Source organism: Hibiscus syriacus, unplaced genomic scaffold (genome assembly GCF_006381635.1).
Source record: "Hibiscus syriacus cultivar Baekdansim isolate YM2019G1 unplaced genomic scaffold, ASM638163v2 tig00110716_pilon, whole genome shotgun sequence".
In the NCBI taxonomy this organism is placed as follows: Eukaryota; Viridiplantae; Streptophyta; class Magnoliopsida; order Malvales; family Malvaceae; genus Hibiscus; species Hibiscus syriacus.
The window spans coordinates 341,519-457,958 of NW_024062835.1; the positions used below are offsets into that span (position 1 = coordinate 341,519).

The 116,440-nt window shown below is 34.4% G+C and overlaps 4 protein-coding genes and 1 pseudogene across 5 annotated transcripts; 2 read left to right on the forward strand and 3 right to left on the reverse strand.

Moving 5' to 3' along the window:
* Positions 1–11,338: 11,338 nt before the first annotated feature.
* Positions 11,339–12,085, reverse strand: LOC120138907. The gene is made up of 2 exons (XM_039154294.1): positions 12,002–12,085; positions 11,339–11,704 (listed from the first exon to the last, which is right to left on the reverse strand). Exons 1-2 carry the CDS (start codon positions 12,083–12,085, stop codon positions 11,339–11,341), a joined length of 450 nt encoding a protein of 149 aa, XP_039010225.1.
* A 50,973-nt stretch (positions 12,086–63,058) lies between these two features.
* On the forward strand, positions 63,059–75,855 carry LOC120138946 (annotated as a pseudogene).
* Positions 75,856–78,305: 2,450 nt separating this feature from the next.
* Positions 78,306–79,240, forward strand: LOC120138908. The gene is made up of 2 exons (XM_039154295.1): positions 78,306–78,595; positions 78,874–79,240. Exons 1-2 carry the CDS (start codon positions 78,306–78,308, stop codon positions 79,238–79,240), a joined length of 657 nt encoding a protein of 218 aa, XP_039010226.1.
* An 11,952-nt stretch (positions 79,241–91,192) lies between these two features.
* Positions 91,193–91,558, reverse strand: LOC120138909. The gene has a single exon (XM_039154296.1). The coding sequence runs from the start codon at positions 91,556–91,558 to the stop codon at positions 91,193–91,195; it is 366 nt and encodes a 121-aa protein (XP_039010227.1).
* A 3,966-nt stretch (positions 91,559–95,524) lies between these two features.
* Positions 95,525–99,448, reverse strand: LOC120138937 (geranylgeranyl transferase type-2 subunit alpha 1-like). 2 transcript variants are annotated; one of them, XM_039154317.1, is made up of 9 exons: positions 99,272–99,448; positions 99,005–99,167; positions 98,593–98,753; positions 98,396–98,500; positions 97,245–98,033; positions 96,964–97,144; positions 96,420–96,606; positions 95,739–96,123; positions 95,525–95,571 (listed from the first exon to the last, which is right to left on the reverse strand). In XM_039154317.1, coding segments are annotated over exons 1-9 (2,088 nt in total). In that variant the 5' UTR covers positions 99,388–99,448; the 3' UTR covers positions 95,525–95,570. The 2 variants fall into 2 exon arrangements, with proteins under 2 accessions (XP_039010248.1, XP_039010247.1); XM_039154316.1 differs by lacking the exon at positions 95,525–95,571 and having other exon boundaries at positions 95,597–96,123.
* Positions 99,449–116,440: the final 16,992 nt, after the last annotated feature.

Here is a 116,440-nt window from a genome sequence, read left to right on the forward strand (position 1 = left end):
AACCTAGATCATTACCAAAATGTGTAGATCTAAGGTTCTTTACCTTCGACCTTTCGGTTTCAAAGATGTAGGGAGGCTCTGATGACGGCAGTTCCCTTGGTAAGTCTCTTTCCTCTTCTCCTTCTTTATTTAGCTGCTGTTGGGTGTTGATTTGCTCTCGTGTCTGTAGTTCTTGCTCTGGTTGTTCGTATCTCTTTCTCTGTCTCTTTTTTTTTTTTTCTGTTGTTTGTCTTTTCTTGCTCTCCGTGGCTCCTCTTTTTCTTGCAGGGGACGGTGGCTTTTATAGCCACCACCGGTGATGGCTTCAGACCGGTCCAAAGGATGAAAGGCCCGGTGAGTCACCAGTGAGTCACCATAGCTATGGTGGTGACTCACCATAGGGCTCAACGTGGGTGGCTTCATGACGTTCTGGAGTGTCGGCGAGGCTGGTGTCGTGGCAACAACAGTGTCGACGTGGGGCGGCTGGAAGCTGAAGCAGCGCCGCGTGGTCTTCTGGAAGCTACGGCGGCGGCTGGGACGTGTCCCTAGGGTATCATCACCCTAGGGTTTCCTGCTGGAACCATCTGGACCGTTGGATCTAAGTTAGATCCAACGGCTAAGAAGCAAGGCGGCTGCTGGAATGAGGCACAAACCCTAATCTGGTTTAGGGTTCTAATATTGGGCCAGAACTGGGCCTCCATGTTTGGGCTTGAACTAGGTTCCGGTTTTGGGCCTCCTGGTGTAAATGGGCTCAGAGATTTGTATCTGGACCTTTTGGGTCTAATTGTAATTTGTAATATTTATTTTATTTAATAATAATAATAACAATAATAATATTTATAATAATAATAATTAATAATAATAAAAGTAAACTGAAAAATTAGTGTCTACACCCCTCCAATGAAAACCAAAAGGAGACATCTCCAAAAAAACCCACCAACATCTCAATGGCTACCAGAATCATCATTGGAACCGTCCTTCTATCACCTTACAATTGTTGATCACTTCATCAGTTAACAATATCCCAAAAAAAACTTGATGAGGTTCTCTTAACTATGAGTATAGGCCACCAATAATGGTATTGAATATGAAGGGAAATAATTAACTTGTCTCATTTTGTCTGTTAAAGCGCTATAACACTAAAAATTTGACCTATATATTATGACTAAATCAGGAATGTCATGTAACAAATTATTAATTTAAAAATATTATTTAGTCCAAATAGTTAAAATAAAATATAAAATTCATACAAAACAACCTCACAGCAAAAAATCAGAAAATAAATAGTTATAAAGATAATACTTGGAAATCAAAGATAAAATGTAAATCGAGACTCTCTAATGTTAGATCTAATCTTAGAGTACGAGTCAATTTGAAATAGAAAAAAAAAAGTTGGAGAATGTGTTTAAAGCCTAGTGTAGTCTTCATGGGTAGAAAAATAATCGTAGTGCATGATTATAACAGAATTCAATCAAAGATCATGCTAAGTGTAGAAATTATCCAAAGAATAGGCAAAGCATGACATATACATGACTAGAATGACATGTCAGTGTGCAGACGAGGGCCAATAAGCCTCTAACTATCCATCCATCTACTAATCTTCAGAGGATGAGTTCCACATAACTCAAAATCACATTATTTCTCTAATAGGCTGCAATATGTAGTTGTATTCTAAAACAAATAGAATTGAATGAGCATACTTCATAAACATGTAGTAGTACATGAATGCAACAAAAAAAAAAATAGCTATGAATTTCCAGAACAGATGTAGTGCGATAAATTGCAAGTTTAGAAACAATGCTTCCACCTTAACAACCAAAACCCAATGTATAGTGCAGAATGACATACAATAATTTTAGTAATAAGACGAAACTGATTGGCCTTTTAAGAAATGTTGAATGATATACATGTGATTTTAAAATAAAACAATAAAGAAATACCTACCGGACTGTAGATTAATCATGAATATAGATCATTTATACATACATAACAATTATATAATCATACAATGTGCACCCCAAAAGTAAAACATAAATTCAAGGTCCATAACAGTCAAAAAGCAGATAAATAAGAAATCACGCTTTCATAAAACAATTCATACATACATAGCTCATAAAATCACTGTCAAATACATACAATCTTCTGTGTGACATACCTAAATAACCGCTAGTTTAAAAATAATGCTTCTACCTTAACAACCAAAACCTCATACATAGTGCAAAATGAAGTAGAATTAATTTTAATAATATGATGGATTTGAAAAAACTTTGAAAAATGGTAGAGTGACATACATATGATCTTCTAAAAAAATGATATCAGACATTACAAAATGTAGATTAATAAGGTATATATTGTAACCCCCAAACCCAGTCTAGACGTTATGACAAAATCTAGGATGTTACATATCGTATTCAGAAGTTCTTTTCATATTTAAAATAGCGTTGAAATCCATATATCAGTATAATATGAAATAACCATCAATGAGATTCATACGATAAACATATATATTTATATATCGGAAAAATCATATAAAACATATATAGAAAAAAATACCGGTAATACAAATATATCAAAATAGTAGCAAAAACACGTGACACCAAAGTATAATAAAAAGGGCATAGAGGGATATACAGTGGTACACAAAAATGAGGAGTAGTCGGACCTCCTGATACCAAGTCTGTTAGTCTATTGTCTGCTACTATCTGAAAATGTTAAAATTTACAAAATGAGCTAAAAGCCCAGTGTGCTCCTCGCGGTGTATAAAAGCATACAAATAAAATAATTCAGTAAAAATCAGTTCATTAAACATGTTTTAAAAATATGAACACTACCCCTATCTCATCACTAGAATGTGCAGGTTCCCCAGAAGCATACACCCACCTGTACACCCGGTAAGGGCCTTATACATATAGCGTAAGGACATTCAGTAAGGACTTATCCTGTGCACAAAGTAGTGGAGCCTGCGGTAAGGTCTTACAAGTCATAGACTAGGCCCAGATACTTCCTCCAATAATAACCCAAATGGTAGTAATAAACATGTAAGTATTCGAGTGAAAACAATAGTTTAATCCACTAAAACATGAAAATATTCCATGTTCAGAAATCAGATACAAAAATACGAATCAAAAAATCTATATCAGAATCCTAATATGAATGATAATAACATCTATTTAAATAATTTACAAAAAAGTAACTCTCGAAGAACACAGATTGTACAGATCTGACGGACTGGAAGCATTGGATCTAATCAACCCTCGATAAGGGGAAACACAAGTACTTTCATAAAAATATATATTCGTATAAATTTCATGTTTAAATCTCCAATAAATAACCAAAATGCTAAAAATATTAAGCATTTTTGGATTAACGGGATTGATTCGAGACTTTCGGGTCATAATTTGGCAAAATGGACCGCTAAATAGGACTCAGAACGTTTAAAAATTTCAAGATAGAGGTTTTTGGAAAAAGTCAACGATGGTCAATGGTCAACAATCAACGATTGACTAGTTCGGTTTGGGCTGGACCGGTTCGGTTTAGCGGATCGGGCAACTGGGTCGGTCGAATCAGAAAGCAGGTCTGGTCGACTTGTTTCAAGAAGCCCACCATGCGATGGACCTTCCCCAAACACAGTGGCAGCGCGTGCAGGCTTTCAAGGGTCGAAAAAATTCTGAAAACAAATTCTTATATGCATTTTAATGGGTTTTGAGACACTTACCAAGCTCGGTTTACAGCGGTGAACGATGAAGAGCTCGATTTCACAATGTCGAAAAAGTGTTCTTCCTTAGCCCTTCATATGCTAGCGGCAATGGAGACAAGGCGGACACCGTGGACTCGGAACGACACAAGGAACACGATGGTGTGGGAGGTGTCGAAAACGGAGTAACGGTCGGTGACAAAACGTCGATTGAAGTTTGCTACTAAAAGAGGAAAACATGAAGTGAGAGAAAAGAAGGTTTTCAAGTAAGAAAATTTTCTAGATTTGGGTTATATAACTTAAAAAAGAAAATGGTATAATTTTATAAGAGGTCTTTCAGTTTTAGTTACTTTTAGAATTTATATCCAAATTTAATAAAAATTTCACTTTGGTCCCTGAATTTAGTTAAAATTTCCAATTTAGTCCGTAAAAAAATTAAAAAAATTAAACCCTAAATTAGGGTGTGACAACTTTCCCCCTTAAAAGGAATTTCATCTTGAAATTTACCTAGTGTAAACAGATGCAAAAACCGAGCCTTCATCGACTCCAATGTCTCCCAAGTAGCTTCTATAGGGCCACGATTACTCAACTAAACTTTAACCATCGAAATACGTCTGTTCCGAAGAACTCTCTCATTCCGATCTAGAATCTGAATAGGCTCCTCTTTATAAGACAAATCAAGTCTCAACTCTACCTCCTCGATATGAATAATGTGACTTGGATCTGGACGACATCGCCTCAACATGGATACATGGAAAACATCATGAATGCAACTGAGCTGGGGAGGCAACTCAAGCTGATAAGAAACAGGTTTGAATCTCTTCAAAATATGGTACGACCCAATAAATCTCGGACTCAACTTACCTTTACGTCCAAATCCCAACACCTTTTTCTACGGAGATACCTTCAGAAAAACCTAATCCCCAACCTCAAACTCGATATCCTTTCGTCTCTGATCTGCATAAGATTTCTGCCTATCAAAAGCCTCTCTCAGGCAATCACAAATCAGTCTGAAAATATCCTCAGTCTCTCGAACTAACTGTGGACCAAAAGTCTTCCTATCATGCAACTTTGTCCAACAGATAGGAGTACGACATCGATGTCTATATAGAGCCTCATACGGTGCCATACAAATACTTTTCTGGTAACTGTTATTGTAAATAAACTCGGCTAAACGTAATAATTCTTCCCAACTATCATGCGAGTGGAAAGTTTTACTGAAATTCAAGCGAGCACCCATAGCTTCATATACAACCTTTCAAAACCTAGAATTAAACCTCAGTTCTCGGTCAGAGATGAAAGACAACGAAACACCATGAAGTCTAACTATCTCATAGATATACAATCTAGCCAGTTTGTTTAGAGAATAATTAACCTAAACAAGGATAAAGTGAGTTGACTTGGTGAGTTGATCCACAATCACCTAAACATAATCCTTTTTGGAAGGAGTCATAGGAAGACCAATAACAAAGTCCATTGTAATACGCTCCCACTTCCACTCAGGAATTTTAATAGATTGCAACAGTTCAGACAGATGCTGGTGCTCTGCCTTAACTTGCTGACAAGTCAGACACATAGCCATAAAATATGAAATATCCTTCATGCCAACCCAATAGTAAAGCTCCTTAGATTCTTGTACAATTTGTCCCTGCCAGGATACATAGCATAAGGACTACTATGAGCCTCCTGAAGAATAACACTTCTCAACTCATCATCTTTAAGGATGCAGTAACAACCATGAAAGCACGTAATACCATCCTGATCAAAACTATACTCTGAACTAAATCCCTACTTAACCTGCTCAATAGTAGAAAGAAAAGAGTTATCAATGAGTTGTTTGGCCTTAATCTCATCGACCAAAGTTGGTTTAACCTGTAACTCTGCCAATAGACTACTGTCATAAAAAACTTATGTTGGAAAACAAGGTTCTCATATCAAATATCGTATTACGGCTCAAGGCGTCGTCCACCACATTACCTTACCCAGATGATACTCTATCTCACAATCATTGTCCTTCATAAGCTCTAACCAACAACATTGTCTCAATTCAACTCTTTTTGAGTAAGCATATACTTCAGAATCTTATGATTGATATATATATAACACTTTTCTCCACAGAGATAGTGTTTCTAGATCTTCAGAGAAAAAACAACAGTAGCTAAGTGGGATAGTTACGTTCATGCGACTTTAACAGACGTAACGTACAACCTTTCCATCATGCATCAAAACACATCCTAATCCAGAGTGCAAAACATCACTGTAGAAAGAAAAAATCCTTCCAGACTCATGTTGAATCAACACTGGGCTTGAGTCAAAACAGTCTTCAGTTTTTCAAAGCTAGCTTGTTGATCCTCAACATTTTTGTCAGAGGAGATGCAATAATGGAGAACCCCTCAACGAAACAATAGTAATAACCAGCTAAGCCCAAGAAACTATGGATCTCTGAGAGGTTCTTGGGTTGCTTCCAGTTTAGAATAGCCTTCACTTTACTCGGATCCACCTGAATACCCTCAGCAAAAACGATATGCCCCAAAAACTCATTTCACTGAACTAGAACTCAAACTTGCTTAACTTGGTGTACAATTTGTGTTCCCTCAGAGTCTGCAGAATAATCTGCAAGTGCTCATCATGCTCTTATTCAATTTGAGAATACACAAATATGTCGTTAATGAACACAACCATGAATTGGTAGTTAAGGTTAAAATACCCGATTCATCAGATCTATAAAAGCAATAGGGGTATTAATTAACCCAAATGGCATACTAAAAACTCGTAATGCTCGTATAAAGTACGAAAAACATTCTTTGGGATACCAAAATCTTTCACCTTGAGTTCGTAATAACCAGACCTTAAGTCTATCTTCGAGAAGATGGAAGACCCATGAAACTGGTCAAACAGATCAGCGATCCTAGGCAAAGGATATTTGTTTTTAATTGTGAGCTTATTCAATTTTTTGTAATCAATACAAATTCTCAATATTATTGACAAAAATAACTGGAGCTCCCCACGACGAAACACTTGGTCGAATAAATCCTCTATCCAACAACTCCTAGAGTTTGACTTTTAGTTTCTTAAGCTCTTTTGGGGCCATATGATTAGGATCCATCGAAATCAAGGTGGAACCGTGGTCATGTTTTGTGAGTACTAAATATGGACGTGAAATATGTGCAAGTATACACAATCAAACAAATAATAAAGTGATGAGTGAGTATCGTCTCCACAGGGATTTCTAAAAATTACAAAGTTTAACCAAAGCAAAGCACTACTCTATCTAAGTATAGTTAGTAATGGTATGCATTAATAATGGATGTCAAGGAAATAAATATTGGTGTGGATTGAATGATGGTATGTTGTGGCAATAAATGGTAATTTTGAGGAAAAATGGATGTAAATGTAACGGCAACAGAGCAAATTGTAAGGTAAAAAATAATAATAGTACCAAGGCAGCACAAAATGGTAAAATCAACAAATAAATGAAATCACTTGACAATCCTCACAAGGGAAACTACTTCAAAAATGAGTGATGGGGAATGATTTAAGGGTGCTAAAACTTATCTCTTTAGAAGATTTAATCTATCTAAGCTTCACTTGCTCGACGAAGTTTGCTGAAAGTGCTCCTGCTATTTTTAGTCAAATGAACCTAATAGAATAGAATGCCACAACATGTCCACTTAGTATCAACTAAAGCAGCCTACGCTATTGATAAAAACTGCCCCTCTTAGTCGTATCTTAGTCTCTCCCAAGCACTAAGGGATTAGGATATAGAACTACTATACCGGGTTTAAGCTTAAGTAAACTACTACACCCTATTGCTTATGTGGATCTTACTTGTGTTTTTCTTGAATACTCCAAGCATTAATGACTAATTTTCTCTTGAACACCTAACCTTCTTCTAAGTAATAAAAACTCTCATACCTCCTACAAACATAGAAGATGAATTCTTCATAAGTAAACCAAGTAAATTCAAAATATAAACTTCAATATACCATTAAAACAAAATCAAGCATCCATAAAATCACCCCCACCAAATAAGGTTATTCATGGTGGGGCTCGAATATTCCATGAAATAAAACATGAAAATCATTCATTCCAAACAACCCAACTAAAATAAATCAAAGAAAACATCAAAGGGATGGAGGAAAAGCCTTCGACGCGTGCTTCTGGAGCTCCCCTCGGATAACACGAACCGTCTTAGATCACTAGCTCCTCTCGGACGCCTAGCTCGCCACTCCCCTCGAGCTTCACCAATGGAGGAACACCACTAAGAATATGGAGGGAAGAAAACAGTGGAGAAGATAAAGGAATTCAAGCTACCGAGTGTGAGTGTGTAACCTCTTTTCCTCTCTTATGTGAAGTTTATTAAATAATAAAAATATCTATGGGTATTCATGGAATTTAACACTCCAAAATACCCATCACACCTCTAGAGTCACTCCTTGGGCGTGATGTCTATCCTCACAGGTGGTAGTGGTCCCCAGGAAGAGGTTATAACCATTAGACCCGTGCCTAGCCAATTGTCAATTTTAACAATATCTTTTTGTCATTTTATGCACGAGAAATGCCAAGGCATTTCTATATGATTCACAACGTGTGATGCCACGACATTCCTTCCCAGCTCAGCCCTTTTCGTGTTGTTTTCTTGCACATCACTAAAAACCACACATTCCTCCTCATACAACACCTTAACAACATAAAATAACACAACCACCAAAAATACAATGATATGCATCTAGATGCGTCTAAAATGACCTAAATGAGCCCTTAAACAAACAATAACTTAAGTGAAAAGGCCTTGAAACTAGCCATTTTAGGGAGTTATCACACCCCCAAACTTATGTTATTGCTTGTCCTCAAGAAATAGATAGCAATTAACAAAAACATAATGTCATGGAAATTTTCAATAGCAAGATAGTCAAGAAAAAATCGAATTTCAACCCTAAAAAAATTAGGCTCCAACATACCAGAAATATCAAGAATTCAAGTACTTTTCCCTAGGCCAAGATTCCTTGTGGTAGTGTGTGTGTGCGTTATGGTATCCAATCTATACTTAACAAATTTAAGCAATTTCTAATTGAGTCCCCTAATTTTGCTCCGTCATCACTTATTCATTCATCACATTTATACTTCCTTTTTACTTAATATTTTTTTTAATGTTGCTACAAGGAGAATTAGCCCATCACACCTACCAGCCCACAATCTAGGTGAAAGGGAACATACCTTCCACCCCCAATCTAGTCAAGTAGAGTCATCATGTGACTGCTTTCATTCACTCATATATACATGGCTTTCTTTTACCAAAGAAAGTTCCAGGCACTGCCACGACAAAGAAGAGTATCCCTTTACAACTATACCGAAGCATTTATTTACAATTTCATAAATAAGGGAGTTCTCATTGATTTATCATTTCACCATAATACCAAATTTCAATGCCAAGGCTAACCAAAGTTCTTTCATAAAAATTTCCTAAATTTCTTAATTATATAGAGCATACGAATCTTGTATAAATAATTCACAAAGAATCAAGCCCTAAAGTTATTTCTTTCATTCTCAATAGTCATTTACATTTAATTTCTAGCCTTAAAGTTCATCATCATCAGGTATCACAAAAAAATTTCATCTAACTATCCTACCATTTACCGATGCCATGGTATATTGTTATGCTAATACTATTATGCATATGTTCTACCAAGAACACTACCTCCCTCAAACTTAAGGGAAGAATTGTCCTCATTGCTTAAAGAGAACTAATTAAGAAATGAAACTAAATGCATGCTATGAAATGAAAAAGGAATGCAAATGGAGGTACCTTATTTTTTCGATGGTGGTGTTGTAGTGGAGGTGGTAGTAGCTCCTCATCTTATCCTCTTGCGGAGTGGTGCAAGGATGGAATCAGAGGAAGTTGAATAATAATGGGTGGTATTAACACTTCTGACCATGGTCTTTGATGCTTAGTGAGAAGGAGAAAATTCAGGTGTAGGAACGAGAATTGGGTTTTTTCATCTGGTACCACCTGAGAGTCAGGATTCGAAAACTGTGGGGATTATGGAATTGTCTCATCAATAGCAGGGTTAATATCATCGGGCTCAGGAGATGCCTCAAAATTAACTGTTGGTAGAATTTCATCGGGGAACCCTAGGAAATTTTGTTCAATGCGAGGAAGCAATTCTTGAAATATGGCTTCTACCACATCATCCCTATGATTAACATAATCAAAGAAATTTTTTATATCACCATTTAAAGCATGGAAATTAGTATGTGTCTGCTGGATAACTTCTTCGAGAGCAAGCATTCTTGCCTCGGCATTGGATGGTGTATCATCCACATACTCTTCATTAATAGTTGCCTTAGACTTTGGGTTTTCCAAACCCAACAATAATGGTAATCTAGCCCTAGTTATACTCGAAACACCAGACAAAACTTCATCAAAAGAACTCTCACAAACTTTTTTCTTTCGACACAAAGCAGTAATAAGATTTGGAAAAACAAAAGCACTAGCTTTCTTACCTAAGTATTCGTACACTTGCTCAACAATAATTTTACCCACATCAGTAGAACGTGTGTCCATAATAAAATGTAAAAGAATTAACTTGAGGAGAGATACCATTGTGTTATGGGCAGTTGGCATGAGCTTATACTTCATGAAATGGTTCCAAAACTTTGCACGTGGTTGGAGACATTCCCGATTTACAAAGTAACGGTTGGTTTGTCGGCCGTTCCAAGTTGTGTTCAAAAAGCATAAATCCTCCAAGACTCCATCGTATGTGGCACTGTCGGTGTCTTTCTCAAATTTTACATGTTGATATTCAACACCCTGCAAATGAAAATACTTATTAATGGTAGACAATGTGAATCAAATGTATTTTCCTCGAACGTAAACTGCATGTTGGTCTGGTTTGGAAACATTCGCGTAGAACTCTTTCACTAACGATGCATTCATGAAACTGGGGTGCCTCGCAAACTTGTGCCACTTATGGGGTTCAATTATATCCATTATATCTGGTCTAAAACCACCATCTTGTTCATCAATGAAAATAAACCCTAACTCAAAGAAAAGCTTACAGTTTTTGAAGTTTTGAAATCTTTGTTTTACCGCGTTATCAACGAACTATTGTAAAATATGGGTTTCATCCTCCGTAGGTCTCGTTCGTATCATTTTTGTGTCGATTTGAGAGTAAAATGAAGAAAAGTTTAAAGATTTGTTTGGCTTCAATGGCGTTGGATATAGAGGAAAATGAGAGAAGAAAGAGATAAAGAAAAAGAAGAAGTTAAAGCAATAATAAGAGAGATGAAGTGAGTGGACGGTTAAGAGAAAATCAATGGATATGGGTAAATGGGTAGGTGGGGAAAAGAAAAAGTAAACTGTAAAATTAATGTGATGTGAAAGGTCAATAGACAGAGAAGTAAAAAAATAAGGAAATAAAATAAAAGAAATGAACAAAGTAAAAAGAATATTTCCCCCTTATTTTTTTTTTTATTTTCCTCCCTTGATAACCGCTTCTTCATACAACATCAGTACTAGTGGGTCCCTGTAATACAAAACAAATTTTAATTATTCAGGAAAAATAAATAAAAATAAAAATGACAATGAAAAATAAATTCATTATTTATGCACAATCAACGGAATTTAATGTCGTGCATTGAAATTTGGGGTTTGAGCAGGCACACTCAAGCGTTTTGCAAGTAAAGAGCTGACTTATCGCACACAGGTGAAGCTCCATTGCAAATTTTTAGATGTTGGCCGTTGACTTTAAAGATTGTCCCATCATCTATGTTGTTAATGTCAACTGCTCCACGGGGATAAACATAATGCACCTCAAATGGTCCTGACCATTGAGATTTGAGTTTCCCAGGAAAAAAGTTTAAGACTGGAATTGTAAGAAACACTTGTTTACCAATATGAAAATATCGTGGCATCAGTTTTTGGTCATGCCACTTCTTTGTCTTTTCCTTGTATATCCTCGCATTCTCATATGAATGTGTCGTAAACTCTTCTAACTCATTAAGTTCTAGTAATCTCTGTTCCCCAGCTAACTGAGCATCAAAATTCAATCTTTTAATAGCCCAATACGCCTTATGTTCAAGCTCAAGAAGGAGGTGGTAGGCTTTACCAAACACCAACTTGAATGGTAACATGCCTAGAGGAGTCTTAAACGATGTTCTATACACCCAAATTGCTTCATCTAAATTTGGTAACCAATCATTCCGCCTTGGATTCACCACTTTTTCTAAAATCTGTTTTATTCCACAATTGTATATTTTAGCTTGACCATTTGTCTATGGATGATATGTCATGGAAATATTGTGACAGACTCCATACCTCCTTAATACCTTGGCAGTCAACTTGTTATCAAAGTGGGTTCCCTCATCACTAATGATGGCTCTAGGGACTCCAAACCAAGTGAAGATGTTCATGTGTAAAAACTTGAGCATGATGTCATAATTTCCTCCACCCACTTGGATACATAATCCAAAGCAAGTAAGATGTATATATCACCTCCAGAAGATGAGAATGGTCAAGCGGAATCAATGCCCCAAACGTCAAACAACTCAATTTCCAAAATGCCTTGCAGTAGCATTTGATGTCGCTGGGATATGTTTCTAGTGCGTTGGCATTGATCGCATGAGTTGTAAAATGCCTGAGCATCTTTGAACAAAGTTGGCCAATTAAAACTTGGCTGTAAAAACTTGGCAGCAGGCATTGCTCCTCCAAAATGGCCTCCACTAGGTGTTGTGTTACAATGGTATAAAATGTCTTGTTGCTCCTCTTCAAGTACACATCGTCTAATGAGCTGATCAACACAGTGCTTGAATAAATATGGCTCGTCCAAAAAATAGAACCTTATATAATGCTTGAATTTTTTCTTGCCCTGGCTTTTTAAATTAACAAGGTCAGTGTACCACGGGATTATCGTGGCATATAACATTTTCTCATCAAGAAATTCTTCTTGAATATCTACAGTGTCATGTAATTCAAAATAGTTCTCTAGCTTAGATAAATGATCAACAACTTGGTTATCAATACTTTTTCTATCTACAACCTTTAAGTTAAATTCCTGCAAAAGTAAGATCCACCTAATAAGTCTAGGCTTGACATTATTTTTGTTCACTAAATATTTTATAGCTGAATGATCAGTGTGAACAATAACTTTAGTTCCTATTAGGTGTGGTCTAAATTTATCAAAAGAAAATAGCAAGACAAGTAATTCTTTCTCAGTGGTTGTGTAGTTTAATTGTTCTTATAACATGAAAAAGTTTACGTCGACGTTGCCCCAAAACAGCTCCTACGACATAGTCGTTCACATCACACATCAGCTCAAATGGTGATGTCCAATTCGGGAGGAACTACAATGGGTGATGAGATCAATCATTGCTTTAGCTCAGTTAATGCATCGAGGCATAACTCGTCAAACACAAAGGGTTGGTTTTGTTGAAACAAAGTACATAAGGGCTTAGAGATTTTGAAGAATTTCCTGATAAATCTTCTATAAAAACTAGCATGTCCAAGAAAACTCCTTATGCCCTTGACAGAGGTTGGCGGTGACAATTTTTCAGTAACTTCAATTTTTGCTTTATCCACCTCAATGCCCTTGTGAGATATCTTGTGCCCTAATACAATGCATTATATCACCATAAAGTGATATTTCTTCCAATTTAAGACCAAATCAGTCTCCTCACATCTTTTGAGAACTTTTTCCAGGTTGCCAAGGCATAGCTCAAAATCATCTCTAGAAACAGAGAAATCATCCATGAATATCTCAAGGAAGTCCTCAACCATATCATAAAAATTACTTTTATGCAACTCTAAAATGTTGTCGGGGCATTACAAAGTCCAAAAGGCATCCTCCTAAAAGAAAAAGTGCTATAGAGACAAGTGAATGTTGTCTTCTCCTAGTCCTCTAGTGTGATGGCAATTTGATTGTACCCATAATACCCATCTAAAAAGTAGTAGAAAGCTTTACCTGCCAATCGATCTAACATTTGGTTGATGAAGTGTATAGGAAAATGGTCATTCGTTGTAGCTTTGTTAAGCTTACAATAATCCATACATATCCTCTATTCAGTGACAGTGCGAGTGGGCAGTAGCTCATTATCTTCATTGGTAACCATAGTCGTGTCACCTTTCTTTGGTACACATTGGACAGGGCTCGCCCATAAGTTATTTGATATAGGGTAAATCACTCTAATATCAAGCCATTTCAGAATTTCTTTCATTACCACTTTCTTCATAACAGGGTTGAGTATTCGTTGTAGTTCTATCGAGTTGCTATGACATTTTTCTAGTAGGATCTTGTGCATGCAATTCGTGGGAATAATTCCCTTAAAATTAGCCATAGTCCAACCAAGTGTTTTCTTATACCACATCAACACACTTAACAAACTTTGCTCTTGGTTAGTAGTAAGGTTACAGGAAATAATCATAGGTAAATTATTATTGTTACCAAATAAACATATTTAAGATGCCCTGGAAATGGTTTAAGCTCTAGGGTAGGTGCATGCAATAACGATGGCTTAGGAGGAATAAATTCATCAAAATTCAATGATCCAAAGTTCATACCTGATCTAGCTAGTAGTAAACTAGATTTTTCTACCCCGATTGTAAATTTTTCATAGTCCTCTAAGCTTTCATCATCAATGAAACATTCCTTGTCTGTTAGCTGAATGAAATTGTTCTAGAAAAGGTGTTTGATTTCTTCTTCAATTAATAAGTTCAATTCAGATATTTCTTGGCATTCTTTAGGGTCATCAGAATACTTGAGAGTACAAAACACATTGACATTCACACACTGATCGACCACTCTCATGGTGAGTTAACCCTTTTCGCAATCTATCAAAATACGATCAGTAGCTAGAAAAGGTACCCAAAATGATGGGTGCCTTGGCATCAACATCACAATCAAGAATAAGGAAATCAACTGGAAACACAAATTTATCCACCTTTACTATGACATCCTTGACTCTCCCTTCAGGTCTAACATGGGATTGGTCGGCAAGTTGTAAAATCACAGAGGTGGGTCTCACATTTCCTATGTCAAGCTTCAAGAATATGAACTTCGACATTAAGTTCACACTTGAACTAAGATCACATAATGCCTATCTAAAAAAATTAGCTCCTATAGAACAGGGAATAATGAAGTTACCCGGATCATTTTACTTTGGTGGCAACTTACTTAATGAAGAGAAAAATTTTGTTGTCATGGAAATTGTCTCATACTTCTCCACTTTCCTTTTCTTGGTGCAAATTTCCTTAAGAAATTTGGCATACGTCGACATATGTTCAATAGCTTTCAAGAAAGGTCCATTGATATGGAGCTGATCAAGAATGCCTACAAACTTCTTGAACTAAACTTCATCATTATGCTTCTTCAGTCTTTGTGGGAATGGTGGAGGGGGTTTAGCTTCCTTACATACGGGAGTCAAAATTACTTTTGCCTTGGTATCATAATTTTAATCTTCTGCAGGCTCACTAGTAGAACAATCCTCCTTGTTCTTCTTGGTAATGATATCATCGTGTAATTCAACTTCAACTTGTTTGAAAATAGGGGTATAAATACCATGTTGCGTCCCCCTAACCTTGACTTGTTGGTTAATTTTCGTTCCACTCCTAAGAGTAAGCACATTGCATTGTTTATTTCCATGCATTTTAGTGACTTCAGTGTCACTTAGTAAATGTCCTTGCTGATGCTCTTGTAATGTCGCAACAATCTAACCAACTTGACCTTCCAAAGCTCTCAAAGATGAGCTATGGCTTTGAAGTAAGGCTTCTTGACTATGAAGCAAAGATCCTTGATTTTTAATAGAAGTAGAATGATATTACAGGATTGTCTTTGTGGTAGATATAAAATCTTGAATTATAGCTTCCAAAGAACTCATGCTCACTAGAGATGAAGATCCTTTGTTAGCATTATGCCATGGCATAGTGTTTTGATAGCCTTGAGATCCAGTGTGATTCTACTGACGAGTAGGTTGACTAGCATTATGAGCTCCTTGATTACCCCATAAGAAATTGGGATGCTGACGCCATCCTGCATTATAAGTGTTAGAATAGTTATTGTTATTATTTATATTAAAATTACCTACAAAGTTGATAGACTCATGATTGAATGGCCATTTGCTCTTGTGGTGATTGCCTTGGCATAACAGACATGCCAAGCTAGTTTCTTTCACTTCCTTTACCTCAGTGGAACGTTGTAAATTTTTTAGCATATTATTAATAGTCGAGAGTTGAGCGGACATCGAGTCGTTGGTATCTAACTCGAATGTTCCAGGTTCTTTCCTCTCACTCCCAAGCCTTGAGGAAGGAAATTGATAGTCATTGTTGGCAATTCTATCCAAAATAGCAAACACCACAATAGGTGATTTATCCAGCAATGTCTCATTTGCCGAGGTATCAAGCATCATCTTCGTGGTTGCATTGACTCCATTATAAAACATAACTACTTGAGTCCAATCATGAAAACCATGATTTGAGCATTTTCGAAGCAAACTCTTATAACTATCCTAACAATCATACATAGATTTGTCTTCGCCCTGGCGAAAGGATGTTATATCATTCCTTAGCTGAGTATTCATGGTTTGGTGGGTTATATCGCAATAAGAAACTCTTGTAAAGATCGACCCATGATTCCATCGAACCGGATGGAACACCACTCAACCAATCCCTTGCTCGGTCACGCAAAGAATATGGAAACACTTTTAATTTCAACACATCGTCGTGCACTTCTTCTTAGCAAAAAGAATCACAAACCTCCAAAAAGTTATGAATATGTTGCATGGCATCTTTAGTTGGCATGCCCCAAAATGTCCTATGGAATTCAACATATTAAACATGACTGGTATAAGCTCAAAATGTGCATCTTGAATTTTGGGTGCCACAATTCTAGGATTCAAATCATCTAGCATCGGATTTTAATGATCATGAATAACACAAAGCATATCACTAGGTCCAACATTTTGTAATACCTTGTCATTATGATTTCTGTCATCTTGACCAATACCCTGGTTCCCAATTTGATATATATTTTCTTGAGCACGATGAGCTAGTATTCTTTGCCTAAAAGGTCTCTCAATCTCAGGTTCAATCAATTACAATGGCTCATTAGAATGTCTTCTAGGCATACACCAAATAAGCCTGAAAAAGAATAAAATAAATATAAACTATACAAAAATAAAGAAGCAAAAATAAAATGCTCTGGCAAAACTAAATAACTTCACGTTGCCAATCCCAGGAAACAACGCCAAAAACTTATTCACGTTTTGTGAGTACTAAATATGGACGTGCAATATGTAAAAGTATACACAATTGAACAGGTAATAAATTGATGGAGGAAAAAGCCTTCGACGTGCGCTGCTGGAGCTCCCCTCGGATAACACGAACCATCTTAGATCGCTCGCTCCTCTAAGACGCCTAGCTTGCCACTCTCTCGAGCTTCACAAATGGAGGAACACCATTAAGAAGATAGAGGGAAGAAAATGGTGGTGAAGATGAAGAAATCCAAGCTGCCTAGTGTTAGTGTGTAACCTTTTTTCCTCTCTCATGACAGGTGTATTAAATAATAAAAATATCTAAGGGTTTTCATGGGATTTAACACTCCAAAATACCCATCATACCCTTAGAGTCACTCCTTGGGCATGATGTCTATCCTCGTATGTGGCAATGGTCCCCAGCAAACGGTTATAACCATAAGACGTGTCTAGCTAGCTGTCAATTTATAACAATTTCTTTTTGTCCTTTTATATGCCAGAAATGCCAAGGCATTTGTTCTGCTTCAACAATGTGTGATGCCATGACATTCCTTCCCATCTTGCCCCTTTTTCTTTTTGTTTTCATGCACATCACTAAAAACTACACCTTCCTTCCCATACATCACCTTAACAACATAAAATAACACAACCACCACAATTGCAATGATATGAATCTACATATATCTAAAATGGCCTAAATGATCCCTTAAAAATAACTTAAGTGAAAAATGTCTTAAAAGTATCCTTTTTAGGGAGTTATCAAACCAGAATAGACTTTAATCTCATACTCAACTTCTCTATCCGATGACAATCCATGCAACTTTTCAGGGTCTACATCAGAAAATTCCTTGATGGTCTGAATTCCTTCTATGTTAGATCGAGAACTACTATAATCTAGAATATAACCAAGAAACGCCTCGGAACCCTTCCTGATCATCCTCTCAATTACCAAAGCATTTACAATATTTGTTAGGAACCTACAACGTTCCCCAATCATCACAATCTTTCGATTATCATGAGTTTCTGAGTAGCTCTCTTAATCTCAAAATCAAGATTAACTCGATGCTTGTTCAACCAATCTATGCCAAAAATCAAGTCAAACTACTCCAAAGGTAACTCCATCAAGTCGACCATAAAGATCTCCCTATAAATCTCTATAGGACACCTTTTATAAATACGATCTAACTATATAAATTGAACTACGAGACTCTGAATTGTTACCTAACTCTCTGTATTCTTAACTAGAATATTAAAACCCCTAAAAATAGAATGTGACACATAGGAATGGGTAGAACCATTATCAAACAATGCAAAGTAGGGAATTAAATGAATAGTAAAAGTACCTCAAATCACATTAGGCTCATCACGATCATATCTACGTCTGGCAGTATAAACCAACCCAAGTTGTATGGCCTCAAATCTAGCTGGACCCCTACTCTGAGAAGGTCAGCCTCTACTAGCCGATCATGATGCTCCCTCCTGACTACGACCCTCTACTAGAGTCTGAACTGTACTATGAGTATGAGTGGTAGTACGAGCTAGTGTCTGAACTGTAGGAGTTGGCTCTAGATAATCCCTCAAGAGATGGTCATTAGAACCACATCTAAAACATATACCAACTTCTTCCTCCATTCACCAAAATGACATCTCCTATAGTGCTCACATGATAGAAAATGTTGCAACCCAGAAGAACCACCCTAACTAGAAGGTAGAACAGCTGACGAACTTGATGCCACAGTCCTGGCACTCTCACCGTATCTCTGAAAAGACTCACTTCTGGCTCTCTTGCTAGGGCGTGCAAGAATCAACAGAACTAGAAGGCCTCTTAAATCAACCTTGGTCTCTATTTCTCTTACGCTCCATACCCACTCGCTCTAACTTTTCATTAGTCTTGGCTATCCCAACCAAGGCATCAAAGTTCCTTTCCCAATGGGTAGCAACTCAACTCCTGATCAGAAGTTCATCAGATTATGAGATACATGTATCAATCTGAGTAGTCTGATAAGGAAGCCTACTACTGGGTCTGTCGATCACAATCAAGGAAGTGCTAGATCCTACGAATTGGAAAATCTATATCAGAATCCTAAAATGAATGATAATAACCTATATTTAAACAATTTACATAAACCTATGAGTAACTCTCAAAGAATACAAATTATGCGGATTTGATGGACGGGAAGCACCAGATCTAATTGACCCTCGATTAAGGGAAACACGATTACCTTCATAAAAATATATATGCGTATCAATTTCATATTCAAATCTCTAATAAATAAGTAAAAATGCTAAAAGTACTAAGCATTTTCATATTAATGGGCTCGATTTGGGACTTTTGGGTCAGCAATTGGCAAAACGGACTACAAAATTAAACTCAGGACGTCGAAAAACATCAAGATGATTGTTTTTTTGATAATTCAATGGTGGTCAACGGTTAATGATTGACCGGTTTGGTTTGGGGTAGATCGATTCGGTTTAACAGGTCGGGTAATATCGGATTGGGTAGGTGGGTCGGGTCTGATCGGGTAAGCGAGTCAGGTTGGATCGAGTAAACGAGTCGGTTCAACCCATTTCTAGAAGCCCACCAGGCGGTGGATCTTCCCCATATGCAGCGACGGAGCGAATAGGGCCTTAGAGGGTCGAAAAAATTCTGGAAAAATTTTTATATGCATTTTAAGGGGTTTTGAGACACCTACCAAGCTTAATTTATAGTAGTGAACATCGAAGAGCTCGATTTCAAAACATCAAAAACTTGTTCTTTCTCACCCCTTTACACGCCGATGGCAAAGGAGACAAGGTGGACACCTGTAGACTCGAGCAGACCCTAGTCCATTCTAGAATCTCAAGCACCGATCCAACTCAGTGTCAACAAGTCCAATAGCATAGCAACTCAATCTGATGAACTCAATCCCATAACGCATAACAGACATATTACTTTGCTCTAAATTCTAAAACTTATGTGTCGCTCCTGTAGGTATCTCTCTTCGATGTAACGACTCCTAAAAAATGCCTTGAAAGGATCCCAAGTCATATGCTTCCCAGGAATATTACTGATAACTCCGTAAAAAAGGCCATATTTAGGGTCTTTTAACTTAAGTTATTGACTGTCTAAAAGCTCATATAGGATCATATAGATGCATTTAAGAGCATATAGTTGCATGTGGTGGAGATATGTTTATTGTGGCATTTTATTTTGTAAATTGTGTTGCATTGTGGGGAAGGTGTTTTGTTTGATTATGTGCAGGATTTGGGAGCAATGATAAGCAAAAGGGAATTGCCATGACATGATGAGACTACTCAGCAAAATGCGATTGTCGCGATAACTCGGATGACATTTCTGGGCAGAAAAGATAAAAGAAGATATTTTTAGTAAGAGCCAGTTGTCATTGTCTACACGTGATTTTTGCTACCAGCCACATAGGAAGGGCCCACTACCACCTCTGCACCATCTCTCACATAAAATGAATAAACTTTAGGGTACTATGGTAGTTTTAACATAAAATCCTGGGTTTATTCTCCCCTATAAATAAGAGATGAAGCCACCTTGCAAAAAAACTTTTTGGCACGCCGTTTTGAGCTTAAATTCAGAGAGAAAAAGGTCTCTCCTTTTTTTGTCAATTGTTTTTCCGTGGCATTCCTCAGTTGACAAGCTAGAGGGAGTGGCGATCTAGGCGTCCGAGAGGAGCTAGCTCGTTGGGAAAGTTCATGGTGATCGAGGGGAGTCACGACAGTGCACGTCGAAGGCTTTTACTCATTCCCTTTGCTCTTTGCTTTTATTTATATCATTTGGGGGTGTATGGATTGAATTAATGTTTTGCTTTATTTCTTGGAACATTCAAACCCCACCATGAACTAGTCTTATTTGGTGGGAGTTCCTTATGGATATTTAATTTTGCTTTAATGGATGGTTGTTTTTGTATGTTGTCATCTGTTTTGTTTATGAAGATTAACGCCCTAAGGTTGTAGGAGCTACGATAGTAGCCATTCCTTAGGTGATTACTTAGTGGTCGAGAGAATGTATAAGTAGCACATCCATAGTGTTTGAGAGAAACTATGGAGAAACCACATAAGCAAGGGGTTCTAGGTAGTAACTAGGCCTAATCCACCTTAGAGATAAGGCTAGGATTTCAGTTGACTAAAAGGAGTAGACTAAAAGGAGTAGTGCGTGATCGAGAGGTTATATGTTAATTATGCCGCAAAAAGGTATTGCCATGACATATCCTGTTATCAAGACCAATAAGATCCCTGCAATAGCTAATGCCAATCGGTTTGCCAAGGCATCTTCAACTTGTTAAGTCCCTTGACTAGAGATAGCATAGGGAACCCTTAGTAAACTCTTTCGGGCAGATAAAACATAGAAGTAAGACCATCCTGAGAAGTAGAGTTAAATTTCCTAAGTGACTACTATTATTCATTCCCATAGTAGCTTGTCGTGTGAGAAGTCTAAAGTCCTTATAATCAAATCCATTATTTACAGTTTATTTTGCCTTTACAATTTCATTTATTTGCAATCAACACAATATAATTTGCCAAGACATCTCCATCTGATACCATATTACCATCATTCCATTTCCACAACAGCTATTTCATCTTGCCATAATATTCTCATTTGTACATACTATCACTAACTTTACTTAGGTGACATAGTAAAGTGCTTTGATTGAACTTATCAATTTCCTCCAATCACTGTGGATACGATACTCACTCATCACTGTATTAATTGTTCGATTGTGTATACTTTCACATATTTCTGCAACCATATATAGTAGTCACAATTCTTGGACAATTACCAGAAATCGATCGCTACCATCTAAAACTCTATTTTCATCATCATAACTAGGGCCCCCTTTAACTTCTGCTCAGGTCTCATATCCATTTCATCCATTATTCTCTTTGTATCCTCCAACCAATACTCAGTGTTATTCGGAGGTCAACCAGTAATGACCTCGAACGGAACTACTCTAGCAGCTACCAAAGACTTCGAAATCTCGACTGCAGACATATTACCAGAGACTCTAGAAGCTCCCCGTAATATACAAAAGATAGCTTTATTAATGGCATTGTAACATCCCAAACACCAGGTTAGTGACCAAATTATAAAATTTTATAATTTAGTGACTAAAGTAGAAAATTTAAAAGTTTAAGAGCTTACATAGAAAATATTGTGTAGGATTGAATACAAAGAAGGATGATTGGAAGGGCAAAATGGTTATTTGACCAATAAATGAATTAAAATTTGGATTATGGCAAGGATATATACACGTAGAGAATGGAAGAAAAAGGGGAAAAGAAAGATTTCTCCAGAATATCTTCACTCTTCTTCTTCTTTGGCCTTGAGCTACCATAAGCAAAGGTGAGTTTTCTTGTTAGATGATTTTTAATTGAATTTAAGTTTAGTTTATGTTCCTTAGATGATAATTAAGCTTAAGGAAAACTTAAGTTATCTTAAAATCAAAAGATGAAAGAGTTAGGAAGGATTAAAGATAAGAGGTTTATAAGTGAATTCTTGGGAGAGAGTTAGTAAGTAAAGTTTGAAACTAAATTTGATTTGTCATCAACTAAATTAATAAGTTTGATGTGCTAGAATTGAAATTAGAACATGTTGGAAAATTTATATGATTCTTGATTTCAAGACATATGATGATATATGGAAGATAAAGATGTGTTATATGAACATAAATTGATTTAAGTATGTGTACTTGAGTTTAAGAGTATGAAAGGGACTAAGAGATGAAAGGTTTAAGCTGATAATAGTAAATTTTGGGTTTAAAAGTGATTTCTGGGTTATAAGTATCGGTATTGATTCATTAAGTACCAATACTTCAAAGGAAAAAGAGTGACATTTGGAGTAGGGGTATCGATACTGGTTGAATAGTATCGATACTGTAGATGCTCATTTTATCCGGGATGTTTTTGAGTATTTATTAAGTTTATAGATTGTTATTAGTTTGGGCTATTATTAAGTATGTTTGATTTCATAGAAGCTATACATTATATGTTAACAGTATATACAAATATATATATATATAAATACCATAATCCTTATATATAAGTATAAATAAATAAACACTAATTAATTATTTATTCTATTACAGGGCTTAATTACAATGTGAAGTTCAGAATTCAGCAGGCCACCCGTGAAGACTCAAGACCCGTTAGGGATTTTTCACCAGGCCCGTTCTTTGGCCTAATTGAAGAAACCCTAAACTCGTTAGGGTTTGATTCCACAATTCCAGCACCGCTAGAAGCCATCACCATTGGATCTGACGAGATCCAACGGTTCACATTTCACCATAATACCGAGCCATCGTGCAGATCAACCAGGAGGAACCTTGAGACAGTGCGCATTAATCCATGCTTGTCGGCCATCCACTGTAACCGATGCTACCGCCCAAGCTCACCGCTGCTCGAGCCCATACCCGGCGGGGATTTGTTTTTGTTTCTCAAGAAGCAAGGGTATGGGAAAAAAACAAAAAAGCAATCACAAGAAACAAGAAATGTATCATTTATCAGCCAGAACGAAAACAGAAGAAAAAGGGGGGACATATATCAACGAGGGGGATAATAACCGGGGACTACCAGTGATCAAGGGGAGAAAAAACAGAATCACAAAAAATACTCATCAGCGAGAATCAAAACAAAATATCAAAACAAATAGAGAGCATGAACCCATCAACCACCGGCAACCATCCACAACCAAAAACCAAAAGTAATAAACATCGAGTCACCAAAAACCCTAGAGCATCCAAGAGAGAAAATGGGAGGATGTTTTACCCTCGATAGCTTCAAAACCTTTTCCATCGGAGCAAATTCGCCTCCTTTCACGAAGATAAATAACCTACCATCGTAAATCTTGGTTTGAGATAGCCTAAAGCCATGAAAAGCAAGGTTTTTGATTATTTTTACCTTTAGGCTTTGGGTTTCTGTCATGAGATATTCTAAATTTGGGGTTCAAGGTTGTTCAAGGGTAGGTTTGCGCATCTGAGGGGGCTCCTCATCGGAGCTCTAGGTAGTGGTGGCCATGGTGGCCAAGGCGGTTGTTTAGGTCTCGTTGAGGATTGAAGGTTTAGGCTGAGATTGAGAGAGGGATTTGAGAAAGAAATGGCTGAGGGTTGGGGTGTGGAAACTAAAATGAATTAAGGTTAGCTAATCATATATCTTGAACCTATTTAGCTGGTCACTAAAATGGCATCGTTTAGAATAGGGCCGAGACGGCATCGTTTGAAGCCTGGGGGAGATAAATCGCATTTTAGGGTAAATGGATTAGTTGCGTTAATGGGCTTTGTGTTTTAAATTGTTTTATTTTTATCACTAAACCGAAGTTTCTTGTTTTTTTTAAAAAAAAATTGGTCTTCCTGTTGTAAGTGCTTTTCATTTCAGTCCTGAGTTGTTGTTATATTTTATTTTCGAATGTGACTTGTAATTTTGATTATTTGGCAGTTTAATCCTCTAGCATGCTTGTTTAAATTAATGGGAAATTTCTACTTGGCATGCCTATTTTCAACTTTCTAGTGTTTTGGTCCTTCATAACAACTTTTAATATGAGTTTAAGTTATAAATATTAGGTTTAATTTTAATTAGTTTCATTTTAATATGCATGTTATAGTATGTATCGATGAATATTGTAAGCACACTTTAATTTAGGTAATATTTTAATGAAGTAAACATTATTCTAGTAATTAATTAATAAAAGCCCTTGTAACATATTAATGTGAATATGATAGGTTTAAAACATTAAGAATAAAAAATTCCTTTGTAAAGTAAATAATCATAAATGCATGTGAATATATTATTATAGACTTAGAAGTTTATTTGAATGCGTGGCATTATCTAATTAGTTTTTTTTTTGCATGATATCCTCATTTGCATAACTCGACATTATTACATAATTGGATTAAGGGTAATACCCTTTTAATTTAATATTGTTTTAAGTGGGTTGTCTTAACTTATTCAAGGTCCACTTTTAACGATTTTAAAATAAAAGTGTATCCCATCAGTGACACCTAAGAAATTGATTCATCACTTTAAAATTTGAGAATGGAAGAAAAAGAAATATTCGGCTATTTAAATTTATCAAGGAAAGGTTGTTATAACTGATTTAAGATATGGTCTCGATATTTTTAAATAATCGAATATTCTTTATCTTTCTATATGTTGGATAATTTTAACTTAATCAATTTTGGTGCTTTTGAATATGGTGAAATTCGTATGTTGTGGTTTTGTTAGGGATCGTAAATCAAATTAAAATCGAATTTGTAAATTTCATTGCAAAGACGTTAATTAACTGAGTAGGTATCGATTTAGGGTGTTGTGGGGGTGTTATTGCTTCCCCACGCGTAATCAACTCTCAAACTCATTTTCTGGTAACACAGACCTCAATTTGTTGTTTTATTTAAAATTAATTTTTATTTAAAATGACAAAACGTTTTTGGGTGCCCAATCACACCCTAATCAAGGATTGGTGGCGACTCTTCAAACCGTTTTTTACTCGTAAATAAAATCCCAAATTTTCGAAACGAGAGGTTTTCTAAAATCATATTATTTTTTTAATAAAAATCAATCATAAATAAGATAATTAAAAATTGGTGTGTTTTTCAAAATCTCGCTCCCGCTTAAAAGAATCGTTTCGACAGCTTGGCGACTCCACTGGGGAGTTTGTTTAGAGAGTCAGACATATAGTTGATTAATTAATTGTCTTTGCAATTGGAAGTTATAAATTCGATCTAATTTGGTTTTTGATCCCCTACTTGGTATATGGCTTTAATATTATTTGTTCAGAATTTGATTAACAAATAAATAGTTGTACTGATCTATTTGCTATTGGTTTCAGATTAATTATGTGTTTAAAGAGGATTGATTTTTTTCAGTGTTATGTGATTATGTGTGGTTTTATTTTCACTTTTCCTCACACACTGCATAGTTGCATTTGCATAACATGAGCTAAAACCCAGCTCCATCCTATTTAAGTAAGAGTGAGAGACTACTCCCTCGTGTGGTTTTCACCTCCGCATGGATAATGGATCAATCCTGGAGCTCACGCCATATGGTCCTCGTGATGGTATTCACCTCCGCATGGACATAGGGAAGTGTGTCCCCTCGAATTGAACTCGATCCCCTAAAGCCTGTGATAGGCCAAGATTGAGGGTTCGATAGCCCAATGGGGCACCAGTAAGGATAATTCGAGAACCTATTACTTTAGAACCGAACCCAACATATAGTGAACATAGAGCATGAACTTAAATCGAACCTAAGGAGTCTCGTGAGGAGGGTACACAAGGAAAAGTTTTTTGGGTCATTTATTTTTGCTTTTTAAAATAAATTCATGCGAACTAGAGATCACGTGGTTAGGTTTATATTTCAAATAAGTATGTGAATTAGATATCATGCGGTTAGGGTTTTAATGTTAAAATAAAGCATGGGGGTAGATATCATGTTTGGGTAGGATCTGATAAAGCATGATTGGGTAGCCAGCACGTGAGGGTATGTTTCTTTAACGAATTATTAGCTATGATTAATTGATTTATGTTTACTAACTGATTTGTTTCCTGTCTTTGTTTTATTTCTTTCATTTTGCATTGACCAATTCATTTCATGGTGTTGATTTGGGATTGATGTCCATATAGAATGCCAGAATATGGAATGAAAGGTTCACAAAGAGGCCGAAAACAATGCAGATGTTCTAAGATGGTCGAAACAATCCCAGTTGACCAACGGAGACAGTTTGATGCCTGGGTACGTATCAGAATTGTTTGGCTACACGTACATCAATGTACGTTAGAATGATTTGAATGAGCTCAAAGAGATAAGGGGGAGATGGGAAACAGTCGATAAAGAGATGCTCTATCAGTTATATGGCGATATACCTTATCTTTTGGATGTTCTAATCGATCAAAATTTGTTTAGGGCCCTGGCGCAGTTCTGGAATCCCGTTTATAGTTGTTTTACTTTTAGCATAGTGGATCTGACACCAACAATGGAGGAGTATCGAGCCTTGATTCGTCATCCAAGGTCTCAAATGGATAAAATCTATACCAAGGTACCAGTCACTCCGTCGTTCAAGAAGAAATTGATATTGATGACGAAATGATCGAGGATTGAGTTGTTAGAAGCATTAAGAAGAAAGGACACAGTGAGTGCATCTCTTGGAATGCTAAAAAATAAGTAATTAATCGTCACCCTGACAAAAGGAATAAGCTTGACTTGTTTGTTCTAGGGATTTATGAGCTCGTTATTTTCCCGAAGGTGTTAGGATACGTAGATATATCAGTCGTCGACCTATTCAAAAAATTAGACAAGCATTGTTCCTGCCATCCTAGTCGAGACGTTTCATTCTTTGAGTTCTTGTAGGCGAGAAGGAGAAAGACGCTTTATAGAGTGTGCACCCCTACTGCTAGTGTGGATCCTTAGTCATTTCAAGCACGTTGAAAGGGCACCGGGTCGAGTGTTTCTAGACGGGTTTTCACCTTTGAAGGATTTTCTTTCTAAGGAGTGGCATGGGGGTTTCACCGAAGAAAAATGGATGGTAATCTTCTAAGATTTCAGGGATGGTGATATTTTTGGCGAACTTCGTGGAATGTCACTTCAGACATACTTTACAAGTGTGGAGAGCGAGATTGGGTCCCTTTGCCAGGTATTTGGGGCTCTGTCGGGTATACACCTCTGTTAGTTTCCAGATAGTACGGGTCAAGGCAGTTCATTCCAGCCACATGGGAATTGTCAAGATCATATTTTGCATTCAAAAGAGATCATTATTAGAATAAAGTCAAGGCGGTTGTTGAGGCCTGTAAGCAAACATGTCATGTAAATCTGTTCACCTATGATCTCGAATTATCACGAGAGTACGAGCAGTGGAGAAGAAATCGAGTGAATGACAACATCCTAATAGTGAATTTGGAAAACATTCAACCTATGGAATAATATTTGAGGATAGTGTCATCTCCATTGGAGCTAGTTAAGCGTGATTTTGAGGTAGAGAGGAAACAATGGAGAACGACTTTGCAAAAGATAGAAGATGAAGTATATTAGAGAGGGTTGGAGATTGATATTCAAAAGGGTAGAGCATATCGAATTGAAAAAATAGAGAAGCAACTTCGACTAGACTTTGACATTCTTCAATCAACTTACCAGCGAATGGTGAAACATCAGACAACTTCCAGTTCAAGCAAATCATTTGTTGAGTGGAGACAGGAAGTGGCAAGCTTTAAGAGAGAAGCCGGGGAGAGTCAGGAAGAGCTCAAGCAAAACAGACATCAAGTTAAGATTTTGTCAAAAGAGAAGAGTTGTTTTGAACAACAATTACAAGAAGGTCAGTTCCAGAACGAGAATCTGAATGTAACATCCTTAATACCGAGTTAGTGACCAAAGTATGAAATTTTAAAATTCAATGATCATATTAAATAAATTGAAAAGTGAAGGATTTAATTGAAAGATGTTGATGTAGGATTAATTAGCAAATAAAGGAGAATTAAAAGGGTAAATGGGTCTTTAAACCAGGAAAATAATTAAAAATTGGATAGTGAGTATTATAATACCCATGTGATTCATAAGTGAAGAGATAAGTTTCCAAAACTTATCTTCTTCATTTTCTTCTCCCAAACGTGAATCATCCAAGCTTAAGGTAAGTTTGATTTCTTTTGGTTAATCCTTCAAATTAAAGCATGGGTTTGATTCATGAAGCTTTAGAAAAGATGATGGAGATGAAAAAGATCATAGAAAGTCAAAGATTTATAAGTTATGGAGGATTAAATATAGGAAGTGGATTAGTGAAATTTTGAATAAGGATGTATGAATGGATTTAGAAGTTGAATTTGACTTGTCATGGGTGTGAATAATAAGTTATAAGTGTTAGAAACAAGTTTGGATTACATGGAAATTTTAGCATGATCCTTGGTTTTAAGAATTTGAATGATATATGGGAAATTCTAAAGGGTTGAAATGATAAGAGTTAGTTAAAATGGTTGTAGTTGAGTTTAGTAGTATGAAAGGAGTTTTATATGGGGAAATTTAATGAAAAGTTACAGAATTTTAGGGTAAAACCAGTTTATTATTGACATGTGCATCGATGCACTAAGAACGAGCACCGATGCACTAAGACCAAATTTGAGTATGCATCGATGCATGGTACTTTCGAACCTAATTTGTGCACCGATGCATCCATAGTGCATCGGTACACCCCTAAAGAAAAATTAAATTTTGGGTTCATTAAATTAGTTCAAGTTCTTAGTATTGAATTGTAAGGTTTAGGCTTCTTATAATGGTCTTGAAAATTATAATTCTGTAGATATCGAGCCTAAACAAGTTCCGGAACAAGTGGCAAGTAAGATCGATCGAGGAAAAGGCAAAGAGATATAGGTGAGTGCATATGCATAGCATGAATATAGTAGTATATTCAGTTCTAGATTTGTGATAAGTCTAGATTCAATATTTTGACACATGATCACATTCCATATTATGATACATGACATGAATTCATATTATATGCATTATGTGATATGAATATGCAGGAAAAGTTATATGAGCTATGTGATAAAGGTGTGGAAATGATGTGTCTATGTGATAAAAGTATGGAAATAATATGTCTACGCGATATGAACTATGTGAACTATGAAATCCCATGTTATGTAGATGAGAACTATAGGTATAGTTGGCATGCCAAGAGTAGAGGGTCTACGCGGTCCTTCGGGACAAAATTCTACGTGGTTCTTCGGGACATATATGTATTCTTTGGAACATGTATGAGGACTTTTGAGACACCTATTTGATCCTTGGTATATATATATAATTCTTAAGGAATTTCTATGTGGTCCTTAGGGACATATTATATGGCACTACGGTGCAATTCTACATGGCACTTCGGTGCAATTCTACATGGCACTTCGGTGCATTTTTACGCTGTCCTTCGTGACAAATTCTACATGGCACTTCGGTGCAAATTTATACGAGCTGTGGTGACAGTATAGTGCACAACCTCACAGTACTCACATACCTCGGGTTCTCAGTATTGTATCATGGGCTATTGAACCTATTGAATCTATTGAACTTATTATATGAATTCATGATGGTTAATTTTATCAGATAATGGGTAAGATACATGATTATGCAAATTGAATGGATTGAATATATGATTTCATGATATTGCATTTCATTATGACATTTTCATTATATTTTATTGTCATTATTATTATGCATCACTAAGTCTATGACTTAGCGTGTAAGTGTTTTACACGTAGGTACCGAAAAGCAGAGAGATCCATTATAAGCTCAGCAGAACAACATAACTCCACTGGAAGGTCAGATCAGAAGTAGATTACATATTATGTTCTATTATGTGAAAATAGGTTGGCATGTAAACAAAGTCGGTAAATTAAGTAGTTATGCACTGATCGAGTCTTGTAATGTTTTAAACGTATTTATGTAAAAATAAATGGAAAGTAATGAACGGTTAAATTTTACGAGTTTTATGTAAGTTTTAAGAAATCACTGTAGCAGTATTATAGCAGTACTGTACAGTGCATCGATGCATAATTTGTATTCGAAATTTTTATGCATCAGTGCACTGTAGCATGCATCGATGCACTGTAGCACTGTAGCACAGCATTGTAGCAGGTTACTGTTCATACAGTATTTTACTGTTTTCAAAATGTATATTTTCTTAAATTGGTTTTAAAAAGTTAATGTAACATCTCGAATTCGTATCCGAATCGGGTATAGGTTGGGGTGTTATATTTAATGGTATCAGAGCTACGGTTTAGTCGATTCTCGGCAAAAACCGAAGTCTAGAGTGTCTTATAATGTATACATGCCAGCAAAATAGTGAAAACTTCTGATCTGGGGTAGTTTGGAGTATGTCGTTTTACTAATAGAACGATATGTTTATTCTTAATAGATGTCCGGACATGATAGTTCTCGAAGTCAAACAGGAGATGATTGACCCGTTGAGAGTAGTAATTCACCTGCCCTGGCCAGGCTAGGTGAAGAACAGACACCTTCTGGAGTGCCTGTAACTGATCAAGATGTGTTCTTTAGAACGTTAGATGCAGTATTAATGCATTTCCAACCTCATGCTCCATCAACTCCCAGAGTAAATGTAGCAAAGGAGTTGAGAGGATTAGGAGCTCTAGAATTTAAGGGAGAAATCGAGGAAGGTCCAGTTGAGGCGGATCTTTGGTTAATTGATTTGAAAATCTTGTTGGATGGTCTCCACTGTTCTGATGTGGAGAAGTTGGATGGAATTGTGTCTTTACTTAGAGGACAAGCTAGAATATGGTGGACGAATATCACCATGAGAATGTCAAGTGATCAAGTAACTTGGTCTCTATTCTTGGAAGAGTTTAAGCACAAGTATATTGGAGATCAATTCGTCAGACAAATGGAGTAGAAGTTTATGAACTTGAAACAGATGAATCGCTCAGTATACGAATACGAATGTGAGTTTAATAAACTTAGTTGATTTGCAGCTGAGCTTGTTACTAAAGAGAAAGATGCTTGTGAATGGTTTGTGGAGGGCTTGCACCCTAGATTGAAAGAGATGTTAATAGTACTGAACTTGTCCTCGTTCCAGGAGGTGATTAATCGTGCTAAAGCTCTTGAGAGAACTTAGAATGAGAGATTTGGGGACTCAAGAGTTCAGACATCTAAGAGGACTGGTGCTTCTTCAAGCACAACACCACCAAAAAGAGGAAGATATTTAGGATTCTGACCTCAAGCTAGATCAGAATCAATTGCATCCTCAGCAAGAGGAGCAAGTCAGATGAGAGCTCGACAGACGTAATCAGTGGGATCCGATAATCGGAGAGCCACTCAAGGTCAAGCGAGACAATGTCAGAATTGTGGGAAGAATCATTTTGGAACTTGTCGAATGGCTTCTGGAGTTTGTTTCCGATGCGGAGATGTCGGACATTTTATTCGAGATTGTCCATTAATGGTGGGTGAGTCTGTACCATCTGAAAGAAATATTCCTGCCTCACAACGAGGACGAGGAAGAGGTAGAGAAAGAAATCAATCTGAATCCTCTGCACAACCTGAAATTCTCTCTACCGCACATGTGTACAATTTAAAGACAAGTGGCAATCGTGATGATTCTGATATTATAGCAGGTACTTTCCAGCTATATGATAAATTAGTATTGGTGTTGATTGATCCGAGTTCCAATTATTCTTATATTACCAGTAAATTAATAAAAGAATTGAGAATTCCGTTAGAAGCTACGAGTAATGAAGTGATAGTAATTAATCCTTTAGGGAACAATGCTCGGGTGAATAACGTCTGTAAAGGATGTCCCATAAGGATTCGAGGAATTGAATTTCTTGCTAATCTAATGGAACTACTTTTTGGTGAATTTGAAGTAATTCTAGGAATGGATTGGTTGTTTCGTTATTATGGAAATGTTGATTGTAGATTGACAATGGTAACTTTGAGAAGCCCATAAGGAATAGGAGTGAACGTGATGGGTGAAAGAACTAATTCTTTAGCAAATGTGATATCGACAATGGCAGCAAAGAAATTGATGCTACAAGAATGTCAAGGTTTCCTTGCAAACGTGGTAGATACAAGAGTTAAAGAGAAAGGGTTAGATGAGATTCCGTTAGTCAGAGAATTTCATGATATGTTCCCTACTGAGTTACCAGGATTACCTCCAGAAAGAGAGGTAGAATTTCAAATTGAAGTAATGTCGGGAACAGCTCCTATTGCAATGGCACCTTACTGTATGGCTCCGAAAGAGTTACAGGAATTAAAGAAACAATTGCAAGAGTTGTTAGTGAAGGGATTTATTCGACCAAGTGTGTCTCCTTGGGGAGCTCCAGTGTTATTTGTTAAGAAGAATAATGGTTCAATGCGTCTCTGTATTGACTATCGACAGCTTAATAAAGTGACCATCAAGAATAAGTATCCCCTCCCTCGAATTGACGATCTGTTTGATCAGTTAAAAGGAGCTTCAGTATTTTCGAAGATTGACTTACGTTCTGGTTATCATCAATTGAAGATTCAAGATAAAGATATTTCCAAGACGACATTTAGAACGAGATATGGTCACTATGAGTTTATCGGGATGCCATTTGGAGTTACAAATGCACCTGCTGCTTTCATGGACCTCATGAATAGGATTTTTTATCCTTATTTGGATCAGTTTGTGGTTGTCTTTATTGATGACATACTGGTGTACTCGAAATCACATGAAGAGCATAGCGCACATCTGATGATCGTTTTTGCAAATTCTAAGAGATAAGGAACTATATGCCAATTTGTCCAAATGTGAATTTTGGCTAAATGAAGTAATTTTCTTGGGGCACATGATTTCTACAGATGGAATTAGGGTGGACCCTCAAAAGATTAAAGCTATAATGGATTAGGAAGTTCCAAAGAATGTATCTAAAGTTCGGAGTTTTCTTGGACTTAAAGGTTATTATCGGAGATTTGTTAAGAATTTTTCAATGATAGGGTTACCTTCAACAAAGCTGATGAGAAAGAATGTACCATTTACATGGAATTCAGAGTGTCAAGAAAGTTTTGAAACTTTAAAGAGAATTTTAACAGAATCTCCTGTATTGGTTCAACCTGAATCTGGCAAGAATTTTGTGGTATATAGTAATGCGTCCCATAATGGGTTGGGATGTGTATTAATACAAGAAGGCAAGGTGGTGGCCTATGCTTCGAGGCAATTAAAGCCGCATGAGAAGAATTATCCAACTCATGATTTGGAAATGGCTGCTGTAGTGTTTGCTCTCAAGATTTGGCTTTATTACTTATACGGAGAACGTTGTTACTTGTACACAGATCATAACAGTTTGAAGTATTTGATGACTCAAAAAGAGCTTAATTTGAGGCAAAGGAGATTGGTTGAGTTTTTAAAAGATTATGATGTGATAATTGACTATCATCCCGGAAAGGCTAACGTGGTAGCAGATGCTTTGAGCAGAAAAACGGTTGCAGCTTTACGAGCAATGGATACAAGATTATCCTTAACTGGAGATGGTGGTCTATGTGCAGAGTTAAAGCTTAAACCAACGTGGTTGGATCTAATTGGAGAATTATAAAGTAAAGATGAAATGTGTTTGAAAAGAATAGAGCAAGTAAAGAATAAAGAGATTAAGGATTTTGAGGTTAAGTCGGATAGGAAAATGTATTATAAAGGAAGAATAGTGATACCAGACGATGAGGAGTTGAAGAAAGATTTATTGATAGAGGCTCATTGCAGTCCATTGATGATGCATCCGGGTGGAACCAAGATGTATATGGATTTGAAGGATCGGTATTGGTGGCCAGGGATGAAACCAAGCATCACCGAATTTGTGTCTAAGTGTTTAATATGTCAACAAGTTAAAGCTGAACATCAAGTTCTATCAGGATTATTGCAACCCCTTTCTATTCCACGATGAAAGTGGGAAAATATGACGATGGATTTTATTTCGGGGTTACACTTGACTCCGAACAAAAGAGATTCAATATGGGTGATTGTTGATCAATTGACTAAGTCAGCGCATTTCGTTCCGGTTAGAACAGATTTCTCTATAGAAAAGTACGTAGAGCTGTACATTAGAGAAATTGTACGATTGCACGATGTACCTATTTCTATAGTTTCTGACCGAGACTCTCGCTTTACCTCGAGATTTTGGAAAACCTTGAATGGAGCATTAGGCACACGACTGAACTTCATAATAGCATTTCATCCTCAGACTGATGGACAATTCGAACGAACGATCCAAATCCTAGAAGATATGTTGAGAGCTTGTGAATTGAATTCAAGGGATCGTGGGAAAGATATTTGCCACTTGCCGAATTTGCCTATAACAATAGTTACCAGTCCAGTATCAAGATGGCACCTTATGAGGCTTTATATGGAAGAAAATGCCGTACCCTATTAAACTGGTATGAGCTTAAAGACCGAAGTGTTATTGGTCCGGATTTGATTCAAGATATAGAAGAAAAAGTTCGAGAAATTCAGAATAATCTCAAAGTGGCATTTGATCGACAAAAGTCCTATTCTGACCTTAAAGAAAAGAAATTGAATTTGAAGTTGGAGAAAAAGTTTTATTGAAAGTATCTCCCTGGAAGAAAGTATTGCGGTTTGGACGTAAAGGAAAGTTGAGTCCTAGGTTTATTGGACCTTATGAGATTGTAAAGAGAGTAGGTCATGTGGCATATCAACTAGCTTTGCCACCTGAGATGGAAAATATACATGATGTCTTTCATGTTTTAATGCTTCGAAGATATATATATGATCCCTCTCATAGAGTGACACTAGAAGAGATCGAGGTTCGATCTGACTTAACTTATGAGGAAGAACCTGTTCAAATATTGGCTCACGAAGTGAAACAACTAAGGAATAAGACTATTCCTTTGGTCAAAGTTCTGTGGAGAAATCACAAGGTAAAGGAAGCAACGTGGGAACGTGAAAAGGATATGCGGCATCAGTACCCCCATCTGTTCGTGCAATGAAAATTTGAGGACAAATTTTCTTAAGGGGGGAGATTTGTAACATCCTCAATACCGGGTTAGTGACGAAAGTGTGAAATTTTAAAATTCAATGATCAGATTAAATAAATTGAAAAGTGAAGGATTTAATTGAAAGATGTTGATGTAGGATTAATTAGCAAATAAAGGAGAATTAAAAGGGTAAATGGGTCTTTAAACCAGTAAAATAATTAAAAATTGGATAGTGGGTATTATAATACCCATGTGATTCATAAGTGACGAGATAAGTTTCCAGAGACTTATCTTCTTCATTTTCTTCTCCCAAACGTGAAGCATCCAAGCTTAAGGTAAGTTTGATTTCTTTTGGTTAATCCTTCAAATTTAAGCATGAGTTTGATTCATGAAGCTTTCGGAAAGATGATGGAGATGAAAAAGATCATAGAAACTAAAAAATTTGTAAGTTATGGAGGATTAAATATAGGAAGTGTATTAGTGAAATTTTGAATAAGGATGTATGAATGGATTTAGAAGTTGAATTTGACTTGTCATGGGTGTGAATAATAAGTTATAAGTGTTAGAAACAAGTTTGAATTACATGGAAATTTTAGTATGATCCTTAGTTTTAAGAATTTGAATGATATATGGGAAATTCTAAAGGGTTGAAATTATAAGAGTTAGTTAAAATGGTTATAGTTGAGTTTAGTAGTATGAAAGGAGTTTTATATGAGGAAATTTAATGAAAAGCTACGGAATTTTAGGGTAAAACCAGTTTATTATTGACAGGTGCATCGATGCACTAAGAACGAGCACCGATGTACTAAGACCAAATTTGAGTATGCATCGATTCATTAAGGGATGCATCGATGCATGGGACTTTCGAACCTAATTTGTGCACCGATGCATCCATAGTGCATCGGTACACCCCTAAAGAAAAATTGAATTTTGGGTTCATTAAATTAGTTCAAGTTATTAGTATTGAATTGTAAGGTTTAGGCTTCTTATAATGGTCTTGAAAATTATAATTATGTAGATATCGAGCCTAAACAAGTTCCGGAATAAGTGACAAGTAAGATCGATCGAGGAAAAGGCAAAGAGATATAGGTGAGTGCATATGCATATCATGAATATAGTAGTATATTCAGTTCTAGACTTGTGATAAGTTTAGATTCAATATTTTGACACATGATCACATTCCATATTATGATACATGACATGAATTCATATTATATGCATTATGTGATATGAATATGCATGAAAAGTTATATGAGCTATGTGATAAAGGTATGGAAATGATATGTCTATGTGATAAAAGTATGGAAATAATATGTTTACGCAATATGAACTATGTAAACTGTGAAAGCCCATGTTATGTAGATGAGAACTATAGGTATTGTTGGCATGCCAAGAGTATAGGTCTACGCGGTCCTTCGGGAGAAAATTCTACGTGGTCCTTTGGGACATATATGTATTCTTTGGAACATGTATGAGGTCTTTTGAGACACCTATTTGATCATTGGCATATATATATGATTCTTAAGGAATTTCTATGTGGTCCTTAGGGACATATTATATGGCACTACGGTTTAATTCTACGTGGCACTTCGGTGCATTTCTACGCTGTCCTTCGGGACAAATTCTAAGTGGCACTTCGGTGCAAATTTATACGAGCTGTGGTGACAGCATAGTGCACAACCTCACAGTACTCACATACCTCAGGTTCTCAGTATTGTATCATGGGCTATTGAATCTATTGAACTTATTATATGAATTCATGATGGTTAATTTGATCAGATAATGGGTAAGATACATGATTATGCAAATTGCATGGATTGAATATATGATTTCATGATATTGCATTTCATTATTACATTTTCATTATATTTTATTGTCATTATTATTATGCCTCACTAAGTCTATGACTTAGCGTGTAAGTGTTTTACACGTATGTATCGAAAAGCAGAGAGATCCATTATAAGCTCAGTAGAACAACATAACTCTATTGGAAGGTCAGATCAGAAGTAGATTAAATATTATGTCCTATTATGTGAAAATAGGTTGGCATGTGAACAAAGTCGGTAAATTAAGTAGTTATGCTCTGATCGAGTCTTGTAATGTTTTAAACGTATTTATGTAAAAATAAATTCAAAGTAATGAACGGGTTAAATTTTACGAGTTTTATGTAAGTTTTAAGAAATCACTGTAGCAGTATTGTAGCAATACTATAGCAGTATTGTACAGTGCATCGTATAGTATTTTATTGTTCATAAAACGTATATTTTCTTAAATTGGTTATAACGAACACAATTCAACAATATATGATCGTATTTTCTTAATATGAGTTCAAACGTTTTTGATATTTTGTAAAAATATGGTTTTAAAAAGTTAATGTTTCATCTCGGATTCGTATTCGGGTCGGGTACGGGTTGGGGTGTTATACTGAAGGGGAAGATTTTGAGTTTAGAGTCTGCATTATGACGATACCAGAGCCAAGAAGGTAGTTCAAGTCGTGGAGAAGTTGAAAATCTGATAAGGCAAATAAGTGAGCTTGAAGCCATGGTTCAGGGTTTTTAGAGACAAGTAAGTGAGTTATCGATAGTTCCTTATCAGGGGGATGCTCAGTGGTGTTTTCGATGGGAGCAAGCTCAGGCAAGAGTCAAGCAAAGAGATGACCTTATTGCTTGTTACTTAGGACATGCTCGGGGAATCGCACAATATTTGGTCGACCTATCTCAGGAAGTTGCTAATATAAGTGAAGAACTGGATCCTGAGGCTGAAGAAAACTAGAGGATTGTGGAATTGCTAGCACATGTACAACAAATAGGAGGGACAGTGCAGATTTATCTATGATATGTTTCAACCTTGTAATTGAACGTCATTTCTAATATAAAGAGTTGTTCTAAGGAATCGCCTCAGGATTAACACCCTGCATTTTGTATATGCATCATTTTATTATTTTTCGCAATGCATCTTTATTTTTCTTACACTGCACTTTATTCATTCATAATCATATTTATTAATAAAATATAAACATTATAAAAAAGAACTGTGTGGCAGAGAAATACTGGGAAATTCCAAGCATCCCTATAATACAAGGAATAAAGCTATGGATGATAAGATTGCCCAAGTTGAAAAAACTCAGATGGAGTTGCAAGAGAACATGAAGAAATTGCAAGAAGAGTTGATCAACGCTCAAAAGGATATGTTTTCTAAGTTGGAAAGTATGTTGGAAGGGAGAAATCCGGAACATGGAAAAGGCCCTGAGCTAATAACTGAAGAACCACTTTATCCTCCGGGGTTCACCCCAGCACAATCTTAGAACGTCCAAGGAACGTCTTTCCCTACCAATGTACACATCAATCCTGTCAGTGCTGCAGTGAATTTGCAACCTGGATCTTGTTCACATCTCGAAGAAAATCCATATCACCAGGTCCCGAACCTTGATGAAAAAGCTAAAAAGAACGAAAACTAGCTATTACATAAACAATATAAACAATTAGCAAGTGATGTTTAGGCTATGAAATAAGACACCAACTTGTATGGACTTGACGCTAAGGAATTAAGTTTAGTTCCTGATTTAGTCCTGCCTACAAAATTCAAGACTCCCAACTTCGAGAAATTCGACGATACCAGATGCCCCTCCGCTCATATTATGATGTTCTGTAGGAAAATGACTGGTTACATAGGAGATGATCAGCTATTGATCCACTGTTTCCAAGAAAGTTTAACAGGATTAGCACTGCGATGGTATAATCAACTAAGAAGAGCTGATATAAGGTCATGGAGAGACTTGGCCAAATCCTTTCTCGACCAATATAAACATGTAAAAGATGTCAGGCCTAACAGGATGGTGTTGCAAGGCATGGATAAAAAGTCTAACGAGAATTTTAGACAATATGCTCAGAGGTGGAGGGAGGTAGCAGTGCAAGTCCATCCGCCATTAGAAGAGGAGGAAACGAACCTGTTTTTTGTTAATACCTTAAAGGTTCCTTTTTTCTCGTACCTTATTGGTAATCCTTCTTGAAGTTTTGCTAATATAGTTATGGCGAGAGAAATGATTGAAATGGCGATTAAAAGTGGAAAGCTCGAGAGAGGAGAGCCCAGCAAGAAACCGCTGATAAGGAAAAAAGAAAACGAAGTCAGCAACGTGAGACAGTATGATTCCCATAACATCATAGTGTCCCGACCTCAGGGAATGATAACACCACCCAAAAATGACAATAGACAAGGGGCAAGGGACCCAATAAGAGAGAAGCCTCAATTCGATCCAATTCCTATGACCTATAAAGAGTTATTTCATGAATTATATGAATGACATGTAGTCTCGCCTAATCATATGCCACCTATACAACCCCTATATCCCAAATGGTATGATGTTAGTGTTAAGTGCGAATATCATACGGGGAATCCCAGACATTCTATCGAAAATTGCACTGTGTTCAAAAGGGTCGTCCAAGCTTTGAGAAGAAGGAATGTCATCAATTTTTGTGACAGCGAACAACCAAATATAGCCCAAAATTCATTGCCCAACCATGAAGGAGCAGGGATTAACATAGTTACTGAAGAGAAGAGAAGGAGGACAATAAGGAAGGTTAGTGAGGTGATATCACCCATATCTTGGGTATGGTGCCAAATGATCAAAATAGGACTATTGAAACCCAATATGTCATGTGAGCAGTTTAACAGTGAAGAGGTGTACCACTACCATAATTACTCAGGATATAATATACAACAGTGTCCTAATATCTTAGAGTTGGTACAAGAGATGATAATAAAGAAATTGAAGTTTTTAAAGAAGTGGTGGAAAAAGAATAAGCAAAAATTTGCGCTTTTGAAGGATCATCCAAGGGGCTCTACAGTGCTAGTTGTCTTCTCATCATTACTCCTAAGAATCGATTAACTGAGAAGGTAACTCCAAAAGTGATTATTACACCTCCATCTCTGTTCCCATACAAAGATAATAAACAAGTTCCATGGAGATATACTTGTCAAATGGGAGAGGTGGCAAAGCATCAAGAAGAAGTAGACGAAGTATAACACATGACCAGGAGTGGTAGGTGTTATTACAAAGAGCCTGAGAAGAAGATTGATGTTGATAAAGGAAAGAGTATTGATGTGTAGATAAAAGAAGACGAACTCGTTATCAATGAGCCGGTAACGGAGAATGAAGCGGTGGAATTTTTAAAATTCTTGAAACATAGCGAATACAACATTGTTGAACAACTGCACAAGTTGCCTACCCGTATTTCTGTCTTATCACTTCTTCTGAGTTCAAAGGCTCATCGCAACGCCCTATTAAAAGTTTTGAACCAGACCTTTGTCCCGAAGGAGTTACCCACATAAAAGCTGGACCGACTAGTTGCCAACATACAAGTTGATAACTTTTTATCTTTTTCTGAGGATGAGATCCCTTCGGGGATGATTGGAAATCATAACGCTCTACACATACAGTTAGGTGCAGAGGGCATGTTTTATCTAGAGTACATATAGACAATTGTTCAGCGTTAAATGTAATGCCCTTGGTGACTCTAAAAAAGCTTCTAGTGGATAGTACCCTGATAAGAAACTGTCAAAGTGTGGTTTGAGCTTTCGATGAAACGAAAAGAGAAGTGTTAGGCAAGATTGATATTCCTCTGACTATTGGTCCAATAATATATGAAGTGGAGTTTCTTGTGATGGACATTATGCTTACATACAACTATGCATTGGGAAAGCCTTGGATTCATCAGGCCAGTGTGGTTCCGTCGACTTTGCACCAGAGGCTAAAATTTCCAATTGATGGTAGGCTTATATCCATTCACGCTGAAGAAGACATTATCGCTTTGGTTTCGACTATGGCTCTATACGTTGAAATAAAAAAAAAGCTATTGAATGTTCTTTCAGATCGTTAGATTTTGTCAATGCAATGTTTGTGGTCGAATGAAAGAAGATCCCAAAGCCTAGATTGTCAAATTGCACTAAAATGGGACTCAAACTGACCCTTGGATGAGGAGCGAAAATTGGCAAAGGACTAGGATGTCGATTACAAGGATCGGTGGGTTCGATTTACCCTATAACTAAAAGAGACAGGTTTGGTTTAAGGTATCAGCCAACCTTGAAAGAAAAACTGAAGAGCATCAAGAAGAGTCAAGAATTGAGAAAGGCAAGATTAACTAGTGAGGACCCAAGCTGGGAACCCATGACCTTCCCGCCATTAAGCAGTACTTTTGTGTCAGGAGGACATATGTTTCAAGGGAGTTTGAGGAATAGTAAAGTGATAGTTGAGAATGCCTTGGAGGATTTAGGCATTAATGTTATAACCAATGAGGAGTTTGAAGAAATGAGAGTTGCGAGCATTTACCCTGCACCGTCGGGCTTCGTGTTGAGCAATTAGACTGCGGAGGAACTGCCTGTAGTTTACAAATCTTTTACAGAGTAATACTCTAGAACTTTTTCCTATTGTTCATACCCTGGGACAATAGGTGATTTGATGTAAAGGGTTAAGTTGTGTGTTTTTACTTGCTTTCAATAAAAGATGTTTTCTGTTAATTCCAAAATGGCGAATTCTCCCATTCATTTCATTCTTGGTTGTATATATATATATATTATTTCTTTCTATTCTTATATGGGAAAAGATTATCCCATATTGTATATGTATATTTACCCTCTTCTCCATTATTCTTTCAGGAACTCATATAAAAATGATACAAATATGGATTACTCTTACCCGAAGATTGACTTCGAGATGCCCATATGTCAAGGGGAAATCAAAGGTTGTGATGATGATGAGGGATGTGAACTATCAGCTGAATTGCTAAAGATGGTGGAACAAGAGGATAAACAGATTCTGCCATACGAAGAGCTTACATAGATCTTGAATTTTGGTACGGATGAGGATAGAAAAGAGGTAAAGATTGGTATCACTCTATCTGCTAAAGGAAGGCATAACTTGATAGAATTACTTCAAGAATTTAAAGATGTATTTGCTTAGTCGTACGAAGATATGCCAGGTCTAGATACAGAATTGTTTGTCCATAAACTACCGATAAAGCCTGATTGTAAGCTCGTACAAAAGAAACTGAGAAGAATGAGACCTGATATGCTGCTAAAAATTAAAGAAGAAATGGAGAAATAATTTGGTGCTGGATTTCTTATAGTGGCCAAATATCCTGAGTGGGTGGCAAATAATGTCCCAGTACCAAAGAATGATGGGAAAGTTCGAATGTGTGTCGACTATAGAGATCTTAATAGAACTAGTCCAAAGGATAATTTTCCTTTGCCGCATATAGACACATTGGTGGACAATACTGCCAGAAATTCCTTATTCTCATTTATGGATGGATTCTCTGGCTACAATCAAATTAAAATAAACCCTGAAGATATGGAGAAAACAACGTTTGTCACTATGTGGGGAACATTCTATTATAAAGTCATGCCATTTGGATTGAAGAATGCAGGAGCAACATATCAGAGGGCCATGGTGACATTATTTCATGACATGATGCATAAAGAAATAGAAGACTATGTCGATGATATGATTATCAAGGCCAAGACGGAGGAGGAACATATTGAGAATTTAGGGAAGCTCTTTCAAAGATTAAGGAAGTGCCAACTAAAACTTAACCTAAATAAATGTACTTTTGGGGTAACATCGGGAAAGCTTTTGGGATTCGTAGTAAGTCAAAAGGGAATTTAAATAGATCTAGACAAAGTAAATACCATTCAAGATTTTTTTACCCCTAACAACATAAAAAGGTTCGAGGATTTTTGGGGAGATTAAATTATATAGATCGATTTATCTCAAAGTTGACTGAGAAGTGTGATCCCATATTCTGCCTTCTTCGGAAGAGTAACTCAGGAGAATGGAGTGAGGATTGTCAAGATGCTTTTGAGGTAGTGAAGAAATATTTGTCGAATACTCCAATCCTAGCGTCACCCATCTCAGGCAAGTCTTTAATTCTTTATCTGCCAGTTTATGAAAATTCAATGGTGTATGTATTGGGATAACATGATCAGACTGAAAAGAAGGAGAGGGCTATCTATTACCTCAGTAAGAAGTTCACTGAATGCGAGACCAAATACTCACCAATTGAAAAAATGTGTTGCGCTTTAGTATGGGCTACCAGAAGGCTTAGGCAGTATATGTTGTATCATACTACTTGGCTCATATCCAAGCTAGACCCTTTGAAGTATCTAATGGGTGTACCTGCATTGTCTGGAAGATTAGCCCGTGGCAAATCCTGTTGTCCAAATTTGATATCCAGTATGTAAGCCAGAAGGCGGTTAAAGGGAGCGTCATAACAAAATTCATTACAAGTAGGGCTTTTAAGAATATGAACCGTTGAACTTTGATTTTTCAGATGATGATCTAATGGCTATCTCGGTGGAAGAAACAATTACATCCACCAGTAAATACTGGAAGATGAACTTTGGTGGTGCCTCAAACGCCTTGGGGCATGGGATTGGGGCAATCTTGGTCTCACAAGAGGAATAGCATTATCCTTTTACCAGTCGGCTTAATTTTGATTGTAAAAAACAATATGGCTGAGTATGAGGCTTGTGTTATGGGTCTTAGACTAGTTATTGAACTCAAAGTAAAAATGCTCAAGGTATATGGGGGACTCAGCTTTGGTAATTTACCAACTGAGAGGAGAATGGGAAATAAAAAGATCCCAAACTTGTGGAATACCGTAAATTAGTTCTGGAACTTATTGAAGAATTTAAAGAAGTAACTTTTAATTATCTCCCCATAGAAGAAAATCAAATGGTAGATGCCTTGGCTACTCTAGCAGCAGCCTTTAAGATGAACGAGTATGTAAATATGATGCCTATTGAGATGAAGGCTTATGAGTACCCATCCCACTGCTTTAACATTGAAGAAGAAGAAGATGGAAGACCTTGGTACCATGATATATTGCAATATATAAGGTATCAAAGTTACCCCGAACGGGCGACTGAGAATGACAAAAAGACCATTAGAAGAATGGCAGCGGGGTATGTGCTCAATGATTAGACCCTATATAAGAAAAACATAGATAAGTTCTTATTAAGGTATGTGGACACTAAAGAAGCCAAAATGATTCTTGAAGAAGTACATGAAGGAATATGTGGTACCCATGCTAGTGGGCATGCAATGTCCAGACAGATTATGAGATTTGGGTATTATTAGTCAACTATGGAAACTAATTGCATCAATTATGCCCGAAAATATCACAAGTGTCAGATTTATAGAGATAGAATGCACAACCCTCCTCATCTGTTGCATGTGATGACAGTTCCGTGGCTATTTTCTATGTGGGGCATGAATATTATTGGACAAATTTCACTGAAATCGTTAAATGGCCATCGTTTCATTCTGGTAGCAATAGATTACTTCACCAAATAGGTAGAAGCAGCTTCCTATGCAAATGCTACCTAATCAACTGTATGTAAGTTCTTGAAGAAGGAAATCATCTGTAGATATGGCTTACCGGAGAGGATTATCTTTGACAACGCATTGAACTTAAACAACAAGATGATGGACTCTGTCTGTGAGCAATTTAAGATAAAGCATCATAATTCCATTGTTTATCGCCCAAAGATGAATGGAGCAGTGGAGGCGGAAAATAAGAACATTAAGAGGCTTATAGAGAAAATGACAGAGACTTATAAAGATTGGCATGAGAAGCTACCATTTGCTCTGTTTGCCTATCGAACTTTAGTACGGACGTCAACTGGGGAAACTCTGTTTTCTTTAGTTTATGGCATGAAAGTTATCCTCCCTATTAAAGTGGAAATTCCCTTACTTCGGATTTTGTCAGAGGTAAAGCTAAATGAGGCAGAATAGGTACAGACCAGATACGACCGATTAAATTTGATTAAAGAAAAGAGATTGAAAGTTATTTTTCATGGTCAGATGTACCAGAAATAGATGATACGGACACACGATAAGAAAGTTTTCCTTCGAGAATTCCACGAAGGAGATCTGGTGCTTAGGAGGATATTACATATTCAAACAGATTTCCAACGGAAATCGATGCCCAACTGGGAGGGACCCTATGTTGTAAAAAAAACATTTTCTGGGGGAGCTCTAGTATTAACTGAGTAGATGGTTCAGAATTACCCTATCTAGTGAATTCCGACGAAGTTAAAGAGATATTTTACTTGAAGAATAAAAGAAAAAAAAAAGAGAAAAAAGGAAAGAGAAAAGAAAAAAAGAAAGAGGAAAAAGAGAAAAGAGAAAAGAAAAAAATAAAAATGAGGTCTCAAGTTGCAAACCCGCAAATGGCAGCTTGAGTTTTGTTTAAATTCAGAATTCGTGCATGGTGGAGGTTCTGAATTGATTTTGGAAGTGAAAACAACCTACCACCATAAATCTGGGTTTGAGGGAGCCTAAAGCCATGAAAAACAAGGTCTTTGATTACTTTTACCTTTAGGCTTTGGGTTTTTGTCGTGAGATATTCTAAATTTGAGGTTCAAGGTTGTTCACGGGGTGGGTTTGCGCATGTGTGGGCTCCTCATCGGAGCTTTAGGCAATGGTGGCCACGGCCACGGTGGCCAAGGTGGTTGTTTAGGTCTCGTTGAGGGTTAAAGGTTTAGGCTGAGGTTGAGAGAGGGATTTGAGAGAAAACGGTTGAGGGTTGGGGTGGGGAAACTAAAATGAATTAGGGTTAGCTAATCACCTATTTTGAACCTATTTAGTTGGTCACTAAAACAGCGTCGTTTAGAATAGGGCTAAAACGGCATCGTTTCAAGCCTGGGGGAGATAAATCGTGTTTTAGGGTAAATGGGTTAGTTGCGTTAATGGGCTTTGTGTTTTAAATTATTTTATTTTGATCACTAAACCGAAGTTTCTTGGTTTTTTTTTAAATGTGGTCTTCCTGTTGTAAGCACTTTTCATTTCAGTCCTGAGTTGTTGTTATATTTTACTTTCGAATGTGACTTGTAATTTTGATTATTTGGCAATTTAATCCTCTAGCATGCTTGTTTAAATTAATGGCAAATTTCTACTTTGCATGCCTATTTTCAGCTTTCTAGTGTTTTGGTCCTTCATGACAACTTTTAATATGAGTTTGAGTTATAAATATTAGGTTTAATTTTATATAGTTTCATTTTAATATGCATGTTATAGTATGTATCCATGTATCTTGTACGCACACTTTAGTTTAGGTAATATTTTAATGAAGTAAACATTATTCTAGTAATTAATTAATAGAAGCCCTTGTAACATATTAATGTGAATATGATAGGTTTAAAACATTAAGAATAAAAAATTCCTTTCTAAAGTAAATAATCATAAATGCATGTGAATATATTATTATAGACTTAGAAGTTTATTTGAATGCATGGCATTATCTAATTAGTATTATTTTTTTTTGCATGATATCCTCATTTGCATAACTTGACATTATTACATAATTGGATTAAGGGTAATACCCTTTTAATTTAAAATCGTTTTAAGTGGATTGTCTTAACTTATTGGAGGTCCGCTTTTAATGATTTTAAAATAAAAGTGTATCCCATCAGTGACACCTAAGAAATTGATTCATCAATTTAAAATTTGGGAATGGAAGAAAAAGAAATGTTCGGCTATTTAAATTTATCGGGGAAAGGTTGTTATAACTGATTTAAGATCTGGTCTCGATATTTTTAAATAATCGAATATTCTTTATCTTTCTAAATGTTGGGTAATTTTAACTTAATCAATTTTGGTACTTTTGAATATGGTAAAATTCGTATGTTGTGGTTTTGTTGGGGATCATAAATCAAATTAAAATCGAATTTGTAAATTTCATTGCAAAGACGTTAATTAACCGACTAGGTACCGATTTAGGGCACTGTGGGGGTGCTAATCCTTCCCCACGCGTAATCGACTTCGAACTCATTTTCTGGTAACACAGACCTCAATTTGTTGTTTTAATTAAAATTAATTTTTATTTAAAATGACAAAACATTTTTTTGGTGCCCAATCACACCCTAATCAAGGATTGATGGCGACTCTTCAAACCTTTTTTTACTCGTAAATAAAATCTCAAATTTTCGAAACGAGAGGTTTTCTAAAATCATATTACTTTTTAATAAAAACTAATCATAAATAAGATAATTGAAAATTGGTGTGTTTTTCAAAATCTAGCACTCACTTAAAAGAATCATTTTGACAGATACCATAAGCCAAATTTTGACAAGTTATTCATGGGGTATCGATACCTAAAGGGTAGTATAGATACCAAGGGTACAGATACCGTAAGTCAAGTACCGGTACCATTTTAAAATAAGGATTCCAAATCGAAAAAGGGTATCAATACCCAAGCTTGGTTTTGATATCATAGCTAGGGAAGTATTGGTACCATACATAAGGTACCGATACTATTCAAAATGGATAATTGTATTAAGCTTTTCTTTTAGCATTGAGTTATTAAAGATCGACTTATCATACTTAGAATCTGATATGTATATCAAATGTATGATTGTGTAGATACCGAGCATAAGTAAGTTCCAGAACGATTGAAGAGTTAGGATTGATTAAGAAGGATAAAGTCATAGAAGTTGATTGAGATTAAGTGAGTCTAAGGTGACTGCATGCTATAGTATAGATGTAGTTTTATGGAAATAAGACTTGTGATAAGTCTATTTCCTATGTTTAACTTTCATGGTCCAATAGTTATGAACATGCATATATTATGATCATTATAAACACATGCATAAGTATTATATATTTATATGTTTTGATACATACTATATGATTCATATGAGCATAATCAAATAACATAAGCTATATGACATTATATAGATGATTATATGTCCATGTGATACATGATATGTGATAAGAAATATGTGATAAGAAATATGTGATTATAAGAGAAATGACATGAGTACATGAATTAGTGATTATATGGGTATATGAGACATATAAATATTCAAGCCATGTCATGTGATATGAGAGCTATAGGTATAGTTAGCATGCCAAGAGTCGAGGGATTATATGAGGTATTTCAGGACATATTCGAGGTCCTTCGGGACATACATGAGGTCATTCGGGATAAATCTTACATGCCACTCAGTGGACCCTTATGCGAGCTGTGGTGACAGTATATGTGCACAACCTCAATATACTCGCATACATGTTGAACAGTATCGATACCATAAGCCAAAATTTGACAAGTTATTCATGGGGTATCAATACCTAAAGGGTAGTATCGATACCAAGGGTACCAATACCGTAAGTCAAGTATCGGTACCATTTTGAAATAAGGATTCCATAATCGAAAAAGGGTATCGATACCCAGGCTTGGTATTGATAGCACAGCTAGGGAAGTATCGGTACCATACATAGGGTACTGATACTATTTAAATGGGAAAATTGTATTAAGCTTTTCTTTTAGCATTGAGTTATTAAGGATCAAATTATCATACTTGGAATTCTAATATGCATATCAAATGTATGATTGTGTAGATATCGAGCATAAGCAAGTTCTAGAACGATCGAAGAGTTAGGATCAATTAAGAAGGATAAAGTCATAGAAGTTTATTGGGATTAAGTGAGGCTAAGGTGAGTGAATGTTATAGTATAGATGTAGTTTATAGAAATAAGACATGTGATAAGTCTATTTCCTATGTTTAACTTTCATGGTCCAATAGTTATGAACATGCATATATTATGATAATTATAAACACATGCATAAGTATTATATGTTTATATGTTTTGATACATGATATATGATTCATATGAGCATAATCAAATAACATAAGCTATATGACATGATATAGATGATCATATGTCCATGTGATACATGATACGTGATAAGAAATATGTGATTATAAGAGAAATGACATGAGTACATGAATTAGTAAGTATATGGGTATATGGGACATATAAATATTCAAGTCCATGTCATGTGATATGAGAGCTATAGGTATAGTTTACATGCCAAGAGTCGAGGGATTATATTAGGTCCTTCGAGACATATATGAGGTCCTACGGGACATACAAGAGGTCATTCGTGATAAATCTTACATGTCACTCAGTGGACCCTTAAACGAGCTATGGTGAATACCTTAAGTACTTAGTAATGTACATGGGACTATAAAAGATATAAAAAGAATTTATGTTATTATATGCTATCATGTTATTATTGTTTATGATGGATCATAGGTGACATGATTGAATATTGATATGATAATTGTGATTATATTTGAAATAATTAGATTGCATGTTCATATTTTAAAAAATACATTATTATTTTTTTATGCCTCACTAAGTCTGTGACTTAGCGTGTAAGTATTTTACACGTAGGTACTGAGAAGCAGGAGGATCAGACCTAGGATATGCGAAACAGCATACCTTCACTCAAATATCAGATCATAAGTAAATTACACAGTATGTATTTTGTTGTATCAAATGTGTTGGCATGTAGACAAATTGTGATTTACAAATTCTCTGATCGGTTTTTGTAATATTTTGATTGTACCTATGTAAATCGTTAACTTTATGTTAATGAAAATTTAAATTTTCCATGATTTTATAAATATCAAAGTTTTGTATAGTGAATGTGACACCTCAGATTCGTATCCGGGTCGGGTGCGAGTTGGGGGTGATACAGTCATCCTCATTCAAATCAATGTCCTCGTCCTTAATGACGGGAGGGTCTCTTTTAAAAATAATCAGATCATCATGACACGGATCAACATGCGGAACAAGAGAATCTCGAGGTGATATCGGATCATCTATTCTAACAAAGGGTCGAGTTGCTCGCCCTCGGCCATGACCACTACCTGGCCTACGACCTCTAGCAATACTCATCAGATAAATCTATAAGGCTCTACAGAAAGAATTTGAACCTAAGTTAGACTACCATCGAGAATCGCGAATATATTTAAAACTGATAAAATAAAGTGACACGTGTTTTTTTGAAAATGTCAAAAATATTTTGAAAATATAGATTTAGGACTCATCCACAATCTGAGTGTTTAAAACCGAAAGCTCTAATACCACCAAGTGTAACCCCTTAGACACAACCTTGACGTTATGACCAAATATAAGCAGTCACATATCGTATTCAGATATTATTTTCATATTTAGAATAGTGTTGAAATCTATATAACAGTATAATATGAAACTACCATCAGCGATATTCAGATGATAAACATATATATATATATATATCATATACATAACAAAATACCGGTAATACAAATATATCAAAACAGTAGCAAAAACATATGTCACTAAATTATACAAAAAGGGCATAGAGGAATATACAATGGTACACAAAAATGAGGAGTAGTCGGTCCTCCTGATGCCAAGTCTACTTGTCTACTGTCTGTTACTATCTGAAAAGGTTAAAATTTACAAAATTAGCTAAAAAGCCTAGTGTGCTCCTTGTGGTGTATAAAAACATACAAATAAAATATTTCAGTAAAAATCAGTTGATCAAATATGTTTTAAAAATATGAACACTACCCCATCTGATCACCATAATGTGTATGTTCCCTAGAACTATACACCCGCATGTACACCTGGAAAGGGCCTTATTCATATAGCATAAGGACCTATAGTAAGGACTTACCCTGTGCACAAAGCAGAAAAGCATGTGATAAGGTCTTACAAGTCATAGACTAGGTCTGAGGTACTTCCTCCAATAATACCCCCAATGACAGTAATAAGCATGTATGTATTCGAGTGAAAACGGTAGTTTAATCCATTAAAACATGAAAATATTTCACATTTAGAAATCATATACATAAATACAGTAACCATAGATTATATAAAAAATATACAGTAAATCAGATATCAGATAAACAATATTCGTAAAAATAGGTATCATGTTGTAAAAATATCCAGTATCATCATAAATCTAAAACAATTCAGATATGTTTTTTAAAACAGTAACGCAACACCATCAGGAAACACACATGTACTGATCTGAGTAGTTTGATAAGGAAGCCTCCTGCTGGGTCTATTGATCACGATCAATAGTAGCGCTATATCCTACGAATTGGAAATCTATATCAGAATCCTAATATGAATAATAATAACCTATATTTAAACAATTTATGGAAACCTATGAGTAACTATCGAAGAACGCAGATCGTGCGGATCTGACGGACGGGAAGCACCGGATCTAATCGACCTTCGACCGGGGGAAACACGATTACCTTCATAAAAATATATATTAGTATCAATTCCATATTAAAATCTCAAATAAATAAGCAAAAATGCTAAAAATACTAAGCATTTTTAGAATAACGGGCTCGATTATGGAATTTCGGGTCAGAATTTAGAAAAACGGACTGCAAAATCGGATTTAGGACGTTGATAAACATCAAGATGAAGGTTTTTGGAAGAAATCAATTATGGTCAATGGTCAACAATTGACCAGTTCAGTTCGGGCTGGACCGATTCGGTTCAACAGGTTGGGTCAGATCGGATCGGGCAGGTGGGTTGGGTATGATTGGGCAAACGGTCGGGTCGGATCAAGTAAGCAGATTGGGTCAACTTGTTTCTAGAAGCCCACCAGCCGGTGGACCTTCCCCACGCATAGCGGTGGCGTGTACGGGGCCTTCGAGGGTTGGAAAAATTTCTATATGCATTTTAAGGGGTTTTGAGACATTTACCAAGCTCGGTTTATAGCAGTGAAAGTTGGAGAGCTCAATTTCGCAACGTCAGAAACTTTTTCTTCCTCGCCTCTTCACACGTCGGCAGCAACGAAGACAAGGCAGACACCGGTGGACTCGGGACGACACAAGGAACACGATGGTGAGAGAGATGTGGAAAACGGAGCAACGATCGATGACAAAACATCGATTGAAGTTTGCTTACTAAAAGAGAAAAGCTTGGAGAGAGAGAGAGAAAAGGTTTCTAAATGAGGAAACTTTCCAGATTTAGGGTTATATTCTCTTAAAAAGGAAAATGGTATAATTGCATTAGAGGTCTTTCAGTTTTAGTTACTTTCAGAATTTGGATCCAAATTTAATCAAAATTTCACTTTGGTCTCCAAATTTAGTTAAAATTTCAATTTAGTCCCCAAAATAAATTTTAAGAAAAATTCAAGCCCTAAATTGAAGTGTGACATATATGGAATTTATATATAATAGTTATATAATCATGCATGCACAAATTAAAACAGAAATTCAAAGTTCATAACAGTCATAGAGTGGATAAATAAGAAATCAAACTTTCACGGATCGATCCATACATACATTGCTTATAGAATCGTGTAATGGAATACACACGAACATTAGAATAAATTTCCTCAATAATCGCATGTCCTGAACATATAATACATGCATAACAGTAGTCACATAATACAAAAAAAAATATCATATAAAAGGATTCAGCACCTAGGGTGAGACACACCTATTTCAGTACTATGTATTCATGGATAAAGAAATGTAGGCCTTTTTTCTATATATAGTTAAATTAGATCTAACACGATTTACTTAAAGTTGGATTGAAATACTGAAGAACCTACACGATTTATTATTAAAATTATCATTTAAATTTATCCAATATTCATTTAATTTCATTTTTCTCAAAATCTTTTACTAGGTTAGCCAAATAAATAATTTGGATTGAACAATACACTTTTTAAAATCGTCCAAGCAACTTCAATAAATTGGGATAATTATACAACTCATTAATGGAAGAATATGGATTAGAATAAAAAAAATTAAACCAAATATTCAAGGTTAACAAATCAAAGTCAATGTTTACAATCAAGATTAATGATTAAGGTCAAAGTCAATTATTAGAGTCAATGATCAACGGTCCAAATCAACAATCAATGGATCAGGTCAATTGATACGATATGGATATGTATGTTAGATACAAATATAGATCATGTTATATTAATAGGTATGTAATACCCAATATACATTCATCATACAACATACAATTAGGGATGGCATGAATATTGAACTCGATCTGAATATGAAGATCCATATTTATTTTATAGGATTTGGATCCTAAAATTTTAGACTTGACGGATTCGGACAAGATTTGGATCCTCTGATTAAAGTACGGATCCGAGCTTGGATCTGACACAAAGATATTGGGTCTGGACCCATTTACCCGTTTATAGAAAAGTTCGCCCTTGGTTTTAAAATATATAAAAATGACATAATAGGTTTTAAAATATATATAAATATTTTATAAAGGGGGACGCCTAAGTTCTCATAGTGTTGATTTTTATACCCACATTCTTTCTTAATTGCAATTTCTTTGAGAGATTTTTATATACACATCGGATAATCGAAAGATTTATTTAATTTTAAGTTATTCAGGTTTGATTCTCGGCACTGAATAAAATTATTTTTTGGATTTATCTATTTTTTGCCATTGTTATAAGTTTTTGTTATATACCCATCTTCTTTCCACTGTTATAAATTTTTGTTGTTGTAAAATTTTTTGACATCGCATCCACCATCATTGGTTTGTTGAATTTTCAGAGGTTATGGATGAACAATCATATGTTAATGGGGTTACTCTCAAAGATAGTGATGTTGCTTCTAATCATCCTATTAAAAAACCATTTGAAATGTCTGATTCAAATGGAAAAGAAGGGAATTCTGAAAGCTTTGTTGAGATTGGAAATGATTATGAGAAATAAAAGGTGACAAGTTGTGATGTTAAAACAAGTAAGAAACTAATTTCTTAAGCATTGCAATATTTTGAGTTGGTTATGGAGAATGGTATACAAAGGGCAAAATATAAGAGTTGTAAAAAAACACTCTATTACAATAGAAGCATTGGAACTTCACACCTGCTCAAACATGTCAAAAACACATACTCAAAAAGGCATTTGAATCTTGCGACTGGTTAATCAAAATTGAAAGTTAAAACTCAAGATGATGGGTCTGCAACTCTAACAATTAAGGAAAAGCAAAATAAATTGATTTTTGATCAAGAAGTTTTAAGGAGAGAGTTGGTTAGAATGGTAGTAATACATGAGCATCCTTTGTCAATTGTGAATCACATTAGTTTTAGGAGCTTCGTCAAGAGTTTGAATGACAACTTCAAGATGATTTCAACGAACACATTGAGGAGCATGTGCTGAAATTTTACAACACTGAATGGAGTTCTCTTAAGGTTTTTTGGAGCATAATGAGGGTAGAGTGATAATAACAATCGATATGTGGACCGCCTCCAACAAAAAAAAGGTATATGATCGTGACATCACATTTTATTAATCAACAATGGATTTTGCATAACAAAACGTTGAGGTAATTATTTGTTTAGTTAATTTAATTATAATATTTAATAAATGATATAATGGTTATATTATGGACAATATATAATAGCCTAGTGGCTTCTAAGCTTATCTAAAATGGGTGTGTTGATTATATTGTGGACATAGTAAACTTGCAGTGTGTTTGTTTTAATATAATGGTTAATGGTTCTTATAATTTTTGTGTGATGATTCTATTTTGAACTTACTTTTATGTTTGTGTGTTGATTTTGTGTAGGTTTTGTTTTGTGTCATGTCCTCAAACAAAAAAGGTTATTGCCAAGATTCTAATAGATTGTTTGTCTCAATATCCGTTGGAAAATAAGATTTCTTCTGTGGTTGTTGATAATTGTACCACAAATGATGTAATAAACAATGTCTTGATGGATATATTGGAAACTAGTTGTTTGGTGTTAGGCGGAGATTTTTTACATATGAGGTGTAGTGCTCACATTTTAAACTTGATCGTGAAAGATGGTTTCGAAGTTATTGATCCTACAATTGTCAAAGTTCAAGAGTGTATTGTATTTTGTATGGATACCCTTAAAAGAATTGAAAATTTTGAGGAGGGTTATCGTCTTTTGAATGCGACTAAAGCTAAAAGGCTGGGTCTTGATTGCAAAACTAGGTGAAACCCTACTTACTTGATGCTTGAATCTAGTTTACCTTTTAAAGATGTTTTTAATAAGTTGAAATGTCTAAATAAAATGTTGAAATTTATTGTTTGTAGTGATTGGAGTATTGCTACTCTTGTTTTTCCAAATATGGGAATTTTCTACAGTCACTAAAGTTTTTTCTGTTATAAATAATCCAACTGCAAATTTTTTTCCTAAACTGTGTGTGAGATTAGACTTTCTTTGAGTAGTTGGGTTCAAAGTGGTAATATTGAGTTTATTAGAACGATGGTTAAGAGCATAGTAGAAAAGTTTGACAAATATTGGTCACATATTAATGATATTTTGGCTATTGCTGCGATTTTAGATCCATGAAACAAAATGGATTGTGTCGCTCATTATTTTAGGAAATTATATGGAGATAGTGGTAATGGTGAATTGACAAGGGTGATGAAGACTCTTGATAACCTTGTCCTTGAGTATAAAAGTAAAGGCAATCAAGTAAATGAAAAGTTATCATTAAAGAGAGGGTCTGATGAGTATAATGACGAGGATGATTTTGCTAGATCAAAGAGATAAAAAAACTAGAACGGTCTCAGTGAGGGGTGAGGTTGATCAATACTTGGAGAGTCCTACTTTACCTGAGGATAATGAATTTAATATTCTTAGTTGGTGGAAAAGAGACCAAAATTACCCTACTTTGCAAAAACATTATCAAGGATATTCTTGCAATTTCAGTCTCTTCAGTTGCTTCGAAAAGTGCATTTAGCATGGTGGAAGAGTGGTTAGTGCTCACCGTTCTAGGCTTCATTCTTAAATCATGGAGGCTGTAACGTGCTAGCAAAATTGGATGATTGAAGATATATAAGGTAATTTTTTTTACTTATTAGTAGTTATATCATTTCCCTTCTTTTGTTTTAATTTTATATTTCACGTTATTCTCTAATGTACTTTTTATTTATTTATGGCAAATACACTTTTGAAGGAACACGTGCTTGTTCCACTACTAATAAAGATTGTGATGATGATGTGGAAGTGGTGGATATCATTAACATGGTATATAAGAAAGTTATTATATTACATAACCTTAATATTAATATTTAAATTTCACAAATATTATTTTCATTAAACAAAATTCTCTTTGATTGGTTGTTTGTTTTAGGATGTGGATGATTTAAGTAGTGATGAAGACTAGCACTCTAAGGAGGTAGAAGTGTGGTACTAGGCATACGACAATAGAATGTTTCATGATCTACATTTTATAATTTTTGTGTTATTCAAAAGACATTTGTGTAATTGTGTTGGATTTTTTTTAGATTTAGTTTATCGCTTTTTTACTTTGTTACTAGTTGTATTGGAATTAATCTTTTCTCCATTAGAGATGTGATGTGAAATTAGTCGGTGACAGTTTTATTATGTTAAAAAATAGGTTGAATGGTTGTTATTTAATAGACCTGTTTTGGACCCGTTTTGGACTTGTTTTGGACCCGGATTTGTTGGATATGAATATAGGTCCCAATTTTCTAGACCCGCGAATCCAGGGTTGGCTTGGATCCAAGATGTGAAAATGAGTTTGGGTCTGGGTCTAGCTAGATCTGGTCCAGATTCAACCCATTGTCGTCCCTACATACACTAGGATATCATACTAAGCATATCATATAGATTGCATAATGTACATACAAATGCCATACTATCGAATTACATGTATAAGAGCAAAATCATCATTTCACAAAGACATCAAAAAAATGATCAAAACATAATTTAAATCTACCAATATGTAATTATTGTCATATTAGAATATCATGTAAAATTTCAAGTCAATCAGACATCATTTATGCCTTCAATTAAGCAAATAAACATTCTAAGAGACTAAATTGAATTCTGATGATAACTTTTGGTACTAACATGAAAATCTTAATTTTCTAGTTTAGACATGCAATTAAACATTGAATATACTAACAGGAGAAAATTTAACTCAAATTATTATAAATTGACGCTCAATTTTAATAAGTTCAGTGACTAACATGCATACAAATCATTTTACACTCGAGTAAGGGCATCCACTCATCCAAAAACATATTCTAATATAAATATAAATAGGGTAAATTACAAGTTTAGTATCCAACTATCACTTCTGTTCTGTTTTGATTATCCAAGTATTTTTTTAAAAATCTTACCTAATATTAAATTTTAGTTTCACTTTGATCACAAACCATTAAAAGATTAATAGAACTATTGACATGATATTTTTTATCTTTTATTTCAATGATGACATGGCATTACATTATGGTGACATATCATTATAATCGTTAATGTTTTAACATCAGGTGATCAAATATGATTCTAAAAAAATAATTAGGTGACAAAAATGAAACAAAAGTGATAATTAGGATATTAAATTTGTAGTTTACTCATGTAAATAATAAAATAGACTGACATACTAGATTGATTACTTTTGTTGAAAACTAGATCAAAATTGAGAAAGTATGAGGTGAGCCCTTTTTTATCATATAGGGAGAGGTAATAGAATGCTTATTTAAAATACTTAGTTATATTAGCAGTCCACTAAAGTTGTTTAATTCATTAGTTTATCACTAAAAAACAGTTTTCAAAAATAATAATCATTTCGTACTTTCAATTTACCTTATTTGATGAAAATATTAATAGCACATAACATCTTTATTTATTCTTAAAGAAATCATTAATTCTTATTTTTATTGCTGAAATTTCTTATACTGATAATATGGATAAGAATGTTTCATGTTAATTATAATTTAATAAATAATATCAAATGAAGTAATAAAAGATTAGTGTATAAATATATTAATCTCGTATTTATTTTTTAAATAATATATTTCAATTATTTTATTTAAAAGTTATATAAAAATATTTAAAAAACCCTTTTATAATTATATTAATTACTCTTTTAAAAATGATTTTAACTTTTTTATATAACTATAAATGTCTTCTTCCGTTTTACTATTTGAGACTAATTTTATTTAGGGTAAAATACAAAAATGGTCCCCGGATTATAGGACGTTGATTTGTTAAGTGTATCGACTATTAAAAATTATAAAATATCATCCAATTATAGGACTTTCCTTTGTTGAGCCCCTCGATTATTAAGAGTTATAAAATAGTCACCCAACTATTCATTATGTTCCAAACTCGTCCTTTTTTCGTTAAAAACTAGCAGTCGTCTAAGTTTGACGTTAACATGCTGACTGAGATATGAAAGTTGTTTGAGATTATGAGATCAAATCTTATCATATCTCAATCAACATGTTAACATCCAGCTCAGATTGTCGTTAATTTTTTAACATAAAAGGAAGAGTTTGGAACATAATGAACAGTCATGTGACCATTTTATAACTTTTAATAGTCAAGGAACTCAACAAATTAACATCATATTGTCAGGAGACCATTTTATAACTTTTAATAGTATGGGAACTAAACAAAGAAGTATCCTATTGTTGGAGGACCATCTGTGCACTTTACCCTTTTATTTAAACCAAAGTCAATTATAATTTTAAAAAATCTATTTTTTTTTACTTGTTAGAAATTCAAACTTAAATCAAATGTATGGGAAGAAGTCTATGACACTTATTATAATAATTTGTTGGTAATTGATGTAATATTTTAATTTTTAAAAAAATATTTATCAGGAAAATAAATAATAAATTTTGATTTCAAGAATAAATTTGTAAAAATAAAAAAGCTTAAATGGTATTTAATACTTAAAGTTGTATTTTATTATTAGTTTGATATTTGGAGAATTTTTCGATTTAGTTTTACTTCTAAACTTTTTAATTATGATACTATTAGTTTAACTCATTTCTTCATTATAAAAAAATTACACAACCTGTAATATAACAGATAATATATATTAAATTTAAAATATTATAAAAACTTTAAGATATAAAAAGTAGTCAATTTGCTAAATAAAAAATGAATTTAACATATATTATGTACCATATAAATTGTTGGTATTTCTTTTTATAAAATATGAATTTTAAAAAAATAAACTTAATATTTATTATTATGTACCACATATATTTTCTTTTGGTAAAAGGGTATTGTGTCCTTGTACTTTTCAAAACAAATCAATATGACCATTGAATTATTTTTGTATTTGATATGACTCTCAAACTTAAAAAAAGAACTCAATATAGTCCTATGACCAACAGTTTGTATTGTTAACCGTTACAATGATGTAGCACTTCATAGTGCTGATGTGGTGGTCTATGGTGTCTAGTGAGGTGGTGATCCATGGTGTCTAGTGACGTGATTGATGACGTGATAAATGAGCTAAATTAATTTTTTATTAAGTTCAAAGGCCATATTGATTTTTTAAAGTTTAATTTAAAAATATATATATTAAATTTTAAACTAAAATATACAAATATACAAAAAATAAAATATTAAAAAAATAAAAATTAAATTACTAAAAAGTTAAAAATATATATTCATTAACCAGAGTGATTGAAAATGTTATTGTTAAATGATTCACTGAATTTAAATATATATATATATATATATATATATATAATTTTTTAAACTGAAAATATACAAATATACAAAAAAAATAAAAAAATATGGGATGACCAAAAAGCCTCAAACACATGCCGTTCATATCCACCTTAACTTTATAGAGTTATATCTAACATAATTGATTAGTAGGTCGATTTTTTTAATTTTTTTGAGAGAAAGATACATGAGACACTTGTTATATTCACTAAAAATACTCTTTTTTAATTGTATAATTATTTTTTATATTTTAAAATTATATAGTTTTACGATAATTCATAAGTAAATTTTAATTTCATAACTTTTAAATTTCATTTTTATAAGACTTATAATATTTATTTAATTCAATTTTATAAAAATTCAGTGAAGTGAGATTAGAAAGACATTTAAAGTTTAAGATAACTAGAGGTAAGTATATAAAATAAAATTTATACAAGATGAACGAGTTTAAATTTATACAAATAAAAAGTAGGTTAAATTTGAGATAAAAATAATAATATATATTTTAATTATTAGAAATTTAATTTTTTTGGCATTTTATTATTATATTTTATTTTTATAATTTTTTATATTTTAAATTTAAATATGTTTAATTTTTAAAAAAATAAATAAGTCCATTAACTTTAAAAAACAAATTGGCCCTGAATTTAATAAGAAACTCAATTTAACACATCTATCACATTATCAGTCACATCATCAGACACTATTGATTGTCACGTCAAAATCATAAATTATCATATTAGCATTTCTCGCTCACGTCAGGATATAATGGCCAATGATAAAATGTTGGTTAAATGACACATTAAATTTTTTTTTAAATTTGAGAGTCGCATTGAATGTAAAAATCATTTGAGGGTCATATTAGTTTTCTTAAAAAGTACAAGGGCCTCATGTACCCTTTTTACATTTTTTTTAAAAAATTACAAGAATATACTGAAGATCGAGAAATTAAATTAAATTATCTTTAAGAAGAATAATAAAATATAATTTAAAGATTCAAAACACCAATGAAAAATTTGTAATATCCAAGAAATGGGACAACAAATTAAGTGGATAGAATTTGCATAAACTATTCTGTTTTAGTCAAACACTCAACAACACCAAAACTGATAAATTTATGGCAAATCAGCAATCTTTTTTTTAATCAAAATTGATTAATTAGGAAACCCAAAACGTATAAACATCATATTTTATACAAAACGGGAAAAAATTAAATTAAGGGTTCTTTAGCTATTTGCAGCAAAGATAAGAGCTGTCTAATATATATATATATATATATATAAAAGAATTAGGATACACTTAATATAAAACTATTTATTTTTATATTGATTTAAGACCGTTGATCAATAAAAATAAATGTATGAGATTATCTTTTTATTTTTTATTTTCATTTCCTGTTATTAGTCTCGGCCATCTATTTTCATTCATCCAACAATTTTAAATTGTATAAAACTAAAAGTGTTTTACATTATATATATATATATAATATACGAATTAGGATTTACATATACAATGTAAAATTCTTTAGTTTTATATAAATTTAAGACTATTGAATTAGTGAAAATAGATGTCTGAAATTGACTTATTCTTTTTTTTCAGTTAATATCTTCTTATTTTTTAACGTTAATCTCAATCATTTATTTCATTCATTTAATTATCTTAAATCTTTCATATTATATATTATATATTATATATAGAAGCGTCACATTCCGCAATCAAGGCTTACCGAAATCCTGTCCAATCCGTCCTTCGAAAACAAAATCAGTCAAATTTGAATTGCGGTCTTTCAATATAGTCTAATTTAATTATATTATTTTTATTATATCATTAATAAGTCTAAATAACTATTAAGTGTTCATTATTTTCAATTTTTTTATTAAAAACAGTAAGAGATAGTTTGGTTTTTAGAATATAAGTTATGCTTAGAAATAAGATTATTAGAATATAAAATTATTTGATATATAATTGAGAATATTATATTACATTGTTTAATTTGTTTGACAAGAATATAAGATTATATGTTAATTGGAGAAATCTAAGATATAAATAATGTATATTCTTACTAAATTGTTATTGAAATATTTTTTTTAGAAAATTGAATTCTCAAAATTAAAGTAAAAGTATTTACATAAAAGTTCATAAAAATATAATTTTTATATTATTTTTAATTTATATTTTTTGTAAATGTTTTACAAAAATAATTTAATATTTTTTATTTCTATTTTTTTTAAAACAATAGAAAATAATTATAATTGAGTATGTTTTATTTCTAAGTATTAGTATATTGAGACATGTGCATACTTACATCAGTGTAAGTATGTGTTTATTTACATTTTTTTAATTTATTCGTGCTACATGCATAAATTGTACAATAAAATATCATATCAATTTTTTTTGAAAAAATTAATAAGAACATAAAATATAAAATATAAAAAAGCTTTTTATAAAAATTAATCTTAAAAATAAACGTAATAAAACACATACTAATAATAAAACTTGAATCAAACACATACTAATAAATAATCAAAATAAATTAGTAATTTGATTTTTTACAACGAGTATTAGAAAAATAGAACTATAATAAAAATAAAATAAATAAAATAAATTTATACTCGTGTAATTGTAGATAAAAGATCATTTTAAAATTATTTTATTATTTCATAGATATTTAAAGAGAAAAATTGTCTTAACACCTACGAAATAAGATGTTATACTAAAAAACACTACTCTAAAAATTACTTCATTATCTCACGAAAAGAATACTTTTAAACCAAACATGAATATGTAATTTTGAAAAAGATTCTAAAATAAAAATAACAACTCATTTGAACACAGCTTTTTAAAATATTTAATAAGATGTTTATATTATTTAAATTTTATCTCAATTATAAAGTAAAAGATTTTAACCGTTAAATATATTTAATTTTATATTTTTTCACGAACCAAGTGACTTTAGTGGTAAATGAATTTTATCTCAATTATAAAGTAAAAAATTATATTTTTTTATTTTATATTAATGATAATCTCGATAGAACTAAATTCAATCTAAAAAGCATTATATTTGTAGTTTAATATTTTCTTATCAATAACTATATACATTTTCTATTAGCTTATACTAAATTAAAATATAAAAATTAAATTAATCATAATTAGAGGGACCAAACCCATAATTTAATCAACAAAAATCTAAGGAACCGATTTATTGACGATATAATCCTTTCAAATTGGCTAGCATTCCCCGCCAGGCTGTATATAAAGCACCAGGTTTTTCTTTTTTAAAATTTTAATATAAAAGTACAAAAACCCGCGTCACTCTGCACGTTTCGCCTCCAGTTTGCTTCTTATTTTACGTCTGCACTTATTTAGCCCCTTCTTCTTCTTCTTCGTTATATTTTACTATTTTTCATTTTTCCCACCGTTTCTCTCTCTCTCTCTCTGCTCGGAATCACCCAAAGAAAAAGAAAGGAAAAAAAAAACAAAAACCTTTCTTCTTCAAGTTCCCAAGCCGTTTGCACTCTTTGGACTTTAGCTTTGCTTTCAGTTTTATACCAACTTTACGTATCTCTTTCGATATATTCGCCTTTTGTTGTTCCATTCTTTCAATTCCATCAGTTTTGCTGATTTTCTCAGAGCTTGAATCTGGGTTTTTTCTGCAAGAGTTGTACGGCATGAGGAGGTAGTTTTTGATGGGGATTGAAGGAAGGGGAGAAAAGAGAAGGGGAAATTAGTGATCCCGTGAGGCCCGTGACAAAATGCCTCATCGAACAACTTACTTCTTCCCTAGGCAATTTCCCGATCGTGGGTTTGATTCGAAAAGACTATTGGATCACGAGAAAAAACTCGATAAAGAAACATTAACCACTGCGACCGCAGAAAATGACCCGAGTAAGTCGATCCCAAGGGATTCTCCCAAAGACTTTGCAGCTGCAGCAGCCGATAAGATTGATTGCTCGCCGCTATCGGATCTTTTCACGGACGAGAAACTTAAAGCCAAAAAGCAACAGCTTGCTGCTTTCCGCGATCTCTTCATCAATAAAAAAGCTTCTGCTGACAGATCACGTCGTGTGAAACCATCCTTTACTGATCATCATGGTGAAGATCGCGAGTTGTTATTACCTCCGGAGCCAGCTCCGGTGTCTCCTCATCCGGAAACCACCTCCGTTTTTAATGACCGTAGTGTTGACCGGAACTTTGACCGCCAGGTATCACTGCCGAGGTTCTCGAGTGGTAGTAGTTATGAAGGGAGCTTGTTTTCTGGGACGACATTGGATGGCAATTTCTCGAGCGAGGTTAAAGATACATGGACTAATGACTCACCTCCCACGGCTGTGCCGGAGACAGGGGATGTTCAGGAACCGAAACCGAAGGAGAGTAAAGATAGCTTAGTTCTCAAGTCAAAGGAGAGTTATTATTTACAGCTTATGCTGGCGAGAAGGCTTTCTTCTCAAGCAAGTCTCCTCAGTCAACCTTTGCTTTTACAAGATTATTGCGGACCTGTTGTCGCCGATGCAGAAACTGTTTCTTATCGTCTATGGGTATCAAATTTTCTCATCATTCTGTCTTCAGTTTATTTATTTCTCATATCTCGAACTTGATCCTAAATTTCTAATTATATATATTTCAGTTTTTGTATTGAATGTGATTGTTGTATGTTTAATTTGCAGGTTAGTGGGTGTTTATCGTATAGTGATAAGATATCAGATGGTTTTTATAATATTCTTGGGATGAATCCGTATCTGTGGGTGATGTGTAATGAATTTGAAGAAGGAAGACGCTTACCATCTTTAATGTCTATTAAAGAAATTGAACCCAGCGAGACACCTATGGAAGTTGTTATTGTTGATAAAGATGGCGATACACGTCTCAAAGAGCTTGAAGATAAAGCGCATGAGTTAGATTGTGCTTCAGAAAATACCTTAGTGTTGGTCGAGAAGCTTGGGAAACTTGTTGCTACATACATGGGGTAGGTTTTTCCTTATTCTTTAATGGTTCATACAGGTATTTAAATTGTGTTTGTGGTCACGTTTTCGGTTGTGTTGCATTTATTTATCGCGATTGCGGCAATAGCAGGTGCTATTGCTGGTATCTCGGTTATGCAATAATAGTTTTGGACGGCACCTTTACCGCTATATAACGGCCGCTATTCCGATAGCAGAATGCTATTTAAATCCCTGGGTTCATGTACTTGTCACTGTTCTTTTGAATCTATTTTTCATTATGTTTGAATTATTATATATTCAGGGGAACTTTTCCAGTGAGCAAGGGGATCTTCACAAAAGCTGGAAATTGGTTAGTAGGAGATTGAGGGATTTTCAGAAGTGTATTGTGCTCCCCATTGGCAGCCTATCCATGGGACTTTGCAGGCATCGTGCAATCCTCTTTAAGGTGCCAAAAGAATAGTTTTTTTTGTTTTTTTTGGGTTCTTGCATATCTTCATGCACAAATTCACCACCTATGATCAACCCACACGAACACAAAGAAACGCTAGACAAAGGTTTTGCTGGAAGAAGAATTAATGTCTCTTTTTATCTAAATTCAGACCATTGTTTTGTATGGATAATAGTGAACATTGGATGTATTATACTGTTTAAGTGGATGGTTTTCTAAATCTTAGGTTAAACTGCAATTTTTTGTCCCCTGCAGTATCGATGAAAAGATAATTCTTTGTTTTGTTGTGTGCAACTACTACGTTGTAGATCTACTATATAAAAGTTTTGAAAAGGTAGTTCAATTTAGGTAGAAGTAACTGCTGCTGAGTGCTGGGATCTACAACAGGAAGGCAGATTGTAGCCTAGTTGACCTTTGGGGAAGTTTGGGAAGAGACTAGAGAATTGGCGTTAGTTGTCTTCAAGTAATCCTATAACCAGATTAGTGAGAATGCAAAATAAAAGCAGAAAAATAATACCCGAAATTGATAACGAAGTTCAGCCAATTTGCCTACATCTCCGGAATGCTACAAATCTTTTACTATAGAGAGAAAATTTACAATTGTTTACAAAACACTCACAACTCACAAGAGAACTCTCTAAACTCTTTAGTATTGAGAGTAAGAAATGATTTTGGGATGATTTTGAAGCTAAATGAGCTAGGGTATTTATAGTTGAAGCTTAAGGATTTGATCTTGTAAATACCTAAAGTCCAGTGATTAATTGTGAGATTTTACCCTTTCATTTTCCATAATCTCTGCACCGAAATTGACCATCCACGGAAATCACCGAATTGCTGAATTTTGCAGCTGCCAATTTGGACTTCAACAAGCTCTAATTTGGACTTTAACAAGCTACCAATTTAGACTTTTTTTTAACAATCTCCCACTTGAAAATTCAGTTTAATCTGTCTTCACACCTTGATCAATGCAACAACATTTTTCAAAAGGTATATTTAAATGGAAATACTATATTTTATTAGTTTATAGTACCAACGACTAAGTTTTCCTAAAGTACAAGAATTTTGTAAACCATATATGAATGTCTTTAACAGGGAGCATTGGTATTACAACTGAATTAGGAGCATCAGTGACCCCCATAACTATAGCCAGTCCATTATGGATACTCCTTTTTCCATGATTATTCAGTGAGGTATCTCTAGCCTACCTGTTGGGAAATAAACCGAGTAACGAGTAATTTTCCTATAATCAGATTAGTGAGAATGCGAAATAAAAGCGAAAAAATAATACCCGAAATTGATAACAGAGTTCAGTCAATTTGCCTACGTCTCCGGCCTGCTGCAGATATTTTACTATAGAGAAAATTTACATGTGTTTACAAAACACTCACAACTCACAAGAGAACTCTCTAAACTCTTTAGTATTTAGAGGAAGAAATGATTTTGGGATGATTTTGAAGCTAAATAAGTTAGGGTATTTATAGTTGAAGCTTAAGGACTTGATCTTATAAATATCATAAAGTCAGTGATTAATTGTGAGATTTTACCCTTTCATTTTTCATAATCTCTGCACCGAAATTGATCATCGCCGAATTCACCGAATTGCTCAATTTTGCAGTTGCCAATTTGGACTTCAACAAGCTCCAATTTGGACTTTAACAAGCTCCAATCTGGACTTTAACAAGCTGCCAATTTAGACTTTTTTTAACAATCTCCCACTTGAAAATTCATTTTAATCTGTCTTCACACTTTGATCAATGCAGCAATATTTCTGGTCTTGTTAATCTAACATGCCAACTGAAGCTGAACACAATTTCAGTTTGTCCGTAGTCACCATCTTTGTTAACATGTCTGCCGGATTTTGAGCTCCGCTAATCTTTTCAAGTTTCAAAATTCCATCTTCCAGAAGAGACCGATAAAATGATATCGCAATTGTATGTGTTTCGTTCTAGAATGAAAAGACGGATTCTTTGCTAGATGAATAACACTTTGACTGTCAATACAAGACATTGTTTTCTTGTTTCTTGCCTAACTCCTCCAAGAAACTTTGGAGCCAAACCATCTCTTTACTAGCTTCCGTAACGACATATTCTGATTCAGTTGTGGAGAGAGCAACTATCTTCTGTAGTTGAGAAACCTAACTCACTGCAGTTCCTCCTAGAGTATAGACATACCCTATAGTACTTCTTCTGATGTCAACATTTCCGGCTAAGTCATCATCTACATAGCCTATCAGTATCATATCTCCACCTTTGAAACAAAGTGCTTTGTTTGTGGTATCCCGCAGATATTTAAGGATCCATATGATTGCTTTCCAGTGTATCTTACCCGAATTATTCATGTACCTGCTAACTGCTCCCACTGCAGGAGCAATATCTTGTCTACAAACCATGCATACATTAGACTTCCAATTGCTGAGGCATATGACACCTTCACCATGTGTGCACGTTCTTTCTCCGTCTTAGATGACTGTTCTTTGGAGTCTAAAATGAACACCTAAAGGTATACTTACTGGTTTAACATCTTGCATGTTGAACCTGAAGAGTACCTTGTTGATGTACTCAGCCTGTGATAACATCAAAGTCCCCGACTTTGTGTCTCTCTTAATCCTCATCCCAAGAATGCTTCGCAACGCCCAGATCTTAATAGCAAACTGTTTCGATAATTTTTGCTTCAAGTTTATAATCTCTTGTATGTCTGAGCCTGCAACGAGCATGTCATCAACGTACAATAATAAAATAATGAAACTGTTGTTGAACCTCTTGATGTAGCAACAATAATCTGCTTGGCAGCTGGTAAAACCACTGCTACTCATTAAACTATCGAACTTCTTGTACCATTGTCTAGGAGTTTATTTTAAATCATACAAGCTCTTCTTTAACCTGTATACCAGGTTTTTCTTGTCTGCCTCTATGAAGCCTTCTGACTGCCTCACATAGATTTCTCCCTCCAAATCACCATGAAGGAAAGTTGTTTTTACATCTAACTGCTTAAGATATAGATTTTCTGCAGCTACAATTTTTAGCATCAGTCTGATTGTAGAAGTTTCACGATTGGAGAAAAAATTTCATTGTAGTCAATACCTTCTTTTTGCTGAAAACCTTTGACAACCAATCTTGCTTTGTAGCGTTTGCTCCCATCGTACTCTTCTTTGATCCTATAAATCCACTTGTTGTGGAGCGCTTTCTTGCCTGGTGGTAATTCAACTAATTCTCACGTCTGATTTAGCATTAGCGAGTCCATCTCATCTTTCATAGAAGACTCCCACTTGACTGAATCCTCCACCTGCATTGCTTCATCATAGCACTCTGGTTCACCATTGTCAGTCAGCAATAAGTAGTGCAAGGAAGGCGAATAACGCTGGGTTGGTTTAGGAATTCTGGAGGAGCGTCTCAGCTCTGGTGTACGTGGTTCTTCTTGAACTGCTTCAGGACTGATCTGAACATCATTTCCAGAAATCCTCAAACACAGCAAATTCCTTTGTTTCAACTTCGGTATTGGAGCTACTTGATTTTACAGTTGACTTGTCTTTGTACATCACATTCTCATTGAAAATGACATCTCTGTTTTTGATGATCTTTCGCTTTTCGTAATCCCAAAACCGGTAACCGAACTCATTACCACCATAACCAACAAAGACGCATTTGTTGGACTTGACATCAAATTTGTTTCTTTCAGCAGAATTTTTGTGTACATAAGAAATACAACCAAACATTCTTAAGTGTGAAAGGTTTATTTCTTTCTTGCTCCAAAATTCTTCTGGTATTCCACCATCCAAGGGAACTGAGGGCCCAGGGTTGATCAGGTAAGCTGCAGTGTTGATAGCTTCAGCCCATAGAAATTTGGGCAAGCCGGCATGTATCCTCATACTTGTGACACGTTCATTCAGAGTTCTGTTCATGCGCTCTGCTATACCATTCTGCTGCGGTGTCATGGGAACTGTTGCTCCATCTTTATCCCATTGTTTGTGCAAAATTCTCTGAATCTTCTATTTTTGTACTCTCCTTTATTGTCAGACCTCAAACGCTTTAATTTCAAACCAGTCTCATTTTTCACCATGGCCTTTCATTTTCTGAAGGTATCAAAGACTTCTGATTTATTCTTCAGAAAATAAACCCACACATTCCTTGTAGAATCATCGATGAAAGTGACATAATATAGTGAGCCTGAAGGGATGGAACTGGAGATGGTCCCCATATATCAGTATGAACCAACTCTAACTTTTCTGCCTTGGGTGTCTTGTCAATCTTTGCAAAGCTGACTTTCTTTTGTTTGTCAAAGATGCAATCTTCGCATAGTCCAACATCTACATTTTTAGATCCGGTAGATTCCCTTTTGACAAAAGTGTCTTCATCCATTTTTCGCTCATATGGCCAAGCCTTTGGTGCCATAGGTTTGATTTTCCATCAGCATCTGCTACTGCAATGATATTCTCTAAATTTGAGGTTACATAGAGAGTATCAGTATTCTTACCACGAGTAATGATGAGTGCTCATTTGGTAATCTTCCATTCATAGCCTGAAAATGTTGTACTATAACCTTCTCCATCAAGCTGTCTCATAGAAATCAAATTTCTTTTGAGGTCAGGAATATGTCTCACTCCTTTCAGCATCCAAGTGGTCTGGTTTGGCATCTTTAATCGAATGTCTCCTTTTCCGACAATCTTTAAGGTTTCATCATCAGCTAGATGAACCTTCCTAAAATCACCACTGACATATTCTCCATGATTTCTTGGCATGGGGTGGAGTGGAAAGATGCCCTTGAATCCATGATTCAATCAGATGTCTCCACTGTCACGTTGACGATTAGAATCATGGCATCACATGTCTCCTCTGTCACGTTGGTAGATTCCTGAGCATCGATATTTTTCTTCGGTGCTCAAATCTTTTTAAGTGACCCTTCTTGCCGCAGTTATAACAGGTAAAATATTTCTTTCATGTTCTTGATTTTCCCTTCTGGATTTGGATCTGTCACGATTTGAATTTCTTTTTTGAAGTTCTCCCTCTGGACTCCGTGTGCAAGGCTGAGGAGGTTGATGCTTCACCCGATTCTCTCCGTCAAATTTCTTCGCTCAGTACCAGATCCCGAATATCGTCGAATTTCAATTTACTATTTCCCGATGAGCTGCTAACTGCTGTAACAGTAGCATTCTAACTGTCTGGTAGATGATAAGAGAATTAAAGCTCGAACTTCATCATCGAATTCAATTTCCACGGAACCCAACTGGGTTGTAATTGTGTTGAGTTCATTTAGGTGTTAAGCCACTGATGCCCCTTCCGCCATCCGTAAATTGAATAATCACCTCATCAAATGAACTTTTTTTGAGGCTGATGGCTTCTCATACATACTGGAGAGAGCCGCTATAAAACCCGTCGTGATCTTTTCTTTGCTATGTTGAAAGCAACATTTTGGGACAACGTTAGTCGGATAACTCCGAGGACTTGTCTGTCGAGAAGAGCCCAGTCTTCATGCCCTCTGGTTGTTTTCCTAAGAGAGGTTGATATAGATTTTTCTAGTACAGAAAATCTTCAATCTGCATCTTCCAAAAACCAAAGTCCGCACCATTGAACTTTTCAATTTTCACCTTCCCTTCGTCTGCAACCATCGCTCCCACTCGAATCTGGCTTCGTTTGGATCGTTTCTGACAATTCTTACGAATCACCGTGTATTAGAACACATCCGTCGACAAATTCGTATCGCCGACAAAATTTTTACTATTAACGAAATTTACTATTCACGTGAATAGTAATGAATAGTAACCTCGCAAAAAATTGATAAAATTCACAACCAAAAGCTCTGATACCAGTTGTTGGGAAATAAACCGAGTAACTAGTAATTTTTCTATAACCAGATTAGTGAGAATGCAAAATAAAAGAAGAAAATAATACCCGAAATTGATAATGGAGTTCAACCAATTTGCCTACGTCTCCGGACTGCTGCATATATTTTACTATAGAGAGAAAATTTACAGGTGTTTACAAAACACTCACAACTCACAAGAAAATTCTATAAACTCTTTAGTGTTGAGAGGAAGAAATGATTTTGGGATGATTTTGAAGCTAAATGAGCTAGGGTATTTATAGTTGAAGCTTAAGGACTTGATCTTGTAAATACTCTAAAGTCCAGTGATTAATTGTGAGATTTTACCCTTTCATTTTCCATAATCTCTGCACCGAAATTAACCATCCACCGAAATCACCGAATTGCTCAATTTGGACTTCAATAAGCTCCAATTTGGACTTTAATAAGCTGCCAATTTAGACTTTTTTTAACACTGCCATGGTGAATTCACAATGTTATTGTGAAATATTTGATTCTTACGAGGTCCTCATGGGAGGCCCATGACATTTTTCTTCTCTCAATGTCTGAATAATAAATTTTACTTTTCTGAAACCCAATGTTTATATAATGGACGTCTAAATCTTCTAGATCTTTTCCTTTTATTCAGCATTTAAAATATTTAAAAGAATATGTTGGTATATTCTTGATTGAATGTTGCATCGCATGGCTTTGTTCGCGTTATCACTTTATGCTGTTAGACCAGGATATCAGATGAAGAATGAGCCTTTGACTCTGTTGATGTGTGAAATTTATGTGTACTTACAACCTGGTTACCCTTCAATGTAGATGTAATATATGATGATCTTGCAACAGATGACTCTGGTTTGGGTTCCTTCACTAACATAGTGTTTTCATGTGTAGAAATTGGCAGACTACATAGGCTTGCCATGTAGAATTGCTAGAGGATGCAAATATTGTGCAGCAGATCATCGTTCTTCTTGCCTTGTTAAAATTGAAGATGATAAAAAGTCATCAAGGTAAGCTACTCACTTTTTGTTATTCCATTTAATATTTTTTAGTTTTCCAAATGTTCTAGTTATTTAAAGTTAATATCATCCCAATTTGTATTTCTCAGCACTTCATTATATTATAATGTCAAGATATAAAAAAGAACACAAAATTTCCATTGTTGTGATAGAATTTCATTCTTCTCTAAATGAACTTTCTGCAAATTCTATCTTCCTATTATACGTTTGTTGGTAATACATTTTCTAACAGGGAATATGTAGTTGATCTTGTCGGGGAGCCAGGAAATATCCATGGTCCAGATTTATCTATCAATGGAGGATTCTTTTCTTTAATGCCTTCACCATTTCAAATTTCCCATCTTAAAGAGTTCCAGCAACCTTACATGGATAACGCATCTTATTGTCAAATAATAAACTCAAGGAATTCAAGTTCTCATTTTGAAAATCCTCTACATTGTGGTATGTTATGTTTTGGACACATATTCTGCGAATAAATCAAAATTTTAAAAATGAAATCAAATGGTGGAGATCAATATCCTGCAGGTGGCATTGAGAAATCTAAGCAGTTGAAGGAAAATGGTTTGCGTGAAAACCAAAATCCATCATTACATACAGAAAGTGACCGAGATTGTTTCAGAAAGGGGACGCCTGTTGAAACTGCAGCAGATTCAACAATGAATTCTAGACCCCGAGTAGATAAACTTGCCAAAGAACAAACTCTTAGAAAAGAAATTGGTGTATCTGGAAGTACAGTGGTAAAAAGTGAGAAGCAGTTGAAAGTTAACTTGCCTTGTCAGTCAAATCTGGAGGAGATTGGGGCTGTACTTGACAACCAGGGCATATTCTCTGCTATTTCCATCCCACGATATCTACATCTTGAACCTTCACTTGCCATCGATTGGCTTGAGATATCATGGGACGAACTGCATATTAAGGAGTGTGTTGGTGCTGGTACTTCTTAGTTCTTATTTGGTTTATAAATTGTACTTATTTCCTTCTTCAAAGCATTTTAAAAATTGGCCTTCTCAGAAGATTATGAGTGAAATCTAGTACCAACTTTTTTGCTTCAAATATCTTTTGCAGGCTCATCTGGAACAGTTCATCTTGCTGATTGGCATGGATTGGTTAGTATTATTCTTCTTGCAACTGAAAATTGTTGGGGTCTCGATTTAACGGATAATGAATAATTCTGATATTAATCCTTTTCCCTTAATTGGAATCTGGTATGAAATGCGGTATTCTTGTAGTCTTATGATAATAAACAACTGCTGTTCTAATGCAGGATGTTGCAGTTAAAGTCTTTACTGACCAAGATCTTCATGATGATCAGTTGAAGCAGTTTCTGAGAGAGGTTTGTACGGATAAAACCTAAAATAATCAATTTTATTTTTCATATTGTGTTAGAATTACATATTCTTCTGAACTAGTGCCGCTTTCTCAATGCCTGCTCCTCATCCAATATCCTACCATAAATGTTCTGCTTTCTTTTATTTTGGGGTTATTTCCCTGTATTATATATTTTTGTGCTTTATAGTAGAAAACAATCCTCTAGTTATTGCTTGTATTTGTGCTTCAAATGCTCTTTCCTTGCAATGCATTAATGTAAAGGAGCTTGTGGAATGTTGCTAATTCTTATAAATACTCCTATTTCCATTTTCTTTAGTGAGATGGATATAGTCATTTTATAACTATACCTTATGTTCTGATTATTTTTAAGGTTGCTATAATGAAACGTGTTCGACATCCAAATGTGGTCCTTTTCATGGGTGCTGTTATGAAACGGCCTCATCTGTCAATTGTGACGGAGTATCTGCCGAGGTAATCAGCTATCCTGGTATTAAGGTAATGAATCAATATCTATTTGTAAATATAACACATGGCTAATACCTGGTTTCTGTCAAACAGGGGTAGTTTATATCGCTTCATTCATAGGCCTACTGCTGGAGAAACACTTGATCAGAGGCGGAGATTACGTATGGCACTGGATGTGGTTCGTACTATTTTCTTCTTGCACAATTATCTATTGATACCAGCAGCAGCTGCTAGGCAACTTTCACAGTTTATGTTGGAAACAGGCCAAGGGGATCAACTATCTTCATTGCCATAATCCTCCCATAGTTCACTGGGACCTTAAATCACCAAATCTGTTGGTTGATAAGAATTGGACGGTAAAGGTATTATAAGAATTCCACATTTTCCAATCTCTGTTTTGTTTTTCCTTTTTCAAATTAACAATATCCAATTTCTTATACCATTCCCAGGTGTGTGATTTTGGAATGTCAAGATTCAAAGGGGGCACTTTCGTATCCTCAAAATCTGTGGCGGGAACAGTAAGTAGACTATAACCTCATTTTTTTATTGCATATATAGCTTGGGGACATACGCTATTAGGAGGTCATCGAGCTCACTTTTAAAGCCAATTATGTTAAATAACTTGATTGTAGCCAAAGGCCATTTGAGGTATGGAACCTTGGGTATTGATTATTTGCTATAGAGGTTGATACATGATTCCAAATTATGGCATTAAATCCATATTAAAGACAACAATCACAATTTTTATCACAAAACCTTGTCCAGTATTCTACAATGATGAATAGATACAGTCGTTGCAGGTGTGCATCCTTTATTTTATATGTAGGATGTTTCTTTCAATCACATGTAGGGATGAAAAATCCTCCTTCATCAACCAGCATCTAAATCTTTTGTTTTCATTTGCAGCCCGAGTGGTTGGCTCCAGAATTCCTTCGCGGAGAGCCTTCAAATGAGAAATCTGATGTTTACAGTTATGGAGTAATCCTATGGGAACTTATAACCATGCAACAACCGTGGAGTGGACTTAGTTCTGCCCAGGTTTGATATGTTTGGTTCCCTTATTATCCATTATGGTTCTTCTTTCCTTCTTACCACATACAATCGACCAATTGTTGAAGTAATTGTGAGAAATGGTGGTGCATTTCCATGCTGTATTTCTTGCTTAATTCCATCACCCCATTTCTTATGTGGTGTTGTAAATTTTAGGTGGTTGGTGCTGTAGCGTTCCAGAACAGGAGGCTTGCCATTCCTCCTAATACCTCCCCAAAGTTGGCTTCCCTCATGGAAACTTGTTGGGCTGAGTGAGTTTATGCCTAGTCCTATATTTATTCAGTACACTTAATTTTATATGATAATGAATAAACTGACTGCGCTTGTCCTAAAACTAAAAGAAGTCATCGGAGCAAGAGGCGATATCTTGGGTGGTTTCACTGTCCGAAGTATCCATGTCCTAGTACAGGATATAATTATCCGAAAATACATAAAAATCTTGAATAGCGATATGATTTTTCGAAGATCCTTCAAATGCATAAAAACCATACTCTTATCCTACACTGACAGTGTTTTGATTAAACATAGGCGTCGAGTATTTTCTTAGATTGCTGAAGTTATATTTGAGAATACAAGAAATTCCTTATTGTAGTACTTTTATTGATTTGCATGTTTATCCATTCCTGATGATGTTTGCTTTTTGGCAGTGATCCCACCCAACGGCCATCTTTTGATAGTATAGTACAAGCACTAAAGAAGTTGCTGAAATCTCCGATGCCTGTGACGCAGAAAGGAAAACAGTAACAATCGCCTAAAGTGAAACCATCGAAACTGTGAAATAGTATAAATAACTCGGAGGGAGATATAATTGAACGACTACAGCTTCCATCGTTGTTTAATGGTTCTATTCCATCAACAGAACCTTTTTTTTTGGTTCCAGGCAACTGTAGGTGTTTATCTCAACCCATTTGGCAGGCAGTTAATCCCATAAAAGAATTGAGGCCTATAATCATATGTACATATTGCAAAGCTTGTTAATATGGGTTGTCCGTGGGGTTGCCTTCCGACGTGCTATTTGCAAGTGTACCTAAATCCGAAGCGAATAAGAATTCGGAATTTAGATGTGATATGTATTTGCTATGTCAATGGTGTTTGCTTTCTTATTCTAATGACACTTGAAGTTTATTCAGCATACAAATAAGTTTATTTTGACATCTTGTTTGTAAACATTTTCTATTGTAGACGGGAAGAAATTTGAGGAGCTTTGTGCAGATGTACAGCATTGATTTAAAATATCTAATACTTGTTGTACCTCTGTCAAACGTAATCCGTGTGTCATCCTGTCATCTGCACTCGCACCTCAAAACCTTCATAGAATAGAAGAGCACTTCTCGAGAAAGAACTTTGAGAATTCTGGAACTCATAGGGAGAACATCTCTGAAAGAAGGACCTCAAATATCTAATATCTCTTAAGAAATCATGTTAATTTGACTTGACTTTTGACAGACGCATGTGATCTATTAGAGTTAAATCTATCGTCAGTTAATCATATCTACTTAGCATGCGAGCTTATATGTAGTCATAATGATCCTACGTCTAATACTAGCTTCAAGAGTCACACTATAAAACCTCTTAATCAAAATTGAGAGGAAGGATGAAACCACTTCACCCTCACTTAATCTCTCTTTTATCTTCTTATGGAGGAGACATTCTACTTTAACACCAGCCAATGATGGATCTATCACTAACTACTACTATCAACCCAAACCAATTGACTCACCCTAACAAAATTCATGACATTGTTCCTAAGTTGACATAACAACGTATAGTCTACACAACAAAGAAGTTGACTCCGTGCTCGGCAAGCTTCATATCAACAAACCCAACATATTTTAATGAAACCCAAGTACTTGATCATTTTTAAATATATGAAAACCAAAACTAAGCATTTTTGAACCCGCCACCCCCCCCCCTCCAAAAAAAATATGATTGACTATAGAACTTTTTCATTGACGTATTTGTTTATAATGTATGAGCTCTGACTCAGCAACCAACTCGTTTTCTTATCTTGTATATAAGAGAACGAGATCATTGAGAATCCCATAACTGTTTCCTATTCATTTCAATTGAGTCAGAAAATCCCGGAAAAAAAAAAGAAAAAAGAAATCCAAATTATAATGGCAGAAAAGTAGAATAACATGAATAAATCCATCATTTTCATTGCCCTGTTTGGGCTGGTTCTTGGTATCTTAGCTCGTTCATGTGTTGAGGGAAGCAATTTAGGACAACAATTTGGTGAGTTTAATGTTTTAATTATATTCATAATTAAACTAACTCAACCTGATTCTTTCAAGTCGCTCCTTTTTTGTCCATGTTTGATATGACTAACATTTTGTAATTGGGAATTGCAGATAATGTATGTAAAAGTATTCAAGAAGGGTTTGTCACTTTAACAGTCAAATATCTGCATTTCTTCATTTCAAGCTGCCTGCAGTTCAGATACTTACCGGCATTATTTCCGGCACCTTCGGCCGTGCCTCTGTCATTTTGGGTAGCCTTTACTCGATCGATCTCATCGATGCCGGATAACCCTCTGAGGAACTTTCGATCGACATTATTTCCGACGACATGATGCACCCTCCATAGTCTTTGGGTAGCAATTGAAACAAAATCATTGTGACAGCATAACACCGTTCCATCCAAGTTTCTGAGAAAGCAGAGCTAGCCAAACTGTCCCTTATGAAAGGGTATGAAAATCAACCATGGAAAGTGGATTTGCGGAGTTGATTTAAGTTTTAATCAGATTATATTGTCTTTCTGTAGTACCCATGGTACATGAATATTTTATTTATGTAATAATAAATGTGCGGATGTTATTCCAAAGGTTACTGAATCTCGGTTTAAATATATATTTGATATCTGAATTAGTACATGACAATTTTTTAATTTTAAGTTGATACCAAAACTTTAATTACATCCATTCTTGTGATACTTTTGATAGTTTTTTCAACTTTTAAAACTTTCTTAAAAAACATGATATCATCATAAAAATGTTATATAACTTGGGAGGAGATATCTAGTTCGGATACCAAATGAATATTTAAACCTTAAATCTACTTTGAAGGCTCAATACTCTCTCTCTTGATAAGTATTTGTTTGAAGACTACAATCATTTAACAATTATCGTTCATCCCCAAATAATTGATTGTGAAAAACTCAAAGTTCTTATTCTCAAGAACAATATTTTTTTATAGTAAAATATCTTTTAATTTCTCTTATATGACCCATCTTTCAGTCCACAATTTGTCATTCAATAAATTTATCAATAACTTAAGTTTCTTGAAGCATTTTTTTTAAATCAGTCTGGGCCTGATGTTGATTTTTGCAGGAGAAAGTTTTTTAATGGTAGCTTGGTGGGATACTTCAAAGGAGCTCAAGGCATTAGGCAATGAGATCCCTTGTCCCCTTACCATTTTGTATTTAGCATGAATTTTTTTCCAAACTGCTTGACTTGGCTGCAAACAAAGGGGTTTTCCAGTTCCACCCAAAATGTAAGAAGGTTTGCCTCACCCACTTGTGTTTTGCGGATGACTTGCTGATTTTCTGTAATGGTACCTTGGATTCGGTTATTGGAATAAAATGTGTCCTAGATGAGTTTTATTTGATGTTGGGGCTTCAACTTAATGCTGCTAAGAGTGAATTATTCTCCTCGGGGGCTCTTGTGAATTTGTTAGACATTATTCTTAATGCTTCAGGTTTCAAGTTAAGATGTCTACCAGTCAGGTATCTCGGGGTCCCTCTTGTGACTCGTAAGCTCACTAAGAAGGATTGTTTGTCCTTGCTGGAGAAGATCAGGCTTAAGCTTGGGCAATGGTCGAGCAGGATGCTAAGCTATGCTGGAAGACTACAGCTTATCATGTCTGTGTTGATGGACATTACTAATTTTTTGTGCAGGTAGTTGATTTTGCCCATGGTTGTGATTGACAAAGTTAACCAGTTATGCATGCGTTTTTTATTGAAGGGTAAAGATGTTAGTGTTGTGGGTGCAAAGGTTAATTGGCACACTGTGTGATCCCTGCGAGCTAAAGGGGGTTTAGAGTTAAAAGATATTCGTTGCTGGAACAAGACTTGTGTGATGCAGCTTATGAGGGCTCTGCTTGCTAGGGAGGGGTCCCTCTGGGTTGCTTGGGTTCATTCCTATTTCTTAAGGGAACTGATTTTTGGGTAGCTAGGTGTAAAGCTGATGTGAGCTGGAGTTTGAAGAAAATGTTCAAACTTAGAAGTGATGTTGCTGGTGTCATTACTTCAGTCTCGAGTGGTCAAAGGGTTAATGCAACCTGGATATGGGGAGAGATGTTTGAAAAGTGGCCTCGTGTCCCTTGGCAAAGGATTATTTGGTTCCCTATGCACACTCCAAAGCATGCTATCATTGCATGGCTGGCTGTTTTGGATCGTCTGCATACTAAGGATAGGCTTTTAAAAATGAACATTATGGTTGACCCTGTCTGTGTGATTTGTGGGAATGCTTTGGAATCTAGGAATCATTCTTTGATTGTTCATTTTCCTGTGATATTTGGGGAGGATCTTGTGTTTGTGTAATGTTGCCAGAGTTGTTTGCGACTGGGATTAAGAGCTAGCTTGGGCCTACGCTTTAAAAGGCAAAACTCTATGCACTTTCGTTCTTAAAACTGCTTGGAGTTCTCATTTATATTGCGTTTGGGAGGAGAGGAATCATAGGCAATTTAGGGAGAGAACCTGTACTATTGATGAGGTTTTTAAGGTTATCAGGGATATTGTTAGGATTAAAGTTAGGGGTAGATGCATTGATATTTCCAAACCTGTAAACGGAAGGCTCTGTAATGCTTGGGGTATAGTTTAGTTTGGTTGGCTGCTTTGATTTTGTGTTTTTAGCGGGTTCTGAGTGCTGGGGTTATTCCTTGTTTTTGTATGGGTAACCTTCAAATTTGTATATTGTAGCAGGCTTTTTTTTTCCCTGTTTCTTGGATAAACAAAAGCATTTTATCCAAAAATTAATAATTTATTTTGTGAGAAAATCCAACCATTGATATATCCATTTTAGAACCTTCAATTCTTCAACCACTTGAGAAATAATTTCCTTGAAGATTATGTTTCATTGATGAGAAAAGCTGATGAACAAAAAAATTTTGAACTCAAATGATATATGTCTGCTGGGAAAAACAATAATCAAAGTTTAGTTGATAAACTGAAATTTTTGAGATAACTCAAATGAGATTTATAATAATCAAAATTTTTAAGTCAACAAGCGAATCATGACTCGAAATATGAATGATCCAACTAGAATGTGTGAGTGGTTTAATGGGCCAAGAGCTGATATTAACTAAATGGACTATTAGGCCGAAAACAAGTATTAAGAAGAGTTTTAGAATTGGAACTTTGGGGATGGTAACTCTATTGATTTTTGGTTTGATAATTGGATTTTCGATGTTGGTCCTTTGTATTTGCATGTCACATCTCATCTCATTCCGACCCTCGGGCACCCCAATGTTGCGGATATAGTCACGGTTATAGGGGAATGGTTTTGGCATCTTTGTCAAGGTTTGTTGCCTCCTCCAATTCTGTTACGACTTGTTGCTGTTAAGTGCCCTTGTCCTTTTGGCCATCGTGATTCTATTGGTTGGGGGGCCAATGACTCTGGTGGGTTCTCTATTAAATCAACGTACTCCATACGTGGTAATATTTTGTCAGTGGAGAAGGAGAAAGTTCGGAAAGTTATCCATCGGTTTAAGGGCTTCAACGTATCAAGATCTTCATGTGGTTAATTTGTTGTGGTCAGATCATGACTAATGAGGAACGTGCTCACCGTCAGTTTACTGTTGATAGTAGTCGTTCGATTTGCCACTCGACTACGGGAGATATCCATCATGTGCTTCGTATGTGCCCTGTGGCAATTGCAACCTGGTGTGGTCTTATTAAGCATTCTAAACTTCACAAAGTTCATTGGAGCTTCACAAAGTTATTCGATCACTTTTCTAATGGTTATCATTCCATCTTCACACACAAAAAAAAAAAAGGTTTCAAAATGTCAACTCATTAGGGAAGGTGTTGAATAGTTAACCAATTTTTTTTTTTTTTTGGAAAATAAGGTTGCACCAAGAGTATTCTTTTTATCAACATTGTCTATATTTGGGTACAAGACAATGTTAGAGTATATTCAGAAATCAATTATAAGATGATTGTAATTACATATTTGTTTCACCTCGTTTATTAAATAAATACGTTAACATTATAAATTTTAGCTTCTTCTACTCTAAATCATAATAAAGTCCAAAAATAATATAATTATTCTTAAAACTCTTTGTACAATTATTACATATTTAGTCATCCAACTATTATTTTTTCAAAATCATACATAAAGTTACGTTTTCGTCACATCCATTAAAAATTAACGGAGATGTTGACGCCTCACCATATTAGTTCCGTTTTGGTCACCCAACTATTATTTTTTCAAAATCATACATAAAGTTATCATTTTAGTTCCGTTTTTGTCACCCAACTAATATTTTTTCAAAATCATACATAAAATTACGTTTTTGTCACATGCAGTTAAAAAAATTAACGGAGGTGTTGACGTCTCACCATATGGTAATGTCGCAACGTCATTGAAAAAATAATTTTTTTTCTTGTGAGCAATTCTATTTATTTTTTAAAAACGGGTAATCCTACTACATAGATTGTGGTAATCGAACATCATTATTTATAATATAACCAGTTACGGTATATATTTAACTATATCAAAATATACGACTCATGATATTGAGATAATGATGATCTTAAGTCGAGATCATATATATTTATTGCTATGAATAATGTTGTGACTATCACATAATAAACTTAAAAATATACTCATAGCAGATCATTCAATATATTGTTCTTTAACACATGTTTATATATTGATTTTGATATCTCTATGTCAATGATAACATTTTGCTATCAATCAACCATACATTAATCTCTATGTCAATGACCACTTAACTATTTACCATTTGACTTTTACTATTGATCTTTCAATTTTGTCAATCATACCACCTAACTATTTATTTGTATCCAATCAAATCATTTCACGTTAATATTTTATAGAAGTGGAATTATACATTTTGTCCTCAATATTTATATACTCTATCAAATTAACCCTAATTTTAAATTAATTCAATAAATTTAATCTCTTAATCAGATAATAACACTTGTCACTACTTAATTAAGTTTTATTTTAATTTATTTAATTTAATATATTTCAACTCCAATAAGTGAGTGACACGTGTTGCCTTTAATTTATTTAATTTAGACATTTCAACTCCAATAAGAGAGTGACATATGTCCCCTTTATTTGGTGTCAAAACGAGTTGAATAATATTAAAGCAGCTGTTGGGAATCGAACTTGCGCCCAGAGGAAAAAATAAAAATATTTATGTTAAAAGGAAAGAATAAAATATATTTTTTGAATATTTTTAAATTAAGATAAAAAAATTAAGATTAGAATTATATATTGGTAAATAAAGAAACTAGCCTAAAAAGCTAACAAACTTCAGTCACTCTCATTCTGGAGCAAACCGCATAATGTTGATGGTGGTCTGGGGAGGTGGTGCACCTCTATGTCCTCCGACTTCGCGATTTTGGCTAGGCATCAGCCACTCTATTCCGGTCTCTTTGAACGTGATGGAATTGTATCGTCCATTCTTATCTGCAAGCTCTCGTTTGTGTGAGATTATCGAGTATTGTCCTTGGTGTTTCTCGTTGCCTTCTAGGTGGCGGATCGCTTCTAGGTTGTCCATCTCTACTTCAATCTTCTTGAGTCCTAATTTCCATGCACACAACAAGCCTGTATAGGCTCCCCACAGTTCAGTCTCAATCACCGAGAATATACCGATGAATTTGTAGAATTCCATAATCCATCGTCCATCGTGGTTCCTATGCTTCCTCCGCATGACGTGTTCCTGTTAAAACAGTAAGATTACTGAAATGTCTCTTATTATTAATTTACTTCATATGCACCACTTATATAGTTTTTACAATAGAATTAGTTACAATATAACTGCCTAACTAATTCTTAACTAACCCCTAACTGTACAAACTATTTCTTTACTCTTAACACTCCCCCTCAAGTTGGGAGTTAAAGTTGGGAAGTGAAATACATCCTTAACTCCCAACTTGGATAGAAGATACTTATGTTGTGCAACGCGCACAACGCTAAGAGCTTTTGTTAAAATACCAGCTTGTTGCTCTACAGTTGGTACAAATTCGGTTTGAACCAAGCCCTACTAAATTTTCTCTCTTATGAAATGACAGTCTATCTCGATATGCTTTGTTCTCTCATGAAACACTGGATTTGCTGCAATTTGCATGGCTGCTTTGCTGTCGCTAAAAATCTTTGCAGGTTGATTATTGTTAACTCCAAGCTCCATTAACAACCCTTGCAACCAAACTAGTTCTGACGTTGCCACTACCATGCTCCTATACTCAGCTTCTGCTGAAGACCCCGCTATAGTTCTTTGTTTTTTTGATTTCCATGAAACTAGTGAATCTCCTAGCTTTACAAAGAAACATGTCACTGATTTTCTTGTCATTGGACATGTTGCCCAATCCGAATCACAACTAGCCACAAGTTGACAACTGCTTGAAGCTTTCAAAATAATTCCCAAACATGGATTATTTTTTATGTACTTTATCACTCTAAGAGCTGCCTCTGTGTGCTCTTTCTTTGGTTGATGCATAAACTGACTAAGATGCTAAACTAAAAAGGCTATATCAGGCCTTGTATGTGTTAAGTAGAGCAGCCTACCAATTAATCTCTAAAATTATGCTTTTCCAGCTAAAGAATCTTCACCTTTGTTTTTTTGCTGCAGAAAACGATCATACTCCACTTGGTAAGCTTAGTGTTATGTTCCAAGGGTGTTGCAATAGGTTTCGCACCCCCTTCATGTATCTTAAATGAGCTCAAGAGCATATTTCCTCTGATTTAACAAAATCCCTTCTTTTCTTCTTAAAACTTCCAAGCCAAGAAAATATTTCAGTTCACCCAAGTCTTTCATCTTGAAGTTCTTATGCAATACCTCTTTTAATTATGAAATCATCTTAGCATCATTCCCTGTGATTAACAGATCATCAACATAAACTAGAAGTACTACAATATGATCCCCTTGTCTCCTAGTAAACATAAAATAGTCATGTTTACTTTGATCTTGAGATAAGAGCTTATGTGAGCTTAGCATTCCATTATTTGAGGCTTGTTTTAAGTCATAGAGAGACTTTTGTAGTCTACACACAACATTTTCCCCCTGACTACAAAAACCTTGAGGCAAGTCCATGTAAACTTCCTCAAGTAGATCACCTGCAAGAAGGCATTGTGAATATCCATTTGCCACATAGGCCAATCAAAGATTGCAGCAAGTGCAAGAACAAACCTAACTGTGGTAAGCTTGGCAACATGAGAAAAAGTATCGACAAAATCAACACTTTCCCTTTGATTATAACCCTTAGCAACCATTCGAGCGTTAAATCTCTCAACTTTAACCTTAAAGACCTATTTGCAACCAACACACTTTTCTTGGAGGCAAAGGAACAAGAGACCATGTATTATTCAACTCAAGAACTTGAATTTCCTCCTGCATTGCCTTAACCCATCTAGGATCTGACTTGGCTTCAAGAAAGGTTTTAGGTTCAATAAAATGAGTAACAGAAAAAAGAAAAGATTGTGTATGCCATGGCAGATGGGAATAAGAAATGTGGCTAGATATGAGATACTGACCTGGAAAGAAGTGGATTGCCAGGTATAAATGTAGTCACTCAACCATGAAGGAGGTTTAGAAACCCGAGAAGAAGTTCTATTAGATTGAGACTTAGAAACCATAGGATTAGACTCTATAGTAACACCATCTGTTGAAGCATTAAGAAGATTATCTACAGGATCACTGGAAGCAGAATGAGGATCAAGTTGAGAATCAGGACAGTCTGTTGTTGAGACTCAGATGAAGGTTCAGGAGAAAGAGCTTGAGATGTTGGTGGGGACAAGTCAGGTAAAGAAAGATTCAAGATATCTGAATAAAAAATATGAGGATTGGAGGGAAAAAAGAAACAGAACTAGGAGAAGCCATTTTGAAGGGAAACACATCTTCATGAAAAATAACATCCTGTTGACAAAAAAAGTTTTGGCTTCAAGATCAAAAAGTTTGTATCCTTTTTGATTAGATGAATAACCAACAAACACATAGAGAATAGCCTTGGAGGAAAATTTATCAGTGTATTTAGGGTTAGTGGCATAGCACAAGCAACCAAAAACTCGTAGGTGAGACAAATTAGGGGTTTTATGATAAAGTTTCTCAAAGGGTGTTTGCCATTGAATAACAGATGAAGGTAATCTATTAATTATGTAACAGGCAGTAAGGAGATATTCACCCCAAAATTTAAGAGGAACTTTGGACTGAAATCATAAGGCACAAGCAACTTCAAGCACATGTCTATGCTTTCTCTCGGTAACCCCATTCTACTGAGGAGTACCAACACAGGAACTTTGGTGTATAAGGCAATGGAAGAAAAAAAAGGTGAACAAACTGAATTAAAGAACTCAGAACCATTATCACTCCTAATGATTTAAACTGAAGTAGAAAATTGGGTTTTGGCCATAGAAAGAAATTGTTTAAGATTGTAGAGGACGTCATTCTTATGCTTCAACAGATACAACCAAGTCATCCGGGTATGTCATCAAAAATGGTTAAAAAACCCGATGACCACTATGTGTAGATACTCGATATGGACCCCAAAGATCAATGTGAATAAGTTGAAATGGTACAGGACAACGAGATGTACTAAGGGGAAAAGGAAGCCTAGTTTTTTTTAGATAAATGACAAATAGAACATTTATGAACACAATGTTGCTGAAGCTTAACAGTACTCAGGAAATTCAATTTATTCATCTTTGAAAAAACAACATGTCCTAGTCTAGCATGCCAAAGACAAGTTGTTGAACTAACAGAAGACATACAAGAAACATCATTATTTGAATGCATTACATTGGGTAAAGAATGAACAGACAAACCATACTTAGAGCAAGATGATTCAAAGAAATACAATCCTTTAGACTGCCTACCAATCCCTTTATCTTTCCAGTGGAGAGATCCTTAAGAAGGCAAAAATTAGGATAAAAAGTGAGAAAACAATTAAGGTCACGGGTTAGTTTAGAAACAGAAAGTAGGTTGTGATGAAATTGAGGAACAAATAGAACATTTTCCAATTTACATTCAGAGGTAAGAAAATAAAAGCCAATGTGAGTTACAGGAACTGTTTTACCATAAGGGAAGTGAATTAAACGTAGGAGAATCACAAAACACAAGACAATGCAAGCTCTTAAAATCGGATAAAATGTGGTCTGTAGCCCCTGTGTCAATAATCCATTGAAGTGTATTATTAGAAGACAAAGAATCAGAAGCCAAGATACCTGCAAGGTTGATAGCATACTCAGCAGAATGTGGCTTCTTCAACAGTTGCAGGATTTGGTTATACTGCTCTTGAGTAAAAACCGGAGCAGAAGGGGCATAAACTTGTGGAACTGTAGACGCAGAATACACGCTGGAATTAACATAATCACCAGACACTCCTTTCTTCTTTTGGAACTTATAATTTGGAGGAAACCGATCAACCTATAACATTGATCTCTTTTATGCCCCTTAACATTGCAATAATCGCAGGTTCCAGCAAAACACCTGCGATTAACGAACTACCCGAACTGGAAAACAGAGCCATAGAGTCTGGCACAGCAACTGCAGAAAGATGGGAACGCTGTGACTCTTCTTGACGTAATATTGAATACTCTTGATTAACCATTGGAAAAGGTTGCATAATCAAGTTTTGACTTCAGATTGCTGAATAGGAATCATTCAAGCCCATCAAAAAATTAAATAATTTCTGCTGAACCAAATGCCTCATATTCTGCTGAGACACATATTTGTAAGAAGTGAACGAAATTAGGGATTCATACTCATCCCATAGCATTTTGAGGCGAGTAAAAAATTCAAAAATCGTGGAATCCCCCTGGCAGAGCGTAACAATTTTGCGATGTAAGAAATAGATGCGTGACCCATTGATCTTATCGAAGCGTTATTGTAAATCATTCCAAACTGAATCAGCGCTGGAAGAGAAGACAAGCCTAGCTGACAAATCCTTGCTAACTACATTGAGAATCCATGACAAAACAACGGCATTGCAGCGATCCCACTGTAATTGCAAATCGCTATTGTACGCACTCCGATGACAGGAACCATCAACAAACCCTAGTTTGTTTTTTGCAAGCAAAGCAATTTTCATCGAGCGGCTCCACACACTGTAGTTGGCCAATCCAACTAGTGGTTGAGAAACGAGCAATAAGCCCGGCATATCAGAGGGATGCAGATATAAAGGATGAGTGAAACCAAGCATTTCATCGGCAGGAGGCATCTTGAATCAAGAAAGGAAGAAAAAAGGAGAGAAACTTAGATGAAAAAAAAGGAAAATAAGTATACCAGATAGGCCCAAGGAGAAAGTCAAACGAAATGAAATGAGGAATGGATCGAAATTTTGGTTATTACCATGTTAAAATAGTAAGATTACTGAAATGCCTCTGTATTATTAATTTACTTCATATGCACCACTTATATAGTTTTTACAATAGAATTAATTACAATATAATGCCTAACTAATTCTCTAACTAACCCCTAACTGTACAAACAGTTTCTTTACTCTTAACAGTTCTCGTTTGATGGATTCCGGCTTGCATTCGTGTTTACTTTTACCCATCCCGATGGTGGACGTGTCAGGTTAAAGTCTGCTTCTCTTGTCTTTCGATGCTACTGGTTTTTGAGTCTCTGGAGGCTTGATTTTTCCTTGAGCTAATTTCTTGTAGCTTGTGGCTCCTTTCTAATATTGTTCACATCCTTCCATCGGTGAATCAAAGGCTGTAGCGTTTCTATTCAACCATAGGTTCCAACAGATTGAACCGAAGAGTACCTCCCATTCTTCAATATGCCCATTGTTTTGAAAACCGGACCGGACCGACCGGTTCAACCGGGAACCGTTGCCTAGTCCGGTTCAAACTAAACCGGTTGAACCGCTATTAGTGAACCGGTCGGAACCGTTGAACCGTTCGAACCAGACCGGCTGAAAACCAGAAAAAACCTCCAATTTGTTTTTTTATTTAAAAAAAATAAACCAAACGACGTCGTTTGTTAAACGAGCCAAGTCGAACTCGAGTATTGCTGAGCTCGACTCAAACTTTAAAAGTAAGCTCAACTCGACTCAAACTCACGAACTAAAAATTATCAAGTTCAACTCGAACTCGAAATATAATATTGAAACTTGAACTCGAAAAGGCTTGAACTAAAAAAAATTTAGAAGCTCGATTGAAGCCTAAAATTCGAGCTTGATTGAAGTGAAAGAATAGTTCACTCTCTGCTCACCAAAAGGCTCCATGATTTTGAATGTCAAATTACCTCTATTATTTATAGAAGTTAGTTGTGATGCTCTTCTATGTTTCTTAGCCATGTGGATTGTTTTGTTCTCATGTTTTTACTCTTTAGACTTTTGAGATGTTCTTCTATGTTTCTTAGCCATGTGAGATTTTTTTTTTAAATTAAACCAAACAATATCATTTTGTTATGATTTTTTAGCCCCAAATTTATTTTTTAATTATAGTTATTTAATTATATTTATTTAATATGTTTTATCTTAAATATTATGTTGTAGTTAATTTGAATTATTTTGTTTCACTTGATTTTATGGTTTTAACTCATATATGTAATACTTGCTTTGAATATGACTTATGATATACAAAATTATTTTTTATTAAATATTTTTGGTATTTTTATTTAATTTTTTAAATAATTATGACGTCGTCCGGTTCTTCCGACCGGTCGGACCGGTTGAACCAGTGAACCGATAGCATGACCGGTTCGCTAACCGGTCCGGTTCTGAAAACCATGAATATGCCTTGTGAAATGGTTACGGATATTAAGGTTCACTCGAATCCAGGGTTTGAATTGCATGGATTGGGATTCCTCAAATTTATCGGCCTTTATTAAGGTGACCCAAACTCCCATCGCTTGAGGGCACCACCTTAACGTGTGGTTAATGTCTTCCGGTGCTTTCCCACAAACGAGGAATCTATCGTCCGATAAGAGATAACTTCTTAATCTTTCCGCATTAGTCACTATCTTGTTGTTGTAGGCGAGCCATAAAAATGTTTTGATCTTTTGCAAACCTCTAAACTGGTTATCGACTTCCATAGGGCTTCATCATTCTGCACATACGGGCCATACCAGAGTTTGTATGCTGATCTATTGAGAATTGAAGATCCGAGGTTAATTTCCATCCTGCACCGTCATCCATGAATGATCTTAAAGGTCCCTTATGGCTTCTATGTGTAACCTTATGTCGAGGGGTAGCAGGTGTTGGAACTTATCCCATAGCCAACTGCCAGTATTGTATGCCATGTCTGATACTATTTTCGTCCCTAAAGTGTGGATGCTCTGTGGTTGAGCTTACGAAATGAGGGGATCCAAACCTTTGATCCAAGGGTCTCGCCAAAAATCTGTGCTCTTCCCATTGTTTACGCTCCATGTTATAACCTCTCTAACATCGTTCCAAACAATGCATATTCCTTTCCATAGCCTTGAGACGTTGCTGGTTTTGATCTCGACCAGCATCATGTCCTGACATTTGTATTTTGCGCGAAGGAAGCGAACCCACAGTGCGTCTTTTTTGGCTACTTGGTTGAAGGCGATTTTCATTATAATGCTTCGTTTTGGGTTTTGAGATTCCGGAAGCCAAGGCCTCATTGTGTTGATGGTAGGCACATATCTTCCCAATGCCTTTCCTATCTCCGGTTTTCCCCAGATAAATCTCTTGATGATTCTCTCCATCTCGAGGCATGTTTGTTTCGAAATTTAAGGAAGATTGCATGGTGCAGTTTGGAAGCGCCATAAGGACTGCTTTGGCAAGTGTTATTCTTCCTGCCAATGTTAAGTTCTTTGCCACCCACCCATTCAACTTGTTTTGTGTCATCCAAACGATGTAATCGTACGTTCCTTAGGTAACTCTGTTGTGAATTAATGGTACTCCTAGTTATTGCCCAGGTCTGTTACCTCCGTAAAGCCCAGTTCTTTACTAATATGTGACTGAAGGTTCACTGGCACGTTTTTTTAAGAAGAATATTGTGGTCTTTTCTATTCTTACCTTATGCCCCGAGGTCTCGCAAAAATGGTTAAGGTATTCCAAATAACTGAGAGTTGTTCCACGGAAGCTTCAGCGAATAAAATCATGTAGTCAGCAAAAAATAAATGAGAAATACCTGGGCTCTGCTTCGAAGTTTTGAAAGGTTTCCATTATCCTTGGTAAACTCTGATATAGATGTATCGTGCAAGCCTCTCCATACAAAGTACGAAAAGGTAGAGAGATAACGGATTGCCTTGTCGGATTCCTCTCGAAGGTTTGAAAGGTTCTGTGCAAAGCCGTTCCGTAGAATGTAAGTAGTTGCTGTGGTTACGCATTCCATAATTAGTCTGCGCAGAGATAAAGGGAAACCAATATCGCCTAGTGTATCATCAATAAAACCCCATTCAAGCCTATTATATACTTTCTCCAAATCGATATTTATTTCCATCCACCCTTTCTTCCCGGTTTTGCATCGCATCAAATGGATTACCTCTTGTGTGATAATTATATTTTCTGTGATCGCTCTTCTAGGAACAAAGCTCGTTTGATTCCCAGATACTAGTTCCGATTTGAGTGGCTTTATTCTATTAACAATGATCTTAGTTATCACTTTATACATGACGTTGCATAGACTGATTGGGCAAAATTGACTAATCTGTTCGGGAGATGCGATTTTTGGGAGAAGTACTAGAAGTGTCTTGTTGAGCTCTAGTGGAATCGAACCGGATGTGAAGACTTGCTTGATGCCTTCGAATAAAGTGAACCCCAATGTTCCCCAGTTTCGTTGGAAGAAAGTTGTCTGGAGGCCATCAATTTCTGGTGCCTTTAGTGCTCCCATGTCAAAGATGGCTTTTCTAACTTCTTTATTAGTTGGGGGGCTTGTAGTGATTGCATTTCCATGCTCGTTAGTGGTCTGAACATGCCCCTTGTAGTGTACCCATAACTATTTGTTCCTACAGATGAAAATAAATTGCAATAGAATTCACATGATAAGGTGTTTTCTTGGTCGGTGCACCAGCTCCCGTCAGGTCTTTTCAATGCCGAAATTTTGTTTGCTCGTCAACGGGAAAGAGTTGATGCAAGGAAGAATTTAGCATTCCTGTCCCCGTGTACGGCCTATTGCGTGCAAGATTTTTGCTTCCATAGCAATCCTTCTTGTTCTAACACAGCTAATAGTTCGGTCTGGAGAGTTGATTGTAAGTTATCAAGAAAGACTGAATAGTACCTTTGCTGTGCTTTCTCGATTCCCCGAATCTGTGCAATTAAGGTCTTCTTCTGTTTCCCAATGTGACCGAACACCTCCGTGTTCCACACCCTTGCTGTAGTCTTGAACGCTTACACATTTGCAGTAATGGTCTCATCCACTTTCCATGTTGAATTCAGGAGTTCCTTGAATTGGGGATGGTCATGCCATGCGGCCAAGAACCTAAACGGCATGTTTTGCTTATCTTTTATTTCATCCTCGAGGCGTAGAAGTATCGGTCTATGGTCCAAGCCAATCCGTTCTAAGTGTTTAACGTATGACTCCGGGAATTGGTCGACCCATGACGAGTTGGCGATGCACCTATCTAGCCATTGTTTTGAGTTCCCTCTTGACAACGTGTATGGTGGCCCTTGGTAACCAAGGTCAGTCAGTCCCGCGATGTGGATAAAATCACTAAATGGTTTGTTGGTTCCCTGGTCCGACGCTACTTCCCCCATCCTTTCGTCTGGATCAGTGATTGCGTTGAAGTAACCTCATAGAATTCAGGGGGTATTACTATTAGGATCGAGATTGAGAAGTTGTTCCCATAAGTGTTTCCTTTTAACTGCTTTGAATTGAGTCCACTGTTTTAATTCTCTTGATTTCATTTTCCCGTTAATGAACTGGTTTGAGATTTCGAGTACTTTCACTTTTATGGAGTTTTGCCATAATAGCCAAATACCTTCACTAAAGTCATGCGCTTCTACTCGGAATGAATTGTCGAACCTGAATTTGGAGATGATTTTGTCCACTTAACGTCCAGATATCCGAGGTTCAAGGAGGGCGATCATTTGCGGATGATGCTCGATGACGAATCTGAGAATTCTTCGAAAGGAAGGGCTAGTTGCGCCCTGACAATTCCAAAAAAAATGACCGACATTAAATACAAACACGAGTAAGAGTTTTGATCCTTACTGCTCGGTCTCATGGTTGTGGACACTAAGGTCCGTGTCATCCGCTAAGTCACTCATTAGGTTATCGACTCCGCCCGAGATGTCTTCAGGAGGATCAGTCATGTTAAGATCATAGCTTGATCCCACTATTGTTCCTTTGTTCGGACTGGTCTCATGCTCTACCATATCTTCTATTGTGCTTACAAGGTTGCTAACCCATACCGGAGGTTTGAGGTGTTTTTGGGACTGACCGCTTGTAGGGTTCCTTACTTTAAGACCTCTGGAATTGCTATCCCCATGTAATTTCTTGTTGTTGCCAGTGGTTTTAAGGGTTCTGTTGATATTTGCACGGTTTGGTTCGAAGCCTTGTTCATTGATGGTGATTGCTCTATGTGATCCTCTCGTGTTATCTATACTATATTCGGTTGTCTCAGTAGTAGTTAAAATAAGAGTAAAATATATTTTTAAGTTAAGAATAAAATTTATTTAATAATTTAAGATAAAAATAAAATATTTTTTTGAAAGTTAAGATTTGAATTTAATTTAATATATGAATTTAAGTTGAGAGATATAATAAGAATTTATGAATTTAAAATACAACATATATACTTTAAGTTGGAAATTATAAAGCAAATTATCAACTTGACTCAATGGTTGAGCGTTAGTAGAAAATAAATTATTGAATTTGACATGTCACCCTCCAAATCAGTAATAAAAGTAAAATGGTTAAGTAGTTAAGTGGTTATTGGTGTAGTTTACTCTAAATATTAGGGTAAAGTACACAAATGGTCATCCGACTATAGGATATACTGCTTTGTTGAGTTTGTAACATATGAATAGTCGGACAACTATTTTGTAACTTTTAATAGTTGAGGGATTCAACAAAGTAGTGCTCGGGGATTATTTTGTAACTTTTAATAGTTGGGGGACTCAACAAATCAACACCATATAGTCGGGGAACCATTTGCGTATTTTATCCTAAATATTAGGGTAAACCAAACCAAATATAGCTGAACTTTAGGTGGTTATCATTTATATAAATGAAATTTTAATTTCTTCAATTATAGCATTAAACTTTGATTTTGAATTCGATTATGTCATTGGATCGTTAAATTTTAACGGCATGATGACACGAACGAATCTTTCCATCAATGTAATGACATTGATAAAACAAAGTCATTTTGACATAGTTATTGATGCACAAAATGACGTTGCTTTAGACACTAAACTTTAGGAGTGTATCGGTTTTGCCACTAAATTTTAAAAATATTCAATTTTGGCACTCAATTTTTCCAGTCGTGGTTGGTAGCCAATCATCACTCATCATCAATCGTCTTTCACAACAAAATTAGCATTAAAACGTTCGTATTTCACCCTCTTTCTTCTTCTAAGATTTATTTTCCAAAAAATCAACTCAAAATCGACAAAAATTCATTTAAATGTTCGACCTGCTAATACTCTGATGTTCGTTTGATGTGGCTAGTTTTGAGGAATGTTATTTTTTAAAATAATATTTTTCACTGTTTGGATTTGCGAACAAATACCCTAAGTCTAAGAAAGTCTCCAAAACCCTAAAAATGATGGATTTTTTTTTGATTTCATCAATTATGAGTGAGTTTTGTGAAAAACAAACCTTAGAAGAAAAAAAAGAGCGAATTACGAACATTTTAGTACTGATCTTGTCACGAATAACTATCGATGATGGGCGGTGATTGGTTTTCGACAACTGTAAAAAATGTGTAGTGTCAAAAAGTGAATTATTTAAAAGTTTAGTGACAAAATCAATACACCACTAATGTTCAATGTCTAAAACGACATCGATTTAGTCATCAAAGTTGTGCCAAAATGATTTTATTTTGTCTATGTGATCACACTATTTAATTTTAACGGTTTAAAGACATGATTGTAATCAAAACCAATATAATGATATAATTAAAAAATTAAAAGTTCAATAATATAAACAAAACATAGACTAAAATTCAGTGGCATTTATAAGAATTTACCCTAAATATTACCTCGATACCTCATTCCTACTAGTATTTCATTTCGCACGAATCCCAATAATCTCGGTGGTAAAAGAATTGTTGTTATTCCTTGAGGCATTCAAGCACCAGCAATGCCCAGGTCCTTAAGGTTTCACGTTCAAACACCAGCAATGACAGGGGTATGAGCATTCAATGTCAAATGGTTGAGAGTTATCTTTGATCAGATAGTACTTTGTTCTCATCCCATATTAATAAAAAAAAAACTAATATTTCATTCTTTTTTATTCCATAACAATAACTCAATAGTAAACGAACTTTCGGGATAGTTCCTTTATATATATATATATATATGCTCAAATATCATATAGTTCTTTTTATTCCATAACGAATGCTCAATATGATCAAAGATTCAACCATCAGTATCGCTTAGTTTGTACGAGATGATTTTTATTTTTTATTTGATAAAAAAACGATTATTCCATAACAATGACCCAATAGTAAAGGGACTCGACTATAGTTATTTTATTTTGGTGATACATACAACGTTGTTTATCTAATAATGTTTGATTTATGAAATGTAAAAAAAAAAAATCAGAATATAACATTATCTAATATACTTTTTAAATATTATATTATATTATTTGATTTATCCAATAAAAATATGCAATTATAATTTTTTATTGAAAAATAAAAAATACTTGAACATAAATTTGATTAAATTATCTTTATACTAAATCAAAAAATTTACATAAAATTACTTTCACTACACTATTTAGATATTAATATAGTTACTATATTAAAAATATTTAAACAAATTACATAAATATCTTGTCTTTACTTTTACCATAACATAATAAGAGTTAAATTATTTTTTAATAATTAAATATAAGTATTTAAATTATTAAAACAATAGTTTAGAGTTAGAAACATACCCTTAAATGGTGATCAAGTTATCTAACAAGCGTCAATAACAATATTTTTTTTAAACACCTAGAGAACATTTAAGAAAAATAATCCCAAAAATTGAAGTTTTAACTTGTTCATCGTCGAATCAAATTCGAAATTTATTTGAGTAACTTATGATAGTGAAAGTCAAAATCTCGCTCAAACTCACATCAAGTCTACATTATCTCAATTAAATTTACATTGTGAGCTAAATTTTTAGATAATATATTTAAAAATAATATTAGAAACATCATAAATACAATATTAATAAAAACACATCAAATATTAAGAAACTATTTAAGCATGTAACACTATTTAAATATCAAACTAATATAAAATAAACATATTTAATATATTCAGTTAAAAATACATAACAAACGAACCAACACGTAGAAAATCTATTATTTTAAGGAAATTTTATTCAAAATGACAGGAATGGAAAAATACTAAGAAAAGAGTGGGATTACGATCCCATAATGTTGTCAATGTTGGTATTGTAATGCTATATTTCCCTGGTGGAAATAAAGACGATCCAAATATGACTATGTAATTCCGGAAAAGATTAGTAGCATGGTAATATCTTTTCCGCAAACCAAACAGTCTTACAGTCAATAATCTTTCCCACCTGCAAAATAATTGGTCAAACGTTTATTCCATGTTTATGACCAACACCTTTTAACGTTACATCATCATCTTCTGTAAGTTCCCATGTTACAACAAAAAAAGAATTCTCAAATTATAACAATAATATGGTAATGGATGGGTACTGAACTGGATATCAAATGCAGAGACTACCAAAAGAACATATTGAAAATTAATCTAATAGTTCGCCATCGAGTCGCTTAAGTGTCGGCATAATCTTGACCAGAACCGGCTTAAACTTTTCATCAGCAATCGTGTTTCCCACTATATCTAATTGATACAAGTTCAAGTCCCTAAACACATAAAAAGCCTCCCAATAGTTTAGAGTAACATCGTTGATCACGGTTTCATCCTTGTTCAATTCGCGTCCAACGGAATGTGACAGAGGAGAACAGCACAAGTACCTTGTTGTGTCGATAGAATGATCACCGATCTGGTTGTATGAAATATCCAGTACTCTTAATGACTTCAGCTTTCTCAAAGGCTCCAGAGCAGTTAAACTTCTCAGTTTATTGTTTCCCAAATTCAAACAAGAGAGGAGCTGCATAGCTTCCAATCCTATCATTAAAATATAACACATTCAGTCAAGTGTAAATTGCTAAAGAGGTTCTACTCCAAGTCAGTGCATGCTACTCTAACAGAGTGAAAATTAGTCACATTGCAAACTATAAGCAAGTTGAAAAAAGGACCCAACAAGGGAGCATCATTCATAGTTTACACTCACATATGATTCATAGTTTTCGTATTTTAAGAATAAAAGGGTCTGAAGTGGAGTGGGAAGACAAATCGAAGATTCATACTAAGAGCTCCAATTCGACAAACAACATTTTGAAACATTAGTAAGAGTACTATACCTTCAATTGATTGTAGTTCATTATGGCTGAGATCTAACATTTGGACCCACAGTAATTTCTCTAAAGCTCTTGTTCGCGATAATGACAAGTTATTCAGCCGAAGACAGATAGTATTGCCAATAGCTGATGAAACTGAGTCCTTATACCGAAAGCAGTGTTGCAGTAAAGACTCTTTACTAGATGTCATCTACAGAATTGATAGATAAAAGGTTTTCTGTTAGCCTCCATGCAAATCCAACAAACCTAAACCAAAATCAGAATAGTGAAAACTGAAAACATACATCTTATGGAGGTGAAGAATCACAACAACTGAGAGGACTAAATATGCAGAAAATTTAACACCAAAGTTTAACTGTCCAAGGAAAGTTTTTCCTCCATAAATTACTTATTCAAATAAAAAGACTTGCATACAGTAACATACCAAGTAAAGATATATTCAGAAGTTGTATAAAAGATCTGACTACTTATACAAATCCTCGGAAACAACAATAAAACTTTAATGATGGTGCTTTTAGTAACTATCACAGAGGAAAGAATGTCTCACTTTCTGTAGCAAGACGGAGCTATATTCATCCTTGTAGTAACGGTGATGAGTTGGATCCAACTTCATCAAATCATTATACAGTTCAAGAACTTCTTCTGAATGAACCAGTTTGTTAGCAAATGGAAATAGCATAGCATCATAAGCCGTCAATAATCTAGCAAGCGTAAGCTTTCCAATTTTGCTACAAAAAAGGAAGAAAAAAGAAAAATAAGAGACACCATATTAGCAATGTTGCTTCCTAGGAGTCTAATAAATCTAATAATTAAATTAAACAGAATTACCAGTCCATCAACAATAGCAATTCACGGAAGCATTCAATCTCTTTAGCTAAAGCCTCAATGCGCCAGTTAGATGCAGCTGATTCATGGCCATTCTTGATACATAGTCGATCAAAAGAGACAATAGGAATTGATTCCTCCGCTTGTTCTCCGTAGACGTTGAAATTTTCTTCTCTCCATAAAATATTTTCTGCAACTGAAACTTGAGAAGAATCTCTTTCCACAGGCTGTACATGTACTTTAAATGAAAACGTTGAAGGATGGTTATATTGAAACCCTCTTCTTGAAACAATTTCCTTAGTGTGTCCAACACTAACTTCAACTGAAGAATCAAGCTCTGAAGTTGGAAATTTTAAATGTGCAACCCAAACTTGTGCAGTTTGTGAATTACTTACAGAAAGTGGTTCCCAAAGAAGATCTTTACTTTTATTAAACCCACATTCAATGGAAACTGTAGATGAGCTTACACCCTCAACAGGTTGATTAAAATAAAGAACAATTGGAAATGATCCTGAATCAGAAAACAGAGTTGTGAATGGAGAAGAAGAACCGATTTGGCACCTATCTCCCACTAGAAAGACATCAGAACCATGAGCAGGCCAAGTAGAAACAAGGAGAGGATAGTCAATTGTAACTGTTTGGTCTAGAAGCCAAAGATGATAAAACCATCCACTTTGATCATCAGGGTCCGTAAATATAGCTTGGTGTATAAACTCATACTCCTCTGGCAAGACGTTCTCTTTTGAGAGAAACCCTTCAGCCTTTTTCTCAAGTAAAGCAGACAACAATACACTGCAGAAATTATTCATACAATATATATCATCAAAAGAGATATTCAGCATGGAGATAAACATTATATACCAGCAATCAAGATGCTATTTCGAATAATTATTCATTAATACAAAAATTGATATCACAATTGGATCCTAAGGTCAACAACAAATATAATATCAATCAAAAGAAAACGTTGAATTTACTTGAACTTGTTAATACACTTTTTCACCACTACGATAGCTCCCCAAAAAGGAACTTTGCACGAAAAACATCAACAATATCAAACAAAGAACTGGTATTCACTTCCTATATACACAATTAAAGCACCATAACAAAAGAAATACAAACACATTTGGACAGATTTAAGGAAACAGGTTTACCTGCGATTATGCCATGCTGAGTAGTTGCTAAAATTAGTATAAATCATATCCTCAGTATACTTCAATTCATCCTTTTCTGATCTGTTCATCAACTCTGAAACAAATCTGGAAAGAAAGAAAAAGGCATGAATGGCACAAAGTAATAGTTGTCCACACCCTCACACACCAAGATTAACAGAAAAGGCATATAATTTCACCTCCTATAATTCCATGCATGGAAATTACGAGAATCAGCCTTCTGGAACTTGTCCAGCAATCTCAGCTCGTGATCGATCGATGAATGGCCCTTGCTTAGAACCCATTTACGATGATGCCACGCTCCATATGACTTAAAATTTTGCCTCAATGCACTCTCGACCTACACAATTTCATTCAATCAAAGCATTTCGAAGAAGGAAAGAGAATTATATTTTTCTAACGGATAAAGGAAGTAACAAAGTTCTTAAATAAAATGAAACAGCGTAGAACTAAGTATAATCCCGATCCTAACTAATCCAAGCTAGAAAATCTCGATCTTTAGAAACAAAGGAGAAAAAATCAAATTAAGTTAACTAAAATAGGACAGTAAAAAACTAAAAATGAAATCTTTCCGGTTAGTAAATGGCGCACCACTCCGAGTTCATCATTGAGAACGGACTTGACGGAATCAGGATTACAGTCGGGCTGACTCAGATAGTGTTCGACAGCGAGTTTCCTATAGTTCCAGGCTGTGTAGGATTCAGGATTGATCTCGAGAAGCTTAGCACTGAGTTCAACCGCATCTTTTGTGTAACTGACCAATTTAAATAAATGAAAATGAAAAACAAAAATGATTCCAAGTTAGATCAGAGAAAGTGTTAAACAATATCAGAAGATTAACAAAAACAAAAGGGTTACATTTTACTATGATGAAAGGAGAAGAACTGAGTTTGGAGAGCGCGAAGCTTCTGGGCTTTGGCAGTAGCAGCCGCTTCGTCTTCTGGTTTGGGCGCTTTTCGGGGTCGGCCGTGCATTTTTTGCAGTACGGTTTCCGATGTAGCTTTGGCTTGGCGATACGCTTTTCTTAAGCGAGAAGAGAAGCATTGGGGAATTTGTTTTGATAAAGTACGTATTTAATACATAAATTATTAGTTTTAATTTGTTTTAGTAATTAAACTTTTAATATTTTTAAAATCATATTTAATGTTTAATTTTTATTTTATTATAGTATCTTGAAAACTTAACAAACATTCTTTTATAGGTAAATTACATCATTCATCACTCAACTATCTTTTCACTCTTATTTTATTACTAAAGTTTAAAAAATTTCAATTTAACTACTCAACTTTCAAATTACTCATATTTTAATCACTCTAATTTATTTTATTAATATTTTTTTATGAAATTAAATTTTTTATTATTTTATTAATATATAATTAAAATAAAAAATAAATTTGAAAGTTAAAGTGATTAAATTAGGAGTAATTTAAAAAAATTAAACTTTAGTGACCAAAATATGAGTGATAAGATAGTTGAGTGATGAATTATGCAATTTACTCATAAAAAAAGTATCACGTGCAAATCACTTGTTAAGCTTTTAACAGTGAGGTACTAAAACAAAACAAAAAGTAAATGTTATGTATGATTTTGAAAAAAAAATTAGGTACTAAAACGAATCAAAACTGATAATTTAAGTATTAAACTTGTAATTTACCTTTCTTTTTTCCTTTTAATAGGTTAAACTAATTCGATTAGTCTCCAACTTCAATGAATTTTCATTTGATCCAAGATAAAAAAAAATTGCCGATTAATTATCGCGAAGTTACTCATTTTTGTTTTCACCGTTAAATTCCTAAGGGAGCATTTGGTTTTTCTGTAATAATATTTTCATTTTTAGGGTAATATGTAGGGGTGTAAATAAACTGAGTTTGAATGAATAAGGTTATTTTCGTGTTAGTTTGTTTATGTTTGAAGGTGTTCATATTTAGTTCATGTTCATTTAAATTTTTAATATCATGTTCGTGTTTGTTTATTTATTTATGAAGGTGTTCGTGTTCGATTACTTATTGTTCGACAATATGTTCGTTTAATATTCGCGAACATGTTCGTTTATATGTTCATGAACGTGTTCATTTATCGTTTACGAATATATTTGTTTAGTGTTTGTTTATGTTCGTTTATATGTTCAACTTTTTAGTTTTACCCTTTCATTTGTAAGCTAAAAAAATGGTAAAACTACGCCACTAATGCTTAAAGTCCTTAAAATTCACACTTTATTTTTCAACTTTTTTCATGAATTCAATTTAGTCCCTACTTTCACCAATATTTAAAATGTAAAAAGACAAAAGGAAAATGAGAACTGGATAAATGAGTTTATTCATAAACATAAATGAACAAGCCGGTAAAATGAACTTATAAACGAACTTGTTTGTGAATATAAACGAACTGGATACATTTCTGTTCGTGTTCATTTGTTTATTAAATGTATATAAAAAAAATTTGTTCATACTCATTTATTTAGCTTAATAAATAAACATAAACGAACGTTATACGAATGGTTCACGAACAATTCATCGAACGTTCTGCTCATTTACACCCCTAATAATATGTTCATATTTAGTTTGGAATGATTTATATTAAAAGTATGTTTGATTCGTAGAAAATATCATTATCGTATATATATATATATATATATATATTTAGATTGGTGTTATTTATATTAAGGGGGTTTTATCCAAATCTTTTGTTTGATAAGATTTCTATTTTAGTATAAAAATAAGGGTAAACTACATCAAATACCACCGAACTTTGTCTGTTGACTCGTTTTATACCATTCAATTTTTAATTTTACCAATTATAGAACTACACTCTAGTTTTACATTCAATTATGCCACTCTATCGTTAAGCTAGTAACAGGACGATGACATGGCTAACGGTGGTTGATGTGGCATGCCACACCAAAACATGTCGTTTTGGTGCAATGTTTTTGATTCCTAAAACGATGTCATTTTAAACATTAAACTTTAGGGGTGTATCGGTTATGCCACTGAACTTTTAAATAGTTTTCTTTTTTACTACTGCATTTTTTATCGCCGTCAACAATCAATCGTTGTCCATCACCGATCATCTTTGCAACAAAATTGGTATGAAATGTTCATATTTAACTCCTCATTCTTATATGATTCGTTTTCCATGAAACTCACTCAAAATCAACGAAATTAAACACAAAAATCTACCATTTTTTTAGATGTTTGGAGACTTTATTAGATTTAGATTTATGGGATTTAGGGTGTTTGTTAAAAAATCTGAATGGTGAAAAGCATTAGTTTGAGAAGACGAACAACATACCATAAAATTATCCTCATCGGTCGGTCATTGAAAGAGATCAGATTATTAATACGTTGAACTTTTAAATGTATTTTTCGTCGATTTTAAGTGGGTTTTATGGAAAACCAATCTTAGGAGAAGAAAGAGGATTGAAATATGAACGTTTTAGTGCCAGTCTTGTCGCGGTATATGACCGATGAATGGCGATGCTTAGTTGTCGGAAGTGGCTGAAAAGTGTAGTGGTAAAAAATAAAATTATTTAAAAGTTAAATGGCAAAATTGACACACCTCAAAAGTTTGGTGTCTAATACGACGTTGTTTTAAGCATCGTCACAACCGTGCCAAAACGATGTTGTTTTGGTGGGGCATGCCACGTCCACAACCATTAGCCATGTCATCGTCCCGTTAGTGACTTAACGACGGAGTGACATAATTGAATGTAAAAATAAAGTTCAGTGTTATAATTGGCAAAATTGAAAGTTCAATGGTATAAACGAGTCAACGAGAAAAGTTTAGTGTTACCTAATGTAGTTTACCCTAAAAATAATATATTTTTAATTTTATATTTTTAAGGATCGATTTGTTATTATTTCCTCAATTAATGATTATTCTATTAATCTACTATAATTTAAATTCTCGTACTAATTCTCTCATTTTAATGAGTTCTTATAGTTGCTCTAAGTATATTATAATAAACAATAATAAAATTATGATTTGATTACTTTGGGATGATTACAAGGGTAATATCTATTTAGAATTATCCTTAATCATTGATAACACATACACATCCAGCAAACGCAAAAATAACAATTCAAACTTAGGACTTCAAAAAAGATTAATATTCCCTTTAACCATTGAAGTCATATGATGAGTTCAAATTTGAACTTTTTAAATGCCTCCGATAAATAGGAATGAGTTATGTCACTTATTATAAAGTTAATTTTTCAATGTAGTGCCATTTTTTTATTATTGTTTTAGCATTTGTAGAACATACTTTGATATTTTGATATACCAAAAATATTAAATAGTTTTAACAAATTTTAAGATTATATTTGATTCGGTCTTTCGAATATATAAATTATTTTTAAGGTCAAAAACTCTATTTTACTCCTCACTCTATTGAAAAATTGAGTCTTATACTGGAAATAACTTTGAAATAATTTTTACTAAGTGTTTCAAACTTCAATCGAGTAAAAAATCTATTTTAAACATAGTAGTACTGATATTACAAGAACAATATCAATATTGGTCATTAAGTATTGATACAACTATCGATGTTGAATCCCAAAATTACGTAGTAGTACTGATACTGCTAAGGCAATACCAATATTGTTTGTAGGTTTGACAAAATAGAATACTATTTTGGTAAAGATACTAGCTCAGTATTGGTACTACTTTTCATAGTAGTATCGATACTCCACATGGTAATATTGATACCACCCTTTTGTTTTTTGAAAATTTCAAATTCCAGCATACTTATTTGGTACCAATTCTAATCCCAAAATCAATAGTACTTATAAGAGTAGTGTAACATCCTCAATACTGGGTTAGTGACTAGATTGTAAAATTTCAGAAATTGGTGATTAAAGTAGGATAATTGAATAGTTTAATGACTTATTGAAAATATTTTAAGAAGGCTGTTGAGTAATTATAGAATGAATTAAAGGGTAAAATGGTCATTTGATAAGGAATATTTTTATTTTCCGTTATAAGATAAGGGAACCACGTGGAAAAGGGAGAGATTTCTCCAGAGCTTTCTTCTTCTCCAACCGTGAGCTTCAATAGCAAAGGTAAGTTTCTTGATTAGTTGATGATTTGCTAAATTAAAGGTTGGTTTATGATCATTAGATGATAACTAAGCTTAAGGAAAGCTTAAGTTATCTTAACATCAAAAGATGATGGAGTTAGGGGGATTAAAGATTAGGAGTTCTTGAATGAAATCTTGAAATAGAGTTAATAATTAGAATTGGAAGTTGAATTTGACTTGTCATTAATCTAATTAAGAAATATGAAGTGATAGAATTGGATTTATAACAAGTGGAAAAATTGGCATGATTCTTGAAGTCCATGTAGAGGATATGATTTTGAGATTTAGGATGTGATAAGTGAGTAGAAATGAGTTTAAGTATGTATATGAGAGTTAAGAATATGATAGAGGATGAAATATAAAGTGTTTAAGTAAGATTGGAGTGATTTTCGGGCTTAAATATGAATTCTGGGCTGGTGTGTATCGGTGCACATTCAACATGTACTGATACATCAAGGGTAAATTTCCAGAAAATGTTCAAAGTGTACCGATACTCCCCTTAAAATGAAAACATCAAATGTAATTTGTGTATCGATACATAGGTAGTGTATCGATACACACATTATGGGATGTACCGATACACTACAGAGTGTACCGATACCTACCTTAAATAGAATAAGAAAGTAGCCTTTCTTTTAGTTTAAGAAATGAAATATTAGAGTATGCCAAGTGGAATGTTGTTATGTATATTATACGTGTGACTGCGTAGATATCAATTGAGAGCAATGTCCGGACAAGGTGTCAAGTATCAGTCATCAAGAATATATAAGGATTTGGTATTGACTAGTGAGGCCAGGTGAGTGTTAGTTATTATGTATAAGATGTTTTATGGAAATAAGACTTGTGATGAGTCTATTTCCACTATTAGATTGTATGAGTTCATGAATGCAATTGTCACATTGATATGATTTCTTTGTGAACATGAATACATGCATATGGTTATATGTTAAGTATGTGAATATTAATCATGAGAGTACATGTTTATATGATACAAGTTAAATGTCCATGATATGTGTGTTATGTGATATATGCGAACATATGATAAAATGATATAAGTTAAGTTATGTGATACTAAACTATGAAGCTATATGAAAAGGTTGTATAAGCTTGTAAAATAAGTCATAAAATCACGAATCATATAAATTAGTAAATGACTTATATGATAAAAAAAAAAGAAAGAATATGAGTTAAATGATTATAAACAGGTAGATATATGTTTAGATGAAGATATGATAACAAGACATAAATTACAAGAGTTAAGTTTAAAGGAAACTAGTATAATAGACTTATGGTATTAAAGGAAAAGTGAGAGAAGACTTTAGAGAACAAAAATAGAAATCATAAAATAATGAATTATGAGACTATATGACAATAGTATATAAATTAGGGGACATGAAGGTAGATGATAATACGAAACTATAGAATAAGCCTTGTAGGAAGGTTGTATATATTTAAAGGAGTTAATGATATAGGAGTTATAAAATGAAGCACTATAAAATCCTATGAGAAGGTTATGTGTTATATGATTTGAGTAGGGAAATGGATATAAGATATCGACAGGTGGAATTATTATGTGATATAAGAGATTAAAACATAAACTATATAAAAATATATAAGTCATAGGATATGACATGTTTATAAGAACACATGAGAAGTGTTATAAGCCATGTGACATATGAATATGAAATCATATGATAATTGACATGAACTATGTGATTACATGTATATGTGAATGAAGCTACGAGCTTATATGAATATGTGATATGTTTACATGAATATGTGAAATGATATAAAAGATAATGGCCATGTTATGTGTCATGAGAGCTAGGGGTATAGTTGGCATGCCAAGAGTCGAGGGTCTACGCGGTCCTTTGGGACATATATATATCCTTTGGAACATCTATGAGGTCCTTTGAGACACATACTTGGTCCTTGGAATATGTATATAATTCCTAAGGAATTTTCTACGTGGTCCTTAGGGACATCTTATATGGTACTTTGGTGCATTTTTACGCGACACTTAGGTACAATTCTACGTGGCACTTCAGTGCATTTATACGAGCTGTGGTGACAACATTAGTACAGAACCTCTATAGACTCACATATCTATAGTTCTCACATGTGTACATGGGCTAATAAAGAAGATGATAGAAAAGAATCTTGTATGATATTATGTGCTTTGTTTGAAATTTTTATGGTGTGAAGTGATATATGAGATATGATGATGTGTATATTGTTAGATACAATAGCATGTGAATAAGAAATATACATAATAATAATAATAAGAATTGTGAGATGATATGAATATGTCCGTATTGATGTTCTGATCTATAATATGTGTTATAGTTTAATATGGTTGCATGAAATGTGCATTGTAGGAGCTAGTAATGAGATGTTATATTTAAGTTTATTTATGCCTCACTAAGTCATCGCCTTAGCGTGTGAGTGTTTCACACGTAGGTTCCGAAAAGCTAGAAGAGAATCTAAGAGGGCAAGACAGGTCAGTATCTCCTTTACGAAGTTCAGATCAGAAAAGTATTTGGAAATATATGTATATTGTTATATTAATTGTAGTTGGCATGTACTAAAAGAATTGTATTGAATATGCTCTGGTTGGTTTTGTAAGACTAAACGTTTTAGTTAATGAAAATCATTCACTTTCTCGAATTTTGGATTTAGATTTTAACCAATTTGTAAAGAAAATGTTTTGAAAAGTCAATGTGACACCTCGAACACGGATACGGGTCGGATACGGGTTGAGAGTGTTACAAGTAGTACTGATACCCCTTGTACCAATATTGATACTACCTTTCCCCAACGACTATATTTTTGCATTTAATACAGTGAGTATCGATACCCAAAGCCCGAGTACCGATACTACAAGCATCTGGGAAACATTTATAGTAGGAAACTACCTCCCAACGACTCTATTTAATCCCACAACAACTTAAAATGGGTAGAATTAATAGAGGGAGTATAAAAATAAGATTCCAAGTCATATGTGAAGTCAATAGATCAAAGAGAAAGCCAAAAGAAACCAATTTGAGCCAAAATCAAGTCAATATTCTTCAACATTCCTTTTGCTCTCAAAGAAAACTTTTGTACTCATTTGTTTTTATTTCTCAAGTGTTCTTATTTGTTCTTGAATTGTGCAAACACATTCCTAGTGAGGTTTTTAAAAGTTTGTAATTTGTAATTATCTCTTTGAGAGAGTATCTCAAGAATTTGGGATATAATTCTTGAGGGAGTTGTAAGGTTACACCTTATCCTCAAAGGTTGCTACAAATTAGTGAACTTATGAAAATCCTTAGTGTGGATAGCTAAGGTAGTGTATGTAGACTTTGGTTTATAAATTCGAACCAATCTAAATTCGTGTGTTCAATTTTTCTATTTTCTCTTCAAGCTTCCACCAAAATTTTTATTTATCAATTCACCCCTCTTAGCTATTTCATCCATTTCGATTGACTCAACAATTGGTATCAGAGGTTAACTCATTGGAAGGATTAACATCCTCTTGAGAAGATCCTTTGAAGAGTTCAAAAATTTCATCATCAATGGTCACTACATCCACTTCCAAAATTTTTGGTGAGTCTCAATCCATATCAAAGCCTCCTTATTTCAATGGTGCTAACAATTCTTATTGGAATAATAGGATGATGATATTTGTTCAAGCCACCGATTATTTGGTGTGGGATGTCATCACCGACAGATTATTCATTCCTTCAAAGAGGTAAGAGGAGCTTGTTGTACCAAAGGTAAAGTCGGAATGGATTGATGAAGGCCGAAGACTCGTTCAACTAAATGCCAAGGCCATACATATTCTATTTTGTGCACTATGCCTCTATGAGTATAGTAGAGCATTTTCATGTTATAGTACAAAGGAAATTTAGGACAAGCTTGAAGTCACTCATGAAGGTACAAATCAAATCAAGAAGTTAAAGATTGGCCTCCTCACTCTCAATTATATGAATTTTAAGATGAAGCCCAATGAAGACATCAAGACAATGTCCGATCGATTCACTGTAATTATCAACGAGTTAAAGGGTTTCTAGAAGGTCTATACAAATGAATAATTTGTTATAAAATTTCATCATAGCATGCCAATGTCTTAAGAATCCAAGAGAACGACTATTGAAGAATTCAAGGATCTTAATGTTCTTACACTTGAAAAACTCATTGGGTCTCTTCTTACCCATGAGATGAGACTTAAGAATGAAGAAGAAAAAAAGGTGGATAAGAAAAAGGTTGGAGTTGCTCTGAAGTCTACAAAGGAAGAGAGTGATTTTAGTGAAGAATAAGATGAATAAATGACAATGTTTGCCAAAAGGTGATTCATGAAGTCTAACAAAGGAAAAACATTTCAAAGAAAAAAAGGGCTTCAAGAGTGAAACCAAGGAGAATGGCCCCAATATTTTCTATGAATGCAAGAAATCAGGACATATCAAGTTTGAATAAACTCAATTGAAGAATAAAGGGTTAACCAAGAAGGATCAAAAGAAACATGTAGCTATTTGGAGTGCTAAAGAAAATTCCCATGAAAAAGAACAATATGTAGTCAATTTGTGTCTCATGTCCATTATGGGAGAATATAAGGTAACCTCTAACTCGTCTACATTAAATGAATATTTTTTGATGAGTTGAAAGAGGCTATGATGAGTTGGCCTCGGAATTTGAGATCATGATTTTAAAACATAAGAAAAATATTTCAAAATTGAAAAATGAAATGATCACTTAGCCAAGATGAACAATGAACTTGAAAGTTAGGTCAATGATATGCAAGTGAAACTTGAGGAGTTTGGAAAAAATCAAGGCATGCACAACCTACTTTCAAAGGTTCATGATGATCATCAAAAGAAACTTGATGATCTTAAGACTTCTTTTAACGAAGTTGGAATAAATCATTTTGAAAAAGACTGAACTTCTAAATGCAACTATGTTAGAAATAGCTTTAGACCATACAAACATAGAGGTCCCCAAAGAACCTCAAATGAGAAAGTTGTTAGAAGCATACGGGTCCCCAAATGACTCATTCCTACTGAGGACAAGGATATCGTAGAAAAGTGAATATTTAAGGGGACTAGATTATTGGGAACTAATGCCTATAACCCAAATGAATTTGGGTACCAAAAATAACAAAAATAATCTATGTTTGTAAGTGGAGGAGTGTTGCTATAAGGCACAAACTGTAATCGTAAATTCTTGGTACCTTGATAGTGAATGCTCACGACATATGACCGGTGACAAGAACCGCTTCAAAGAGCTCAAGCCTAAAAGTAGAGGAGGAGTAACTTTTAGTGATAAAAAATTGTCCTTACTTTGAAAGTATTATCAAGTTTCCAAGCTTTAAGAAGGAGAAGGTATTTAAAATTAATGGTGTTCATAACCGGAACGGAAGGAATATGCTAACCCCTAATAGCATAAGTCTCAGAATGACGAGTATACCTCGAATAAAGGTTTTCATGATTTGGTTCATTGAAGCAATATTTCAAAATGGTTATCTCAGTAGGAGGTGGGTTAAGATTTGGAGGAGGATTTGAGGGTGGGTTATCTCGAGAGGAGGAGGATCGAGGACGTTTATGAGACATATTGAAAAAGTCAGGATAAAGTGAAACCTGCAAAAAATAGAAATATACATATAGGCAACCAATCAATCCCAAAACTCAATATGATCCACCATTCAAGGCATTTAATAGACAAGTTAAAATAAAAATAATGAGCTTAATGTTTATGTAAAAAAAAATTAGTAGATGTAAAAAAATATTGTATAATAAAAGAAAACAGTGTATATGTATATATGTATAGTAAAGAAAATGTGAATATGTATTATATATATAAACAATTTTTTAAAATTGCGAATCAAAAAATTGTAAAATTTAGTGAAATTACAAGAAAAAAGTGAATTTTAGTGTAAAAATGCAATGTGAGTAAAGCCTATTCACTAATTTAAGCAAAAACTAAGTAAAACTAAGCTTAAATTCGAAAATTAAAAAAAAATAAGGATTTTAGAAAATTTTACCTTAAAAAGTTGGATTGAGATAAAATAGATAATGAATGCACTAGTTCGATGATGATAGTAGGTTAGAAAGGTGAAAATCGATGTGAAATCGACTCCAAAATGAAGGATTGAAGCAAATGTTTGAGGAGGGATAGAGAGGGTTTCGACGACAGCTTGTTTTATTTTAGAGGAGAAGTGAAAAAAATTAAGATTTTAGGTTGAAATAGGACAAACCCGACCAGGAGTATTGATACTTAAAAGCAAAAAATTGATGGTATCGATATTCCTCTCGAAGTTGCACGAACAATATATGTACTTGAAGAATAATATTGGTACTAGATGAACAGTACCGGTACTAAATGCACAAAATGGTTTAAAAAATGCAGCAAATAAGTCTAAGAATGTCATTTTTATTATCAATTAAGCACATACAACATATATGACCATACATAAAATTATGACCAAGTTACTAGCATTCATTGATTCATTCATAAAAGGTTAAACAACCAAAACACCTAAGAATGCTAAAGTTGCATGAAAGTTCTAGTTAAAGAGCACCAAACGTAACACCCATATCATGTATTCCTTACCGTACATGAGATACATATGTCACATCATTTTTAAAGCATTTTCCCATTTGAAAACCCATAAAATTTTGTTTCTTTTTATAAAACATTTTAAATTTAGCAATAATAAAACATTCATAAGACTTATGTAAGTAAACAAAAAGCAGGGTTCAAACATTTCATCATTTTACATCAGAGTAAATCAAATACTTTTCAGAGTGTTTAAACTAAGTCTATACATGCCAACTAATTACATCAAAATAGACATAGATGTCATACTGACGAGGTGACCTTTGCTTTGATGCCCGATGATCTCCTTACTCCACTTATGTTAAATCCTACGCGTGAAATTAACACACGCTTAGAAAATTCTTAGTGAGCATAAATAATCATAAGCAAAATACTACATACAAATAAATTATGACAATTCTAATATCCATTACTTCTTTTCATTCATTATACATTCAATAGTTTACTTCTATAATACTAATACAGTCATTTCTCGACCATTACTCTAGTGTACGTGGGTTTTACACCCACTATCAATACAAAAATTTATACACTTCGTATGAATTTCCTAGTTTTGTACATAAACTGCCCATATAGAAATTCATCCACTTAGTATCAATTTCTTAAGTTTTTACACATAAAGTTCCCATACGGAAATTCATCCACTTAGTATGAATTTCTTAAGTTTACACATAAAGTGCTCATACATAAATTCATCAACTTAGTATGAATTTCTTATGTTTTTGCACATAAAGTGCCCATACGAAAATTCATCCACTTAGTATGAATTTATTAAGTTTACACATAAAGTGCCCATACGAAAATTCATCTACTTAGTATGAATTTATTAAGTTTACACATAAAGTGCCCATATGGAAATTCATCCACTTAGTATGAATTTCTTAAGTTTTTGCACACTTGGTGCCATTTGGTAATGACCATACATATATCAATCAATCATACATCTATGACTACCATAACATATACGTACATAATTAAATGCACCCACTGTATTGTTTTCAAAATAAAAAGTTGACTACTCTGGTACTTTGTCTTTGCCCTTCGTTTTGCTTGTCTCGAGAGCTTGATTTCGATCTACTCAAGCATCCATTAAAGACACGTACAATGTCAATTGTTAGTATATTTCCTAACAATTATACTTAAACAATACTCAAACGTACATATTATTAACTTTATATAACAATTTCAGCTTATTTTTATAATTTGTAGCTCCTTAGTATCGATACCCTTACCATGATATCGATACTACTATACTATGGTACCAATACTCTATTATGATATCAATACCATTTTGCATTTTGTTTTAATGGTATCGATACCTTCCTTATAGTATCGATACCCCCTTCAGTATCGATACTGATTACATTAGTATCGATACTACTCAGCTGATTAATCCCATTTTAGCCTATAGTATCGTTACTGTTCTATCAGTACCGATACCATCACCCATATTTTCCATTTTTTAGCCCGAAATATACCAAATTTTGGTCAAATTTCCTAATGTTTACCTCCCACAATACTATCAAACTCTTCTATACTTATCCTAACAAATTTTCCTTCATTTAGCTACTTATAACATCCACAATCACAAAGGAACCTTTCAATCTAAGAATCACACCACATTTTCTAACATGTTTTTAAACCAATCCAATGTTTCTACTCTTTCATTTACTTCTTTGACAAGTTAAATATACTAATAAACATGACTAAAAACTCATATCTTAACATATCATTTCAAAATTCATTTTCTAAAATATCTAATATTAATATTTCCTCTATCTCATAGTTTTAATACCCTTTAATCATTCCTTAAGCTTCAATCATACTCAAGGATTCAAAAACCAACAAAAAATGAAAGGATAAACTAGCCATTTGAAATCTCACCTTTGAGCTATGGAGGAGAGCTACGCACGGGGAAAGAAGAATAGAATAGATGATTTTAGATAACTTTTTCCTTTTTCTCATTTTCTCCTTATTTAAATACCTTAATAACAATGGATTTTAAATTCATTTTCCTCCTTAAAGGACCAAACTGCCCTCTTACTCATCCATTACTACAATTTAGTCTACACTACTATTCCAAATCATTCTCATCTTTTATCAATTAATCAAATAGATTCTCAAATTTTAAATCCTTTAAATATATTACCTAATTCAATATTTGGGACATTACAATTCTCCCCCTTAAGAAAATTCGTCCTCGAATTTAAAAGAAATACATGAAATGAAGAGGTGCGGAAACTGCTTCCTCACATCCTCCTCTCTTTCCCAAGTAACTTCGTTTTCCTTATGATTCTGCCAAAGCACTTTAACCAATGAAATCCTTTTTTTACGCAATTCCTTGGTTTCTTTAGCCAAGATCCCCACTGGTTCTTCCTCATAGGTCAAATCTGGTCGGATCTCTATTTCTTCAGGAGTGATAACATGGGATGGATCCGATCTGTACCTATAAGCATCGATACGTGAAAAACATTATGGATCTTGGCCATATCCGGAGGAAAAGCTAATTGATAAGCTACGGGTCTAACCATTTTTAAAATCTCATACGGTCCAATGAATCTCGGACTCAACTTTCCTTTTCGCCCAAAACGCAATACCTTCTTTCAAGGCAATACTTTCAAAAATACTTTGTCTCTCTCTTGAAATTCAATTTCTTTTCTTTTCAAATCTGCATAGGACTTCTGGAAATCTGAGTCTATCTTTAGATTGCTCTTGATAATCTTCACTTTATCCTCCATATCTTTTATCAAATCCGAGCCAACCAAGTCTCGATCTTTCAGTTCAAACTAATTTAATAGCGTTCTGCATTTCCTCCCATACAAAGCTTCATACGGGGCCATCTTAATACTCGATTGATAACTACTGTTATACACAAATTCTGTCAAAAGAAAATACCTTTCCCATGATCTATAACATCCCAAACTTCGAGTCAATGACTAAAGTGTAAATATTGAAAATTTAGTGGATTAATTTTGGTAAATTGAAAAGTTTAAGGACTGATTTGGGAATTTTTGTGTAGGATTTATTTTTAAAGATGGAAAAATAGATGGGCATAATGGTCGTTTAGCATAAAGGAGCTTAAAATATCTTTTACTAAGGCTTTATAAATGGGATTAAAAGAAAGAAAGAAAGAAAGGAAAAGTCTGGAAGCTTTCTCTTCTCTTCTTCCCCTCTTCCCCGTGAAACTCCATGCTAAGGTAAGTTACCTTTCAAGTTGGTTTTTCTTTCGTTTTTGTGTTGGGTTTTAATACTTGGGTGGTATAGAAACTTAAGGAAGCTTAAAGATAAATATATTGAAATGTGTTTTTAAGAGAATTGATTGAAAGTGATTATATTTAGATTTTTAAAGATATATTTGACTTGTCAAGGTTTTAATTAAGGGATTAGAAATGTTAGGAATGATTAAAAACATGTTCGAAAATTTGATATGATTTTTAGTTCCAAGAGTTATATGGTAGATTTTTTATGTTAAAAGGGTTTTAATGGAGATAAGTTAGTGGGAATAAGTGTAAATGAGTTTGAAGTTATAAATAAAGTTAAGGATAAGAGATTTAAGTGAAAGTTGGGTAATTTTCGAAGTAAAATAAGTTATTTATGGGTAAGGTTATCGATATTGTTTACCTATACTATAAGGTTAAATTGTAAGAAATAGTATGAACCGGATGAACAATATTGATACTGATTGAATCAGTATCGATACTGAGGTGGTGATATCGATACCAAGAGGAAGGTATCAATATTGTATCTGAAATCAAAATTCTAGAATGCCAAAATGGTATCGGTACTGAAGGGAGTATCGGTACAATATAAGGGGTATCGATACTATTAAGTCTGAAACTTGATATTCTAAAGTCTTTCATTCCATTTATGTAGTGTTAATTGGTTAAATGTTAGTAGAAATTTGTATTGATATGGGAAATGTCTATGTGTAGATTTAAATCGCAACAGTACCGAAGGAATCAACATAGTACGAGATTGAAAGAAAATGATTTTGTTTAGAACTTACGTGACGCAAAGGTGAGTGCTATTTTCTTATTCTATTTATGATTGGAGAATGGCTTGCGATGAGCCAATCTCAAATGTTCTTGAACAAAGTAAAATGTTATGAGTATATGTTATTATGTTATTTATGAATATGCTTTTATATGATTAAATTGATAAGTGGAATATGATATGTAATATGAAATAAGTACGAGCCATGAGTATATGATAAATATTGACTAAATACTATTTGAAATTAAATGTTATGAGAACAAGTTCTATGTGAATAAATGATAGACTTGGTCATGCCCAGAGTCGTGCCTATGTCTCAAGCCGTGACCAAATAATAAAAAAATACATAATACACCCGTTTTACCACTAATTTTGGAAAGTAAGGACCTGCACGAAAACAAGCATAACAAAACCAAATCAGCAACAATAATTCCATAAGATCGAAGAATTAACGAGCAAATACTACCGATTATGAACACTCATAAAAAAGGTTCTATGTGAATGTGATAAGTGAAAAAGTTCTACGCGAATATACCCTTTGTGAACGAACACTACGAGAATAAGACACACTTTAAATAGTGAAAATAAAAAAAATTATAAGTTAAAGCCCAAGGTATATGTATGAGAATCAGATGTATAGTTGGCATGCCAAGAGTCGAGGGTTCTACGCGGTCCTTCGGGTCAATCTTTGTTGTCATTCGGGACATTTCTACATGGTCCTTCGGGACAAATTCTACGCGATCCTTCGGGATAACTCTACGTGGCACTTCGGTGCAACTCTACGTGGCACTTTGGTGCAAATTATGTGAGCTGTGGTGACAGTATTAGTGTACAACCTCAATGTACTCACATACCTTGAGTTTTCAGTGATATACATTGGACCAATTAAATAAATGTATATTAAATGAAAAGTGTATAAATTATATTTAGTTTATATGAAATTAAAAATGGTTATGAAAATGTACATTGTCTAAAAGTCTATATTGTTAATGATATGAAATGTATAATCAAGAATAATATGAGTATACATTTATCAGTGTTTAATAAGAGATGTTATAAGTTATAAGACTTTTGGTGTTTTATAAAATTAAACATTTTTTTTGTAAATTTATATAATTGTTTTATTGTTTTATATTACTCATAATGCCTCGCTAAGTCAATGACTTTGCGTTTGAGTATTTTCACACGTAGGTTCAAGGTTATGTGAGGAGTAAGCAGAGTAAACTTTGTAAGCGCAGGCAGGACAACATATCTTTGTAGATTTTCAGATCAGATAAATATGAATAGTAAGTGATAGTGTCACATAAATGTTATTGGCATGTAACATAAATTTAAAGTATAGACGTTATGATATTTATTTTAACTATGATTTATTAAGTTTTATTTTTCTTTTCATGTTTTAATCATATTTTAAAAGAGGCAAAGAGTTTGAAAAGTCAATTTGACACCTCGGATTTGTATCTGGGTCGGATACGGGTTAGGATGCTACCTTTAATGGTATCAGAGTCTAGCTTGAGTCAAGTTTTCGAAATAGACCAGCCGATTGACTGTTAAAAATGTTTGGTTTGTATATGCTAATGAAATAATAAGTATCTATGATCTGATAGTGTAATAAGTATGATGTCCTTGCTAGTATAGTTAAGTGATTAGATATTAAGAAATGTAAGACTAAGAGGTCTTCCGAAGTGAAGTGAGAATTAGAGTTAATAAGAGAAGTAGTAATACGGTAAAGTGAATAATAGATGCCTTAGGGAGTATTTCCTGAATGATGGATGTGATTTTGAAGTAATTTCAATAATTTAGTTCTTTAAATTATTAGAATAAATGTTGTTAAAGAGTTAAAAGTTTAGGAGTATCTGAGTTTAATGAAGAAGTTGAAGAAGGTTATGTTTTTGCGAAACTTTGGTTAATGACAAGAAAATTTGGTTGAATAGTCTTCACTGTTCTGGAACGAATAAGTTTAATGGAGTGAACTCACTACTAAGAGGTCAAACATGTATGTGATAAAAAGAGTAAAAAGGCTCCCTACGAGAATTTTTAGAAGTAACTATTATGAAGATATGGTTATAGGATTATTAAGTCTTCTTAGGGGATAAGGAGGATACTAAAACTTTCATAGTTAAGTTAAGAGATATTTTCACTGCTAGTGAATATCTAATTGTGTATCTGTAAGGGTTATATGAATTATCTCTAGGTTGAGATGTAGAAAGAAAGATAAGCTATGAAATTATGGATGGATTATAGTCCATAAACTAAAGTAGCAAAGAATAACAAGTATCCTCATCTGGGGATTTAGAAATATCCTGGTGGCAGAGTAAATATATTTGGTTGTTAAGCCATATAGATTGGTGAGATAAAATAATGACATG

What these genes read in the sequence shown, in the direction of transcription:
- LOC120138907 (XM_039154294.1), bottom strand. Translation starts at nt 12,085, where the DNA reads ATGAACATCTTCACTTGGTTTGGAGTCCCTAGAGCCATCATTAGTGAT. An exon ending in ATAACAAGTTGACTGCCAAG is followed by an intron (nt 11,705 to 12,001) that starts GTATTAAGGAGG and finishes TTTGATGCTCAG; the next exon opens with TTAGCTGGGGAACAGAGATT.
- LOC120138908 (XM_039154295.1), top strand. Translation starts at nt 78,306, where the DNA reads ATGTTGGGGCTTCAACTTAATGCTGCTAAGAGTGAATTATTCTCCTCG. An exon ending in ATTACTAATTTTTTGTGCAG is followed by an intron (nt 78,596 to 78,873) that starts GTAGTTGATTTT and finishes TTGGGTAGCTAG; the next exon opens with GTGTAAAGCTGATGTGAGCT.
- LOC120138909 (XM_039154296.1), bottom strand. Translation starts at nt 91,558, where the DNA reads ATGGGGGAAGTAGCGTCGGACCAGGGAACCAACAAACCATTTAGTGAT.
- LOC120138937 (XM_039154317.1), bottom strand. Translation starts at nt 99,387, where the DNA reads ATGCACGGCCGACCCCGAAAAGCGCCCAAACCAGAAGACGAAGCGGCT. An exon ending in TTGCTATTGTTGATGGACTG is followed by an intron (nt 97,145 to 97,244) that starts GTAATTCTGTTT and finishes CCTTTTTTGTAG; the next exon opens with CAAAATTGGAAAGCTTACGC. An exon ending in TGAACTACAATCAATTGAAG is followed by an intron (nt 96,124 to 96,419) that starts GTATAGTACTCT and finishes TTTTAATGATAG; the next exon opens with GATTGGAAGCTATGCAGCTC.